The sequence below is a fragment of the Artemia franciscana genome, chromosome 5 (genome assembly GCF_032884065.1).
Source record: "Artemia franciscana chromosome 5, ASM3288406v1, whole genome shotgun sequence".
In the NCBI taxonomy this organism is placed as follows: domain Eukaryota; kingdom Metazoa; phylum Arthropoda; class Branchiopoda; order Anostraca; family Artemiidae; genus Artemia; species Artemia franciscana.
The window spans coordinates 33,972,652-34,099,061 of record NC_088867.1 but is presented as its reverse complement, the minus strand read 5'-3'; the positions used below and the strand labels follow the sequence as shown (position 1 = coordinate 34,099,061).

At 35.8% G+C, this 126,410-nt stretch overlaps 2 protein-coding genes across 7 annotated transcripts; both read left to right on the top strand.

The window, feature by feature from the left end:
* The first annotated feature begins 6,517 nt into the window (after positions 1 to 6,517).
* Positions 6,518 to 53,196, top strand: LOC136027309 (rRNA N6-adenosine-methyltransferase ZCCHC4-like). Of its 3 annotated transcripts, XM_065704426.1 has the most exons (9): positions 6,518 to 6,620; positions 12,829 to 12,988; positions 16,280 to 16,439; positions 22,903 to 23,100; positions 26,940 to 27,183; positions 30,622 to 30,732; positions 36,764 to 36,930; positions 48,811 to 48,990; positions 53,045 to 53,196. In XM_065704426.1, exons 1-9 carry the CDS (start codon positions 6,551 to 6,553, stop codon positions 53,180 to 53,182), a joined length of 1,428 nt encoding a protein of 475 aa, XP_065560498.1. In that variant the 5' UTR covers positions 6,518 to 6,550; the 3' UTR covers positions 53,183 to 53,196. The 3 variants fall into 3 exon arrangements, with proteins under 3 accessions (XP_065560498.1, XP_065560499.1, XP_065560500.1); XM_065704427.1 differs by lacking the exon at positions 12,829 to 12,988 and having other exon boundaries at positions 6,523 to 6,620; XM_065704428.1 differs by lacking the exon at positions 6,518 to 6,620 and having other exon boundaries at positions 12,829 to 12,984.
* Positions 53,197 to 60,981: 7,785 nt separating this feature from the next.
* LOC136027308 (uncharacterized) lies at positions 60,982 to 125,565 on the top strand. 4 transcript variants are annotated; one of them, XM_065704421.1, is made up of 7 exons: positions 60,982 to 61,155; positions 74,931 to 75,460; positions 76,810 to 77,041; positions 97,322 to 97,913; positions 99,792 to 100,257; positions 109,176 to 109,366; positions 125,405 to 125,565. In XM_065704421.1, exons 1-6 carry the CDS (start codon positions 61,026 to 61,028, stop codon positions 109,353 to 109,355), a joined length of 2,130 nt encoding a protein of 709 aa, XP_065560493.1. In that variant the 5' UTR covers positions 60,982 to 61,025; the 3' UTR covers positions 109,356 to 109,366; positions 125,405 to 125,565. The 4 variants fall into 4 exon arrangements, with proteins under 4 accessions (XP_065560493.1, XP_065560495.1, XP_065560494.1 ...); XM_065704423.1 differs by lacking the exon at positions 125,405 to 125,565 and adding an exon at positions 117,686 to 117,819; XM_065704422.1 differs by lacking the exon at positions 125,405 to 125,565 and adding an exon at positions 113,214 to 113,323.
* The last annotated feature ends 845 nt before the right edge of the window (positions 125,566 to 126,410 follow it).

Here is a 126,410-nt window from a genome sequence, read left to right as displayed (position 1 = left end):
AAAAATGAATTGTCACATCAAGCATAAAGTGATACTGGTATGGATGAATAGATACATTCTAAAGCGAACAGTAACTACTTAAATAAGAGTAGGGCTAACCCTGCCTGAATCATCTAAAAGGCCAGAATATCATTTAAACTGTACTGAAAACGATTTTGTATTTTAAGTAACGTGTTTTTTTTTATTTTCTTAACATCATCGGGTTTTATAATTGATTTTCATTTGGGATTAACTGACATTTAGATCAATGTGATTTCATCTGTCAAAACCTTAACAACGAAAAAGAAGATCATGGTCGTAATCATGGTTAGAGGAAGAAAAAAATGTTTCTGAGAAAAGTTGCATTTGTGACTTTCAGTTGAATTTTACGACAATTTTTAATTGTACTATTCCTTTTTATTTCATTGAAATATTTAGAAAACCGATGTCTGAAAAGAGATTTTAAAATAAACACCAGTAATGTTTTGAGCAATCTATTTAGTTTGGAGAAACAATATTTTGAATCGATGGACCAATAAATAGCAACTGATTTCTATACATTGTAAAGGACTGCGTTGAAAAGAAAGAAAGCTTGGATAAAAACTTACTGCATATTTTTCTAATGAAACTAGACTGATTGTCTCAAAATATCATCAGATAATATCCTTGAATTTCCCGCGGTTTTCTATTTTTAAACGTTATAATGATATGAGACGGCTTGAAATAGGAAGGACTTTAGCCATTGGAATTAGTGCTTCAAAACTGAATTTTGACTAAAGTAATTTTGGCAGTAGAGGGAGAAACTCCTTAAATTAAAAATTTAACTTACCTGACAAAAAACTGCCGGAGATACTGTTTCCCAGGGACCCCTCTTCACCTACTGGAAATTTGGTATTTAAAGACCCTTCCTACTCCTTTGAACACGACTTGGTATAAAAGCACTTAGGTTTACATAAAAACATCAACAAATTGGGCTTTTATAATTTTGAATTTTCAGTTCAACTAGAGTTGAATTTAAATTACTGAGGATATAAAAAAATGCGCATATATGTATGCATTTTTGCGCTGGACAGCCAAAATTCGTTTCAATTTTTTGTTTTAGAAATAGTACATTTTTTCTTTAAGTACAACTCTGCTCCGAGCACTTGTTCTTTTCGATTGTTTTCCTTTTTTTAGCATTTAAGAATTAAGATTTAGAATCAGGAATTGGTTCTTTCTTGCAATGTTAGTAAATTAAGATTGTAGTAGCTTGAAGCTGTGCTATTTTTGCACTGATTTGGAGTAGCTTTTATTGAAGTCGCATAAACCAGTCACTTCATATACTATGTCAGATGATTGACTATAAGAAAACACAAACAAGTATTGTACGTAGTTGCAGATGTCACAAGTCGATGCAATCTAATATTCTTTGAAAATAAAAATTCTACGTTAAGATACTCGTGGCCTTGCCACCATATAATGTTGTAGCCGATCAGGAAACACCTATATGCTATTTTCGGCTAGTGGAGTTTAAAGAAGAATATTTTGGGTTGAATTGGTGCTAACATTTTCCTTTTTTTTAATGTGATTAAATTGCCCCAGGGACTCACGTCCCCAAGTTTCGAATTTATCAGTGTAAACAAGTTTTCGGTCATTTTCCAGGACATTTAACACCCTTGCCCCTCCCTCAAAATAACTTTGTGGCTCCCTTAGCCTAATAATGGCCCTTGAAATTGCCAACAGATCCAAAAAATGCTTGCATTTTTCGGGACCATGTTTGGTTTGGTAGCTGTGACTCCGGAATCCAATGTTTCTTTTTCATTCCGGGTCTGCTTGGACCAAGGATTATATTTTTTCATTATGTTCAGAAACAGTTTGTTGGTTCCGTTTTCGGGCAAACCAAAAGTTCTGCTAATTTTTTTTTAATGAATTGAAGTTCGTTGGCCTATGGACTTCGAAATTTAAGTCTTGAGTTGATGCCATTTTTTTACTTTACTCTTTTCGGGCGCCAGTATGAGAGGGCCATGCCCCGAGAATTTTTTTTATTAGGTTACTCTTTCGCCTGAGGACTACACTTCGGAATAGGGGCTAATGACCCTATCACCAGAGGACAAGTTGGCCATTAAAAATCAGAAAATGTGTTGGGTTTGTAATGGTAAATTTGTTGAGGGTAGTGGGGGTGGGGTGTCAGTTCACGATCATAATCATTTAAGCAATCCAATTTTATCGAGGGATAATAACTTTCGCGGACTGGCTCATAAATCGTGTAATTTAAACATTAGACAACAGTACTTTCTAACTGTTTATATAAACAATTCCAATTATGATTTGAAGTTAGTTCTACCAGCGTTGGCACGTTTACAAAAGGGTGAATTTAAAGATGGCGCATGGATAGATGGTCCTTTTTCTTATAACATCATACACAAATCATCTAAGAAGCTACTAGTCTTAGATCTCCTATGAAAATTCATAGATAATGGTAGTACGTTCTTGAATCAAAAGGTTTTTTAGATTCCGATAGTTTTTTCCCCAAATCCCTGGGTCAATTGATTCAAATACAGAAAAGCAACGATTTGAATAGCTTCCCTCTATTTGAAGAGTGCTACCCAGATGATGAAATGTATGATTTATTAACGTTTAAGGGCATATAACCGCATGAATACTATAAATCCACCTCGAGGCTACATGAGAAGAAATTACCGTCTATCGAATCGTTTTATGATTCACTTCACGATCATCAATATACCACTGCTGACTATGAGCTTACTAAAAAAGTTTAGGCAAATGGATTGGAGATGCAAAATGGGGGGATTATTGCAAAATTTACCTGACAAGTAATGTATTGACGTTGTTGGGTATTGTGAGTAAGAACACGGATAAAATCTATCAGGAATTTGGGTTGTTATTTTTTAACTTCTCATCTGGTGATGGATTTAACTTTAAAAATCAGTAAAGAAGAAATAGGTCTGATCACCGACGTGGATTAGCAACTATTTGTAGAGAGATCAATGAGGGGAGGGTATGTTTTCCACGGGGATCGTATCTTGGAAACTGACCCGACTGGACTACGAATCGGAGAGAACCTCCGGTGAAGTTTTTATGGATATGAATTCCCTTTATCTGTTGGCAATGTCTCACTACTCTTTGCCTGTATGGTAATTGACAATCCTTGTGCTTCAGATTTCCCCGACACTGCCACCGTTGAGGAAAATGGACCGCAAAGCTGTGTTTTTGAAATTGATGGGGACATACCTTCGGAACTTCAAGACTAAAGGTAAAGGATTTTGCTCGCAAATGGAGGAGGAGCCAGTATAGCTGTGTTGGCCTCAAGCGGCTTAGTGCTGCTTTGAGTTATTGGCAGTAGTAGTAGTAAATGGCAAGTTTGGCCCTCTTTGGTGGAACATCACAATCTGATTCCTAACTATGGCAGAAAAGGCCACTTTCACATTGCAAAATCTTTTTTAATCACTGAAAAAGGGAACTAAAAAAAATAATCTATCTATCGTTTAAATGAGCTCTCTCCTGATTTCAAGGACCACTAGTCTGATTTAATTGTTTCAAGGGAAACAAAAGAAAAAGACAAACAAATAAACGTGCATCAACGATTTTCTTTTGAGGAAAAAATCCATAATTTTCATTTTCGTAAAGAGAAGCTTGAAGCTTTTAATGCAGGGCTCTCTGATATGCTGGATCTGATTGTGTGATTTTTCTGAAGATTGTTTGATTCTATATGGATATTTCCTCCCTTTGAATAATCAGTCAAATTTTCTTCAGCATCTAGCTTTTTGATAAGCTTCTTTAGACTTAATAAATTCTATATATCTTCAGTCAGCGTCAAATTCTAATTCTTTTGATGGATCGATTTTTTTTAAATTACATTTTTGGAGTTCCCTACTTACAGGTTTTTACTAAGAATTTGTATGCATAATAATTCTTGTAGAGCCTTACCTAGAATTTTTATGATAGCCAAAACTATCAACAAGTCCAAGAGTAAAATGGATACTGAACCATCTTACTTTTGGAATATTTCCTGTCAATAATTGTCGTCACTGGATTTTATCCATCGGGTTTTGGAATTTGTCAAACTTGTTCATTATTCCAACAAACCGAAATCCGTTCCAAAATTGTCTAGAATAACAAGCAATCTTTTGGTCCAAATGTAATTTGTAATTCGATAGCAGGATGGTATTTGACGCTGCTTGCCAAAATATTTTGCATTTCAAATACAAAAAAAAAGTAGTTAGACAAGTAGTTCAAATACTCCACCAGAAAATGTATTTAAATATATATTTGAAATTCATTGGAATTATTTAAATACATATTTCATATACATATATGTAAATACTATTGCCTCACTGACATTAAATATGTGATTCTGTTAAAAAGGGTGCAGTAGAATTAACTTTTAGCCCCTGTTGTATTTTGATACTCCGATCACGAAAGTAAAAGTGTTTAAATTGTTCCAGTTCCAACAATTAGCCATATATTTATCGTTTTCATATCATCCTAGCCGGTCATTAGCCTAGACTTAAATCGCTTTTGTTGTTAGTCAGGAAAAATTGTGTTTACTGCTTGATTCACCTCCAGGAAATTCCGCATAAACATCCCTGCCTATCTAGCATTTAAGATAGTTCACGATTGACTCTGGCTTCCCACATATACAAATTTCTTATCTCGAAATTTTGCATTTGAAAATCGGAGATGAGATTCACATGTTACCACGACTAAGGGGTCACACTAGATAATTTATTTGCCTCCGGATTAAAAAAAACAGCGAAATTTCTTAGGTTAAAATTAAATAAAAAAACAAGTTTTTTTTAACTGAAAGTAAGGAGCGACATTAAAACTTAAAACGACCAGAAATTACTTCGTATATGAAAGAGGCTGCTTCCTCATCAACGCCCCGCTCTTTACGCTAAAGTTTGACTCTTTCTCTCAATTCTTCTTTTTAAAACAGTAAAAAACTTTAGCGTAAAGAGCGGGGCGTTGATGAGGAAGCAGCCTCTTTCATATACGAAGTAATTTCTGGTCGTTTTAAGTTTTAATGTCGCTCCTTACTTTCAGTTAAAAAAAACTTGTTTTTTTTATTTAATTTCTGGACGTTTTTGAATCAATGCATGTTTTGATTTTGGCTCTCCGCAGAGGAATAAGTAAAACAAAATTTGCATTTTTTTTTTTTTTTTTGGCTAAATGGCTTTCTCATAATTTTGATCGAATGATTTTGAGAAAAAAAGAGCGGGGGAGGAAGCCTAGTTACCCTCCGGGTTTTTGGTTAATTAAAAAGGCAACTAGAATTTTTGATTTTTTACGAATATTTTTATTAGTAAAAGATTTACGTAACTTATAAATTAGCTTAAGTAAAGAACTTTTGTATTCTCATATTTTTATTACATATATAAGGGGGTTCCCCCCTTGTCAGATCCTCGCTCTTTACATTAAAGCTTAAATTTTGTCCCAATTCATTAAGAATGACCCCAGAATCACAAAAGCTGTAGAATAAATAGTAGAAATTACTAAAAATACTTTAGCGTAAAGAGCGAGGTATTAGGAGGAGGTGAGCCCCTCAAATGGGTAATAATTTCTGTTTGTTTTAAGTTTTAATGCTGCTCCTTACTTCCAGCTGAAAGAACTTTTTTATATTTATTTTTTCATTTTTTTTTTAATAATGCTAGTAAATCCTGCGCTCCCTTCATGGAGATTTTCTTCCGCCATGACAAACTATCGATGGAAAGTTCCCCCAGCATATCCCCCTCTTCTCAACCCCTCCCCCAACCAGAAAAATCCTCCTGAAAACGCCTGTACACTTCCCAATAACCATTACTATATGTAAGCACTGGTCAAAGTTTGTAACTTGTTGCCCCTCCCACGGGGACTGTGGGGGAGTAAGTCGTCCCCAAAGACATAGTTATAAGGTTTTTCGACTACGCTGAATAAAATGGCTATCTCAGAATTTTGATTTGTTGACTTTGGTAAAATAATTAGCTTGGGAGGGGGCCTAGGTGCCCTCCAATTTTTTTGGTCACTTAAAAAGGGCACTAGAACTTTTCATTTCCGTTAAAATGAGCCCTCTTGCAACATTCTAGGACAACTGGGTCGATACGATCACCCCTGGGAAAAAGAAAAAAAAAACAAACAAAAAAACAAAAAACAAACAAACAAATAAACACGCATCCGTGATCTGCCTTCTGGTAAAGAATACAAAATTCCACATTTTTGTAGATAGGAGCTTGAAACTTCTACAGTAGGGTTCTCTGATACGGTGAATCTGATGGTGTGATTTTCGTAAAGATTCTATGACTTCTAGGGGGCGTTTCCCCCTATTTTCTAAAATAACGCAAATTTTCTCAGGCTCGTAACTTTTGATGGGTAAGACTAAACTTGATGAAACTTATATATTTAAAATCAGCATTAAAATGCGATTCTTTTGATGTATGTATTGGTATAAAAATTCTATTTTTTAGAGTTTTGGTTACTATTGAGCCGGGTCGCTCCTTACTACAGTTCGTTACCACGAACTGTTTGATCGGCACTTCTTCTTAGATTAGGCGTACATGTTTTTCTCTTTAAAAACCGACCACGTGATCATACTGTAATGTTCACTACAGTAGATCTAAGATCGTTAAATTACGCTACTTCAAGGGATTATCCCAGCTGTTCGCATGGTAAGCTATGAGATAATTTGTATGAGAATATATAAGCAGGCTGTATATTAGAATTACCCATTCAATCAATGCCAATTGAAGAAGGTAAATTTTTGGATGTCTATATTAATTCATTTGGCTAGCCTAGCTGATACATGATATACCATGTGATAAGTCTTCTAGTTCTAATTTCAAATATACTAGGTCTAATTTTTATCCTTGCAAATTTAATATTGAGCTTTTATAGGGACTTCAAATATGTAACCTTGTTCCTTTTTTTTGCCAGGCTAATAGAACTAAGGCTATTATTTGGCACACAACCTAATGGAAAGAGTAGAAAATTAATAGTCAGGTATTAGTTACTTAGGCTACCATTAGATGCCATTTTTTGCTATTTTTAAATATTATGGTCACTTCTCTTACCATGCACCACACCTACTTAATGGTCCCAGGTCTGAAACTAATAACTTATCCATCCATTGTTTGAATCTTATGATATGTTAAAGCCTTGGAAAGATTTTTGTTCAAATGGGTTTGTTTGATTGATTGCAAAAGGCTATTAGATTAAAATTATATTAGCCTCTTTGAAATGATTTTAAAAGTAGACAACATTGGCAGGAAATGTGATCATATAATTAATCAAAACATAGTGAACTTTATAAAGTAATAGCCTAGCCTTATTTCATTGTTTTAATGTTTCATTTGAAACTAGCTTTTTATAGGCCTATATTCTTTGGGGTATATCAAGGGCTGTTTGGTAGTAGGTATATGTAATAAATTGTCAGAAAAGTGAACATGATACTTAGAAATAGCATAGCCTTAAGCAACAAACCTAGAGCTACTAGGCTACTTTATTAGCTTAGTATGTATCCTTCAGAAATGGCAAACTACCAAACATTTGCTGTAGAAAGTTCTAGTAAACTGCACATGCTTGGTGGTTCCTGGTCTAACACGAATAATTTGTTTCTTCATTAATTGAATCTTATGATATGTTCTAGCCTTGGCTAAATTCTTTGTTAAAATGGGTTTGTGTGATTGATTACAGTTTTAGATCAACATTATAATATTTAAAATGATTTTAAAAAGTAGACAACAGTGGAAAGACTATGACTATCTAATTAATCAAAACATTATGCATATTATAAAGTAAGAATTTTATTGTTTTAGTGTTGTATTTGAAGTCTTTTAGGCATTCTTAGGAGTATAGCAAGGGCCATCTAGAAGTGATTAGGTGATATGCATTTTCAGAAAAGTGAACATGATGCTTAGAAATAGCACAAAATTAGAAATCTAGAGCTACTAAGCTACTTTTAATAGCTTTGAATGTTTCCTTCTGAAGTGGCTAATCACTAAATTTTCACTAGATTCCATATTTTATGCTCTCTCCAAATACAATGATCCTTTTTGTGTCAATGCATTCCACTCCCTGGTGGTCCTAGTTCCAGCTCAATTAATGTGTTTCTCTATTAAATGCATCTTGTAGGGCATTATTGGTTCTTTGTTGAAATTGGTTTTTGCAATCTAAACTTGAAGAAAGTTGTTTTTCATGTAATCAATTATAATAACAATTAAAAATATATTATTTGAAATAATTTTAAAAGCTAATTGGAATGGAAAGAAACATGGTAATCCAACTAATAATATATTTCCATGAAAAATGGACTTACTATTTAATTCAAACCTCCAAAAGTTGTACAAAAAAACATATTTTAAAAGAGTGTTTTGTGGTAACTGTTGTGGACTAATTTCTTGCCATCCCAATAAAGCATATACAGTCCAAGTACAAAAAAAAAATTCTTTATTCTTGTACTAATTAATCACAACTAGGAAAAATGAATCAAACAAAAGTTCCTTACAGTTTGAATTCAACCATCTCAGCACTCACTAATGCAATCACACACAGCCAAAGACTTCACATAAAAAAGGATTTAGCTACAAATATAATTTACATAGTCAATCCATGATACCCCTCCCTTCCACAAGAGGGTGGCAGAGGGATTCTTAAACAAAGTTAATTTTTCCCTATACTAACCACATAACCAGAGAAAGCTTCTCTTTCACAATAAGAACAATTGTCCATGAATCACCTGATACAAGAACATATGTCAGGCCAGTAAAGATTTGTCATCAGTATCTGCAAGGTTGAAGGACAGCCTCTGTGTTTTGATTCTTCTTCACTATTGGCAAGCAAATGAGCATTCTGCATTATTCATTCATGGAAGCTTTCAGGCACCAGCAACAAGCAACAGAAGGACTCATCTCAATGAATGGCTTTACTGTATAACAAACTGCTTTAGAACTTATATTTATTCCCACTTGCTTCCAGGTTTAAGAAACAGAACAGCTCAGCATCATTTTGTAGTTTTTTTTTGCATCCAAAGGGGGGGGGGCTGAATTTTAAGGTTATTCCTCAATGAGACTGGCAACTTATTTATACTCATCTGTAAAGAAAGAATATATATATATTATTTCAAACTACAGCCACCACAACATTACCTAGAATAGCCTAGATAGTTCATTCACATTTGCATTCATGGATCCTGGTTGGCAATTAATGGTCAAATGAAATTCATGAAGAGACAATGACCAGCATGTCAAACAAGGGTTGCAAATTCATGCAACATTAAGCCACCTAAGAGGGTTGTGGTCAGTTTCCACAAATAAAGGATGTCCCTTTGGTAGTACCTGAAGCTTTCAATTCCCCATTTGAGAGCAATAGCTTCTTTTTCCATGGTATGTTTCATCTGGGATGAGCTTCCTTCTACAGAATGTAACTGAATGCTATTCACCATTCCTTTGGGTGAGGACTGCTCCCACACCTATGCCAGAGATATCTGTCTATGACACAACAACCTTATTGAAATCTGGTTTCACCAAACAGGAGTTTTGACGAGTGCTTGTTTTAGGTTTTTTTAATGCACAAACCCGTACCTTGTTCAGCTCCAAATTGTTTGGAGAACCTTTCTTCAGAAGAAAAGTGAGCAGCTCAGCAATTTCAGTATAATTCTTGGTAAAGTGTTTGAAATATGCTGCCATCCCTATAAAAGAACAAATTTCCTTCTTAGACACAAGTAGGGGGGGATGTTGAATGACCCAGACCTTGCTCTCCAATGTGGCAATTACCCCACTTTCAGTTTGGTGACCCAGGTAACAAACCTTGTTCTGAGCCATTTTAATCTTTCTTGGGTGGATCATCAACCCTGCTTCTTGTAAGCACTCTATCATTTTTTTACATGTACTTGGTGCTCCTCCCAGGAGCCACTAAAGATGACAATATCATCCCAATAGGCCATAGCAAATGCCTTGTAGGGGCTCTAAAACCTTATCCATAAGATGCTGGAAAGTTGCTGGAGCACCATGCAAGCCAAATGGCATGACCCTCTAACCAAGTCTGGGACACTAAATATTTTCTTGCTGCTCATCTTGCTGTCTCCAAGAGCTCATCAATACAAGGTAAAGGATATGCATCAAAACAAGATAATTTGTTAAGCCCACGAAAATCAAGACAGAAGCATAGCAATCTGTCCAATTTTTTTACCATGATGACTGGAGAGCACCATGGAATAGAAGATGGTTCAATGATGCTCAAGTTGAGCATGTAGTTGACTTCCTTCTCAATGGTGATCTGTCAGCTTTGTGGGATGTGATAGAGCCTCTGCCTCAGAGGTCATGACTCAATGGTATTAATCTGATGTTTCTTGATCCTAGTTCTTCCTGGCGTACTTAAGAAAGTTTATCAGAGATCCTCAAGCAGACCTCCTTACTGTTCTTACTTTCTCTTTTTACTCAGGTGAGTTACTGATTCACACAGACCAGAACAAACTTTGCTGTCACCCCCAGATAAGTATATATACTGGTTGCTGTCATAAAAATTTCTGACAGTCTCCTCTTGAATCTCTGGAGAAGATTGATTTGAATTACTTTGTATTTCTTCATTGCTTCCGGTATCTCAATTTTTTAGTTGACCTGGCCAATTTTCCACAAGATTTTGAAGGGGCCTTGCTGTCGTATTTCCAGCTTGTGGTCACCTGCTGGCAGAAGCACTAGGACTTCATCTTCCAACTGAAGTTCACAAGGCTTTGTCTGATGGTTGTATAGATTTTTTGTTGGCTTGCTGCTTTGTCAAATTTTTTGAGGTTCCTTCATCAGTTTTGCAATGCAAGAGTATATTTGCAGCCATTCAGCAGTTGGCTGATTTTGTGTTAGAGCTGTTGTTGCTGCCCCCTGCTGCTCTTTTAGGATATCCAGTGGTCTTCTTTGGGTCAGACAATTGTCTTGTGCTGTAAAATGGCAGGAAAGAGAATAAAAGGTACTGCAAAGTGGTGCACAACTGAAACACTCACTGCCCTGCATGAGAAGAAAAATGCATCAAACTAGGCAGTATTCACCGAGCTCTGTTAGAAAGCTCATAAGCTGGCAAGGAGAGATGAAAATGCATACTGGTTGAAGCTGGCCAGAGACCTAAAAGAGGCTGCTGCTAGAAATGAGACCTGTGAACAATATAGGATCCTTGGAGAGCTGAACTTGAAAAAGAAAAGTTATACCACCACAGAAAATATGAAAAGATCAGATGTGCCTATCATCACAGGGTGACTAGAAAAGAAGAACCAATGGAAAGAACATTTCAAGGATCTGTTAAATAGGAGAGGCCAGGCTACTCCATCCAAAAAATACAAAATCAGCAGCTCCTTCAGTTGTGTATCAGTATTCTTGCAATGTATCTCCACCTTCAACAGAGGAAGTCAGAAATGCTGTGAAGTCTTTAAAAAAATATAAAGCCCTTGGCGAGGACCAGCAGAAATATACAAAGCAAGTTTTGTGCTTGTTGAAGCCCTAACAAGCCTACTTGGCAAAGTCTGGGATGCTGAATATGTTCCCCAGGACTGACTAAATCCAACAGTGATCCCTATATTCAGAAAGAAGACTGTAAAAATACCCAGGGAGTCTCACTAATAGACATAGCTGGGAATATTTTTACAATATTTTTAGTTAATTGCTTTAGAAAAGAGTGAGAGCAATGGACAAGGACGATCTGGGCAAGTTTCCACCCTGAATGGGATGTGTAGACCATATCCATACCCTGCAGCTTCTTCTTCACCAACATTTTATTCATAGATTGGATACCTTTGCAGTCTTTCTGGACTTCATTGCTGCATTTGACTTGATATTATGAGCCTTGTCATGCCAAATAATGCTCAAAGACAGTGTTCCTACAAAAATAGTTGACCTGCTAAGAGCATACGATGAGAATATCCTGAGTAACTTATGAATATATGGTGAGCTAATGGAATTATTTGAAATAGCACATGGTGTCCATCAAGGATGTCTGGCATTGCCATTTTTTTTCAACTATGTTATAGATTAGATTATGAAAGACGCATTGAAAGAACATGATGGTGTTGCCTTTTCAGCACAAGAAAAAAATACTGACATCAAATATGCAGACTTTACTAGACAGTGATTGACACAGAGTGGGATGTCATATAAAAAATAAAGAATTTGACAATGGAAACATAAAAATAAAAAGAATAATTCAAACCTTAGCATGGAGGGGGGATTTTTTTTGGGGGGGGGGTGTGTTCCCCATGTATAGGAAAGTTTCTGTTTGTTTTAATTTTGAATTTGACCTTATTATCATTTGGGAGATGCAAATGTAAATATTCCAATGCGTTTCTGTAGAAGAAAGAAGAGTAACAAGAAGTGAAAAGAAAAATGAATGTTTAGGAAAAGAAGAGGTGTAACAAGCACTAGCAATAGTAGAAGCAAGGGAATCCTTTAGTAAAGAGCTAAAGAGGAAACAATACACACACTGCTAAGTCACAGCTTGTCAAGGAAGAATTTACTAGATTGAAAAAAAAGCAATACAAAAAGTGGATCTAATATGAGCAAAGGTGCTTCAGCTCGTTATTTGAGCTAGAATGAACATCAGTCACTGAAAAGAAACATGCAAAGCAAAGTATGATTGGTACACATCAGAGTCAATGGTCTAGTACTGACTTATTAAAGAGGAAAGTGTCTCTCATGTATTCTAACTATTTTTTTACAAAAAAGGAAGGGAAACATAATGTAGTTTAAAAGCTGTGAAAATTTTTAGAGCAAAATAATGTTATCTTTCCCCAAGACCATGTTTAGAGGGTAAGTTGTCAAGGAAAATTATTTGAATCATAGCTCACTGCTGACTCATGTCTTTTTTTTATGTCAAAATAATTGTTCTGTTTCAATTTTTAAGGCCCTTGTATATTGTTTGAAAGATGTGAGTTGTCTGGGAGTAGAACCCGCTACTATGCATGTTCGGTTTGCAGAAATAGGAAGGAATGCCCTGTATTTATTTTGGAGTCAGAACATAAACTAGGCAAAAAGTCAAAATTCAATCGTTTGGAACATAGTAAGTAAGTTAGGCTCTATTTGGAGAATTAATTATTCTTTTTATTTTTATGTTTCCATTGTCAAATTCTTTATTTTTTATATGACATCCCACTCTGTGTCAATCCCTGTCTAGTAAAGCTACCGCTTTGTTAAATAATATGAAACTTTGGAATTCATTTTGTTTTGGAAATTTCGCCCATAACAATACCATGTTTCAAGAGCAATGCTGCTTCAAGAGATGTAACTAGTGGGTTTATCTATTACAAATGCGAGATTAAATCCAGCTCAATAGATTGTTATAGATCATTTTTTATTTTTTTTTGTGTCCTTTTTCTCTTTATTAAAACCTCGTATTACCATTTTCTGACACTCAGTTTAACTTTTGCCCGTGTATAAATTCTGAATTAACGAATTCTGCCATATCTTCTGATCAATCGTAGTTTCAGCCACCCACTATGGCATTTATTTGTTAATGTTTGTATCACCTCGTTTGCCATTATTCTATCTTTTAAAGTTTCTCCTTTGGACGAATTCTTAGCTCTAAAATCTAAAACTGCTGTTAAATTCAAAACCCCAAAACGAACTTTAGAATTTAACTTAGCAGCAAACATAGATGAAATTCAGAACAGCTAATGTTGGTCACAAAAGTTCAGCTAGAGTATGAAGGACACCGAAAAAAGCCCCTCCCCTTGGTTGATTTGTACCTGAAAACCAAGATTTATATTATTTCTCTTTTCATTTCAAAATTATGAAGTTTTTATGCCAGTATTGTATGTTGTCAGTGTTGCCATGTTGCCATGAAAAAAAAATCAATTTGTTAAATTTTACAACGTTTTTCCTCCATACAAATCTAGACATTTACAACACGTTGATTCCCAAATACAGCTACAGCTTCAAAAAATGCTGGTTCTTCTTAAGCCGTTTGGTGCCATTTGTTCTTAGCTTATATTTTGTTGGTTTTCCATCGTTTTTTTTTTCTTTTTTTTTAGTGCCCCTGCTTGAAACCTTTGCAGATTATTGTATAACTATAGCATTTTCTTATCCAAGCATATTGCGTCACTGTATAATTACAAACTGGGTTTCATCCAGTTGGAGTTGGAGATCTCCAACTCTACATGAGATATGTAGATGATTGCTTAATAATTTGGAATGGGGTACAAGACAAATTAAGATCCTTTCTCAATATTTTTAACCAGCAGGACCCAGATATTAAGTTCACCATTGAACTTGAAAATAACCGCAATTTACCCTTTCTTAGATGTACAGACAAGAAAGACAGAAAGACAGATCAGACAGACAGAAAGATCAGACAGACAGAAAGATCAGACAGACAGACATACGGACCAGACATACAAACCAGACAGACAGAAAGACAGACACACCAGACATACAAACCAGACAGACAGATTGACAGATCTCATTGCAAAATGAGAAACTAGGTTGGACTTGAGCGTGTATAGAAAGCCAACTCATAGTGATAGATATCTCAGATATGACTCCTATAACCACCATATAGTCGAAAATTCTGTAATCTTTTTATTGGTTGGTAGAGCATTTTTGGTTTGCTCCTCTGATTTTGAGCTGAAGGCTGAACTTGATTATATAAGAGATGCTCTGATAGGTAATGGATACCCCCAAAAAGTCATTGACAAGGTTATTTCCAGGAGAAAGATGAGTGGAATTACCTAGAGTTCTGCTCCTAAGATTGAAGATGATAAACCCTTTTTGTCATTACCTTATATTAAGGGCATTTCTGACACTTTAAGCTCCAAACTCACTAAGCTTGGCTTTAAGGTGTTTTTTCCCTCTGGAAGGACTATCTCCTCTTTCTTGAACAAAGGCAAGGATAAGATTATTTCAGATCTACCAGGGGTATATGGGATTCCTTGCAGCTGTGGTGATACCTATATAGGTCGTACCATGAGACCTCTACATCATCGATTAAAAGAACATGCTGATTCCATGGATGCCTGCCTTAAAAAGACAAAGCTAAAAGACGAAGATAATTTTTCTGCATTGGCCCATCATATCTTTGAAAAACTTTCTCACTCCATTAAGTTTGACCAGACCCAACTTATTGCTATTGTCCAACAACTCTTAAAGCAGAGAATCAGAGAAGCTTTGGAAATTGCTAAAAATAAACCAGCCATCAATAAAGACAATGGTGAGTTTCATAATAGCGAAATTTGGGAACCCATCACCCATAAATTGAAAACTCACAAAAAACTCCACCCCTTTCCTACAGGCCCAACCTCTTTAAGATCTACTTGGACAGCAGCCATCAATGCCTCTACCAAAATTCAGACCATGGCACAACAATAATTGCAGGTTCGGCTCATTAATAGTGTTGTTCAGTGTTTTTAGTTTTATTTATGTAGTGATTTTACTTTCTGGCAAGAAATTTGAATTTAACTTGATGATGACAGCCACAGGTCCTGTCGAAATTATCGTTAGAAAAATCAATCACCTGACTTCTATAGCTTAGGTAAGCTTATTACCATCTATCATTATTATGTATAGATTACAGTCACATGATGAAACTACTTATGCAATTTTGAAATAAACTTTTTGGTTTATTCGTTGTGGAAAAGAAAGTAGTAGAAAATCACAATACCTTGTAGAGGGAATAGCGGGATAGCTCATGATTTGGGAGAAAAAACCTCACATTTTGAATCAACAGTTGAATTGCAGTGCCTAATTAAAACTTGGCCTACTGCTAAAACCGCTTCAATAAACCATCTATTTTGGGGTTAATAGATAAATACTGAAAGAGAGAAACATCTTAATAGTCATTCGATTACACAAACTTTAAAAAACAGAAATTACAAAATAGGTAAAAGGGTGGTTGCCACCCCCCTCAAAGCCCTGTTAGGCTAGGATGCCATTTGTGCTTCGCTGGTGGCGATTTTACTTTTTATATTTTTTTTTATCATAACCTTTGGGAAAATCAAATTGCTGTTCAAAATTTGTGGAAAGAAATGCTCATGAAACAAATATATTTGTGGCAATTGATTTTTTACTATTTTAAAGCACACACATACAACATGGAATCCTTAGGACCATGTTCTTCACTCCCGTCCCTAAATTAGCAAATACACAAATATTATACCCTTTGCTAAGTTAATGCCATTGGTTGTCTATACTGCCGCTACTGTCTACTTATCCTTGCAACAAGTCACCTGAGACCAACATAGCTGATCCTTCAAAACAGTCTGTTCCATGCCAATAGTAGAAAGATTTGTGTTAATTTAGTCCTGAAAGAAAAACTTTTTTTAAAACGTATTTTCACTATTTAAATAATCTTTGCATTTTAGGCCGAAGATGGAATTAAATATCTCTCAAGTCAGACAACTAAGCCAAGAACAAAGAATATACTGCTTTGACTGCCAAAGCTTCGTGAAGGATAAGATGATGCATTCAAACCACAAACATTTAAGTCCTGTCAGCGATGAATTCCTTAATTATCCGACTCGGGTAAGTGACGATTCTAGGAATGGCTGTCCTTAGCCCAATTTTCAGTTTTGTGGATCAGCCATTTTTCCAGTGAAGCTCATAATATTGCAATTACAGATTGGATGAATCCAGTTCGTAATTATACAGTGACATAATATGCTTGGATATGAAAATTATATAATTATACAATAATCTGCAAGTGTTTCAATATTGTCAATCCTGTGAACAAAGATAAATAAGAACTACTCATAACAACATGCGTTGCAATGGGCAACAGAAAAGGACATAAATCTCGAGTGTTTGACAAATTTTTGCAAAGTATAAATATTTTGAAATTGACTTCTTGAGTTGATATTTGACAGAAATTGCCACCCATTTGAGAAAATGTACAAAAATGAACGATGCACAATTGCTTCGGAAATATCCTATGGCTAGAACTTGGATTAGTTTGAACCTTTGCTAAATTGTCCTGTTTTGTACCTTGTAAAGACATTTTTCAGAAATACCACTTTAGCCTTTCTTAGTAGTTGAACCAATTCAATTAGTTGAATTCGTCATAAAGAAATAAGCAAATGACCAAAATTACTTGAGAGAGTATTATTAAAAAATAAGAAAAAATGGCGACTTGAGGCACGACAACTTCTCCTTATTTCGTTTTTCTGGTTTTCGTGGCTATCTTAGACCAAAGTCCGAAATAAAATAAGATGCATTTGAAATTTAAGTGCAAAACACTAAATGAGTGGGACTTAGATCTCTGAATTAAGGCATGAGCGACAAGTCTTTTTGTATTTGGTAAATTACGTGGGTACAACTCAAGATGTCATGAACTTGCATAATGATATCCTTTAAAAGGTTTACCCTTAAAAATTATAACCGCTGACATCTGTACAGAACATGAGGGTGATCATCATTAATATTGACTCACATAGGACAAGTATCTGTATTATAGGCTTACTCTTTATCATAATATTTTTTATCTTTATCTTTAATCATTTTTTCTAATTAGGTAAGCAGTTTGCTGGGAGATCTATTCAAAATATAATCACACCCACAGGTTAAAAGAGGTGTTGCGACTTCTCTCTTGGATTGTGTACTAAATGTTTGCCTGTGATCTTACATCACAGAACAATTAAATTTTATCAGAGATATACTTTTTTGAAAGTGTTATCCCATCCTGTTAATTAATAATACAAGTAGCCGTTGGCTAAAAAGACATTTATCTTAAAATCAAAGACCTCTAATCATATGAAGCTTCTAATAAACTTCAGATGTAATCTGCCTTCCTTATATACCAAAAATTACGGTGAAATTAAGAAAAGTTTGCACACAAAATAAAATAGACTGTGTGTAGTTTTTACAAGTAATTTAAAAATCACGTGTTACGTAAATCTGGTAAATATAGATAGATAGATAGATGGATGGATTTGTTCACACATAAGCCCTATTGGGCCATGGTGACATACAAAAAACAAGTGAAAAAAAATACAACAACAGAACGTAAACTGAAAAACAGTGAAGTTGATTATTTAAGAAAACCATCACGATGCCTCATACCTGCCCGGACGAACTTTTTAATATTGTTTATATCTAAGTAACACCTACTTTTCGAAATTTCCAAAATCCGATCTCTCCCCCTACCTCCCTACCAAATATTTCTAGGCATACTTCCCTCAATTCCTTACATTTTCTTAAAAAAAGATGCAAGCACTCATTCATCTCTCCATACATAGGGCAACTGTAAAGACCATCCCTCAATCTAGCCCTCCCTAAATATTTTCTTCGTTCTCCAAGAGGCATAAAATCGCCCCTTCCACACAATATCCATTTCAAATCTCCCGGGCTTAATCCCATTTGTAGATAAATTTCTTCGCCCCAGATCTCCTTGATCTCTGCATATAGCCATAGGGACGACGAGGCGGCCTTTTCAGCTTGCCAAACCGGAACTTCCTGAGACAGTAACCTAGTAGCAACTAACCTAGATACATTCCCTACCATCTCTCCTATTTCCTTTCCCTCATTCCAACAGTTACCTAGTCTTGCGCGGTCTAATATATTCTTCACTTGATTTGACCATGAATCCTTCCTCATATCCTGAAGTATCATTAAAAATGCTTGTTTAACTAGGCTATTATCCTCTATCGATGACACCCTTTCCCAATATTTAACCGTTTTAATTAGCCTACTTTGTCTCAAACACTTTATTCCTATATCCTCTCTCAATACTAACCCATTAAACTTATTACCAAGGCCTAATATACGCTTGAAAAACATCAACTGGATTCTTGAAATTATACATCCCTGGTTAACACAAAGTCTATCCTATGACATAATATCTTAGCGGAAAGCTTACTAAGTACATTATCTAAGCTTATGCCTCTGTAATTTCTATGGTCTAATCTGTATAAGTTTAAATAACGGTACTAGAATAGACGTAGCTCAAGACAAGGGCCACTCTTCACTGTCCAATATACCAGAGAATGTCTCTGCTATAACAGGCAGTTACTTGTCTAAGGGGCCGGCAATTATTATGCTGGTAAAGTCCCCAAAATTTGGAAAACCCAGCAAAAACATAAGGATAATATTACAAAGGCTTTTAAATCTAATAGTGTTTCCAGTTCTTTTGATTTGGCTCTAAGTACCCATATTTGCGAAAAAGCTTGCCATGCAACACTTTTTGAAAACACCACCCTCATTAGTAAGGATTAGGGTAATAAACAAATTGTTTGAGAGGTAATAGAAATCCAACTTCAGATAAGTAATAATACTTCTTTAAATATTGGCTTGGAAGAATATTCACTTGACGTGTTATTCACAAATTTAAATAAAAATGGTTTAACATATTGCATTGCCAAACCAATAGTTAATACCAATGAATTTTTTGCTTAGCTGTCAAAAAAGGAAGAATTGTATTAAAAACATACTCTTGATTTCTTTTTTTATCTAAATGTATTGTCTTGTTTCGTGTTTGATTTTCAGTCCTGGTTGAACTTCCTTTAAGTGATGATGCTGGGACTGTTTTATTATTTATTTATTTTTGAATTTTTTAGTTTTAATGATCACATATTTTTTTGTACGTCTTATTTTATGTTTATCTGTGTTTTGCTAATGGCGGCTCTTAGATATAGAGCCAAAATATTCATTTAGAACAGTGGTTCCCAACCTTTTTCGGTCCGCGTACACCTAGTCAAGGCCCAAAAAGTTTGCGTACCCCTTTCTTGAGAATCGTTGTTTTACTTTTTTCTTAACTAAAATCAGATTTTCAAAAACACGAGATTTATTGTCCAATATGACGGTGCTTAAATGTACGTACAAAATCAATGAGAAACTTGAGGCTGCTTTTTTGCTAAAATATTATCAAATCTTGGCTCGATGTCACTAACGGCAATTATAAGGTCATTTTGTACACTCAGTCTGTTTCTGTGTTTGGTTTTGATCAATGACATTGCCGAAAATGACACTTCACAAAGGTAAGTGGATCTGAATGGTAACAAAGCAGACATGGCGATTTCACTTAGTTCCTTGTATTCTCCTTTCACCTCCAGCCAAAACTGGGAAACAGTTACATTTTGGAATTTCAGTTCTAAGGCGCGATCACTGGCAAGTTCGATCAGATTCTCTGTAAGCTTGTCACTAAGACCGGAGCTTGAGGTCACGTCTTCAACAAATGGATTTTGGATCCAATCCTGCGTTCTATCTTGGTTCATAATCGATGGGAAATATGACACAAGTTCATCTCGCAACTTTGTCAGATGCTCCCGAATACAATCACAGATTGTGTTGAGGTTATCAATTTCACTATCGTCCGCAAACTTGTCAAGGGTCGGGAAGACACTAACGCTGTTTCTTTGAACCTTTTTAAGCCAGAACTCCAATTTCTTGATGAAAGCACACATCTTCGAATTCAGGGAGAGTTCGTCCGTCCGGAAACCTTGCATTGACAGATTCAAGATTCAAAATATCCGCAAGATAGGCCAGCCTGCAGACCCAGTCCTGGTTTTAAAAAAGTGAACTGAATGCAGATTTTTGCTCCAGAAGAAACATATGAACTTCTTGTCGAAGCTCGAAAAGTCTGTTTAAAATCTTCCCACGAGACAACCAGCGAACTTCTGTGTGCAGAAGTAAATGTTGATGTTCTGAACCCATCTCTTGGCACAGCAACTTGAACATTCTTGAGTTCAGTGGTCGGGCTTTGATGAAGTTGATCACTTTTACAGCCTCGTTGAGGGTCTCGTGCAGATGTGCGTTCATCCTTTTCGATGCAAGAGCTTGCCTGTGAATGATGCAGTGCAACCACTTCACCTTTGGATTTTTCTTCCTTATCCAGGCCATGAGCCCATTATTCTTCCCTGTTAGGGCGGCAGCTCCATCACTGCAAACTGATAGAGACCAGTCCCACAAGATGCCCCCTTCTGTGAAGAATTTGTCAATCACCTTGAATAGTTCTTCTCCTGTTGTTCTTGACTGTAGGTTTTGACAAAACAGAATATTTTCTCTTATGTCAGAACAGTCTTGATATCGAACAAAGACGATCACCTGGGCTTCACCTGACACATCCGTGCTTTCGTCAAGCTGTAACGCAAACATCTTCGTCAACTTTATTTGCTCAATAACCTGCATGACAATATCGCTTGCAATGTCTTCTATCCTTCTTGAAATGGTATTGTTCGACACAGGTATAGACTGAAGGGCAGTAGCAGTTTTCGTGTCAAACATTATTTCACTGACTTTCACTAGTGCTGGTAATATCAGACATTCGGCGATGGTGTGCGGTTTTTTCTGTTTCGCAACTAAATATGAAACAGCATACGAAGCCCGGAGAGCCTTTGAAGAAACTGATGCCACTTTTGCAATTTCCAAACAGTTACTAGCGAATGCTTCTTGTTTACGCTTGAAAAACTCTATGGGCTTACCGACATGAGAAGGGTGCACAGTACTGAGATGCCGGTTCATATGCGCAGGTTTCATGGAACTGTTGGCCAAGACTTGACCACAAAGAACGCACTGTGCATTCACTGGATCAGACTTTGTCGCACTAAATCCGAGCCCTAGGTATTCTGACAAATATCGACGCACTTTGACCGATGATTCGTCATATTTCTTCTTCTTAGGTGCAGGTTCAGAGTTTTGGGTACCATCATTCGGCTTCTTGTTATTCCTGATCAGGAATCTATCCATCTTTGTTTGCAACCACAATTCACGAACTTCGTGTTTCAACAGATGACAAGATACTGAACCCGCTGAGTTTAAATCGAGACCTTACGGCTATGGAGAAAAATTAGCGGGTTACTGAAAGCGAAAGTTTTGAAAATGAGTCTGAAATTACGTACAATGGGTTATGTTATCTGATTTTGAGGGAAATGTTGGAACTGAGTCAGAAACAAGTTTTAAAGATGTAGACTAAATTAATTTTGGGACCTTTGCGTACCCCCTGCGAGGGTTTCGCGTACCCCCTGGGGTACGCGTACCACCGGTTGGGAACCACTGATTTAGAAGACAATTTTCATTGTCTTAGAATAACTCCTCGTTGTTTTACCTTTTGATATTTGTACTATGCAGTTCAAGTAGGACGATTAATTGGAACTGGAAAGATTAGAGATCCTAATGGCTGACTTGATTTTGTCCAAATGAGTCTCAATCCCCTTAATTGTCATTCTTCTAATTGTACCTTGTCCCCATCAACCCTATAGTTTATATCTCAATAATTCCTTATCATCTTATGTGTAAATCTTGGACTGGACAGAAACTTCTATAGAATTTGTCTAAATCCACTAATACGAACTTCAATTCTAGGAAAAAGAATGGCATTGTATTTTTAAGCTCGTTTTTTTTTTCACCCGTAAAAACGACAAAAAAAATATGTTGCCCTAGTTGCACCAAAGATCTTAGCTAATCAATCAGGGGAAAAAAGAAAGTCAAATGCATAAATAAAAAATTAATCAAATGCATTTAGGGAAGGTTAATTCACAGACTCACTTATACTTGTTTTTACCCATTTGTTCTTGATATTTTTTTTATATTTTTCGGTGTGCCCAAAACTAAAAGCAGAGTCTTTTTTTTATTGATAAAGTGAAAAAATTTCATCAAGGCAATCTTCATCCATTGTCCCTATGGAGATACATGCTTCATTGGAGGGCTAGAGACCAGCCAGGACTAGGCAAAACATGTCTCGTTACATCTACTTCGGTGACTTATAACTATCATTCCAAAAAGGAAAGCCAGAGTATAATACATAAATTTAAATCATTGATTAGAAAGAAGGAGAGCTTAAAATATTTTTCCAACTTTCCTGTAAAATTATGAAAATATTAGATACTCGGGTGGTTTTTGGTGTGCTAACGATTTGTTTTGTTTCTGATTTTTGATAATAAATTATTATTATTACTACTATTACTACTACTAGAGCTAGGTTTGACCTGTCTTGGAGTCGGAAATCCAACAGAAAGTAAATTCAGTACGTGTCTTGTCAACTCTTTCTTTTTTCTAGCTTCTAAGTCCTCTAGAAGAGTCAAAAAAGGAGGCCCAATATTTTTTTACGCAAGAGTCAGTAACCACAATTGTTAATATGATCGAAAAAGCTGATGTAAAGAAACTGCTTTGTATTGGAGCCCCAAGGATTCATGAAAAAGTAGTAAATTGTAAATCAAATATCCAAAGTGTTCTTTTGGACATCGACGAAAGATATGTAAGTAATTTAAACCTGACAATTCTCTTTTTTCTTGCCTCAAAGTATAGTTCCAGATTAGCAGAAACTGGTTTTAGGATGTTTGAGTTGGTATTTATTTCAGCTTTCTTATTTAATTCCACAATTTTTAATATTATTTGGTCCTAGAGTGTAATTCTTTAAAGGAATGTGTTCTTGTATATTTATTACCAATTAAACTAATTTGACTTTGAAATGAGAGTGAAAAGTGTGAGAGTGAGAGTGAAAAGCGAGAGAGCTCGTATGGCACTTGTGACGAGGCAAGAAGAGCTAAGAGCCAAGAGCTCATATGGTATGAGCTCTAACAAAGTTCTAAGAATCAACAAATTGATTTAAAAGGAAAATCAGAGGCTTAATGCCGGTCAGGATTTAAAATAAAAGCTTTAAGTCACGATGTCCTTCTAAATATTAAAGTTCATTAAGATCCGATCACCCACTCGTAAGTTATAAATACCTTATTTTTTCTAATTTTTCCTCTCCCTTTAGCCCCCTAGATGGTTGAATCTGGGAAAACGACTTTATCAAGTCAATTTGTGCAGCTCCCTGACACGCCTACCAATTTTCATTGTCCTAGCACGTCCAGAAGCATCAAACTCGCCAAATCACTGAACCCGTCCCCCCCCAACTTCCCCAAAGAGAGCGAATCCACTACGGTTACGTCAATCACGTATCAAGGACATTTGCTTATTCTATCCACCAAGCTTCATCCCGATTCCTCCACTCCAAGCGTTTTCCAAGATTTCCCCCTCCAACTCCCCCCAATGTCAACAGATCTGGTCGGGATTTGAAATAAGAGCTCTGAGACATGAATTCCTTTTAAATAAAAAATTTCATTAAGATCCGGTCACCCGTTCTTAAGTTAAAAATACCTCAATTTTTCTAATTTTTCCAAATTAACACCCCCAGCTCCTCCAAAGAGAACGGATCCGTTCCAATTATCTCAATCACGTATCTAGAACTTGTGCTTATTTTTCCATTCAAGTTTCATCCCGATCTCTCCACTCTAAGTGTTTTCCAAGATTTTTGTTTCCCTCCTCCAACCCCCTATGTCCCCTGATCCAATTCGAGTCGAAAATGGAGCATCTGAGACATACGATCCTTTTATATATATATATATATATATATATATATATATATATATATATATATATATATATATATATATATATATATATATGTGTGTGTGTGTGTGTGTGTATATCAAGTTTCATTAAGATCCAATCACCTATTCATAAGATAAAAATACCCAATTTTCACGTTTTCTAAGAATTCCAGTTTCCCCCTCCAACTCCCCCCCCCATATCACAGGATCTGGTTGGAATTTAAAATTAGAGCTTTAAAGCACAAGATCCTTCTAAATTTCATTAAGATCTGGTCACCCGTTTGTAAGTTGTAAATGCCTCATTTTTCCGAATTACCCCCCCCCCCCCCCCAAACTCAACCAAAGAAAGCAGATCCGGTCCGGTTATGTCAGTCACGTATCTTAGACAGGTTTATATTCTTCCCATCCAGTTTCATCCTGATCTCTTCGCAATAAGTGTTTTCTAAGATTTCTGGTCCCCCCAACTGCCCCCCCCCCCCCAATGACGCTGGATCCGGTTTAGATTTAAAATAAGAGATCTGAGTTACGAGGTCCTTCTAAATATGAAGTTTCATGAAGATCTGATCACTCCTTCGTAAGCTAAAAATACGTCATTTTTTTCTATTTTTTCAGAATTAACCCTCCTCCCCCCCAATAGAGCGGATCCGTTCCAATTATGTGAATCACGTATCTAAGACATCTGCTTATTTTACCCACCAAGTTGTATCCCGATCTCTCCAATCTAAGCGTTTTCCATGATTTTAGGTTCCCCCCAAACTCCCCCCAATGTCACCAGATCCGGTTGGGATTTAAAATAAGAGCTTTGAGACACGATATCCTTCTAATTATCAAATTTCATTGAGATCCGATCACCCGTTCGTAAGTTAAAAATACCTCATTTTTCTAATTTTTCAGAATTAACCACCCTCCCCCAACTACCCCAAAGAGAGCGGATCCGTCCCCGTTACGTCAATCATGTATCTAGGACTTGTGCTTATTTTTCCCACCAAGTTTCATCCCGATCCCTCCACTCTAAGTGTTTTCCAAGATTTTAGATTTCCCCCTCCCAACTCACCCCCAATGTCACCAGATCCGGTCGGGATTTAAAGTAACAGCTCTGAGACACGATATCCTTCTAAACATCAAATTTCATTAAGATCTGATCAACCGTTCGTAAGTTAAAAATACTTCTTTTTTCTATTTTTTCCGAATCAACAGGCCCCCCACTCACCTCCCCAGATGGTCAAATCGGGAAAATGACTATTTCTAATTTAATCTGGTCCGGTCTCTGATACGCCTGCCAAATTTCATCGTCCTAGCTTTCCTGGAAGTGCCTGAAGTAGCAAAACTGGGACCAACAGAATTTGTGATTGCTATATGTCACTTGGTTAATACCAAGTGCCATAATCATCCTAGCTGCTAGCATAATTGTTTTAGCATATTAGCATAATTGTTAAGGCTGAAAAAGTGTTGGTATAAATAAGACGTACCGACGTATATTATTTACCTGTCCATTACATGTACTACATGATCCCAAGACGAAATCATACTTTTCCCGAAAAATATTTTTTTTGTTAACATGATTTTATGGATTTGCAATTGCTAATATTAAAAAAAAACATATTAATCCTAAAACATCGTGTAGAAATAATTATGTATAAGATAGCAAATCTCTACCCCAAGTTCGCATTCATGCATCAGGGCTTTAGTTTATACGTTAGTTATGTGTGTCGGAAATCTCAATATCCAATGCCGTGTATATTAGATGATTTATTTGCTACAAAAGCTTACAACATCACTGAAAAATTGAAATATCAGACTGAATAGTAAGCTGAAGCGGTCAGGGTTGCATCTTAGTATATTATAATCATTTACAAAGGGTTAGTAGTATTTGTCGCTCAGTCAATTTCATTTTCTTTTCCTTTTTTTTGCTCGCTTGTCTTGTTCTTTTCTTTGTCTTTTTCTTTTCTTTTTATTGTCTTTTCCTTTTCTTTCTTTGGCTGAATGTTTCTGTGCAGGGAAATTTAATATTCCGTGCAAAAACATGTATTTTTTGTTTTATCACACAATCAGCCTGTTGTTAGCAAATCGAACTGCACTTACCACATTTATTTGATAATAGTTACTCTAGAAATATTTATAGAAGCTAAACTAAGAAGTGGCGTTGAACAGAATGACGCTTTGTTTTGTGCTTTCACTGGCTCTCACTTCAATGCCGAACAAAAGAAACGTTCTTATATAATTCGGTCTATAATTCTTATTTTTTCCAAAAATGCTAATTTTTTAAGAGTTCGTTTTGTCAGTTGATAGATAAATACTTTATTTGTGAGTGAACCAGAAACCTGCTATTTCATATATACGCTAAGTGAAAACTGGCTCAATAAGAATAGGAAAATAAACACAGCAAAATACAAAAAAGAAACACTACAGATCAGTCAAAATAAACACAGAAACAGATTGCGCAGTAAATAGTAAGCGTGTTACTTTAGAAATTAACTGTATTCGTTGATTGAATCGGTTTTTTTTTCAATGACGAATGGCAGCAATGGTCAGTTGTAGTAAACAGTTTAAAATTTGTATATAGAAGAAGTCCATATTTTTGAAAGAAATAGACTCGAACCCAATTGATTTTATGTTTCTATTTATTCTTTGCTATGTAGAATTTTTTTGCATAGGATGGAAAAGATAATTATTGAGTAATTTGATGTTAATGTTGAGTAATTTAAACTCTTGTTTTCAGAGAAGTTTCTACGAACCGCCAACATATCTGCCTTTTAACATGTTTAATCATCATTTATTTGATGGAAAAGAAGCGGTCTCAGTGCTGAGAAAGTTCTTAGAATGTCAAGAAAACGAAGTAGTTGGTATAGTAACAGATCCCCCATTCGGTGGTCGTGTCGAATTAATTTCCAATACTCTTACCTGGATCAGTCACCAATGGATGGACGTGAATGGGACTCAACTTGATTCTCATTGTTTACCATGCAAGTTTTCTTTCCTTTATTTTTAAGTATGCTTAAGAAGTTCATAAGGGTAGCTTCCTATTTAGAGTAGTGTTGCCTTCCGATAAGGTAAATATTAGCTCCCAAATTTTATCGAATTTGTTTTTCGGAAAAAAGCTCGGAAAGGTTTGGAAAAAGAAAGTGTGTAGGACTTGTGCTTTTAACCTTCGCTTTCCCAATAACGAAACCCACATTTCTTAATTTGAAAAGTACAATAAGTATGTAGTTTCTATGCCTGTTTTTTCATGGACAGTATAAACAGTTAAAGAGCTGTGAGTGTATCAAATGACATGTCTATAATTTAAACAAATGATTTCTGTCGGAGGTATCTGAAGAGTGATACGTTCCCATATCTTAAAGTATCGATTGACAAAGATAAAGTACCTCCCATCTTACAATATGAAAAAATCTTAATTGAATTCGAACCAATTTTCCTATGGAAATGATTATTTTAAACATATTTTTTTGTCCTCTTAGCATTACCAGATTAAAATCATCCTTGGATATCTATTTGTGAGATAACTCTTTCAACAGTGCATTAAACATAGTAAGAAATAAGACCAGTCCTAATAAACCTCCCTGGGGAATACCACAATAAACATGAAGTAAAGATTTTCATAAGCTAAGTCAAAGATTTTTAGGGCTCAGCAAAGACTAGGTTTAGCTCAACATTTGACCTCTGGAGGCTACTTATGTTTTTTTTTTATCAAATTTGTGTTAAGTATTAACCACATGCAAAAGATAGTGCATAGTAGAAGTGTGAACAGGCTACTAAAGTGTCTCGTCTTAATACTTTTTATTATTTTAGACAATCACACATAGAGCTTACGAAAAGCTTAGAAAAAACTGTTAGATGGTATTTTTGGAAAATTGAATGGTTAAATTTTTGGTAATGTAAGGGTAATAAAACATTGTTTACCAGTCCAGCTGAGGAATTTAATGAGCCTTACAAGTTTGGTTTTGAATATTTGCTGTCTGTCGATTTTAGCTGAAAAGAATTTTGTTAAATCTGTTTTAATATCCAAAAGGTAGGTGCTTGATTTTATGAAAATGTGAATTTGTTTGTCACATTGGAAGCAGAAATCGAGGAAAGAAGGCATTCAGGAGGATTACTGGTATAGGCTCTGCGAAGGAAGGGTCGCTGGAAACTGTTTAAGTAAGAAATCTGTTGAAATCGTTAGTGGTCCTAGATGGATGGAGTTGATTACAGATGTTTAGTTAAGCATCTGGTTTGAATTTAATTTATGTAATGAAAGAGACGCGGGTTTTCTATTTCTACCTCAGGATACTTTCGTAGACTATTAACCTCAGCAATATGACGTTGCTTGAAAACAATTATTATCTGTTTTGGTCGCTTTTTATTAACTCGGTTTTTATAAGGTTTAACACTAGGCTAGAATACCCTTAGATTTTGTTTTTCTTTCCTCTGAAATGCTGCACTGGTCATAATTGCTCTTTAATAAATTTCGGTAAATTTAAGCGCGGTCACAAAATTTCCCTGTGCTATCAAATAGTAGGTCAATTTTCACTGGGTATGCAAGGGCCAAAAGTCTTGGGTGTTTAAGTATGTAGTTTCAGTTGTTGTAACACTGGGCTTAACATGGTTGGCTAGATATTACAATAGGGTAAAGCCATTCTTTGTAAGGAAACTTTCAAATCTGTTTGTGTATAAGATGTTTATATAATCCCGTTTTGATATCATATAGTACTTCATGTTAGGTAAAATATAAGATTTATGGTGTGCAATTCTTAAAATTTAGAATGTTTTGTAGAGATTTATCGTTTTAGACGTACATATTGTAATTTTACAAGTGTGTCTACACACATTTTTCGATTTTCTCATACATATTTGTTCCAAGAATCAGATCGATCCCAAAAAAGTCGTTATTTTGCCCTTGCATCTATGTTTTGTTGGAACACTTGGACCCATTCTAGATTTAAAAGTAAATGTGTTTCTTTGACTTTTGTGACACGGGTTTGTTTTTGCTGTGTATATTATTTTAAGAAGAGTCGTATATACAGCATTAAAAGAAAAATTTATTAATTGTTTCAAGGATTGTATGGACCAATAATGATACAATTTGGTTGATATTCTGGATAATGCTTCAAAGAGTATTTCCTAATTACTAAACTTCCTACTTTAATGAAGCTTTACGGATGAAAAATACCGATGTTATTTGTCTGCAGAATCCCCTTTCATTTACTGAATTAGTATTCTGAGAAAATGGGCATTTTCTCTTGGAACTTATAGTGTTTAAATTAAACAAGAGGAAAAAATCGTAAAGTAGAGAGAAACGAGGATAATAATATATAACTGATGATAATGGTCGGTCGAGGATAATAACAATGGTAGACCCAGATGTCTCATTTTCAATGAAACACCTAGCTCCATCTGCATGGAATGAGCTACTATTGAGTATTAGAGCAGTGGAAAGCGTACCTCTGTTTAAAAAAAGAATTTGAAAAAAATGAAGAGGATTATGCAAATATTTCGGTTAAGACCTGTGCTTGACCGTCTTCAGTGCAAGTAATAAAAAGATACCGATAAAAATCCAAAAATACATTAAAATACAAACTTAGCAGTGAAACTAAAATAGTAAAAGACCCTTTCAAAGCGACGGTGAAAGGGTAACCTTTCAAAGCAAAGCTTCCCTTGCTCAATTACCCTTTCACCGTTGCTTTGAAAGAGTCTTTTCCTATTTATTGTTTACGATTCTTTCGTCTTGTCATGATTAGCGACTGTGGTTTCCGAAATTATTTACGTTTAAGTTAAATTGTTTTATCTACTGCCCCACTCACATCATAATCTTACGTCTTTATGAAAACGCCATGACTCGTTAATGATAAGTGTTTTTGCTTTGTTTTATTGCCATATTTGTGCTATAGAAGGTAAAAATTGAAATGGCAAACAAATCAGTTTGAAAATACTAGTTAACACTGTTTTGTTCCAAGTACTGTCTTCTAATTTTATTTTCTCTGTATCTTTTGTCGGATTCATCATACAAATAGAAAACTTACTGCTCAAGCTTCTATATTCTCTAATTTAAAATAATTATGCCTTAAATCTTCACAATGTTTTATCAATCATAAACTTTACCCTTCAAACTTAAACATTGTCCCGCTTCAGGGTTATAAACGGTTACATTATTGGTGCTGATGTCTTGCATAGTTTGATTTCATTCACTTGGTTGAAGTTATTGTGGCTTGGGTATTAGTTTTTCTTGAGCCACCCCGATTTTAGCACTTATTTACCTTGATTATCTGCATAGTTAATTAAAAGCGAGAATCGGGTGTCTATCTTCGTACTTAGAAATAAAAAAAATGGTTCTACGGAGGCTTTTATCTCCAAACCTGTCTAAAAGGTGGCCTTTAACGAACTCTTTTCTAAACTTGTATTTTTAACAGCGTTCTTTTTTTTAGTTTTCTGGATCTTCCCTTATTTTATGGAACAACACATCAGTTCGTCCTTGCCATCCACACACATGCTCGACTATAAAATCAATTATGCTAATCATGACTCTTTTTCACAAGGTAACTAAATTCTATTTTCAAATTTTCGTTGAAATGAAAATTATTCTCTTTTCATCTCCAGTCTAGAATAAAATTAAGATTCCATGTGTACTAAAAAATAAAAAAACTGTTAATATAAACATTGTATATAAACAAAATTGCATTTTGCAAAGTACTGCATAAAGGGCTCTCTTATAAAATGCTTTCGAATAAGTTTTTGTGGTTTCGATGGTATTAACTGTACTGTACTCCGTGTTTAAAATTTCAAATGGTGACGCCTGTGCAAGGAAGTACTGAATGCCTCTTTTAAGTTCAATGTATGTTTGTTTACTATAGTTAAAAAGAATTTAAATTTTTTTTTGTCACATCGAAGAATTTTGAATATTAAGGATCGGATGAATTTTCTAATTGAACCCCATGTTGCTCTAATAATAGACTGACTAATTTTAATGTAATAGAACGTGGAAAATCCTACATGTAGACTTGTCAACAATTTCTAAACATTTGAAAATGCTGGAAATGATCCAAAAGCAAGAATATTGGGTAGTTCGGTTAATTTGTCTTTTTTCGTAAAAAAAGCAAAACAAACAAAGTAAAGTGAGGACTTATTCAAGGTCTTTATAGTTGTACATTTATTTTTAAGAACTTGTCGAGTCTGGGTACTGTCCATATTTTCTTGCTTGTGCTATACTTATGAAGACATCCGAGCTTAATAATTGAATTTCGGTCTTAAGAATTAATTATGGTCGCAACATGAATGTACTGTATCTAATTATACTATGCTAAGAATATAGTTCAGAAATGAAGTTAATATTTCACCAGGATCGGTACCAAAAAGGGATGTCTAGCCACACTAATTGTCTGCCAATCATAGCGTGATTTCTCTTTTACAAGCAGCCCTTATTTGTCCGCAGTGATGATAACTAGAATTGATGTCTGGCTAAGCCACCTGTATACGCCGCTTAAAAGTTTCTGAGCTTTTGAATTGTAGATCTGGAGCTATTATTCCAATAATATAAAGTCCTAGATCAATACACATTAAGTACATATTTCACGAATAATGTTTGACTGTCTCCAAAGTTGGTATTTGGGGACTCTAAATCTGAGCTTGGCATTACAACAAGAAAATCCGATATCAGGACAAGTGTTGAAAACTTTCAAAAATGATGGACATGTCATAACTGTTTGAAAATAATAGTTATGCAAGTTACACTTATTTAAATACACTTCATTTACACTTCATTTAAATAGACATGTTTAAATTTGTTCGATTCATTATCGTTAAGGGATTATTTAGACACTGGTCCTAAATGATCAAATGCTAGGCATTAAAAACCATTAAGAGTGTTGTGTGACTGTGCTAAATCGAAGCACACTAAGCCCATATTTCACAAACAGTTTTTGAATTCTCGAATAGTTTTTATTTAAAGGTTTTCTCAGCCTATTGGTTACAAAGATGAAGTGAATAATACCACTTGGAAGTCTCAAATTGAAAAAAAAAAAAATTAAACAAACAATTTGCGATAGTGTTTGATTCTGACCTATCTTGGTATTAAAGGATTTGTGATATTGTTAAACTTGAAAGGAGTGCTGATATTTCAGCATAGAAGTACAACATCAAAGGACATTAGCCAGGTTTCCATTATTATCTATCAACTGCTATTATTAGTTAAACTTATTAGCCAGCAAAAAAGCCGATATTGTAAAAGAAACATGATTTTTTTTTTTTTTGCAAAATTAGATATTTTTAATTTTCTTCATGTATTCTACTGAAACGACTGCAAAATTTCCAGGATCCTCACCATGAGTTCGTACTCTCATCTGCGTACCCTCGTATTACGCTTTTAAAAGTTATACTAACTGCACGAGCATTCCAGTTTCTTCTAGCATACGCCTAATTCTTAAGACCGAGTTTCCTTTTTGCCCGGATCGAAGACTGCTATGGAATGTATGAAAATAAAAATCAGCTGCAGATCCTATCTGTGGCACTGCTGAAGCTTTAGCATAAATAGACAAATTTGCTCAGGCATTCAACACCTGGCTCGACAACCAGCTTGTTCCTTCTTCATTCTCTCTTCTCGAACCTCTTTGGATCTGTTCAGTAAAAGAATGACAAACAACTTTGCCCTGGTGTCAGCGAGAGCGATTCCACTTTAGTTATTTCTTCATCCCTTTTGAAGATAGAAAGAGGGACATAAACTTTTCAATCCATCTGGAATGTCTATTTGGTTCACATTTGGTCGATTGTGGTTTGATTCTAACTGCCACAATCTCACTAGCAACTTCTCAGACTGCCTGCCTCTCATCGGAGGTAGGATGTCTGAACCAGGAAACTTATGATTTTTCAGCGACCAAATGTCGCTCTTTATTTCATCGATGTCGGGGGGTTCAATATAAGCTTCAGGAGGTGATCGTCGGACAACCGAAGAAAACTTTGGTGTATGTAAGGACCTTACCTTAGACCTTAGGTCATCCAGGGCCAGGTATGGCACATAGGGCATCAAAAAACCCTTGCCAGACGTCTCGGAGCGGAGCAGTAGCCGTGATGTCCTCCCGCTGTGGTTGTAACGACAGTTCAGCACTCCATAGGTCTCTGTTGCACTGTCGTCGGAGGGTGTGTTTAGGTCGCCCTCTTTTTCACCCACCCTCGGGATGCTACTCGTAGACAGCATTTGGGAGACGGTCTCCTTGCATTCAAAGGATATGACCAAGACTGGTCCGTATTCTATGCTTCAGGAGATCATTGAATAGCGGTTGACATGTTCGACTACGAACCACTACGTTCGTGGCCCTGTCCTGCCACGAAATGTTAAGATTTCTTCTGAGGAAGACATTTTCAAATTCTAGGATACTTTTTTCCAGCTTGACATTCAGCTTCCAGTATTTACTTGCATAAAGGAGAATGGACATGACGTTGCTATTCAACAGACGAAGTTTTAGACGCAAGAGTATGTTTTTGCTTCGCCATACTGGTTTCGATTTGTTGAATGCCGATGTTGCTTGTTCAATTCTCCTTTTTATTTCGTTGAATATTCCGCCATCATATTCGATCCAACTTCCAAGATATTTGAACTCATGAACTTGTTCGATTGTCTTTCCGTTGCATTTAAGGATCAAAGGTGAGTTGGATGTGGCCATGCTCTTTGACTCACCAACGGTTATTATTTAGTCCCACTTTCTCAGCCTTGTCCACTATGGTGTCAAGTAGTAGCTGCAAACGTTGCTTCGCCTCTTCTAGAAATACTACGTCGTCTGTAAGGTCTGAATATGTGAGCTGCTGGTCACTGATTTTTACACCAAAGCCTGATGCTTGCCCTAGGACCCAACCCATTACTAGGACGAATTGAAACGGGGATAGCACACATCCTTGTTTCACTCCAGTGAGAATATTGAAGAATCGTGTCTCCCATTTACTGTTCAGACACAACATTCGTTCTCTTTGTAGAGGGCCATTATTGTTCGGACTAGTTTGTTAGGTACTCCTTAAAATTTAAAAATCTTCCACAAGACATCGCGATCGATGGAGTCGAATGCTTTTTCAAAATCAATGAAGAGTAGATTTTTTCCCCATTCCATTCTTTTTGATCCATTCTTTTGACTCTTCCACCATATGACTAAGGATGAAAATGAGGTCAGAACAGGATCTACCAGGTTGGAACCCATGTTGCTCTTCCCTTAGATGTGAGTCAAGAGCTGCTCTCAAACGCTACGATATAATCGTGGCCAAGATTTTACTTGGCACTGAAGTCAGGTTGATCCCCCTTCAGTTGTCACAATTAAGAGGATTTCCCTTGTTAAACAGTTTGACTAGAATACCTCTAGTCAAATCACGTGGGACCTTTTCCATGCTCCAAATTGCTACAAGGAAAGCAGTCCATACATTTACGCAGGTTGGAAAGGATGTCTTAAGAATTTCTGCCGTTATCCAATCGACTCTCGATGCACGGCCATTTAAGTTTTTTGAAACTTGCTTCTACCTCTACAGTGCTGGGAGGATCAGCACTTACGTCAATTTATAAAAACGGGGTATTAGATACAGTTTCTCGGTGATGAGATGGGAGACGATTAAATATATTTTCAAAATGGGATGCCCATCTTTCATCTACTTTCTTGGGATCTGAAATTATGTTCCCGTTTTCATCTTTAACAAATTAAAAGTGGTTTACTTTTGTTCCAACTATCTCATTGGTTAGTCAGTAAACCATTTTGAAGTCTCCATTCTTCACAGCCTCTTTGGCAAGTCCTACTTTTGTCTTCTATCTGGTTTCGCTTATCTCTTCTTACACTTTTTTTTGACAGCTTTATCCTCTTTTTTATACTGAAGCTACTGACGGTCTTTTATTTTCAACCGTTGGTGCATTCAGGCCTGAATGCGTCAAGGTTGCATTCATCATGTGTAAGTACGATGGGACAAATTAAGTAGTCCTTGGAAATTTCATTTTCATCTGGATACTCTTGCAGACAGTTTCATTATGATCTATCTGTTAAAATTAATTCCTATCAAATGCATAGAAATCAGTGTATTAAATTGAATGCTTGGTTAATGGTGTTTAGTTTTTTCAAGCGAAGTGCAAATGACAGGATAACGCTTTGGAGGGGGGAGGGCTGAGGGCTAGTATATTCGTGGCAATATTTCTTGACATAAATACTTATGACTATTCACTTAGCATTATTTTATCAAAATAATGCTGCACTGTCACTCTTTTCTTCCTTCTAGATCAGATCCTTTGAGGAAAATAAAAAAGACGGGACAAACATTTCAAAAACGTTTATTTATATTATAGTGGAGTGAAAATGACAGTTAAGCCTTTTGGCGGGTTTGGGGTCTGTAGTACCACCCTTATTTGTGTTAAGTCATGCTTGTTTTAATTTTTTCCTTGTGATTTCTTATTGTGATGTATATTTGTTTTAGCCTTCATCTCTTTGTTCATAGCAATTTCTACTTGTTCTAGGCTTGACACCTTATTTGAGGTAATTTCTATTGTTTAAGTGTTAAATTAACTGTAGTTAAGTTAAGTGTTATAAATTGTTTAAATTTTAAGATTATTTTTTATTTCTGGCATCTTTCATGGAGTCAAGCTCCCAAACTTATTGTCTGATATGCCACTGGTAAACGTTTCACCTAGTTTTTTTTCCCTTTTCTCTGTTGACTTTTCTTTTATAGGAGTCACTAGATGGGTTTCCAGGGATAATCTCCTTTAGGTAACTATTCCAAGTGGAGGTGCAGCATACGAAGCTGTTCTTCAAGTACTGATTACAGGGCATCTCATGCTGTGGGTAATCTTACCGCAACATGTTTCAGGATGTTTGCCATATGGTCTTGGCAAGCAGTAGTATTAGTTGAGGTATATTGTTGGAGGACGGGTGGTGATATACTAGTAGAAAACACTCATTGACTCTGTGTCAAATCTCTCACTTGAAGGTTATATTGCTTCTCGATTGGTCCTACTGCTAATCCTTAAGGCTCTATTTTGGATCCTTTGGAATGGTGCCAGTAGGGTTCTAGGAACTTCTGCCAAAAATGTGCATACATATTTGGCAATAAGCCTGATGCAAGACTTCTATACATGGTTGATCGAACAGGCTCTTATAACGAAAAATTACCTAGGAGGGTTTCTCGCACAGGAGGATCGGGTCCAATTGACATGTTGTCCCAAGAGAAAAGAAATATATTTTTCCAAAAGACAAAGTCTGTCAACTCTCTTGATAGCTTCGCCCGTCAAGATAAATTGAGGATTTTGACTTTTGACTGGTTGATTAGTAGCTTCTTCGTATTGGATGTGTCGAAGTTAACCATCCAGGTATCGGACCGCTTTCCATTCTCCAGAATTTCCGATTGTACGGGCAAGAAAGCTTTTATGGGGTCTTTGTTTTTGTGAGCAGTAGTATGAACAGGGTCCTGGGATGCTACCTTGAGAACCTCAGGCTTTACTAGATGTTCACTGACAAACCCATTCAAAACTACCCGGAGATTAAGATTGCTTAGATTAATTTATGTTAATATTACATATCAATATAAGGATTTTTACCTTTTTTCTTTCAAATTTTCTAGGAAAGAAAGGAAGAAAGCATGGATCTCCTGTCAGAATTTTTACAAATGTTAGTCCAAGTTTGATACCTTTACCAGCTGAAGAAGGTTATCGATTCTGCTCATTGTGTCGACGTTGGGTTAGTCAAGAAAATAAACATTGTTCTCTGTGCAACAGCTGCACATCTAAGGTAAGTTTGGATCGACTCTTCTTTGTCCTGTCACTCTTAATGTACTACCACTAAGAACCACTTTATACGACTTAGTGTACAGTTAGCTATTCATTATCTCTCCCTCTCTCATAAATAACTTATTGGTTATAGCAAAAAAAAAAAGAATAAAAGTATAACATCAAGATGCCTGATTTTTGGACAGTCAGCTCTTAATGAAGCCCTCTACTATACCAAGTTTTTTTTTTACTTTGAAACGTTTTTAAATAACTTATGATTCTTTTTCCCAACGGTATCAGATCATCTGCCTTCCAAAGTCTTAATGGTGTATTTCAAGAAATTACAATTTTTGATAATAATCAAACAGTTCGTGGTAACGAACTGTAGTAAGGAGCGACCCGGCTCAATAGTAACCAAAACTCTAAAAATGGAATTATGATACCAATAGCTACATCAAAAGAATCGCATTTTAATGCTGATTTTAAATATATAAGATTCATCAAGTTCAATCTTACCTATCAAAAGTTACGAGCCTGAGAAAAGGTGCCTTATTTTAGAAAATAGGGGAAAACAACCCCTAAAAGTCATAGAATTTTAACTAAAATCACACCATTAGATTCAGCGTATCAGAGAACCCCATTGTAGAAGTTTTTAGCTCCTATCTACAAAAATGTGGAATTTTGTATTCATTACCAGAAGGCAGATCACGGATGCGTGTTTATTTGTTTGTTTTTTTTTTTCTTTTTTTCAGGGGTGATTGTACCGACCCAGTGGTCCTAGAATCTTGCGAGAGGGCTCATTCTAACGGATGTGAGAAGTTCTAGTACTCTTTTTAAGAGACCAAAAAAATTGGAGGGCACCTAGGCCCCCTCCCACGCTAATTAATTTCCCAAAGTCACCGGATCAAAATTCAGAGATAGCCATTTTATTCAGCGTAGTCAAAAAACCTTATAAATATGTCTTTGGGGCGTTTTTTGGACAGTCAGCTCTTAATAAAGCCCTCTGCTATACCAAGTTATGTTTTTTTTTTTTTTTTTTTTTTTTTTTTTTTTTTACTTTGAAACATTTTTAAATAACTTATTATTCTTTTTCCTAACGGTATCAGATCGTCTGCCTTCCAAAGTCTAAATGGTGTATGTCAAGAAATTGAAATTTTTGATAATAATCATTTCAATGAATCCATTTCTCCTGTGTAATTAAGACACGTAAAAAAAAATAAAATTGAAACAAGTCTTTTACGCTAAGAGTGGTAGAATGCCGAGTAAATAAAATTCCAATTTCGCAAGAATGCCTGGAGCATGAATCCTTTTTTATTTTACAATATCACTTTTTCACGAGTGCCATTCAATAAGTAATAAGACAAATCACTCTAGTTCCGACACGATTTGTTTAACCAATGTACAATGTTTGGGAAACATTATTATCGCCCCCTTACTTTTCTATCTATTCAGAATTTGCTTTTCACATATTAATTAGATATTTGTTTAATTGCCTCACTGTCTGCTACCGTCTTTTTGGTCTAAAGGGTCGCAGTTTGGGTAATTTTTCAGTCCTTAGTTTCTATTTCATATCTGGGACGTCATTTCATGAAAATATGGGAGGAAATTTTTCATTTTTTAAAATGAAAATACAAAAAAATGACATTTTTAAAATGTACTGTGTAGTGATAATTTTATTTATTTCTTTTTTTTTCATATAATAATGCCAAAAATGTGTTTTTCATAATATAGTCGAGGCATTAAAATTGAAGAGGGAGGCAAATGTGCGAAATCCCACACTGCCCAATTGGCCTCCTTCTTTCATATAGGGTAAGTTGGCAAAATTTAAATAGACCTTACACATACATTTTTTGCGACTTATCCATTGAATTACGCATTAAAGGAATATGACTGCTATTATTACGTGACAAAACTTCCACGAAGTTCATCAAAGAACCTCCTCCTCAGTCAGGATTTGCTGTATCTTTGGGAAAAGCGACACTTTTTTGGGTAAAACAGACTATCATACTTAAAAGAAAGAAATATACCGTTATGATCCAATGGAATGTCTCCTGTGCATAAAAACATCACCTACCCCCTTCCCTTGTAGTATTGCTCTGATTTTTTGTTTGTTTGTTTGTTTAACTGCATTTTCTGCCATTTTTTGGTTCAGGATAGCTTTCCTGTTATTTAATTTAATCGTTTGTATTTTAGGCCGTGAATGTCGTCTGATCGATACTGATCCTGCTCTTAACCACTCTTCTGATTTGATCAACTCAATTCTTTTTGATTTAAGCTACCTGTATGAATGTGTGATGGAGTAAAACAACTGCTATAGGTTATATATATTTGTATATCTATATATATAAAAATAAGTTGTCTGTCTGTGTGTCTGTCTGTCTGTCAGGTGACGTCATGTTTCTGTGTTGACTGACGTAATCAAGTTAGTTGTCGTCATTTTTGCTACGACGGTGACGTCATTCAAGATATTTAAGACATATGTTCACGTAGAAATCTATTAATGTTTAAGTTTAAAATGACTGATGAACTTACAATGGCAAAAGCCGATGAAGATGCTCAAAGAGTCTATGCCAAAAAACTTGCTGCTGATAGAGAAAGTCAGAAAAGAAAGCGTGCCGAGGAATCAAAAGAACAGCAAGGAAACAGGCTTGAGGCTGATAGAGAAAGAAAGAACAGAAAGCGTGCCGAGGAATCAAAAGAACAGCAAGGAAACAGGCTTGAGGCTGATAGAGAAAGAAAGAACAGAAAGCGTGCCGAGGAACTACCAGAGCAACGCGGAAGCAGACTTGCTGCTAAAAGAGAAAGTGAAAAAAGGAGGCGTGCCGAGGAATTACAAGAACAACAAGAAATCAGGCTTGCTGCTGATAGAGAAGGTAAGAAAAGAAAGCGTGCCGAGGAATCACAAGAACAGCAAGAAATCAGGCTTGCTGCTGATAGAGAAAGTAAGAAAAGAAAGCGTGCCGAGGAATCAGAGCAACCTGAAAGTTATCGCCTGGCATTCAGGTACAACCCAGTCGATGATTATAGCTTGAGTAGATGTGTTCAAATCGGGACAATGTCTAAAATTTGTCCCTATTGCAAGGCCTTGAAATTCAATGGTGAAACAATGGGAATGTGTTGCGCCTCAGGAAAAGTTAAACTTCCTCTATTGGCTGCACCACCAGAGCCATTGAAGACTTTCCTTACTGGAACTACGTCAGAATCTAAGCGTTTTTTGTCACAAATCAGAAAATACAACTCATGTTTCCAAATGACGTCGTTTGGAGCCCAAATCGAAAATCCAGATCAATATATGTCTACTTTCAAAGTAAAAGGGCAAATTTATCATAGAGCAGGGTCCCTTCTACCATTCTCAGGCGAGAATCATAAATTTTTACAATTGTACTTCATCAGTGATAGAAATTCTGAATTGAATGCACGTTGCGAAATTTCTCCCAACGTTGAAAGGACAATCGTTTCCCAATTGCAACATCTTTTCGACGAAAATAATAATTTAGTGCGTCTGTTCAAAACAGCCATCGATTTGATGCCTACTGATACGCATAAAATTGTTATTTCCGCTGACAAAACGCCTCCTGGCCAACATGTGCGTAGATACAATGCTCCAACTATCGACGAAGTGGCAATCGTTATGGTCGGTGATCAGTTTTTACCTCGAGATATTATTCTTCATAAGCGAAACGCTCAGTTGTTAAGAATTGCTGAAATTCATCGATGCTACGATGCCCTACAATATCCTATCATTTTTTGGGATGGAGCCGACGGCTATCACTTTAATATTAAACTGATGAATCCAGCCACTAACAAAGAAATGAATAAGAAATGCAGTGCAATGCATTATTATTCCTATAGACTAATGATTCGGCAGGATGAAGAAAATTATATTTTAAAATGCCGTGAATTGTTTCACCAATTTGTCGTTGATATGTATGCTAAAATTGAATCAGAACGTTTGCTATATATCCGCCTGAATCAGACCAAGCTCCGCTCTGAACAATACATTCATTTGCGAGATGCAGTTATAAATGACGGTAATACCACAAACGTTGGAAGATTTACAATTTTACCTTCGTCATATGCTGGCAGTCCCCGTCATATGCATGAATATGCTCAAGATGCTATTGCGTATGTTCGTCTCTAAGGTCGTCCAGATTTATTTATTACATTTACATGTAATCAATCTTGGGACGAGATACTGCAGCTTTTACTTCAAGGACAATCGGCGGTTCATAGGCATGACATTACGGCCCGTGTCTTCCGGCAAAAGTTGAAATCACTGATAAACTACATAGTAAAACTTGAAATGTTTGGGTCAGTGCGATGCTGGATGTACTCAGTGGAATGGCAAAAACGAGGTTTGCCACACGCACATATACTAATCTGGCTACATAAAAAAATTACTTCGAACGAAATTGATGATGTGATTTCCGCTGAAATACCTGATAAAAATGTCGATAAGGGGTTACATGATATTATTGTAAAAAATATGATACATGGACCTTGCGGTGCACTGAACGAAAATTCACCATGCATGGCCAAAGGAAGGTGCACAAAGCAATATCCTCGACTTTTAGTATCAAACACAATTACTGGCAATGATGGTTACCCACAATGTAGAAGAAGATCTACTGAAGATGGCGGTAAAACAGCAATAATAAAGAAGCGTAACGGTACCACCATCGAAGTAGATAACCAGTGGGTTGTTCCATATTCCCCATTATTATCAAAAACATTTAATGCACACATAAACGTTGAATACTGTAACTCCGTAAAGGCAATCAAATACATATGTAAATACGTCAACAAAGGCAGTGACATGGCAGTTTTTGGCTTGCAGCCCGAAATCAAAGATTTCGACGAAATCGTACAATATCAGGCTGGAAGATACATAAGCAGTAATGAAGCTGTTTGGCGAATTCTTTCATTTCCGATACATGAACGTAGTCCAGCTGTTGTTCACTTAGCGGTACATTTACAGAATGGTCAACGTGTTTATTTCACGGAAACCAACGTGCAACTAAGAGTCCTGAATCCACCGGATACAACATTAACAGCTTTTTTTTCGCTTTGCAAAAATGATTCTTTTGCAAAAAAAACTGCTGTATACTTAAGTGCCTTCGTATTACACGTGGAATACTAAAAATAAAGTATTAGAACGTCGAAAACAGGGTAAGTCAGTCGACGGCCAACCTACCATCTTCAAAGATACCACGATAGGAAGACTCTACACCGTTCACCCCAATCAACATGAATGCTTCTTTCTACGCCTGCTTTTGGTGAATGTACCCGGTCCGACATCCTTTGAGTATTTGAGAACTGTAAACGGTACTATACATGACACTTACCGTAGTGCATGCCAAGCTCTGAATTTATTGGAGAATGACCAACACTGGGATAACTGCATCAATGACGCGTGCGAAACGTCAACCCCAAGTCAAATTCGTGCATTGTTTGGCATCATTTTAACAACTTGCTCTCCATCAGCTCCTACAGAGTTATGGGAAAAATATAAGTCAAAAATGTCCGTAGATATACTCCATCGAAAACAGTTAGGGACGTCAGATATGACTTTTGATTTTACATCAGAAATTTATAACTACACTTTAGTTATTATAGAAGATTTGTGCGTACGTATGGCAAACAAACCTCTTCAGGATTTGGGAATGCCTTCACCTAACCGTATCGCTGCTGTTTCGACATGTGTAGAATTGGATCGTGAACAAAGTTACAATACGAGTGATCTATTGTCGTATGTACAAAATAACATTTCCAAGTTAACGTCGGAACAAAAAGACATTTATGATACGATAATGCATTGTGTCGATAACAACGTTGGAGAAATTTTCTTTTTGGATGCGCCAGGAGGTACTGGTAAAACATTTGTGATAAAACTGATTCTGGCATCAATTCGATCAAAAAATGATATAGCGTTGGCAATTGCGTCGTCCGGAATAGCCGCAACATTGCTGCCTGGTGGAAGAACTGCTCATTCCGCTTTGAAATTGCCTCTGAATTTGCATTCTACAGAAACTCCCACGTGCAATATTTCCAAATCATCTGGGATGGGTAAAGTATTGCAGCAATGCAAACTTATTATTTGGGATGAGTGCACAATGGCACACAAAAAATCGCTCGAGGCTCTGGATCAATGCTTGAAAGATTTGAGAGGGAAGTCGAAACCCTTTGGCAGCACATTAATATTGCTTGCGGGAGATTTCAGGAAAACATTACCTATAATGCCTAGATCAACTCCTGCAGACGAAATGAATGCTTGCCTGAAAAATTCTAATTTATGGGCACACGTAAAAATATTAAAATTAACTACAAATATGCGTGTCCGATTGCAAAACGATGACTCTGGTCAAACATTTTCAGATCAATTGCTGGCAATTGGAAACGGAAAGCTCCCAGTAGACTCAATTTCAGGACGTATACAACTACCTGCTGATTTCTGTAATTTAGTGACGTCCAAAAATGAATTGATTGAAAAAGTATTTCCGAATATTCTAAAAAATTATAAAAATAATAAATGGCTAAGTGAAAGAGCGATTCTCGCACCCAAAAATATAGACGTCCACGAAATCAACAATATTGTTTTGACCAAGATTTGAGACCAGGCAGTCCTTTACAAGTCAGTCGACACAGTTTTGGAACCAAACGAAGCGGTTAATTATCCATCTGAATTTTTAAATTCCATAGATCTTTCAGGGTTTCCACCACACGTGCTACATCTAAAAATAGGCGTACCAATAATACTTTTAAGAAATATAAACCCACCAAAGCTTTGCAATGGCACTCGACTTGCCGTAAAAAAAAAACAATGGAAAACCTAATAGAGGCCACAATCTTGACAGGGCCTTTTGAGGGTGAGGCTGTTCTTATTCCTCGCATTCCCATGATTCCAACGGATCTGCCTTTTCAATTTAAAAGATTGCAATTCCCAATTCGATTAGCATTTGCAATCACCATTAACAAAGCTCAAGGTCAATCATTAGAAAAATGTGGTATAGATCTTAATACTGATTGTTTTTCCCATGGACAATTGTACGTTGCATGTTCGAGGGTCGGTAAACCTGACAATCTATTTATATGCAGCGACAATTGGACAGCGAAGAATGTTGTATATTCGCAAGTTTTACGCAGTTAATTTGTATTGCATCTATCTATCTATCTATCTATATAAAAACGAGTTGTGTGTATGCATGTTTGTTTGTTTGTAAAAAGAGCGTTTGCATATGACGTCATTATTAGTACATACGGCTTTGTATATGCACAGACAATGGGAAAGCCAAGAATGTTGTATATTCGCAATTTTTACGTAGTTTGAAACACATATATAAATCTATCTATATTCACAGGTGGGACACAGGGACACAACTACAATGGCGTGTAACTAATATGGCGCGTAACGACTTACGCGCGCGGGGGGGCTTGGGGGGCGCGAAGCGCCCCACCAACTAGGTGTTGGGGTGGCGCGAAGCGCCACCCCAACAGCTAATATGTATATATATATATATATATATATATATATATATATATATATATATATATATATATATATATATATATATATATATATATATATATATAACAAAAACTCAAACTGCCATAGCTCGAAAAGAAAACCTCTTGGGCATCAGGTAACAGGATTGAATGGAGCTTAAAAATATTTGTTTAAGAACCAAAGGTCAAAATCCCTTGTCTTTTATATTTTCTGGTACAATTCTAAACAAGTTGATTCCTTTATTCAATTTCCGACCAGTTCGATTTTTTTGAGTTTTCTGGAATTGTATATGAATCTAGAGCCTTATGCCAAAACCATGCCGAAATCGGACTGAACAACTGCGATCTAACCCATATATGGAGGAAGGGAGGATAACTTTTTAGAATCTTGTCATCAGCTCATGTACCACAAGGTTAGATCGCAAAGAGAATTATTGAAAATAATAAGTGGTGGTCCAGTTATGTGTTGAGTGCCTAAACACAATCCAAAATCTTTGCGTTCTAAATTATTGTCATCATGATATCTATTTCTGCTCATTTCATTTTGGATTTATAAGACTTTATTTCTGTTTGTTCCTGGACTAAATCTTCATCTTTTTTTGAGGAGCTTAATCTGTGTTTTTTTTTGGGGGGGGGGGGGGTAGTGGGAATTTCTTTTAGATTAATTTTTGTTTGTGTTTTAGTTGACGTTGTTTATTACGGAGCTATTGCAGGCAAAACATTGGCAACAAATAATCAGTTCAATTAACAAAACCGGGAGGAATGACACTAATAAGGGAACTGAATCACCGAGCTTGAGTAACAATAATGATGTCAGGGATCTTATTAGACCTTCTGGTGATTTAACTATTGCTCTCACACGATGACAAACGTAATAGGAACTTGACAAACTTGTAAAAAGAAGAACTTGATCTCCGTCTCTCCGTACTTGTAAAAGTTCGCAAGACCAAAAAGTATTTAGTTGTGAGGTGTTCACATATTTTATATTTACAAGTATGTAGCTATACGAAGTGATGATAATCAAGGTAGAATGGCAAAGGCGCTGGGTTCTTTTTCATAGTTGAAAAAGCTTGTAAGAATAGAAGCATAAGTCTTCGAACTAAGATTAGGATACTGGAAACCAGGGCAATGAAAGTGGCCAAGTATGACTCTCAAACTTAAGTGCCTCGAAAGGTATGGGAGAATATGCTAGATTGTTTCCTGAGGATTTGTCTAAGGATAGTTTTAGGTACTCCTCTGACTGACTGTATATCAAATAACAAGCTCTACGAAAAAATTATTTCGATCCCACTTCTTAGGGCTATGATGAACGAAAAGTTAAAATGGCTAGACCATGTTCTGCGAGTTGATGATGGTAGACTGTCAATAATCGTGTTTTTAGCCACCTATTTAGGGGCAAATAAAAAGCAAAATGTCTTTAAAAGGGGTGGGAAAAGGTCATAAAAAAGATTTAAAGGAAACCGATGCTTCATGGGAGGAAATAAGGGGGCGATCCTTGAACTGGTAGAGGAACGGTATGAGAAGGAGGAAGAAGCACATCTGCCGGCTTCAGGTAGATTGGTGCTGCTGTTAGTAGTAGCTGTAATTGTAGCACGTGGCCATAAAAGATTGAACTGTGTTTTTCAAAATGAGCAATAAATAGTCAGTGTGCATTAATAATGAATGAGTGAATCATTCCATTAACCATCATCACTCAAAGTAAAAACGATGGAGTAAAGAGAGAGAGAAAAGCAGGATAAGAAGTTATTGTTCACAAAAATGCATAACATCGTCATAAAAACAATTCAAAAAAGAATATCCATCAAGGGGTGGTCCGTCTTTTTACTACACAGGCTAGAGGCCAGGCTATCAGCACTAAGATTAGGGTCGGCAATCAAATATTTTTTTCATGAGGAAACTATTTTGGGATGGATTGGGGAGCTGAAGAAGGAACTTGACAAATTTGGAAAACGGTTTTCTAATCTCTTTCTTATGTGGCTGTCAGAAAACAGCCACCGAGCTTTGACCGAAGTGCAAGTCTCGTTTGAGCATCAGCGTAAAGGATTGCCTTATTCAGCTGAAGGTCTTCAGAACCATGCCAAGGCTGACTTAGCCTAAAAATTTCAATAGCAATGCAAACTGAAGAAATATCGATGCTGTACAAAACACATATGGGTAGGACTTTTGACAGTGGTATAACTATGCTGTTATTGAACCTGGCTGTTGAGGTTTTAGCAGCTTATCAGGCCCTTTTTAACAGGGAGCGTAAGGTTGCCTTCCTTTAGATGTTTTGACTGCACCATCGATTGACTTATTTTGATAATTAGCGGGCTGGAAGTCAAATTTCAGCTTCTAAGTTTATATATATATCGTACAGTAACGCAAGTACACTAGGGTTTTGTAAACCACCCTTGAAGGTCCATACCAAGCATAATATTATTCTTAAAAGGAGTTTTGATCAGTCATCTTAAAAATGAATCTCTGTATAAAAAAATCCTCTTATATCCCCTTTGCCCGGGAAGATGCCGAGTAATTTTCAGTCAGATTAGCAAAAAAATGGTTTCGATTAGCTTCCTCAGAAATGGGAAGTCTATGAAAATAATTTTTGGTCAAACTCAAAGCAGAATTAAGTCCTTTAGTAACGTAAACACGGATAATTCAACAAACTGTCTTTGCAGAAATAATTGGGAAAAACACAGGTTCAGCCAGATAGGAGGCCCAGGAAATGGTGAAGCCTAGAGCCGCTTGGCAGCCTAGGGTGGGATCCATGCAAACTTTTTGTAGTCCCTTTCCAACTTCGAAGCCATGTTACTAAGAAATCAGAAGAGCGTGTGCTTTCAAGTTTCCACTAATGTCATTTCCATTTCGATTTTTATTGAATAGTACCTTACGTCATTGTAATCTGAAGGTTATAATCAGCTTTGGGAAAGAGAGTAAAGCAAGGGACCTTAGTTATGGAAACTCAGGCTTTATGATATGGTTTTCAAGTAAAAGGTTATAGGAGAAATGTGCCACGTCATCGACAGGCTTGTTAAGTTTGAAAACGTGTACAAACCAGGTAGATGAAAACAAACCTAGATTAAAATTTGCTTATAAAATAATCACTTGATATTTTTACTCTAATTTGTCTGTCTTAATTTAATATAGTAGAAATTCCACAAGATCCAATTTTAGCTGAGTGGCGCTGTAAGTTTGCTGGGGCAGGATCTGTTGTGAGAGGTTTGCAAGGCAGAGGTGATTTTTTTCAACCTATGGACCACAGGGTCCCGTATCTCTCGTATCTTGACTTCATTGTGATCGCTACTAAAACCATGACATTTTTCGGCCATATCTGTAATTGTCGGTCCACTTGATTAGTATGTTGGGAAAAACCAACAGGGAGTTGGTTTAAAAAGATGACGTATGAAGGATGGTCAAAGATGTGCTGGACATGGCCAAAAAGTTGTCAAGAGCATAAAGTTTGCTTTTTCTTCGAGTGGGTTCCAATTGACATATCAAGCTTATTTCATGCAACCTATCATTTAGGAGTTTCATGACATGGCCCATGTAAAAACCCTCCACAACTGCATGGATTTTTATATCGTGTACCTGGATGTTGACTTTTGATTGGATTTTTACAATCATTGTAGAAAAAGGGGATAGTAGTGCCTGAAGAAAGTAAACTTTGAGACCAGACATTAAGAGTTTTCGTTTAAGTAGATCTGCAATGCCCTTAATATGTAGTGAATCAAGGCATATTTTATGCTCTTCACTAGATACCTTGTTGCATTTTTGCTTATATTATTAATCTTTTTTAACATTGCCCTTTTGATCAAAAGAAGAGGGTAACCATTTCCAAGCAAAGGATTATTGGAGAGAGTTAGTTCAGGCCTCAGTTCCAGTTCTGAAGAGCGCGCTACTGTAGCTCTGTCGGCTATAGAGGTTATCACCAAGCTCCTAATAGTAGCGGGGGTGTATTGAATTGAATCTAAGATACCTGTTACTATGGTTGGGTTTTCTACAAATACTCAGGTCAAATTTATTCCCTCTTCTAGAGCTGAGGACCTTAAGAAAGGGAAGATTGGCCGGGTTCTCATCTGCTCTGAGGTCCTATTGGCCCAGGGTGCATACCTAGTATTCTGTAAGTCGGTCGGACAAAACTAATTTTGTGCGCTTACCCTTTTGTGCGAAATTTGCTCTGTATGTTGAAGAACTTCAGGGATGAAGATGATAAGTACACTTTCGTATTTTTGAAACAAAGTACATTTCACTGCATTTTGAAAGCAGTTCTTCCTGAAAATGCAAATTGTTCTCCAGAATGGGTGCTGGATTAAGAGATTAGCTGATAAACTGTCGATTGATTACTTGAGTCTTGAACAGTTGTTTTCGGAGCGTTTGTTTGGATAACTAAATTTTAATTTCCATATTTATTTTCAATTAGGATGGGAGAACTTACGTTCATTGTAATACATGCAACCGGTGTGTTAAGCCTTCTTGGAAGCACTGTGATAAGTGTCAAAGATGTTGCCTAACAGATCACCCCTGTGGTTTGATTGGACCACCCTTATGCAAAAGTTGTAAGCAAGAAGGACATAAGTGGAGGGACTGTCACTTGAGAGAAGTAAGTCTTATCTTTGGGCATGTTTCAGTACATGTTGAAGTTTGTTGAAAGATAATGTGAACTTGGCTAAAAGTATTATTCTCACCTGTAAGTCAGGACTAGTCACGCAGTTGCTCTTGGACAGCATTTGTATGTGTGACTCGTTTATCTAACTGTAAAATTCTACAAATAATGTCTCACGCAATTGTTCCAGGGGAAGTGCCTATTAAGACTTGAATTTCAGACTTTTTATAACATCACTATTATCGAACCAACAATTTGACAGATAACTAAAAATGTTCTTTTAGTTGTGGTCATCAAAATAACTTAACCATTAAACAGGGATAAGCTATTTAAGGGATGTAGCGTGCAGAAGGCTGTAGGATTCTGCATCCTCCCTCCAAGACATGAGACGGTATGTCTGTATATCCCAGATGCTGGATGTAAGTACGTTTTATCTCTTTTAATTTTACGTAAATATGTGTGTCGGTAGTGGGAAGGTAGCACCCATAGACGCCTGGTAGTTTATGCCTGGTATATCTTCTGAAGCTTTAGCCTCAAACCCCGAAATGCGAAGAGATTTCTAATTTGAAAATAGTTGTAAAATAAAATTTAAAGTTTATTTAAAGCTGAAACGGGAAACGTGTTAGCAAAACAACAGAGCTGGGTAGGTATTTGCCCTCGAGATTTTTACCCCCCCCCCCCCCAGGATTCTGAAAATAACCGTTTTTGTTATTGCCATTTAGATATACTATCTTTTATATTTCCGTTGAAAAAATAGAAAAAAAACATATTTCCCCTTCACCTACATTTTAAAAAACACAACCACCCACCCCCAAAAAAAATTAATTTAAATTAGGGCCACGTGTACATTTCTAAATTGGGATATAAAATGTTGCCTTAAATCAAGAATAATAAGAAATAAAAAGATAGGATCAACATCATGGCCTCCCTTAAGAAACAATTTACGAATTCAACCCTCAGATGATAATTTGTTGCAACTTGTGATCGCACTGGTTAAGAATGCTGCTGATCGCATTGGTCGCCTCTGTTTTATTACTTACTCCCAGTTTCGTTAAAACGTCGAACGTCTAGACGTGACAAAGCGCCGTGTTTGTCTTAAAAAAAAGAATGAAGCTTTTGAGGCGTAGAAGAGGGGACAAGATCTAAAAACTCTGTCTCATGGTAATAAGTTGGAAGGAAGTATAACAGAGATGTTTTTGTAATTCAGCAAGTGTTTAAATTAGGAGGGGTTAAGTCCGAAAAATAACGAAATATCTTTTTTTTAATGATAATAATTTCCTTTTGAAGGGTTTCCTGGTTTAAGATATCGGAAAAGGGAAAGAATGACCCTGGAATCTTCAGTAAATCGATTCCTATGTTTCGGCTTCTTGCGACTTCTACACTCAAAAATCATTTTTTGCCATCTTACATCCGTCACAAGTTTATTATATCTGTAACGTGGACAGATACTCCTTATTTATTTTTTTTTTATTCGTGTTTGAATTCTCCCCTTTCCAATCACAATTCAACTTGATAAAATCTTAAATTAATTTCGAAAATTTAGCAATCTAGTAAACTACAACCCTGTACATCCCCGTTCTTTTCTTATGACATATTAGTATATCTATTATCTCTAGTGGTACTTTCTGGGTGGTTTTGTTTCTTAGGTCGAAGTATCAAAGGTTCTAAAGTATTATTTAGTCCATTCCTTTTTTCGACTCTTTCGCTTATGATCAATTTCAAATATGTGAATTTTTGCACCCTATTATGTCCTGCCCTGTTTGAACTGGTTTGGATTTCTTCCGACCCTTTCCTATTTTTTTATTTTTTATTCGCAGATTTAGTGGGCTGTTTATTACATACTCTGTTTTGCCCTGCATGCTTCTCAGTATACCTGGCTCATCCACCGAACTTGACAAACCTTATGTACTGTCTTTCCTGGTTTGATTTTGTGAGGGGCCAGAATGATTATACTAATGATGTTTAGTTGTGATAACTAAGATATAAGAAAACTGTATAGTGTTTGACACCCTAGAAAAGTCTCCCTCTAACGTTTGAGGCGTCGAACACCTGATTTATTGTTTGTGCTTGAATATTACTGTGGTTGAAAAGCATGATCCGATTCTGCTTCGGTAAGAAAGTTCCTTCTTTTGGTATGCTACTTATCCCATTCCAAACCTGTTTGGCTCTACGTTGCAGATCCCCAACGCGTAGACTCTGGTCTTTGTCTAATCTACTCTGCCGGTGTCCTTAAAGTTGACTATTCTACTAATTGTCCCTGTTGTTCCAAGGTGACGACCCTTCATTCCTTGATTAAATGCATTATTTCTACTCGTGTGATTTAACGGAACTTCCAGCTATGCAACATTTCTGTTTTGCTTTTGTAGCATAATACTTCTGGGTGCTTAAAATTACCTCAAATAGAAACATGTGGTCTTTCAAAAACGCTGTGAAATAAGTTGTTTCTCTTATTAATTCACGAAATTTCGTATTCATTACAAATTTAATAAAGGGCAATTGCATATCCTAGTCTGACACACTCCAATTCATGAACATGCTTAAAACGTTAGGGATGTCCTTGTTTTGTTTAACTGTAGCGCCCTTAAGCATAGGGTGAAAACTGGTCGTTTTAAGTGTGATATTTTGAGCAAGTCTAGTATTTCCGTGAAGATGGAAACTAAAAATTCCACCCTGTGGTCACTTACGATTTTTTTTACGTACGCGATACATCAAAACAAGTGTCTATACAAGCTCTTACCACAAATGTGACAAATTATTCAGAAAATGCTTTCAATTCTATATGTATTGTAATATATCTGTTGTTGCTAATAACGAATTGGAAATATTTATCTGTTATTGCCAGAAAGTATTTATTTGCATTTCTATACGCAAGGTCATTGTTAAGGTCCCTTGTTAAGCTTTGTTAAAAGTCTTGATAGATCGATTGTTGAAAATTTTCTACTTGGGCTCTTAGCGGGCTCTACACCGGTGAAAATCTCCCGGAGTAAAACTTTTGTAATACTAACAAATCCACAATCAATTCAAACCGGTCCAATTGAAATTTTAAATGTTACTTGAACTGCTTAAACAATTTTGTTGTAACTAAAATTGGCATATGAAATGTGATAATATATTTTCATGGGATATTTGTCATATCTTCTTTAGCCACACCTCTATAAATGATGTTGCATATTTGTGTATATCATTTGGTGTTTACAATTGGGGGGGGGGTTAATAGTCCCAGTATTCTGAATATCGTCACGTTTTCTCTGTCAACTATCTTTTAAGTAAACGTTTTAAATATACAAGCTAGAGCTTATCAATTTTCTCATTGCTTGAGTGAACAATCTTAACTTATATCAGCCAAATTTACATCATAAAACCAATAGTGACCAAAAAACCAATGGTGACCAAAAACTAGGTTTACTATTTTGAGAAGATGCATAATGTAGAACAATAGAAGAAATAGGGGAGTTCAGAATCTAACCAATTTCTAAGTTTCCCTCTTAGTTTTGTAAGACGTGCATGTAGTTCTGTTACAGAACTACATACACAAACTACAAAACTAAGAGAGAAACTGGTTCTGTAATCCAAGTCAGCTGAACCGTGATAATTGTCTGTTGCCTGTAATTTATTTATTAGTACCAAACACAGTAAGCTTTCAAGCTTTTCGCACTAAACATAATAAAAAGAAGTTATGACAATGCTGACAACATAATACACTCAGACGAATCTATGAAAAATAACAACTACAACAAACACTGACAAATAATACTATAAATGATTTAAATATGAATTACTGTGAAAATGTGTTTCTGCTAGTTTTGTTTTGAGTGTGTTTATATTATATGTTAGAAATGTTGCAGGTGGGAGGTCATTCCATGGCTTCCACACCCTGCTGTTAGATGAATGTTGGCGTATTTTCCTTTTTGAAAGCGAAGGGTACAATTTATGTGGGTGATAACGGGTCCTGTTATTGTCATTAAATGTGAAGAACTGTGATGTACTTATATTATCAATGCCTTTGATTATACGAAATTTGTTTGTAATCAAAACTAACTCTTCTTTTCAGGGAAAGCAAATATCAAAAAGAAAGCCATTAGATGATTTGATTGGAAGTAGTAAAAAAGAATGCACAAGTGCGAAAAAAAAGCGCAAGCTTTCCATAACTCATTGTGGCTCTGAGTGGTATGTTTCAGAAATAAAATGATTTTTTCTCCTCCATTTTACGCCTAATTTTTGAGGGCTACATCCATGTAGGGGCTATACTCATGATGAAGATTCGCGTTCTCAGAGACAATAACTATGCCTGTGTGGGAGGGGGGTATTTGTTGGTATTCATATGAATTCTAAAGGCACAATGCCAATCCTGAATTTAAAATTGTTGAAGCTATTGGAAACTTTTGTTTTAAGAGTTTAAGGCCAAGAAATAAAGGGAATACAATATTTATTTAAATACTAACACCAAGAGTAGAGAAAGCTGTAAGTGTGTTGTTTTTTTTTTTTACAAAAAATAAAGAGACAGATAATACTAAAACACTGTTTAGACACGGAGAAATTGCTACTTTAATAAAACTGTACATTTTCGTAAAATTCAGTTTGGCCTAACTTAGCTTCAAAAATACACAGACATGGCAGAGTTGATATTTTCTAATTAATTATTACACTTTCTCAGAATCAAATATAAATTATTAAAAGTATTTCAGCTAAAAAAAAAAGTCACATAGTCTAGATTTAAATTTTACAAAATTACTAAGAAATAAGAAGTGTGCTCGTTAATTTATATGAAAGGACTGAAGGTTGATTTGTTGATATTATTTGCAGTCGAGCAGACTGCTGACATTTTTAGAATCAAGATAGTCATGTCCGGAATTTCAAGTCAGGTTCATGGTCTTGTAAAACTGCTCGGTCCTCCTTTTCTGTATCAATAGATGTTTACTATTTACAGGAAACCAACACAAAACAATAGATATTTGCATTTCAAATCAAACCATGGCCCACAAAATAAAACAGCTGTCGTAATCCCTCTCGTCGATTGTGCCCTAAACATTTGTTCTGATTCCCACATCACAGCAGAACTAAACTTTATCAGGGACATACTTTTTGGAAATGGGTATTCTATTTCATTTATCAATAATACAATTCATCGTAGACTGGAAAGACACTCCCTTAAAATCAATGGTAGTTTACCATGTGAGAATCCTGATAAGCCCTCAAATATAGTTAACCTCCCATGCATCCCAAAAATTACTAAGAATCTTAAAAAAGTTTTGCACAAAAAATAGTCTGTATGTAGTATTTACCAATAATTTAAAAATCGTAAATCTCCTAAATTCTGGTAAAGATAAAATCCCAGTTACTTGCCAAAGAGGGGTCTATCAAATACCATGCGACTGCGGCAAATACTATGTAGGTAAAACTCAGCAGAATATAGAGAAACGCCTACAAAAACATAAAGATTATATCACCAAAGTTCTAAATTCTAATATTGCTTTTCTTTTGATTCTGCTTTAAGGAGCCATGTATTTGAAAGTCCTAGCCACAAAATACTTTTTGAGGAATCTGCCCTTATTAGCGATGACCTAGGCATAGAGAAAGTAGTTTGAGAAGCAATTGAAATCAGACTTAAGATTAATAATAATATTTCCTGAAATAGGGACTTGAAGGAATATTCACTTAATACTCTTTAAACAAATTTAATTAAAAATGATCTTACAAAACATTAAAAAACCAGTAGACATTAACACAGAACCAGTTACAAAAAGACCGTTGAGGTTAGCTGCCAAAAAGACAAGATTAGCGATGAAAACGTGTTTTAATAGTTCTTCTTTCATTTCAATGAATTTCCTTGTTTCACCTCACTTCATTTATCAGTCCTGGTTGAACTTCGCTGACCTAAGAATACTGGGACTATTCTAAAATTTTTAGTTTTAATGGTCGTTGTTGTTGTAAGTCTCTCTTCTTTTATGTATTTATGTTTTGCTGAGGACGGCCCTTAGACATAGGACCGAAATATTCATTCAAATTAGAATTCCACTGTCTTGCGAAAAGAATTCCTTATGGTTCTTCTTGTTTTGATCTTTGTGACAGCTCTTAATTACGGAACATGGACAGAATTCTGGATACAACTGTAGTTTGACTTCCATTCCTTGGAAGGGTGCATGAAGAATCTTTTATCTTATCTCACCTCCGAGATCGGCGCACCCCTTTCGAAGAGAAACCTAAGCTACTGAACTTGGTCTGGCCAATGCTTATGCAACAGAACTTGTTGCTATATTACTGTAGTAAATATAGTCGTAGTCAATCACAGTTTGTAGTCAGAGTTCAACCTGTCAACATTTCTCTAACATCAAAGCAACTGTACCAGAGACATTCCGTGATTGTTTACCAAATTCTCTAACCTCAAAGCAACTGTACCAGAGACATTCCGTGATTGCATGACCAAATGGGCAAACAAAATAATATTGTCCCGAGTGCAGACTGCGAGTTACATCTAACTCAATTAAATGTGTGAATTGTGACTTTTGGTTCCACGCAGGGGCCGAAAAGTGTGCCAGGGTAGATATTACCAATTGGAGTAACTCCTGGATGTGCCTTGATTGCTACTCTGAATCTATGGTAAACATTACTTCTTCTCGGGGTTTTTCAGCACCCCGTTCTGGCTTCCCTCGAACACCTAATACCCCTGATGAAAGAAAAATAATTTTTAGCATCATAAGTGACCTAAGCAGTCCTACTCCTTTTCCCGACCCTCCAAACAGCCAACTTTCTTTTTTAACAGAAAAACCAAACGTGCCTCACGAGGCTGCGCTTAGATCAGTCGTTCCTACAATTTCCCTTGCCCTATCCTAGCGCCCAGATCTGGAAGTTCTTCCCGAAGGCTCAACGCACGTATCGTGCTAAGCCACTGAATGCAGCATGAATAGATCTGTTCAAACAGACAGTGTCACGGCAACCCCCTCCTTACAACCAGATTCCGCAAAAACATTGACTTTGAAAGAAAAGTTAACGGATGCGTTCATGCTTATTACATTTTTTTTTTTTATCAATTTACAAAAGTGATTCAAGAAGTCAACCTACAAATAACTCCATCCCAAACTAGGTAAATAACACTTTAGTCTCTCATCATCAAAAAAGTGCATTGTCCTTAAGGTCAATCAATATTAATGAAAGAAGCAGAGGATTAATTTCGTCAACTTCAGCCTCTACAAGTTACATAAATCTAATTTCAGAAATTGTACCTGACCTCAATCCTCTATTCAACCTAATCATAATCGTGACCTTGATAACTCAATCAAAGATGCTCGAATTTGTTTTTACAGTACGGAACTATCTGCCTAATAATAATGACCTCGCTTTTAATCTACGCAAATGTGCTAATATAATTTTTACAGGTTTTTGCAAATCAGCAGATAAATGTGATTTTGGACATGGTCGTGCTCCAAGCAAGCTGCAGGAAAAAAGTATTTCAGATAATAGTTTTTTGAAAAATTGCAAGTCTTTAAAGCAATGAAATTGAAAATTAGGTCCAAAGTGCCCTTATAATCATGGATCTATTACCCGTAACCTCAAAAAACGAAATGAAGCTAGTACAAGAGTTTCTTCGTGTTTTTTATATAACAAATACGACCAAAAGAAGTGGTCGTACTTGTAATCTGAACGAGGTAAATCTGACCTCTCTCCTCCCAGAAAGCTCCCACCCCACTTCTTTATCCCTGCACCTTCTCGCCCTCCCATCCCCCCCTCTTTCCTCTTTGTCTGAGATAGAAAGAAGAATTAAAAACTAAAAAAATGAGTGTTTGTCCTTTGTGTATCCCGTTTCCTCTTATTAATATCTTCAGTGACTTCCTTTCTAAGCCCTTTTCTCTTCTGTCTAACGAGATTACTGAGTCTAGGTGAATTCCAACAATTTGGTGATACGGTTTCATAACCCCTTACAAAAACCGAAAGCCTGGTTTTGAAGGCGTTCGTCGAATTACTCTTACTCCCATTTTCTCGAAACTTGATGAAGGATTCCATGCAGATGGGCTAAAGGAAAAAATACTATCTCTTACTGACCTGAGGCAATTTGGCAACCTAAAATCCACTTCTACTTCCCACTACTTTGTTTCTCTTATTGACCACATCGGGAAAATCATCGAAAAGCATAATTTCTGGCTAAATTTAATTTCCATTGACCTTCAGAAGGCATTTGACCTTGTAAACCATAATATTTTAATTGAGAAACTTGTCAGCAAGATCAGTATTGATCCCTTACCGGTGAAAGTGGTTGCCTCCTTCTTAACAAATAGATCGAAGGCTGTCAAATACCAGAATCATTATTCAAATCCTCTCCTTGTACACGATGGTATACGCCAAGGTACTTTCCTTGGTCCCCTCCTTTTTTCAGTTATGATTAACAGCCTCGCGAAGGAATTTCCCGACCGATGAAAATGTGTTGATGACCTAACGGTTGTTGAAACTTGCTTCAGAAATTTAATAAATGACCCTATGAATATCCTCATTGAACTTGGAGATGAGGGCTTGGACTTAGACATGACAGTAAACCCCTCCAAGTCCATGATAATGTCGATTTGTTTCCTCAAGTCCTCGCCCTGTTTTCTTAATCCTATCCTTCATGAAATTTCTGTCGTTGAACTAATGGGCGTCAAAATTTCTTCAAATTTAAAGTAGTATATCCTTGTCGAAGACATCATCCATAGAGCTAATGTGTCTATCTCCCTCCTTAAGCTCCTAAATAAACTTAGCGTCTTCCCTCCCACTCCTTAAGGATTTACACGTCTTTTGTCCGCCCGCATCCCGAATATGCTTGTCGAGTTTGGCACCCTGGTATTTCTCGCGAACAATCGGAAAATATAAAATCAATCCAAAAAAAGCCTTGCAAATAATTTTTGAAGAAGGCAAGGTAACATACTCCCTGCTCCTAAGAAAAGCTAGTTTGAGAACCATTGACCGAAGGGGGATATTGTTGTGCCTCTGTTTTGCAAAAAATGCAATAACAAACCCTCGGACAGCAATTATTTTCCCCAAACGTCACCCAGATTACGTTCGCCTCGTGCTGTTTCTGAGCCCACCCCTGTTTTGTCCCCCATTTTCTGCGTTACTTCCAGATATGGAAAATTATAAATTATCCTACTTGTTTCTCCCATTTTTCTCTTTTTTTATTGGCTGATAGTACTGCCCAGGCTCTTTCACTTATTTGCTTCTCCCTCCCCCCCCTACTTTTTTTAGTTTCCCTTTTAATCTTTATATTTTTTTTTATATTTCGTACTCTTTTTTGTGCTTATTCACTTATTTTTATCGCCTCCACTTTTTTGACTAGTTTTTATCTTCTTAACTCTTTTATTGACTTTATGCGGTTAAATTATTGACACTTTTTAGCGTCTCTTCGAATTTTGTATAAATTTATTTCTCTTTCTTTTTTTTGTATTTATTGGCTTATTTTACCCTCTCCCCATTTTTAATGTCCCTTTTAATTCTTTTTCTGACTTGTGTTTGTTTAAGTTTAGTTTGACCAGTTTTTATCTTTTTATGTATTTAATTGACTTTTTACAGTTAAATTATTGACTCATAAATGATTATTCATTATGATTTTTCCTTTTCGTTGTTGTTTCTATGAGTTTTTGATAGTTTTAGTGCTACCATATTATTTGTCGACTCCAAAGTCTGGATTCGGTCCTTCATGAGCTTGTAATAGAGATTAAAAAAAAAAAAAATATCGTATTTATTTATACGATATCTGTCTTCTAAAATAACTTCTGTCCAGAGTTAAGTGCCTGGTGTTGGTCTTGACAATATTTGAAACTTTATTGGTTGCATAATCTTTTCATCTGAATGAATGTTTTTACTTGACTCATCTCAATATTCATTAGGTGGTGCAAGTAATTATTAGATATTTAGGTTTTCTCGATTACCTTACATTGTCATCAAAGAAAGGCAACGCCACCAAAGCTTCTCTGAGGTATAACACCAAATAAAAGTGTTCAATGCTACATCAGTGACTTCTTCATTTATACCTTTTTACTCAAGAAATTAAATTAACAATTCAGAATCCTAACGGGCGGGAGGAACTGATTCAGGGCAGTTCTCAGACATTGTGAACTTCTTCCCTGGAAGCCCTTTCAAAAATTGCTGGATGGCCTGGAAACTCTTTGTGTAAGAAGGAGAAAGTAATATTATATTTTAAAAGTTGATGATGCCAATCAATTTGTACAAGAGTGTTATAAATCAACGGTACGACAGTTGTATATTGCACTATATATGTATGTACATATAGAATATATTTTGTAGAATGTGTATATGTATGTGTATTTTTAGAAATAAATTTTTGTGTGTATATTTATTTATACATATATTTTTCTAGATGTATAAATATTTTTAGAAAGCAATTATTTATACAGGGTACACCGATATGTTGTTTAGCTGTAACTTTTGCCAGTGAACACTCTCGTCATTGTGTTTGACATTTTATCTCAGGAGTAAGTTGTTTGATAGTCATCTCACATTCATAGATAGTTATGAATGGAATCTGCACGCTTTGAGCCCTTTTTGGAATATTAGGAAGGACCACAGTTCTGTAATCTAAAGATTTCAGCAAAACTATCTACAGAATTAAGTTCTGTTCCATTGTTTTTTATTAAATCAGTAAAATATTTCTGAATTAAATTCTCAGAAGATTCGTGAATTAAATTCACGAATGGAGAATAAATAAGGTTTGTTGATAAATCGATGGTGCTTTTCATATTTGCTTCGATTAGAACAATAATAAAAAGTTTCCTTGTTAAAAACTGATGCATAATATTTCATTATCTATGGGTATTGTCACCAGCGTTCGGTTGATTATCACCAATATGTGTGTGCTGTAAATATGTGCGAAGATAAAAAATAAACAACACACTTGTTAGCATATATCGGTAAAGTGCCACAAAAATATTGCTTGTCAAATCCATATAAACATTCTGGTGTTTTTTTTTTCTGTCTCGAGCTCCAGTAGTATCTTTTAGGCAATCTCATGGGAGGACTTATTTGACAGTCTTTGTAGCTGTGGAAAAATCGTATACTTTATGCTTTTTGGTTCGCAAAACTGGCCAGAATTTGGTTATAATATCTTTTGAGTGGATTATAGAGTTAAGAATATCTTGAGAAAGAAAAAGAATACGTGTGTTCTGATTGCACCAATCGGCTGGGCGTTCCTGATTTTAGAAGAGTCGATATATAGCTCATTTTGACTGATTGGTCTCATAACGTGTTTCATATTTCCACGAACAATTAGTGATCAAAATACTTTGGGCTCATTTAACTTTTGACCTTCAAAGAGAAAACAAGAAAATACTATGTTCAGGCGAGGAGCTTTAGGATATTAGTCATTGGAAATTCTTACAAGATCTGTGGTGTCTTTCCCATAGTCCTTCCATGTGTACGAAAATTTTATTCCTCCTTCCTAAGAGTATTGATACATGATATGGTCCTTCGATCTGATATCCTGTGAGTATGACTTAGTAGTAAGGACTTATATTAGAGCCTTAGTAATTGCATTGAAGGAGACTAATGCTCCTTATCTGCAGCTGCTTGGGCACTGAAAGTTTTAAACTTTTTATGACTACCTTCAAAATCTCTAAAAAATTTTAATAATCTCATCTGAACCATCATATTCACTAAAGTGACCTTCATTTCTCTATTATTACCTCGGTAATAAACGTCCTAGTACAGCGTCAGCACCTGTTTTGAAACTACAGCCAGTCGTCCCATGACAAGTGAGACATGAATTTTCTTAGCGCTTTTGTAAAATATTGTAATTCTGAACTAAGTGCGTAATTTTGGCAATAGTTCTGAACTTTTCTAAGTTAGATTACAATGATTTTACTTTGTTTGTTTTTCTCGTCTTGCGCTTTCTGCAAAAAACAATTGTGATAATTCATAATCTTTTCATTTGGCTTATTGGGGAAGCGGTATCTGTGTTGAATAGTAACTATTATTTTTTTTTCGCCATATAGCTGGCGAAAAAGATTCACGTTTTCTACTCTTGTTTGGCATAATTTACAAACATCTAAAATATGGACAGAGCCGTAGATAACCGAATTCCTATTAGAGTCCCTGTTTATGTGAAGAATGGAGTTCCTAGACCTATATCAGTTTTAACTGACCAAGAAGGAAAGTATTTGACTCATGGTGGATTTCTCGAAAGTAAGTGAGGTTTATAGCCTAGTTAAAGCATAGGCCTTGGCTGTGACCCAGATTATCTTAAATAGCTGAGGCTAGTGTATTCAATTTGGTTAGAAAAAAGGGTTTCTACATTGAATAAGAAATAAATAAGTTGTGGTTATAAATTAGAGGTCTATTGTTGCCAGTATTCCACAATTAGCAAATGTATTTCTTTAAAGCCTATGATTTGGTTATGTCTTGTCAAACCATTTTTTGTGTATTTTTTTGTGGAGATAGTCTGTGCAGAAGAGAGCAGTAGCAAACATTCAAGAAAGCATATTGGTACTAGTGGAATTTAATCCTAAAACTGCTGAGGATAGGTGATTTGAGCACTACACTTTCTGCAGGTTCTGTCTAACCCAAGAATTGATCCAACACCCACTAAACACTGTCACTAAAAAGGCAACAGCAAACTTAGGAAAAATTCTCATTGAATGACTTTGCTATCTCAGAAAGGGGTTAGGTTAGAAAAATGAAACATTCAGGGATAGGTCTACAGGCTAAAGTATATCCCAGGAAGGTTCCACAATTAGAGGGGGATAGTCAATAACTATATCCCCTCCTCCCTCCTCGATATAATGCAGCTTTTGTGCGTTACAGGTTACATTTTGGTCAAATTTGTTCCTATAGCCTATTACTATTAAAAGTGCAAATCCTTGCTTACCTCAGAAAAAATTAACTTTTCACTATTTTTTAAGCTACTATACTCCATAATTATAACACCAATATTGACCAACAATTATTATATTTTATGGTATAGTTCAGAATGGAAAGTAGGCATTTAAAAGAACCCCATGTTTTGAAATGTCTTATCTTTAAAGGGCTTTAAACAGGGGTACTAGAGATGAGACCATTGAACTTAAGGGGTTTCTCACTCAAAATCATGGTTAGGTGCTACAATAGGGTGTGGCTTTGGTAGTTTCTATGTTATATGTGTGTCAATAAGATCTATTTTTTAAATCATAACAGCATAGAGAAAGTCCATTTCTTCAAGAAGGCTCAATAATGATTCTTAGAAACCTGAAGAGAGGCAAAACAGAAATCTGAGACCAGTGGTGTCAATTACAGGAGGGACCCTACCTACCTATACTCCCCTATAACCACCTACCTATAACCACCCTATACTCCCCCTCTATTTTTTTTATATATTTTCTTTGAAACTGCCTTTATTTGTGTATTCTTTGAAAAAGAACAACAAATTTCCATCATTAAATTTTCCATCATTGATATTTCCGTCATTAAATTTTTTACAAATATATTAAAAATAAGAATGCTAAAATTTGCTTTACAAATAGGATAATTCTTGTTCATTTTAAGTTTAATGTTATTTCTTTGTTTTCACTTGAATAATTTGTGTTTTATGGCACTTGGTATTAACCAAGTAACATATAGCAATCACAAATTCTGTTGTTCTGTCTGTCAGTTGGTCTGTCTGTCCTAGTTTTACTAGTTTAGGCACTTCCAGATAAGCTGGGATGGTGAAATTTGGCAGGTGTATCAGGGACTAGGCAATATTAAATTAGAAATAGTTGTTCCCTGATTGGCTATCTGGGGGGGGGGGGCAGTTAATTTGGAAAATTTAGAAAAAAATGAGGTATTTTTAACTTATGAATGGATGATTGGATCTTAGTGAAATTTGATATTTAGAAGGATATTGTGTCTCAGAGCTATTTTAAATCCTGACCAGATCTGGTGACATTAAGGGGAGTTGGAGGGGGAAACCTAAAATCTTGGAAAATGCTTAAAGTAGAGGGATCAGGATGAAACTTGGTGGGAAAATAAGCACAAGTCCTAAATACATGATTGACATAACCTTAATGGATACACTCTTTTTTTTGGGGGGTGGGGAGGGTTAATTCTGAAAATTAGAAAAAATGAGGTATTTTTAACTTATGAAGGAGTGATCTGATCTTAATGAAATTTCATATTTAGAAGGACCTTGTAACTCAGATCCCTTAGTTTAAATTCAGATCAGATCCAGTGTCATTTGGGAGAGTTGGGAGGGGACCAGAAATCTTGGAAAATGCTTAGAGTGGGGAGATCAGGATGAAACTTGGTGGGAAGAATAAGCACAAGTTCAAGATACATTACTGACATAGCTGGACTGGATCCACTCTCTTTGGGGGGGGGGGGGTAATTTGGAAAAATTAGAAAAAAGAGGTATTTGTAACTTACAAATGGGTGATTAGATCTTAATTAAATTTGATATTTAGAAGGATCTTGTGCTTCAGAGCTCTTATTTTAAATCCCAACCAGATCCAGTGACATTGATGGGAATTGGAGGGGGAAACTGGAAATCTTGGAAGATGTGAAAATTGAGATATCTTTAACTTGCAAATAGGTGGTCAGATCTGAATGAAACTTGATATATAAAAAGATCTTATGTCTCAGATGCCTCGTTTTCAATTTTAATCAGATCCGGGGAAATAGGGGTTTGGAGGGGGAATCAGAAGTTTTGGAAACCAGAAATCTTGGTAAAACACTTAGAGTGAAGAGATTGGGATGAAACTTGATGGGAAGAATAAGCACAAGTTCTAGATACATGATTGACATAATTGGAATGGATCTGCTCTCTTTGGGGGAGTTGGTGGTATTTCCCATGCTTTGGCAAGTTTGGTGCTTCTGGACATGCTGGGACAATGGAAATTGGTAGGCATGTCAAGAACCTGCACAAATTGACTTGATAACAGTCGTTCCCCTTATTCGACCATCTGGGGGGCTGGAGGGAGAGGGAAAATTGAAAAAATGAGATATTTTTAACTTACAAATGGGTGATTGGATTGTAATGTAATTTGATATTTAGAACAACCTTGTGTCTCAGAGCTCCTATTTGAAATCCCAACCAGTATTGAGCCTCTGATTTTCCTTTTAAATCAATCTATTGACTCTTTGAATTTTGCTAGAGCTCATGCTGCATGAACTCTTAGCTCTTCTGTCCTTGTCACAAGTGCTATATGAGCTCTTATCTCTTGTTTTTTTTTTTTATTTCTGCTCATTTTTAAAATCATGCAGAGAATCATCCCACTCATGAGGAGATTACTGAGCCATCGACCACAGCCCAAAGAGGAGCAGCTTTTAAATATGCACTTTACTTAGTGATATATACATTAAGAAAAAGAGAGACACCATTCACTATCAAGTCAATACTATTTCTTGATTCTTTTTTTGGAGGCTTTAAATGATAACAAAAGTTTATTGTTAACCTCCAGAGGTACCATTTGGGCCAAATCTTGGGGTGGGCATGAACTCCATCTACCCCCCCCCCCCCCAATTCACTTTGTGTTGCATAAGAAAAATCCAGGTTTTGGCAGCACATTGATTGAATATTCCAAGTAAAAATGCATTTTCAGCACCAGTGTGTTGCTTGAAAATGTACTGTAAAAAAATGGGGAACTCAGCCACACTGACCTCTAAGATTAATTATAAAAACGAAGAATACAATCAACAAGGTTAAGTGATTAAACTGAAAGTGGAAAATTTGACCAGACTACAGGCTGGCATTCCTCAGTGAGAAACTTTCTTATTTAAGTAAACAATACGTTGGTGAAAGTAACCTTCATTGTTATGCTGAGGTTGTAACCAAAATCTCAGTTTTCCTTCAACAGAAATCTTCCAGGTCAAATATATTTACAAAAGGAAAAACATAACAAGATAAAAAAAATATAACAACATTCAAGGTAACAAGGGGAACCGCCGAGCTTTCATCTTTGCAAAATCGTCAACAAGCTGGTTGTAGTCCAAATTTTTTACTAAATCCTTCTCTGCAAATATCAAAAGGAGGTGACTGAGACGATCATCTCCTGTTATAGACTGCAGGTAGTTTTTCACTATTTCTAGGCTAGAAAACAAACGCTCATTGTTTGCTGTAGTCTCAGGAAGAGTGGCAGCAATACGAAGTACTTTAATTACTTCTGAGTAAGCCACTGGTAATGCCTGGATCCAAGGCTTCGAGCGTACTCAGCACTGGCAAGTTATCTGTGAACCTTCTGTCAAATTCGGCTAGTAGATGGTCAAAAGTTTTGAAGTATTCTTGCTTCATTTCATCCGCCAAAGTAGTAGTCCAATTTCCAGATTGATGAAATTCTTTCCTAGCGTCAAAGTTGTCACAAATTGTTTCTGATGCTTGGTGATCTTTTGAGTTCTTCTTTTCTCAGGCTTTTAATTTTTGATGGGTACAATTAAGCTTGATGAAACTTATAAACTTGAAATCAACATTAAAGTCCGATTATTTTGATGCATCTATTGGTATCAAAATTCCGTTTTTTACAGTTTCTGTTACTATTGAGCTGGGTCACTCCTTACTTACAGTTCGCTATCACGAGCTGTTTGAAAAAGACAAAAACATTCAGTTCCATGTCTACTAGTCTAACTTGGGAATAGAAGCAAATTTACACTCTTATTTCCCCACTTGTTTATTATTAAATATATTTTCCAGGTGTGTTTTTGGCATGGACTGCGCAACGGGAAGGGGACTTCAATCCTGCCCCCTATAAATCTTAGACTTCCTTGATCACTGTCCCCTTCTTATTCGATTTAACAAACGTTTTTTTTTGGCCTCCCAAAGATTATTGCAGGGCTGTATATAGGATTTTCTTGGGGAGGAATACAAAAGAATTTATTTTGGAAGGGGGCTGGAAATTGATTTTTTGGGGGGTTACAAAAAGACTTTTTCAAGGGGGATTACAAAAATATTCTTTGGGAGGGGGTTACAAAAAACTTCTTAGCTAAATTTAACAGGTTCGACATCTTTATACATGTCACCAAAGTGGCTGCAAAATATTATTTTATGAGAACTGCATACTTCTGGGATCACCGCCGCTATTTAGATGTCCATTTTCAAACCGCCCATTCCTTAAATTTAAGAAATAAAAATGATATGCATCCTGACCAACCCTCTTGATAAAAACATATGTTGTTGACGTATCTGACGGCTCTCTGGGGAATTGTTATGTCACTTGTACCTTTCCATGTTTCTTCCGGTATTCAAAAGAGTGATTAATGTGGAGTTCATATATTGAGGAGACCGTTTATTTTAATGACAATGTAAGTATGTGGGATGTTGTGAGGAAATTAATACGATCTTTTCCCTTTAAATTCAAATAGGTTAGGAAAAAACAAGGCTGTATCCAGGGGGGCAAGAGGGTATGAACCCCCTGTCTGAAACCTTTCTCCGACTTGTAAAAACGTAACAAAATGAATATAAACAAGTCTTTCGTGTGTTTCATAAAGTTTTTTTATAAGCCTTCCTCAAAAAAACCTTTAATACCCCTTCCCCCCTGAAAATTTCCTGGATACCATTCTATGAAAGAGATTTAGAAATTTGAAAAATACTAGTTTTCAAATTTTAAGGGGTGTGTAACATTTCTAAATCTTCTATATTGGTAAAACCCCAATAATTGGGAGAAGGGGTTGTTGGAACACAAATATTCAATCGACAAAGTCATAGTTTGCACCAAAGGCCCGATAATTTTGATTCTGCCTTGGCCCAACACGTGCACGATAACCCACACCACTTCGTTTTGTTTGAAAACACTTCCATTATTGCCTCTGTTAAAGGTCTCTTGCAAGTTTTCAGAGAGGAAATCAAAATCAGCGAAATTGATGTTATAAGAAACATATAGTTATATGTTTTTATATATAATACTATACCATATATATCTATATAAGGTTTTTGTGGAAGGAATGATCAAATAACTTCGCCAGGGTCTCATTTTATTGGAAATTGAAAACTTAACATAGCTGACCTCTGGCCATCTTTGCATGGCCAGATCCCCCCCTGAAAAAATGTTAATGGTATTTTATTCCAAAAACTTTGGCAACTCATCACTTTCCCTCTATGGTCTGACCCTCCCCCGCAAAAAAACAACAAAAAAAATTACAAAACTTATGGAAGCTGACCCTTTGTCCTCCACGGCTGAATATCCCTCCCTCCCCACAAAAATTTTCAATAATAAATCATGGGAAGTGACCCCTGCCCTCCCTACATTGGCAAATCCTCACCCCCCAAAAAACAACAAACAACAACTTATTCAAGACATTATATTCCAGAATTTAATATAGCTGAGCCCTGGCCTTCTCTGCATGGCCAGACCACCTCTCCTCCCCCCCCAAAAAAAAATGTTAACAATATTTTATTCCAAAATTAGGGCAACTCATCCCTTTCCCTCCATGGTCTTTTGCAAAAACAGAGCAGCAAAAACGCTTTGGCCTAGAAGCCTCAAAGCTTTAAATCGGGCCCTGGGTGAAACAAATCTTGATGAACTTTCAGCATTTGATGTTATTATTTACCAAATATTCAGTTTAATTTTATTAGTTCTTGGTAAGACTGCTAATTTATTTGGGAATAACAAATTATTTGGAAATAAGGAATTTTGGAAAAAAACTAGACTTTGTCAATCAGAAACGAACAAGAGTTTATTAAAAAAAAAACTTTCCGAAAACGAAGTTTTCTAAAGAAAAGTAAAGGCCGTATTAAACTTAAGATCAGAAGAAATAGAAACCTACAATAACTCAAACTCAAAACGACCAGAAATTACTATTAAAGAATAAATGAAACCCAAAACGAACAAAAACTATATAATCAGTCACAGCAAAAAACATACAATAGGTACTAATATAAATGAATAAATAAATCTTAAAGCGAATAAAGCTTAAGTTGAATATGCAAATCAAACTTAAAACGAACAAAAATTACCATTTAAGTATAAATGAAACCCGATATGAACAGAAATTAAATAACCATCATAGTAAACAAACATACAATAGGTACTAATATAAATGAGTAAATAAATCATAAAACGAGTGAAACTTATTGAAAGGAAAAAAGAATCTCCAAACAAGAGTTTGGGTTTTCCCTCCTTCTCTCACTGTAAAAGTCTAAAACCTACTGCGTCATTGGTGCTTTACTGAAAACTATATGTGTATTGAATAGTTTTGGAAAGTACAAATAAAATCAAACTGAATGTTTTAGTACCTATTGTATCTTCGTTTGCTATGATTATTTATTTAATTTCTGTTCGTTTTAGGTTTCATTTATGCTTCTATAGTAAAATATTTTTGTTCGTGGTAAGCTTGATTTGCATATTCAACTTAAGCTTTATTTGTTTTAAGATTCATTTATATTAGTACTTGTATATTTTTTGCTATGATTGATTATTTTATTTCTGTTCGTTTTGGGTTTCATTTATTCGTTAATAGTAATTCCTGGTCGTTTTGAGTTTGAGTTATTGTAGGTTTCTGTTTTCTTCTGATCTGAAGTTTGATATGGTCTTTCCTTTTCTTTAGAAAATTTCTTTTTTGGAAAGTTCTTTTAAATTAATTTTATGATGCATGGACTATTTTGAACAAAATATCTAGCTCAAAATTTCGATTGAATCAATTTAAGGGAAAAGGGCGTGAGCAGGGGGGGGATAATTCCCCTCTGATTACTTTTAACTCTTAAAATGAAACTAGACCTTTCAGTTTCTAATCAAATAAACCCCCTTCAAAGTTTATACAACCACCCCTTCTATATGAAGTGCCTCTGCAAAAAAAAATAATAATAAACATTTAAACCGCATCGCCTTTAGTATAGACAATGCTATAGCGTTACCTCTGATGTTCAGAGGGAAAAAATGAGTTATCATTTTTATTATCATTATTATAATTCAGGTAAACTCTAATTTGGAAAATAGTTTTTTTAAAGCTAGTTATAAGACAGAAACCAGACGAAAAAGAAAATATGCCACTAGATTTTCCATTCGATTGTCTTCCTGAATATAATACTCGCTGGAGTCATAATCAAAATCCCACCCCCTTCCCCCAAATAAGGTCAGATATAGCTTTAGTCTTTATATAAAAGTTTGCTGACTTTGAAGGGGTAAAAGGTAAAGTTTATGTCATTTTCTCAGGTATTTAGAACAAGGTTCAGGAATGTAGTATTCTAATGCATACTATTGCTTGTTCCTTCAAGTATTGAAAGTCTGATCTGCTTAATCTTTAAATACTTTATGATGAAGAAACAATTCAAAGCCAGAAAATTGATTGTAAAAATCTTGGAAAATATTAAAAGAAGACATTTTTATCAAATGTTTCTTGATCTGGCATTAAGAGGGTGACTGAATGTTTTCAAAATTGTTTTCAGTTTGATCGCATGACAGACCTGTCTCTCTAATGCCTAGTCATAGTCTGGCACTAGGCTATATACAGAAGTTTGATGATTTCAGTTGTTTTTTCTTCAGATTAGAATTGTTAAGTATTATAAACCAACTCTTGAAAAGAAATAAAGACAAAAAAATGTGAATAATCAAAATCAAAAGATTTTATGCGTAGAAAAGGGCTACATCCAGACATTAGGGGATTGGATGTAGTTAAACTAAAGCAACTGAAAATTAAGTAAAAATAAATTTACTGAATATTACAAAGTAGAAATTGTTGTTGATTTGTTCTGTTTTAAACTTAGATAATAATTTAAGTAGCTTTTCATACAATGAACTAATACAAATATGCTCAAAATTCTATGTCATTTAGAACTAGTCAAAGCTGTAGCTAGTTTTGACTAGTTACACTAGTTTGACATAGCTTTTCAGGCAAAACGAGCTTGAAATCTTACAAACTCTGTCTGGGTTTGAGTGCAGCTAACTGGATAACTACGCGATAATATTTCGAGGGCTTATATCTCAGTGAAGTTGGCTGTGTGCAAGTTTTATAATGAGCCTATACGTTTATCTCTATTGCACACGCAAAGTTAGGGCATCAGCAGCAAATTAATTTTTTCTGTAAAATATTACAAAAAGTAAAATTTTGTGTGTTCAGACATTAAATTTGTTTTTTAATATTCTGCACACTTCAGTAGTACTTTTATATGGGTATGTGGGAGAATTCCCCCCACCTCCCCCTAAAAAAGAACTGTATCTGGAATTATCCTGTAGACCCCAATCCTATTTACAGCTACTAGACCCTCTTTTGGTCTTTTTGGGGTCAAAATATTATTTCTTTGTTGTTTAATTTTCTTTACTGTAATACAATTCTTATCTTTCTTGATGATCTTTCTTGCTTGCTTTATCTTTAATGCTGCTCCTTACTTCCAGTTGAAAAAACTTTTCATATTTATTTTTTCGTTGTTTTTTTTTAAATAATGCTAGAAAATCCTGCGCTCCCTTCATGGAAATTTTCTTCCCTCATGACAAATTCCTCGATGGAAAACTCCCCCAGTATATCCCCCTCTTCTCAACCCCTCCCCCCAACCAAAAAATCCCCCTGAAAACGTCTGTACATTCCCAATAACCATTGCTATATGTAAGCACTGGTCAAAGTTTGTAACTTGTAGCCCCTCCCACGGGGACTGTTGGGGAGTAAGTCGTCCCCAAAGACATAGTTATAAGGTTTTTCGACTACGCTGAATAAAATGGCTATCTCAGAATTTTGATCCGTTGACTTTGGGAAAATCATTAAAGTGGGAGGGGGCCTAGGTGCCCTCCAATTTTTTGGTCACTTAAAAAGGGCACTAGAACTTTTCATTTCCGTTAGAATGAGCCCTCTCGCAAGATTCTAGGACCACTGGGTCCTATACCCCTGGGAAATCACTGGGAAATACGATCAACCCTGGAAAAAAAACAACAAATAAACACGCATCCGTGATCTGCCTTCTGGCAAATACACGTCCCATGAGTTACAAAACTTCTCCCAGTAATGGGTTAAATTATCCTGTAGACCCCCATCCTATTTGTTTTTGCCAATTACAGCTACTAGACCCTCTTTTGGTCTTTTTGGGGCCAAAATATTATTTCTTTGTTGTTTAATTTTCTTTACTGTAATACAATTCTTATCTTTCTTGATGATCTTTCTTGCTTGCTTTATCTTTAATGCTGCTCCTTACTTCCAGTTGAAAAAACTTTTCATATTTATTTTTTCATTGTTTTTTTTTTAAATAATGCTAGAAAATCCTGCGCTCCCTTCATGGAAATTTTCTTCCCCCATGACAAATTCCTCGATGGAAAACTCCCCCAGTATATCCCCGTGATCTAAATTGCATGGTGATGCAGAACGCCATCGTGGGAGGATCCTCTATAGGAGAGCAACTGCGGCAGGGCGTAAGATCCAGATCTATGGACTAAAGGGCTGCCTCGACCCTTTCGGTGTACTTGCAAGACTGGGAAACATGCGGTCAACTTTTCCCACTTGAGGAGTAGCACCCCTTGAGGAAATTATAGCCTGGTAAACAACACAGCACTCGCACGGGATTCTGATGGTTGGATATTTTTCTGGGCTGTTTGTTTTGATGGGCGTTTTCGGGCTGAAAAACTTCATCCTAGCTAATTTATCTACTGTGGTTGCCTCCCCGTAGTAGCATAATTTTTGTAGGCATGAATATTTAATGAGTCGGAGGTAATAGGCTTGGGATTGTCTGTGCAGGATTTCAACTCTTGTTGATAGAAGAGCATCGCCAAGTGCTGAAAACCATGTTATGACCAAGATGGGCCCAGGATTGCACAAAGCCTCCAACTTACTGGAGGTCCCAGGGACTTCTTGCTGTCCGGTTCTAAGCCGGCTTAAACGCTTTAGTGTAGACTTGAGAAGATTTGTTGGTTCCCGTCCTGCACTGGTATTCCGGGATCGTTGCTTTTCCTGAGGTCAAAATAATTTCAAAGATTTGAAGAACATAAAAATTGGAACTTGGAATGTTACGACGTTAAAAAATGACTATCGTATTGACATTTTGACTGACAAATTCAGACGGTTTGAACTGGATTTATTAGGAGTTTCAAAAACTCATATCCCAGGCGTAGGAAGCATGAAATTAGGTGACATAGAATTTGTTCACTCAGGCAGGAAAGATGGGGTACATAGACAGGGAGTAGGACTCATGATGAATAAGGAAGCTGCTAAGTCTTGTTTAGGCTGGGAAGGTATTAATAATAGAATACTAATTGCTCATTTTATGAATAAAAAGTTCAGGGTATCGGTTATAGCAGTATATGCCCCTGTTGAACCAACTGACGGAGATACTAGTGACTCAGATGAATTTTATTTACAGTTACAGGAGCAAATAGACAGGGTACCAGGTAGAAATATGGTGTTTTTGCTAAGAGATTTTAACGCCCAGGCTGGTAGAAATAGGGATAGATGGTATCCTAGCCTAGGTAAATTTGTTATAGGAAAAGAAAACAGTAATGGCTATAGACTTTTGCAATTTTGTAGGTATAACAACCTAGTTGTAACCAATACACTGTTTGGTCACAAAATGGCCCATAAGTTGACATGGTGTTCACGTTATGGTAAGACAGCAAACCTTATTGACTATGTTATTGTAAACCGAAGACTAGCAGAATTAATACAAGATACTAGGCTGTATATGAGTGCTGTTATTGATGTTAAAAGTAAAGATCACCATCTAGTAGTGTCTAAGGTTAATTAAAGCTGAAATTTTGGAAGGGTAACTACCTCCCAGAAAGTAATGATGTTGGTAGACTCCAGGATAAAAGTTTGAGAAAAACTTTCCAGGAACAGTTGAATACTAAACTTGAGAGTTTAAAATTTGACAATGTGGAAGATGGATGGAATAATTTTAGAAAAACAATTTGTGAAGTTCCTGATGATGTCTTGGGGAAGCGTGCTAAGACTGCAACTAGGAATATTAGTGAAAAAGCTTTATGTTTAATAGAGAGTAGAAGGGGTTTGCACTAGAATTATGAGAGTGATAGGTCGTATGAAAACTAAAAGGAATGTAAAGAAAGTGGAGAAAGCATTAAAATATGAACTAAGGAGATGTGAAGTGGAGGCCATGGATAAAATTGCTGAGGATCTGGAAGATGCAGCTGGACGGTATAATAGTAAAATATTATACTGGCATGTTAATAAATTGAAAGGGAATAGTCAATCCAGACTAGTCCCAGTTAAAGATAGGAATGGGGCCACAATTAGTGATAAGGAAAAAGCTAAAGAAAGATGGGCAGAACATTTTGAGAATATGCTAAACCGAGATACACTTGCAGGAAAAGATATTGATGAAAATGAAAAAGTTTGTGAGACCTTGGATGTGAAGGAAGATTTGTTTTTTGAGGAAGAATTAGCGACGGTACTAAAAGCATTAAAAAATAATAAGACTCCAGGTACTGATAGTGTGATAAATGAGTTTCTTAAATGTGGTAGCTCTGAGATGATTTTTGAAAAAGGAGAAGTACCTAATGATTTTAGGAAAACCTTAATTAAACCACTGTATAAGAATGGTGGCAAGAGTAAGTATCGTAATTATCGAGGCATTAGTCTGGTCTCTGTAGGTAGCAAATTACTTAGTAATATGATACTTTTTACACTGAGAGATGCTGCAGACGAAATTTTAAGGGAAGAACAGTGCGGTTGTAGAAAAGGCAGAGGATGTATCTACCAAGTTTTCACTCTTAGGTTAATAATTGAGAAGTCTCTTCGTTGTCAAACACCTTAGGTCCTCAGTTTTATCGATTGTGAGCAAGCTTTCGATTCTGTTGATAGGAGAGTGTTAGCAAAGGTCTTATCCTCATATGGTATACCAGAAAAATACATAAAGTGATTTGTGCTATCTACGAAAATAATAATGCTGCGGTTAAGGTAGGAAATGAGGTTAGCAACTGGTTTTGTATTAAATCAAGAGTTAAGTAGGGTTGTGTTCTATGCCCCTTTGTATGGATCATTTTGATGAACCTCGTCTTAGAGAGCACAGGAAAGGCAATTGGAGACCACGGAATCAAATGGGGAGGAAAAACGCTCCTGGACTTAGATTATGCTGATGATTTAAGCATATTAGGTGAAAGTGTGAGCAAAATGAATGCATTTTTAGAGGTTTTGCGAGTTTAGGGTGCTAGAATAGGCTTGAAAGTTAATTTTAAGAAGACTAAGTCACTAAGACTAGTAATAAGTGAAGATGAAAAGGTGACGTTGGGTAACGAAAAGATTGATCAGGTTGGGAGTTTCACTTACCTTGGTAGTATTATTAGTAAAGACGGTGGGAGCAGTGAAGATGTTAAAAGTAGAATAGCTAGGGCTCAGGGTGTTTTTCACAGATAAAAAAAGTTTGGAAGAATAGAAAGATAAGTCTGCAAACCAAAATTAGAATATTGGAAGCTACAGCTATGACAATGATCAAACATTGCTCTAAAGCATGGGCGCTCCAAAAAGCAGATGAAAATTTTGCAAGCTCTGGAAAATTTTCCAGAGAAATTGCCTACGGATTGTTCTGGGTACCTGGCTGACTGACCGTATTTCGAACAGTATGTTGTACGAAGAATGTGGTTCAATGCCGCTTTCTAGGGCTATAATGAAAGAAAGGTTGAAATGGCTAGGCCACGTTTTGCGGATGAAGGATGACAGATTGCCGAAGATTGTCCTTTTTTGGCCAACGTCCGGGGCTACACGGAAAGCAGGTCGTCCTCGTCTGGGTTGGAAGGATGTCATAAATAAAGATTTAAAAGAAATGGGAACTTCCTGGGAGGGTGTAAAGAGGGAGGCCTTGAATAGATTAGGTTGGAGGAGAAGCGTGCGTAGCTGTGTTCGCCTCAGGCGGCTTGGTGCTGCAGTGAGTTATTACTAGTAGTAGTAGTAGTAAGAGTGTAGTCCAAACTTCTTCTTAAATTACCTGATTTAGAGTATTCTTAGGAAATCAAGTGACATTATTGCAATTATCTTATTGTTGGTTTTGCATTTTTTTTATTCTTTCTATTATCATGCCCAGACAGAGAAATATCAATTAATATGAATCCTTTCTGTAATTTTCTTCCCTACAAAGACCTTTTTTCCCTTTTCAGCAGTCGTGGCAACAGATGACTTGGAAGTGAAATTCGAGGAAGTATCAGAAAATGAACCATCATTGATAAAAGTAAAATTGGAAGAAGAAACCATTGGTACCAGTGTAATTATTAAAACTGACGAAGACATATACATAGACCCACAAGAAGAATTGGTTGAAACATACTCTGTTACCGAGCAAGAATTTAGTGTTGGTGATAAATTTGATTCCTATGAAGCATTTTATGATCGTCTTCAAATATATAAGACTCAAAATAATGTTGAATTTGTGAAACGCGATGCTCGGACTATAGAATCAGCTATGAAAAGGATCACTTCGCGGACTTTTAGAAAAGAGCTTCAGTTCTATGAAGTTAATATGAGATGTGTCTATGGAGGTCGTGTAGTTTCGCGTGCTAAAACAAATAGACAGTCAAGAGATTCATTAAAAATGGGATGTCCAGCATTTATGTCCCTGAGAGCAACAAGTGACGGATGCTTTTTGGAAATTAGGTCTTTGAAGCTTGACCACAATCACCCTCTAGACCCGGTTAGTATTTCCTGTCTTGTTTATAATACCATACCAATTATTTTTTTAATTTTAAATAGTATCATATAATTAACGTATTAACTATCTAATGTTTAATGCAACATATTCTCATTTTTAGAATTATTTGAAATGGTTGAAAGTTGTGTTTTTGAAGCCAGTATTTTCTTAAACCTTGTTTCTTTGTTTGCCAAAGTTTTCTTAGTCTCTGTCTGTGTTTTCGAATTAATGTTTCTGTCTTTTTATTCTATTCCTCTTAAAAAGAGCGAAACTTCTTCTATCTTCTTCTAAATATTCCTCGTGTTCAAGTAGCCTGTTGACAATAATCACGATGGTCAGCATTTTTTGATTTACTGACATCATTGCATTTCATTTAGACATTCGACAGCTGTAGGCATAGTGAAGCAATGCCAGAAAAAATAGAAGTGACGTACATAGAGAGGTTGGGACCAAAGCTTTCCTTATTCACACTAGAAAACTCAGAATTTCTGATAAGATTTTTTTCCAACCTCTGATTGACCATAAAGAAAAGACAGCAATGATAAAAATGATTTGTTTTTTTTTAAATATAATATCTAATCTATTTAAGTCACCACAATCCCCTTGACGGTTGAGGTGTTTGTTATATCTATGACAAACCTTTTACATTATCTCAGTAAAATGTCCAGGCTAAATGAATTGAAGTGAGTTGTGATGTTCTCAAATGGTTGTAGCACCAAAAAAGTGTTTTGTATGTGGACTTTAGATAGCCAAAAACAACAATTACTGCAGATTTTTATTGTAAGACTTTGTAACGACTGAGAAGATTTACTCAAAGCAGATAGAGAGACAAACTGCTTCTAACGCTGTTTTCATCCATTACAATATTTGATTTAAAATGCCCAGGTAACTCAATGTCTCCTTAAATGTTCAAATAGAAAAAATTGCACGTCCTCTTTATGGTCCAACTTAGCGGTAACTGACTTCCAGTTTTGCTTGAATTGAAGGATTGGTTTCTGAGCCAGTACTTCTAAACCAGTGAGACGTGAAAATGAATTTTCACAATTCACGTCAATACATCAGTGGTAGCTTTTCACGACGATGATACTACACAGTTTTTTCACAGATATAACAAGTTCTTTAATCATTACCATGTATATTGAGAATTCATCTTGATTGTGCATTGCTTTGGTAATCAATGTCATTTTGAAATGAACCGATCGTTCGTTTATAGCTAATTTGTGACGAAAGAAAATGAATGCTAAAACAAAATTCTCTATTCGAAAATTTATGTGTTTCTCTTTTTAGTTTGTTCTTGTCTGCTGCTATCATTTCTTTACTCCACATATAAATATAGTACATTTTGTTTTCAGATACCAATAAAACAACATTTAACAACAAAACGAATGCCAAAGAAACTTAGGGAAAAGGCGCAACTAATGCTTGCAACAAACGTGGACAAGAATGCAATTGGAGAGATGATAGCTAAGGAGTTTGGTGAGGTTGATGCAAAACGTGTGGTCAATAATCTACAGGCGTTAATTTCCAAATCAGAAAAACAAACAGTTCTTAATCGTATCTTTCTCAGACTGCGAAAGCAGAATGGTAAGCCATGTTCCATAAGTATAGACAAATTCGAGGATAGAAAATAGAAAAATTTTGCCTAGGCTGTATGTGATTACTTTCAAAACTCTATTAGATGGTTTGAGAAAATGTTTATTCTCTGTGTTCGTTATGCTGATGATTTAGGTAACAATTAAGTTAAATTTATTTTCCAATAATATAGTCCATAAGTTAATCGAAGAAAAAGAAATAAATTTACAAACACAAAAAAAGTCTTTCAATGAGCAAAAGACGATATTTACTTAGTCATCGACTCTGAAACAAATAATTGAATCCCTAAAATCATTTGATATTTTTGGGCAATCTTAAGCTATTCAAATTCCAGCATCTTTTAGTCTTCACTCATATTTTGCTTAGAAACGTTCTTAGTACTCAATAAACGGATGAACCGTGATTATTTGGCTATCCGATTAAAGAACGAGTAGTAAAGCAGTGGTTCCTTAATAAGGAATATGTGAACCTAAAATACAGGAAATAAAAAGACATGCAGATGCATAAATTATGAAGAATAAACGCATAAAGTTGTGTTTTGTAAATGGATTTCTTTGGTGTGTTTTTACCCTCCCTAGGAAAAATCCCCACTTCCCTTATTGATTGGGCCTTTGCAACAATGGAACTTTGACTGCTGACTTGTAGTTTCTCAGTTATTTTCTGAGCTTTTCCAATAAAATCACATTTCTTGTAGCTCAATTAAGCTCAAATTCCTCACCCTTGATTCACAGAGAACAAAGTAGCTACGATTGACAATATTTGTTGAAAGAATGAGTGAATATTTTGTTTCCATTTTGTCTCAATAGTAATTAGTTGCGCTCAGTTCTTTCAGCCAAGACTAACCTTTCATTTAACTAATCAGCCTTATCGTCCATGAGTGTTGCTGTTTATCAATATGGATTAGTTCCCCTACAAAAGTTGAATTTGATCAACTGATTAATTGCTCTATAAAGCAACTAAAACTTCTACAAGTCAAAAGTTAAATTGACTTGAAATGCTAGTATTTTTTTTATGGACATAATTGAATTAAATTTTCTTTATCAGTGGAAAAAACGTGATATTAACAAACGTTTATTAGATTCAAATTTCCATGTTTTTGTGGGATACTACGGTTCAAATATGGCTGTTTAAGTAGACTGTGCGTTTAAGGAGTTGCAACCCTCGTGGTAAATATAACATTGCTGCATTGACCTCAGTTGGCTTTTTGCTGTAATGAGTTTTGAGAAAATAAATAGGAAATGATAATTAAATAGTTTGAGACGACCCAATAATGTATGGTATAGCATTAATTAGCAATAATGCTTATTAATGGTATAGTTATACATACACTCTTGGAGGAGCTAGGATGGATTGGTTGTACCATCAGCCTAAAGAGAGATTAAAAGATGGGTTAAAAGACATATTTTTTATTTATTTGACTTCTATCAAGGGATGGTCGAAAATTTGGCTCGAGCGTTGAAATTATTGTCCCATCTTCATAATTTTTGGCCTACTCGCGTTTGAGATTGATTACATTAGCAATATTTTTGTTAGATTTCCGTGCTCATTCTGTTGAACCCTGGCAAGGCTTTCTATTTCTAATGCTGTATGTTTATTACTTTGCCCCATGTCCATTGTCAGTAATGCCTTCTTATTTGTTGCGGAAAATTTGATTGCTCATTTTGTATTTTCGCTTTGTAGCCTCACATATTTCTAAGACTACACTACCTTTTCATAACGATTCATGATGATAAATAACAGTTCGAATTGGGGTAAATCCTTTTATTAGACACTGAAAAAAAAAAATCAAATTGCTTATGACGATCACTGTAAATGTGATCGGAATATCCAGTATATTTTTTTTCACTTTCTAATAAAAGTATTTATCCCTATTTGAACAGTCATTTATGTTCATATATATATATATATATATATATATATACACATATATGTCATGAAAAGAGAAATCACCAATGTAACAGCACAAACACATAAAAAAAAAAAAAAAAAAAAAAAAAAACACATGAAAGAGACAGAAGGAGAAAGGGAAAACTGTTTTCCTAAATTAGTGACTAATATAGAACAGCACTTGAATGAGGCCTTACCTACTCATCCATACAATCACATAGGTCAAACAGCATAGCCATACACAGTCAACCATAAAGAATAAACCATGGACAGGCAGTCATGTCGTCAGTAAGTATAAGTCGTCATTTACCAAACAATAGAAACAATAAAGACAAATAATTCAGAGGCAACAACCCAACACAAGGGCTCATCAGGAGAATACACTTGCCTATAGGGTTTCGCCACATTAAATTCTCTACCCAGCCAAGTGTTGTGGCTACCACAGAATATCCATGGCATCCCCGTGTCAGGTATCACCCCCAAAATACATGCTTATGAAAAAAAGGGAAATGTAAAACAACCAAGTAACACCAAAACAAGCTTATCCTGTTAATATATCCCTCTTTTTAGCAACAATAGGTAAACTAAATATGATAAATTTTACCAAATCACAAATATCAACACATTGCAAAAAACCTGAATGAACTAAACAATTATAGAATTCATCTTTACCATGTGGGTATTTTTAAAAAAAATCCACTCTATTAGAAACACAATTCAAAATAAATGGCGCTGCGTCATCATTTATCGAACCTCCGAAATTAGTTGAAAATTTCTTTAAGTATTTCCAGATAATTCTTTTGATATTTATTTAAAAGTTCGTTATAATGAAAACTAAATTTTTTAAATTGCCAAGTTAATTTATTTTCAGAAAAATCTCTTGATATCAATTTTTGGCTTAAGATTTTACATCTATTTTTAAAATCAATATAATTACTACAAATTCTTGCATAACGAAGTAACTGTGAGAAAAACGCCGAATATGTGATATTTGAGTGTATATTACTTTCAGGGAATGGGAAACTAATCATTTCAAAATCAAAATCATCCGTTTTATTATACATTTTAAAACTTAATTTATTATTATCCCAAATATTAATATTTAAATCTAAGAAACGATCTTCATGACCAGCGTCATGACTAGGTTCAAGAGTAAGCTCTGATGGATGTATATTTTTAGAAATATCAATGAAATCCTTACAATTTAAGACCAAAATATCATCTAAATATCTTTTATTATTTGACAAAACATGTTTTAAATTATTTGGATTATTCTTATCAATCATATATTTATATTCTAGTTGACTTAAAAACACGTCAGCTATAAATGGGCTGGCATTCCCCCCCCCATGGGAATTCCCAAGATTTGCTTGTACAAATCACCACCAAATCTTATATAAGTATTGTATAAAACAAATTCTAATAACTCAAAAATCATATCCAAGCTGTAACATCTCAAGTTAACTTAGATAACTTCGAAGACCACACTGCCTTTCCATGACGAAAGTAAAACAGTTCAAAATAGGGATTATACCTTTTTATTGACAGTGAAATATAAAATTATTTAACTGGATATTTCGAACACATATACAGTGTTCATCATCAGCAGTAAAAAACATGAACACTGTATATGTGTTCGAAATATCCAGTTAAATAATTTTATATTTCACTGTCAATAAAAAGGTATCATCCCTATTTTGAACTGTTTTACTTTCCTCAAGTTAACTGTAGTATTAAAGCAATTTGTCCATATAGCTTTTTTATTATAAGTGTCTATTTTTAAGAACCTTTTACTAGATAAGAGGAAAGATTTCTTGATAACAGTTGTTAAATTATCTAACACTACATTAAGTGATAAATTAGTATACATGGTCGCAAAATCGAAAGACTCAATTCTTTTAGCTGAAACCATTGTTAAAGAATCTATCACCTGCAGTGAATTATTAACACTCCAATATGGATTAAAATTCGAAAATTTTTTAATACCAGAACAATAGGTTTTAAGTTTATTTACAATTTCCTTTAAAATTAAAGAGAGGTCAGTAGCAGCAATGCGGGTTGGACATTTAGCTGCTCCAGCAATAAACCGTGGTTTAGGGGGATTCTTATGAAATTTTACAGTCCAATATAGGAATGGGAACTTTTTATCATTGTCATTTATTTTAATATTAAAATTTTTAAAAAGTATTTCTTCAGTCTTTTCAATTAAATTCTCATCCTCTAAATTTACCTTTTCGTAAACATTAGTTGTGCATAACTCCCTTTTTAAGATATCACAATACAGCTTCTGAAAATTATGGCAAAATTATTATTAGCTTTATCCACTGGCACAATTACAAAATCATTCTGTAGATTAGCTTGTTTAATCTTTGCATTATAAAATAATGATTTAGTGTTACTATTTTTTAAGTTAGAATATATTTTATTTCTTATTCTACTAATAATTAAATTCTTCCAACTTTGAAAACTCTCTTTATTTTTATTCTCTTTCTTACACCACTTATCAATAAATAAATCAAAATCATTTTCCAAGCCATCAAGAACACTCGATGGTTTCAGATGATGAGAAAGACGGAAATTAGCCCCTTTATTCATTATAATTTGAAGATCATCTTGCTTTATTATTGACAAGTCCCCTGTTATAAAATGTTTGTAAGTAGGATTTACAAATGGGCCAAGTTGCTTACAATTACAAACCGGTTTCCAATTTATATCACTATCTAATCTTTTAAGTATTAAATTATAATTAAAAATAATTTTCCCAATAGTTTTTGAAAATTTATAAGTTAAAACTGGACTATCATTATAATTCAAATTACTAGGAAGGGCCTGTTTCACATGCCGCTGATTTAAAATTTCTGGTAAATTAATATCTTCAATCTGCTTACAAGTAAAATTAAAAGGTAAATATAATTTGTTATCCTTATTACCAATCTTATCAAACTTTTTCTTTTTCGAAATAAATTTCGTTTTAGTTAGAATGCAAATTGTATCACATATTACTTTAAAATTATATTCAAGAGCTGTATTATTCTTAACAATCCAGAAAAGTTTGATTAAATTCCTCTTGGATAAATTATTTAGACATTTTATTACAGAAATCATACCCCTAGATTCAAGTAGCTGGCATAGATCTATGGAAAGCATATGTAAATATAATTCATTTTTTCTATTATTTTTCCTATGTCCTCTCGATCGTTTTTTACGTTTAGTAGGACAAGTAAAAGAAGGATGGTCCATAAAACCATCAATACATTTAACAACAACCTGAGACATGTCACCATATTTTGCTACACGATCATTTAGCCCAAAAGGATAAGCTGTACCAAGAGTATGGATCCAGAAATCCTCCTGTTTACGTAGTCTATTATTCTTCTCTTCTTTATTTAAATTTTCTAACTCTAAATTTTCTAAACTTGTGACAGTTATATCTGATATGGAACATTTACCATTATTACAATGTTGAACTAGATAGTTATTAGTTTTTTCATTATTAACTGTTGTCTTGTGTCCAGAAAATCTTTTATATATGTTATTAGTTGTTTCCCCCACATATTGTAGGCAGCATTTATTACATTCTAATAGGTAAATTACATTGGTTGTTCTACAATTAACATTACCACGTAACTTGCATGCAAAATTTTTATTATACAATGTACTCTTAACAGAAGTCCGTGGGATAAAATGATCTTGGCAAAGAAAACAACGACTCTTACACTTACTAACTTTCAAAAAATCGTTCCGTGTTCCGAGGCTAATATTTGTGTTTTGTTGCATTAAAAGTTATTGAAAATAAATCCAAAACAAACCAAAATCCAAATCCAAATCCAACAATCAAAGTCCAAAAAACATGCCAAGGTCAATAGGTCAATAAATACATAAACAAAAACATAAATACATAAACAATAAATACATAAACAAAAACAAATGCATATATATATATATATATATATATATATATATATATATATATATATATATATATATATAATATACTATTCATATATAATAACTATCTGGCTATCATGAACACTTCTTCTAATTTCTCTTTGTTAATGGTGCTCTGTTGAATAAAGCTCTCCTTTGGTTTTCGTCTGTTTGAAAAACAAGTTATCTTTTTTCTCTGGAAAGCAAAAAATATCAAGCTGACAAGCCTAATTTTTTGGACAGAACGGCCTTCCCCCTTTTTTTAGATAGTCATTCATTTTAGCAATCGTTAGTAAATATTGATTGAAACGAATTTTTTGAAATGTAAATGAAAATTTATAACAAACAACAAAATAAGCCAACCCTACGTTTCGTTTTCAGAACCGGCTTTTCGAATAATAAAATAAATTCCCTTGATCTAGAAATAGAATTAAAACTGTGGTATGAAATAAGAAAGCATTAGGATTTACACAAAGAACATAAATATTAGATCAGGTATTATTGTCACATAACTATAAAAATCTGTGATTACCAAAGCCCCATACGTTTTTCATACTTATTTTATTGCCTCTCTCAACCGAAAGAAATGATTGTTTACTTATTGTTCTAATGCATTTTATTTCTTGCTTTGATTTAGTACTAAATTCGTTTTTTCATCCTATTTAGTCAGGGACCCAGCCAATGAAATTCTAACACCACAGGCGTCAACGAACTAAAGAAGGTTTCTGGAATTTATCAGGGGCAGAATTGGTTGCTGAAAACGAATATAGGCGGGAGAAAATTTTGAATGCCAAAGGAGATATCACCTAATTTGCTTAATTGATGGCGTCGTCAGCTATATTTTCTGTTTTTTGACCTAGTTGAGAGGTTGTTGAACTTAGAATGTGAAACAGAATAAGGTAACGAGAGAGAAAAGAAAAAATGATGGGCACAATCAGTTCTAGCTTCCGAACTGCACATTGTTAAAACATACCTAAGTGGTGACACCAGAAACCGCCTTTCCTGTACTTGCATTAGAGCTATGTTCGAAGGGGGGGGGGGTGGATTGAGGCTGCACAGGAAAATGACAACACCTTTGCAACTCCATTCCGTTAGTGGCGCCAAAAAAAAGCCACTTGTAATAAATTAAAGGGCAAAGACATTAAATCGTAGCCTTGACAGATGTACGACAAAAATAAAAAATAAATAGCTGCAGAAATAGAGCTTTTGATTAAAAACAGAGAAAGAAAAGAGTCTGAAAGAAATGACCACGAATTACGCATATGTTATACTTCTTCGGATGGATTATCACACTTTCCAGCACAAGCACACGAAATATCACAAAATCTTGGAAGTAGTAGTAGTAGTAGTAGACAGGTTTAATAGCAAAAACTTGACAGCTGTCGCTGATTTGTGTTTCCTTACAACATATACAAAATCAAGCTAGACTTGTAAATATAAATAAAACTATAAATATTAACTCTTATTATACATTTTAACGAAAACCGGGACGAAAGAATTACCATATCGGTTTGTTCTTGCTTTAACGGGAACTAACTTATCTTGCTTTCTCATTTTTGATGGTAGAGGTTAATCAGGTAGAATGTCACAGTGCTGAGATTTAGAAAGCAAGTACTTTCCGAAACTCATTATCAGAGTTTCGTACCGGTTTTGGAGTGACGGCAGTCCTAGCACTTCCAGAGCCTTTTCGTAGGGGATGTCACGGCGGCCCAAGATGATCGATACCGCTCGCTTCTGAACCGATTCAAGCTCCTGACAAAGAAGGCATTTGCAGTTCTTTGTGTACTTTTTACTACACTCACAAAAGAGTTGTGAATTTTCTGTCGGAAGCGAGGAAGCGCTCGAATCAACGGGAACAACATCTTGCCCAGAAAATTGCGGTCCATAACCGAAAAGGCTTGACAAACATGGACTTGCATGTATTAATGATGTATTCGAGATAGCAAGCTGATAGTAAGAACGCTTACAATATTCCACAAACGCTCCCTCTGTAAGAGGCAACACTTTCAGCCCCTTCTTACGAGGGTACAAATGTACTCGGAAATCACTGAGGGAAGTCTGACTAGGATCCCTTAAATAAGCGCTGATAATAAGCTTTCTTACAACATCTTGGAAGGAGAACATACTGGCTTCCGTGAAGGTTTAATCTCTCAACTTCTGTATTACATACTGAATTTCCATGTACAGACTTCTCTTCTTGGTGGACACTAAGAATGTTCGTTTTCCTTTGGAAAAAGGTAACTCGTTTTGTCATACCCCGAAATGCAATGAATAAGCGCCATGGAGTTTAACATTTGCTTTTCTGTTCTCTGGAACAAAAGATCGATGAAGACATAATAATTTGGAAACTTCACGAGGAGTTGTGGCACAACATTTTGCCTTAGGAAAAATATTAAGGAGACGATGGAATTGGTCCACTAGGACCACAACTATATCAGTATCATTAGCACAAGCATTCCCCCTTTTAAAGCCGTTATGTAAGCAAAAGGCAACGTGCACAGCCACTTTGGTGTCCGCTTCCTCATGTGTGCTACACAGAAATTCCTTGAAACTGAGCGAATCAACATCATGATTTAAACATACAGCTCTCATCCTGTCTCCAATGCCTCCACATAGCCATACATGCAAGGTGTTGGGAGTACTTCAGTTGCTTATATAGTCAAATCCCTTTGCTTCCCATGTTCCATAAATTGCTTCCATCAAATTTGCTTTGCTCTTTGTATTTGCAACAATCATTGTCTATGTTCCAATTTTTGAGCTCGTCGAGAAGGAGAAGGCTGTCGAGCAGTGGCCCCGTAACTAGTGACAACTACTGCAGTCCTTCAGAGATATTCTGCCACCATTTGGATCAGCGTGACCAAACAGTCCGTCATACCTGTCACCCACGATATGAAATTCACTTGCTGTTTCAGGTATCCCTTTCAACACGGCTTTAAGCATCCGCATGGCATAGATTTCGACGGTTTCATGTTCAGCTGGTGGCTTTTGGTGAACCAGTGGCATAAGTCGATAACTAAGGCTTTACACCTATACAAGCAATGTTCCTTTTAGAAGTTTGGGGTTTCAGGCCATTCACGCAAGCCATTGGCCTCTCTCAGAAAACCTAGTGCGATAGACTTGACACCACTTCGAAGCGCCGACGTAAAATCCCTGAGCTCAAAAATTGAAGGAGCGTATGAAACCAGTTCAAAACTGAATATTTTTAAGCTGTTTCAGTCCACTGTTAGTGCTGGAATCTAACCCAACAGTATTCTCTTCACTGTCATAAGCTCTGGAAAAACTGTCTTTTGTAAACGGCGTTCGTTTTTATCCCGATTTCCTCGAGGCAACATCCGTTGGGGCTACTTTAACTTTTGGAAACGCTTTCTAGTCCCCTTTGACATACTTGGCTACAGCTTCAAGTTCTCGTTCCTCAGCTACAAGTAAGGAGCTCACAACCGTTGGACTGGCCTGCTCATTGGTTATCACATTCATAAGGATTTCTGCAATTTTAGGAGAGGAGTCTGTGTGACAGTGCAATACAGGCATGACCGTTTTTACAAGCATCATCTGCTTTGCGATAAATTTCGAGCTATCTTCGTGATGCGGAGAATCAAACTCTGAAGTTTCATTGATATTAATGAGGTCATACAAAGCAGACGAAACTGAGGCGACGATGGGGAGGGTATTAATCCACTTTGCGACTGCAAGTTGGCTTGTTGTAACACCAATCAGATCAAATTTCATTTCAAATGAAGATTTATGGTGGATTCAACAGTTTAATCCGGCGGTGCAAGGTTATACGAGCCTGGTCGCATTTTCACATTGAATAGGCCTCTTTCAAATAAGTCATGCGCTTCATCTGGCAGGTTCCTCATCTCCAAGATGTACTCAGACTCTTAGCTTATAGTATTTATTTAATAATAGGCCATACACAAGCTTTACAAAAACACAAGACCACGTATGACTGCTATTTATTGTCCTAGGCTGTCTCAGATGTCCAAAGTATGTCCTTGCTATCCTTAGACCAATGCTGTAGAAGTCTAACAGTTAGTGAAAAAATCAGAACCATGCCTTTGGCCTAAAAAAAGCTAGCTAGCTTTGATGCACTTACCAGGAAAATTTTCAATATATATATTCAAATGATTTAGGTACCATTAAAATTAATTCTTCTAACTTCTTCAGTAATAACAAATATTTGAATAACTTTTATTTAACTAGGGAACCTTTATTAAAACATTTTTTAGAAAGAAATAGAGGACTGACAAGCAAGCAAAAAATTTTTGGCATCACAAGATTGTTTCAGTCGTGATAAAATATAATAATAAAGACATTTTATTTTCAAACGCCTTAGACAGTCATGCCGATCAGCGGCAGTTATTGCCATAATTAGGCACTAAATGTATAAAATATATGAAAACTAGCTGTAGGTGTGGCGCTTCGCGCCACACCAACACCTAGTTGGTGGGGGTTCTTCACGCCCCCCAAGCCCCCCCCGCGTGTATGTCGTTACGCACCATATTAGTTACGCGCCATTGTAGTTGTGTTCCTGTGTCACACCTGTGATATATATATATATATATATATATATATATATATATATATATATATATATATATATATATATATATATATATATATATATAAATATATATATATGTTTTTAACTACGTAAAACTTGCGAATATACAATATTCTTCACTGTCCCATTGTCTGTGCATATAAATAGATTGTCAGGTTTACCGACTCTTTAACATGCAACATATAATTGTCCATGCGAAAACAATCCGTATTCAAAGTAAAACAGTTCAAAATAGGGATGAAACTCTAATTGACAGTGAATAGATATAAAATTATTTTACTGGATATTTCGAACACATATACAGTATTCATCATCATAAGGTTTTTGCTAAGATATTATGTTGTAGGATAGATAGTTGGATAGACCAAAATAGAATTTTATCATATTCACAGGCAGGGTTCAGAAAAGGCTATACTCCTATAGATCAGATTTTTATGGCACTTGGTATTAACCAAGTGACATATAGCAATCGCCAATTCTGTCGGTCCCGGTTTTGCTACTTTAGGCACTTCCAGGTAAGCTAGGACGATGAAATTTGGCAAGCGTATCAGGGACCGGACCAGATTAAATTAGAAATAGTCTTTTTCCCGATTTGACCATCGGAGGGGGGAGTGGGGGCCGGTTAATTCGGAAAAAATAGAAAAAATGAAGTATTTTTAACTTATGAGCGGTTGATTGGATCTTAATGATTTGATGTTTGGAATGATATTGTGTCACAGAGCTCTTATTTTAAATCCCGACCGGATCTGATGACATTGGGGGGAGTTGGAGGGTGGGGGAGGAAACCTAAAAACTTGGAAAACACTTAGAGTGGAGGGATCGGGATGAAACTTAATGGGAAAAATAAGCGCAAGTCCCAGATACATGATTGACATAATCGGAACTGATTCGCTCTCTTTGGGGTAGTTGGGGGGGGGGGGAGTAATTCTTAAAAATTAGAAAAAATGAGGTATTTTCAACTTACGAACGGGTGATCGGATCTCAATGAAATTTGATGTTTAGAAGGATATCGTGTCTTAGAGCTCTTATTTTAAATCCCGACCGGATCTGGTGACGGGGGGGGAGTTGGGAGGGGGAAACCTAAAACTTGGAAAACACTTAGAGTGGAGGGATCGGGATGAAACTTAGTGGGAAAAACAAGCACAAGTCCTAGATACATAATTGACATAACTGGAACGGATCTTCTCTGTTTTGGGGAGTTGGGGGGGGGGGGGGCTAGGGTTAATTCTGAAAAAACAGAAAAAATGAGGTATTTGTAACTTACGAAGGAGTGATCGGATCTCAATGAAATTTGGAAGGGATATCGTGTCTCAGAGCTCTTATTTTTAAATCCCGACTGGATCTGGTGACATTGGGGGGAATTGAGGGGGGGCCTAAAATCTTGGAAAACGCTTAGAGTGGAGGGATCGGGATGAAACTTGGTGGGAAAAATAAGCACAAGTTCTAGATACGTGATTGACATAACCGCAACGGATCCGTTCTCTTTGGGGTAGTTGGGGAGGGTTAATTCTGCACAAATTAGAAAAATGAGGTATTTTTAACTTACAAAGGAGTGATCGGATCTTCATGAAATTTGAAGTTTGGAAGTATATCTTGTCTCAGAGCTCTTATTTTTAATCCTAAATGGATCCGGTGACATTGGGGGGAACTGAGGGGGGGGGGGGCTAAAATTTTGAAAACGCTTAGAGTGGAGGGATCGGGATGAAACTTGGTGGGAAAATAAGCACAAGTCCTACATACGTGATTGACATAACCGGGACGGATCCGCTCTATTTGGGGGAGTGGGGGCGAGGGTTAATTCTGAGAGATTAGAAAAATGAGGTATTTTTAACTTACTAGTTAAGAAGGAAACATGTTTGAGAAGGAAGCATGATAAGAATACAATATGTATAACAATTGTAGCAAACAGATTTTGCATGGAACTCCCTATATTTTACCCCCCCCCTTAATGTGGAAATATGCAGTCGAAATTATATATTTCCCCTCTATTCTCCCAATGCGTCTCTCTTGTTTCATACCTTGTACTTATTAATTGAATTAACTGTTTAAAAGAAGAACCGGAAAACAAGTGATGGGTGACAGAATGCATTGGTTTTATATAATTTGGACTATATATTTGCTTTTTATGGGAAGGTGGGTTGGCGGTAAAGTATAGGGGGGATCCATGCAAATGGTGTTAGCTACAGCTATTGTGCGTATTATGAAATGTTTTCTTAACATGTTTCCTTCTCTAGGCTTATACCCCTAAGCTGTAACTATTGCTGACGAAATTGGAATTCCCTAAGAAGCAAAGTCCTGCGGACGTAACTGTTCCAGTCATCTATGCAGTCAGCACAGTAAAGGGAAAATATTTTTACACTGTGACAGTCATCAATGATGATTTTACATTCATGAGCTTAGCTATTGACTTTTAATTAGTTCCCATGTCCTTTGGGAACAGACAACGCGGACCCCAGTTATTGCTCACCTGTTTCAAAGGCCGCCTTTTCAAATGCGCAATTTAAATACGTATTTAAAACGTTTGCCATGAATTTGATGAGCAGGTCATTCAAAGAATCTATGTCAAAAGATAAGGATAAAATTGTAACTGAAATATATGAAAAAATTCCTACCTGTAAAGAACGGTATCGATAATTCAAAAGGGCAAGGTAATCATTTTTGATATTATTCTAAAGTCGGGTGTTGAATATTTCGATAGTCTTGCAGACTCAAAGGACTGCAGGTACATACACAGGCTCTTAGTTTGTTTTTTATGGGGGGGGGGTGATTAACTTAAAAAACAACGAAAATTGGTTCTATTACTCTGTGACCTTTTGAAAGAAAATTACTGGTACTTATGTATTATACCTAACACACTCAAGAAGTGTAATTACGTTTTAGTTAAATGTCTAAGATACGTGACTGACATAACCGGACCGGATCTGCTCTCTTTGGTGAAGTTGGGGGGGGGGGGTAATTTTGAAAATTGAGGTATTTGTAACTTACGAAAGGGTGACCAGATCTTAATGAAATTTGATATTTAGAAGGATCTTGTCCTTTAAAGCTGTAATTTTAAATTCCGACCAGATCCTGTGACATTGGGGGGAGTTGGTGGAGGAAACCGGAATTCTTGGAAAACGTGAAAATTTGGGGATATTTATCTTACGAATAGGTGATCGGATCTTAATGAAATTTGATATTTAGAAGGAATTCATGTCTCAGAGCTCTTATTTCAAATCCCGACCAGATCTTTTGACATTGTTGGGAGTTGGAGGGGGAAATCTCGGAAAACACTTGGAGTGGAGGAATCGGGATGAAGCTTGGTGGATAGAATAGGGAAATATCCTTGATACGTGATTGACGGAACCGTACTGGATTTGCTTTCTTTGAGGAACTTGGAGGGAGAGATTCAGTGATTTGGCTAGTTTGGTGCTTCTGGACGTGCTAGGACGATGAAAATTGGTAGGCGTGTCAGGGAGCTCACATATTGACTTGATAAAGTCGTTTTCCCAGATTTGACCATCTGGTGGGCTAAAGGGAGAGGAAAAATTAGAAAAAATTAGGTATTTATAACTTACGAGTGGGTGATCGGATCTTAATGAATTTTGATATTTAGAAGAACCTCGTGACTCAGAGCTCTTATTTTAAATCCCGACTGGTATTAAGCGTCTTATTTTCCTTTTAAATCAATCTATTGATTCGTAGAATTTTGTTAGAGCTCATACCATAAGATCTCTTGGCTCTTAGCTCTTCTTGCCTCGTCACAAGTGCCATATGAGCTCTAAGCTCTTGTTATTTTATTGGGGATGATTAGGAAACAGGTTAGGATAAAAGAGGGCAGGCTATTTGTCGCATTTTTGGATTTAAAAGGGGAGTTTGATGGAGTGAATAGAAGTTTAATGATATAGTCGTTGTTAGCACTAGAGCTACCAAGCGCATTTGTTAAGATTATAGCATCTATGTATAATATAGTTAAGATTGTAGTACGAGTAGGCAAGGATTTCTCTAGGGTTATTAGGAGTAGACTTGGTGTTAAGCAGGGATGTACAATTTCCCCAAGGCTATTTTCATTGTATATTAATGATTTTGAAGAATATTTGATAGGCAGAGGCGCCCCAAAAATTAAGCTTTCAAGTGCAAGCGTTATGGCATTACTTTTTGCGGATGACATAGCATTAGTAGCGGAAAGTAAAGAACATTTACAACAACTACTTTATCTAGCATCTTCTTATTTTAGGAATAAGAAACTAGTGTTAAACATAAAGAAGTGGGTGGTAATGGTTTTTAGGAAAAGTGGAGAACAGATAGATTCGCAGTGTCAGTTTACGTAAGAAGGTAGGACACTAGACTACGTAGATGAATTTCAGTACTTAGATTGTAGGCTTTCGTCAGATGGAAAATGGAAGAAACATCTCAAGATAGTAGAAAGTAAGGGAAATAGACTACTAGGATTGTTAAGTTATAGTAGTATCAAGGAAATTAGGGATGTAGGACTGCTAAAGTATGTTTTTAATGCTAGGGTTAGATCGGCTTTGCATTACGGGGCGGAGCTTTGGGGGTTTAATAAGGGGTTGAATTTAGAGAGAATGCAGTTGAGGTTTTTTAAGCGTATGTTAGGTCTTGATAATAAGTTTAATGGGTTAGTACTAAGAGGGGATATAGGAATAAAGTGTAAGAGACAGAGTAGGTTAATTAGTTTGGTTAAATATTGGGAAAGGGTATCATCGATAGAAGATAATAGGTTAGTTAAACAAGCATTTTTAATGATGCTTCAAGATAGGAGGAAGGATTCGTGGCCAAATCAGGTGAAGAATATATTAGACCGTGTAGGGCTAGGTAATTGCTGGAATGAGGGAAAGGGGATAGGAGAGATAGTAGGGACTGTATCTAGGTTAGTTGCTAGTAGGCTAGAATCTCAGGAAGTTCAGGTTTGGCAAGCTGAGAAGGCCACCTCGCCGTCCCTTGGGATATATGCGGAGGTCAAAAAGAACTGGGGCGAAGAAATTTATCTAAAAATTGGATTGGCTCCGGATAATTTGAAATGGATAATGTGTGTAAGGGGAAATTTTATGGCTCTTGGAGAACGTAGAAAATATTTAGGGAGAAATAGATTGAGGGATGGTCCTTACAGTTGCCCTATGTGTGGAGAGATGGATGAGTCTTTGCAACATTTTTTTGGGGAGTTGAGGGTTTTGCGCTTGGAAATATTTGGTAAGGAGGTTGGGGGGAGAGATTGGATTTAGGAAATTTTGAGAAGTAGGTGTTACTTAACTATAAACAATATTGGAAAGTTCGTCCGGGTAGGTATGAGGTATTGTGATGTTTTCTTAAATAATTAGTTTAATGTCTTTTCAGTCTATGTTTGTTGCTGTATATTTTTTTTCACTTATTTTGTGTATGTCATTTCAAACAAACATTTTCAAACAAAATAAAATGATTTGGATAATTGTAGATATGTTCCGAGAGGGCCGACGTGAAATCTTCAGGTTTGGTATTTTGCTTTAAAGACGATGAAATAGAATTATGATGTTGTAGCAATCTCATTTTTAAATTCAGGTTAGAACTTGCAAAATACTTGGCATTGCAGAGAGCATAGCTTTTTCACGCCAATGTCGATTAGTTGAAGAACTGTGAATTCTTAATGCTTGCTAGTGCACATTAAGGCAATGTAAATGTGAAAAGTAGAGTGGAGAGATAATAGTCCGCCTCTACACTTGAAATCCGTCATTAGTGGAATTGGGTATGAAATTACAATTATGGAGAACTATTCTACCAGACAACATAATCAAAAAAGCTCCCCAGAATAAAAATATACCGTATCTTTTTTTTTCCTATTTATGCAGATACGCCCATTTGCCATTGGCGCAAGAAATTTTGAATGCACCACCAGTTGTTTGTTTCCAGCGCTTGTTTCTGCCCCAGATTCCATATTCAAACCTTCTTTAGCTCATCGAAGCCTGGTAACTATTTTCTAGCGATCTTTCTTTATTGTGGGTCCTTGACTAAGTGGTATCTTTCGAGTTAATATTAGTCCAGATTATCGCAATAACCAAAATACAAAATAATGTGATGAGACCGATAAAAATTTCGCCATTACAAACCTGTTGGTGTTTTTATCATTAGTTATTGAAAAAATTATTGGGAGTTTCTTTGTTTTCTTCCTTGGTGACTTAATGAAAATAACTACTTTAGGGCAACTAAGAATAAGATGCCAAAATTGTTTATTTACAAAATTTGAAAATTTTCAGTGCGTGCACTAAGTAATGGTATATCTTTCTTGAATTTTGATATATCTTTCTTGAATTTTGGTACATTGAGAATCAAACATTCTTCATTTAAATTCGGAACTGTGTTTCTAGGTGCTAATAATTGGTACATTATATTATAATCGTCACGTCTTTTTCACTTTATTCTTATTTTTCTTTTTAATGATAGCTCTTGGTACCGATTGCAGTTTATGGAAAATTGGTGGCAATATTTTCTCATACTCTCAGGCTCTACTCTCAGGTGTCGACTCTCAGGATGGGTATCTGAGTGTTTTTTTTTCTTGGAGCTTGAGGGGGGGGGGGTAATAAACAAAGCAAGAGCTAAGAGCTCATATGACACTTGTGACGGGGTCGGAAGGGTCAAGAGCTCATATGGCATGAGCTCTAGAAAAATTCTAAGAATCAATAGATTGATTTAAAAGGAAAATCAGAGGCTTAATGTCGGTCAGGATTTAAGATAAGAGCTATGAGACACGAGGTCCTTCTAAAAATCAAATTTCATTAAGATCCAATCACCCACTCGTAAGTTAAAAATACCTCATTTTTTCGAATTTTCTTCTCCCTTCAGTCCCCCCCCCAGATGGTCAAATCGGGGAAAGCGCCTTTATCAAGTCAATTTGTGCAGGTTCCTGACACGCCTACCAATTTTCATCGTCCTAGCCCGTCCAGAAGCACCGAACTCGCCAAAGCACTAGACACCCTAACTCCCCCCCCCCGAGAGTGGATTTAGTCCGGTTATGTCAATCACGTATCTAGGACTTGTGATTATTCTTTCCACCAAATTTTATCCCGACCTCTCCACTCTAAGCGTTTTCCAAGATTCCCCGTTCCCCCTCTGACTCCCCCAATATCACCGGATCCGGTCGGGATTTAAAATAGGAGCTTTGAGACACGAGGTCTTTCTAGATTTCAAATTTAATTAAGATCCGATCACCCATTCGTAAGTTAAAAATTCCTCATTTTTTTATTTTTCCTCTCCCTCCAGCCCCCCCAGATGTTCGAATCGGGGAAACGACTGTTTTCAAGTCAATTTGTGCAGGTCCCTGACACACCTACAATTTTTCATCGTCCTAGAACGTCCAGAAGCAATGAACTTGCCAAAGCACTGGAAATTCTCCCCATTTCCCCCAAAGAGAGCTGACCCGTTCGAATTATGTCAATCACCTAGAGCTTGTGCTAATTTTTCCCATCAAGTTTCGTTCCGATCTCTCCACTCTAAGCGTTTTCCAAGATTTCCGGTTTTCAAGATTTCTGTTTCCCCGTCCTACCTTCTGTGTCCCAGAACCCGATTTGAATTGAAAATGGAGCATCTGAAACATAAGATCTTTCGATATATCAAGTTTCATTAAGATCCGATCACCCATTTGTAAGATAAAGATACCTCAATTTTCACGTTTTCTAAGATTTCCGGTTTTCCCCTTCAACTCCCCCCAATGTCACTGGATCTGGTTGGGATTTAAAATAAGAGCTCTGAAGCACAAGATCCTTCTAATTAGCAAATTTCATTATGATCTGATCACCTGTTCTTAAGTTACAAACAGGAACGTACACAGGGATTTTTTTCGGGGGGGGGGGCAAAACCTTCGAAACAGCAGATATAAAGTAGCATTTTTTTATTTAGTAACTAACTAAATGCAAAAAGCACGTATATTGGAAAATACAGATTAATTTTAATCTGTAGTATTGTGGCAGATTGGGGGAAGGAGACTGAGGCCTCAAAAGTACGTTTTAGGCTCAGGTTATGTTAATAGCGATTTAGAAACAGTGATTAATCTGTTATATCCCACTGAAAGGGAAATTTTAGGGTTAATAGTGCAATATGGGTGCTGTGGGGGGGGGGGGTAGTTCTTCTAATGCAAAAACGTCAATTTTAATGAAAAACGATAGTATCCAAAATTAATTCATTAAAAGCTGTACTTTATCCTGAAAAGGGGGGATAAACGCCATAATATGAAGGATAATTCTACTTTGCTGTGGAAAGCAAACTCTTTACAAAAAAATAGCAATACAATCACTAATTACTTCAAAGAGGGTAAAAAGTTAGACAGAAAATGGGTTAATAATGGGGCAGTGACTTGACCAGATAATTGCATGCTGTAAAATCCCAAAAAAGACTTCACACATGTATCTAGATTCTTAATAAATATCCTACTTTTGCCAGAAATCCCAAGAAATCATGGGGAAATTAAACATTTCACAAAATTTCGGGGGGCGGGGGGCGGGCCCGAAGACCCCCCCCCCCTGCGTACGTGCCAGGTTACAAATACCTCAATTTTTCTGATTTTTCCGAATTACCCCTCCCCCCAACTCCCCCAAAGAGAGCCAATCGGGCCTGGTTATGTCAATCATGTATATATAAATTGTGCTTCGTTTTTTCTATTTTTTCCAAAATTACCAAATTAGGTCCCCCCCAACTCCCCCAAAGAGAGTGAATCTGGCCTGGTTATGTCAATCACGCATCTAGGACTTGTGCTTATTCTTTCCACCAAGTTTCATCGTGACCTCTCCACTCTAAGCGTTTTCCAAGATTCCGCCCCCCCCCCTACTCCTCCTGATGACACTGAATCTGGTCGGGATTTAAAATCCGAGGTCTGAGTTACGTGGTCCTTCTAAATATCAAATTTAATTGAGATCAGATCACCCGTTCGTAAGTTAAAAATACCTCATTTTTCTAATTTTTCCGAATTGAATGTCCCCCCACTTCCGCCAGATGATCAAATCGGGAAAATGACTATTTCTAATTTAATCTGGTCTGGTCCCTGATACGCCTGCCAAATTTTATCGTCCTGGCTTATCTGAAAGTGCCCAAAGTAGCAAATCCAGGACAAACCGACAGACCGACAGAATTTGATATTGCTGTATGTCACTTGGTAAATACCAAGTGCCATAAAAAGTGCATCTAAAAGACACGGTGTTCAGTTTTCATTGAAATCGAAGGAGATCCTTCGAAGTATGCAGGCATGAGATAATATGTATAGTATATCCGTTACTGGAATATATTACATGTACTTAGGTGTGGCGAGGGGGGGGATTCATCGTATACAGGGTTTACGACATAAAGTATTGCACCTCAATTTCTAGGAAACCAAACATTAGGCAGAAAAAAACTTCCATTTTTTCATATGAATGGAGAAAATAACATGTTTTCCGAAAAGCCGATCCCTCTCATGAGGACTTGGGTGATGTCTGCAGAATTTTAATTTGTAATCATTAAAAAATGGTTAGATATTTATAATTCAAGGAGAAAAGGAAGTTATTTCTATATGTTTTTTTCTCAAAAATCTCTCTTCGAAAGCCACGAGTATTAAACTTTTAAAGTAAAAATGTATTGAATTCAATTAAAAGTACTTTTGATGAGGTTTTATGTTGTTAATGTTCTACATAATTCTTTGGCTGATAAGGCATGTGTATCTCTCCTGGACGGAAATATTTTTTCTATTATCACTTCCTGTGAAATTGTTACATGATAGAATTGAACAAGGAAAGACAGGTTTTGTGTAAAAATTCTTTTCTCTCCATATCTTGTGGATAAGTTTGAATTATTTCTGTACAAAAGGGTAAAACCCAACCGGTTCCCAAAATCCTTTATTTCACAGAACATCTTGTTTTCATTTTTCTACAAACATAAGAATAACTGACCCTTTTTTCTAGATGGTGTGATAGATTACTTTCCGGAGAAATACGAACTTAAAGGGATTCTGTTCCAGGATCAAGAAATGCGGAACTTTTTATATTCTTTTCCAGAAATAGTAACCGTAGTAGAAGTGGGCCGCACAAAAGAACGAGCCTCTTGTTACATTTTTATAGCTGAAGATAGTAACGGACTTTGTGAAATGGTGGCCTTTGGTGTCTTAGTGTCTGACAAGGACCCGAATTTTTCCAATCTCTTAGAATTATTCCGCGTTCGAAACGCTGATCTAGCTGACAGAATGAAGATTATTGTCTGTGATAAGGATGAAAATGTAGTTGACCAAGTAAAACCGCTATTTCCTCATGCAATATGCTTTTTAACAAAACAGTGTGTTAGTAAAAATTTGAGAAAGTATTCAACCACTGCTAGACTCACTGAGCAACAAACTCAAGCAGTGATGTCATGGGTTGACAGTGTTTTCAGTGTCACTGAAGATGCCGAATATTCAAGTTTGTATAGTAAACTAAGCGATATGTCACCTAGATTCCTTGACCTTTACAATGGAAAATGGCACAGTATTATACCAAATTGGGCTCTTGGACTCTCTTTCAGGTAACACAATGAATTTTTTCTAACTATAGACCGATAAGCTTACTCTTTAGTGCTTAGTAGTTACTCTTTCTAAGTCATCACCAATACATAAGTAAACAAGGCCAAACGTGAAGCGGGGATTTTCATCTGCCATAAAAGGCTTCATTCTTCTTATGCCAAAATTTCATCGTCCTAGCTTATCTGGAAGTACCCAAACTAGCAAAACCGGAATGGGGACGTAACCTCCTTGTTCGAATCCCACATCCTCTACTATAAGTGAGGATACATCTTTAAGTTCCATAACTAATAAATATATTTATGTAAAACATGCAATTAAAACGAAGAAATTCAGTATATTCACTTTATCAATAAGTATTAGAGTTTAAGCAGTTAAAACCAAGCAGATTCAATTTTTGGGGTATTCTATAACCAATTACCATTATCAAAAGTCTCACTATAAACAGTTACATAGCTATCAAGAATGAAATTTTAGACCATACGTGGCTGAACACAGAGCGTGACTAGTAATTATGCACATTTCTGCTTCTAACATTAAGTTGAAGATGAGCCTGGAGACGCTTGTTTAGAGTTTTGTGCTAGGCAAAAAATGAAAACTGGCATATTCGATTCCAAAATAGGTTTAGATCTTCATGATGATTGCTAATTTTTTTTACTTTTATTTCATTACTTTAATTTTTTAGGTTTTTCTTTTCTTTGTTCTCATTGTTGTTTTTTCTTGTATTTTCTATTCTTTCTAATTCTTATGAAGTATTTTTGACTTGAGGCAAAAATCTTCCATTAATCTCCATCGTTAAAGCCCGATAACCAAGTAACAATCCCAGAAACATATTTCTTCAATTGACAAAATCTTCATATTGTCTATATTTTAGTTTTACTTAAATTTTAAAACAAAGTTATTCTGTGAAAAGTAAAGAGTGATAAGGGATAAACTTTGTGGAAGAAAAATAGCGACAAAACAAGGTCATCTTAAAACAGTAAAACTGAATCAATTGTCAAACATGTTTTGTGGCTAGATTACATAAGGACAAAACAAGCCTAGTGTTACCACATGCCCTTCCCCCACGACTAGAGTGCAATTTGCCCTTTCACTGGTAACGAAATCAAGGGGTTAAATTTAAAGTTTTGTATAGTCCATTGGTTTTGTATAGATTTGGAAGAAAGAAACTTCTGATGAAAATATATTGTGATCAATAAAGCCAACTAGATTGCGACAAACTCCCTGCTAACAAGAAAAAGAATGCCTGGAACTTTTGGTGTTGTTAAATTTTTAGTTCATTCCTAAAAAAACTAAACACTAATTTTTTTTTTTTTTTTTTAGCGCAAATAAAATCATTCCCGTTAAATTTCTTGTTAACAGACCTAAGAATTGCTAGAGATTCGTTCGTTTCACCTTTTTTCTATTTATTTTTTTAATTTTACAGTAATTCCAACTAGTTGCAAAAGTTAATTTGAATGTGTTTGACTATTTTTTATTATTTCAATTTTATTTTCTATTATGCATATATTGGCTTCTGCTATTGTAAAAATCATATATTAGTTTCTTCTCCTTTTTATAAACTAGGCAGATTCTTATGTCCTTTTCTTGGACGTCAGATTTTCCTAAGGGGGAAATTTCTTTCTCTTTGTGCCTACTTGCAAAAAGGAGATAGTGAAGAAACACAATGAGGTTTAGGCGAGAACCCTGCCACAAAAACGCTTTATGAAAAACAATTTGAAATATAAAACTTAGCTATATCTGTCTCAAGACTTTTTGAACAAAATTTCTGTTGAATCTCTTCCATAAGGGTAAATAAATCATTACCCTTCCAACATTTTTATCTGATGAGGAATGCGTTTTATTTTGTTTTCTCCCTTGCTAATTCATGTTACTGTTTGTAGGTCTGCCAAATTTATGCCACTAACATTTGTTGCAGTTGAAGATATTGTTAATCAGCTTAACTCTGTTAAAAGCTGCCCTCCAGAAGCAATGATTGACCAGATCTTCAGATGTTCCAATGAATTACGGAAGACGAGACAAGTTAAAGCAGCTTCAATTGCCCTATCATCAACCATAGAGAAAGCCTGGGGATCTTTTGAAGACGTCTTAACGCCCTATGCTTGTACTTATATTGAGGCCCAAATGAAAATACCGGAAATAGAACTTTTAGAAACAAACAGCTCAGAAACATTTCAAGCCGATACTTGGGAAGGTTTAGTGACTGTAACTGCGATATCTTGTACCTGTAATTTTCATAGGCATATGAGCCTTCCCTGTTGTCATATACTGGCATGTAGACATTATTTGAATTTAGACTTCTTTGATGAAACCCTCTATGATAAAAGATGGACACTTGAATACTATAAGGTAATTCTTGATTGAATGACATATAATAATTAAAGCGTAATAGATGATCAATCCACAAAACTTTGCTCCATAGGAGAGATGATGAGAGGAGAATTATTGTGTATATAAAAAAAACTGACACTTAAAAATGTCTGAAAAAATCTGCTATGAATACTGGCTGACCTTTGAAAATATGCATTCTTTTTTCGCTAAAAGACTGCTATGGACTCTTCTTAGTGTAGCTATACCTATCCAGAACTTTATAGAGCGCTGTTTCTTTTGCATTAACAAAAGAAAAAACTTTTCGAAAAAGAAGTTTTCTAAAGAAAAGTATTGGCCGTGCTAAACTTAAGACTAGAAGAAATAGAAACCTACAATAACCCAAACTCAAAACGACCAGAAATTACTACTAAACAATAAATGAAAACCAAAAGTAAATTAATCTTAAAACCAGTTGAACTTAAATTGAATATGCAAATCAAGCTTACACAAATCTCTACAAACAAGAGCTTCGGTTCTACCTCCTTCTTTCACTGTAAAAGTCTGCGTCATTGGTGCTTTACTGAAAACTAAATGTGTCTTGATCAGTCTTGGAAAATACAAGTAAAATCAAACTGAATGTTTGATATATCGTCACATATCAAACATTCAGTGTAATATATGTTAATATATATGTAATTCTTTGTTGAAACATCATTAGTTTAAGATTTTATTTCACTGTAATTTTTATTTTCATTTTCAATGCTGCAATAACTGGAAAAGGAAACATTTGATGTATAATTCGTCTTCAGTGAAGTGCCAATGACATAGTAGACTGTAGACTTTTACAGTTTGGGAAGGGGACAGTATCAAAACTATTGTTGGCAGTGAAGCTATATTTGTCTTGAACAGTCTTGGAAAGTACTAATAAAATTAAACTGAATATTTGATGTATATGGTATTTTCAAAATTTATTTTTGCTGTAATTTTTATGTTTATTTTCAGTGTTATAATGAGTAAAAGAAAATATTTGTATAGGGTGACCCAAAAAGATTCGTAACCATGAAAATTTCAATTATGGTTTTGATTAAAAAGCTATTTATTTCAAATTACGACCGCACATTATTCAGTTTATGGAAGACCATTCACCAGAGTTTCGGCTATTTCTATCAACTTTTAGTCAATTTATGGCTTTCCCAAGATGTGTTTCAAATGTCCACCATTTCGTTGCAAGCAAACCTGTACTCGTCTGGCAAAGTTTTGACGGAATGAAGCGGCCTCTGAAGCACTTCTTCTGGAACCTTAGAACCCCAAAAAATATTGTTTTTGCTATTGACGTGCCCGGAAAGCAAAAAATGGGCTTCATCCGAGAACCAAACGTTCTCAAGAAAGTTTTCATCATTTTCAAGGACATTATAGAACAATTCACACATTGTTACTCGCTTTTTCTTGTCAGTATCAGTTAATTTTTTGCTTTATTTGAATCTTGTATGGGTATAGGTGCAGATCAGACGTAAGAACACGCCATAGTGACTCCCTTGTCATTCCCAGTTCTTGGCTGCGTCTACGCACTGATTTCCTAGGGCTGCGTGCTACTGAGTCCCTCACTGCAGCAATGTTTTCTTCTGTCCTTGCACTCTTCTTCCTGCCTGAATAAGTTCCCCCTGTGGCTTCAGAGCATAGGTCCACCGCTGTCCCATGCTCTCTAAACTTCTTAATCCAACTAACAATCGTTGTTTTTGATGGAAAGTTGTGACAATGGAAACGCTTTCGAAACTGAATCTGAACACTTTGGTATGATTTTGTCGCAAAATAGGTCTCCAGCGAGAATATCTTTTGCTGATTTGTCCAAGACATTTCCAGGGCAACTATAGCTGCAAATGATCATCCATAGGTTCACCGTTCACGTTCTGCAACAGAAAAGACATTCATTAAAAATGGATTTCTTATCGAATAAAATATGGGTACGCATCTTTTTGGGTCACCCTACTGACTCTTCTGTCAGTAAAAATCACTTTAATTTTAAAGTTTCCCTGCCATTAACACATTGTCAGATGAACTTCATAATTGTAGTTTGGCTTTTTTTTTTTTTTTTTTTTTTTTATTTCCTTGATCTTTGATATAAAAAACTACAGAAAGACAAAGTTGTGTGAAAATTAATTGATCGTGGAGATCTATCTTGGAAGCTTCGTTTTGTGAAATTTTATGTCAAGATAATTGATTGTAAGAACATAGTTTCTACGCCATGTGTGTGGAGTCTGGCATTGAAGCTCCTCAAATTTAATTGGGATTACTAATTATTCAGAATTACGATATAACATGCTAACCCATGAAAAAAAGAAGGGCAGCATAGTAGACATGCTACTTGACAGTTTTCGTGGCGTAATGATTTTTGTCAGCAGATTTTGTCAGAAAATGCCACTATTTCCACTGTCCCTGAAACTGTTGGCAGCTTTTGCAATTTTGTCGAGTTCTGCTCCTGGCCACTTTCGAACTTTTTGCTTACCTGATGCTAACTATCATCTTGGGAAAGAAAATTCTAGTGAGATCACTCTATTGAGAGAATATGTTGAGCTCATTTCTCAAAAATGGGTAGAAAACTGTGACAAACCCTGATTCTGGTTATCTTTCATAAATAAAAGAAACAGCTTCATCCCCCATGGTTCGATATTTTGAATTTTGTAAAAAATCCATAATATATAATACATTAAACTTTTCAAAAAACATAGTACCGAAAGCTAATGGAAAATTTGAATTTATACCGTTTATCGTGTTTATCGTAATGGTTATGGTGGTTAACATTTGAGTTATAATAATATTATATTGATAATCGTCTAAGTAACAAGTAGAAGTGAAGCAATGCAGAATAAAAACAGAACCTGAGAAAATTAACACGTATTAAAAGTTATCTCTAGAAACTATTACTCAAAAGGAGATATGTCAGAACAATTAAATAAAAGGTAAAAAGGTAAAGGATACGGCATTAGACTTTACAGTCCGTACCGGCGGTGCTGATCTCCGTTTCTTGGCCCTTCAGCCAGGAAGTGCAATGGGGGGTTGGGGCCCAGCCATCCTGTGCTTTCGCACACCCTTCCTGTTTACTTTCCCCAGATTTCTCCAGGTACCCATTTAGACCCAATCTATCCGTAAGCAAGACTCTTCTTGTAACTTCTATTCCAGCTACTTCTATCAAATCTACATTTCAGCTGTCGAAAATTTATTAATAATCATTTGTGTCCCATACCATCTGTATTTTTAAGCATTGCTTATGATTTTTATGGTGTTGCTCTAGATTTTTACATATTGACCTCTTGATCTTTACTGATTGATCCTGATTTTTAGATGTTGGCCTTTTGATCTCTTGATTTCTTTGGATTGGCCTTGATTTTTAGGGACTAACCTTGATTTCTTCAGTTTAGTCTTTATTTTTACGAATTCGTTAGGATTTCCAGGGTCTGGTCAGGACCTGCACGTATTGGTATTAATTTTGGTGTTGCTCTTGATTTCTTTGGATTAGTCTTGATTTTTAGTGGCTTACAATGATTTCTAGAGTTTGGTCTTGGATTTTATGGCACTTGGTATCTACCAAGTGACATATAGCGATCGCAAGTTCTGTCGGTCTGTCTGTCCTGGTTTTGCTACTTTAGACACTTCCAGGTAATCTAGGACGATGAAATTTGGCAGGCATATCAGGAACAAGACCAGATTAAATTAGAAATTGTTGACCACCTTGGGGGGGGGAGTGGGGTACAGTTAAATTGGAAAAATTAGAAAAAATGAGGCATTTCTGACTTACGAACCGGTGATCGGATCTTAATGAAATTTGATGCTTGGGATTCGGCCCTCGTGTCTTTATATCAACCTGCATGATCATACCTATCCACCATATATATTAAAACTTAACTTTTGTCACCATTAGATAATTCTTTCGGTATTTACTTAAAAGTTCTTTATAATAAAAACAATTTTTTTTAAACTGCCAAGTTAATTTATTTGTAGAAAAAACTCTTAAAATCAATTTTTGGCTTAAGATTTTACGTTTATTTTTAAAATCAATATAACTAATACAATTCCTTGCATATCTAAGTAATTGTGAGTAAAATGCTGAATATGTGATAATTGAGTATATATTACTTTTAGGGAAAGGGAAATTAATCACTTCAAAATCAAATCATTCATCTGCTTTATTATACATTTTAAAACCTAACTTATTATTATCAGAAATATTAATATTCAAATCTAAGGAATGATCTTTTAGACCTGTGTCATGACTAGGTTTATTAGTCAGCTGTGATGGATAATATTTTTAGAAATATCAATAAATTCCTTACAATTTAAAACCGAAATATCATCTAAATATCTTTTATTATTTGACAAAGTATGTTTTAAGTTATTTGGATTATTCTTATCCATCATGTATTTATATTCTAGTTGACTTAAAAATAAGTCAGCTGTAAATGGGCTGGCATCCCCCCCCCATGGAAATTCCCACAATTTGATATTACAAATTACCATTGAACCTTATATAAGTATTATATAAAACACATTCTAATAAGTCAAAAATCATATATAGGCTGTAACATCTCGAATTAAGTGTAGTGTTAAAGCAGTTTATCCATCTGGCTTTTTTTATTTTAAGTGTCTATTTTCAGGAACCTCTTACTAGATAAGATGAACGATTTCTTAATAACCTTTTTATAGCACTTGGTATTAACCGAGTGACATATAGCGATCGCAAATTCTGTCGGTCGGTCTGTCTGTCCCGGTTTTGCTAGTTTAGGCACTTCCAGATAAGTTAGGACGATGATATTTTGCAGGAGTATCAGGGGCGGGGTCAGATTAAATTAGAAATAGTCGTTCCCCGATTCAACCATCTGGGGGAGGAGTGGGGAACAGTTAATTTGAAAAAATGAGGTATTTTTAACTTTCGAATGGGTGATCAGATTTTAATAAAATTTAACATTTAGATTGATATTGTGTCTCTGAGCTCTTATTTTAAATCTCGATCGGATCAGGTGACATTGGGGGAGTTGGGGGAGGGGAACCTAAAATCTTGGAAAACGCTTAGACTGGAGGGATCATGATGAAAACTGGTGAGAAAAATAAACACAAGTCCTAGATACGTGATTGACATAACCGGAAAGGATCCGCTCTCTTTTGGGGAGTTGGGGGAGGGTTGATTCTGAAAAATTAGAAAAATGAGGTATTTTCAACTTACGAAGGAGTGATCGGATCTTAATGAAATTTCATATTTAGAAGGACCTCGTAACTCAGATCTCTTATTTTAAATCCCGACTGGATATAGTGTCATTGGGGGGAGTTGGGGTGGTGGTGGAAATCTTGGAAAACGCTGAATGATCAGGATGAAACTTGTTGGCAACAATAAGTCCAAGATACGTGACTGACATAACCAGACCGGATTCACTCTCTTTGGGGGAGTTGGGGAGGGGAGGAGTAATTTGGAAAAATAGAAAAAACGAAGTATTTTCAATTTACGAACGGTGATCAGATCTAAATGAAATTTGATATTTAGAAGGATCTTGTGCTTTTGAGCTTTCATTTTAAATCCCAACCAGATCCAGTGACATTGGGGGAGTTGAAGGGGGAAACTGGAAATCTTGGAAAACGTGAAAATTGAGGTATCTTTATCTTACGAATGGGTGATCGGATCTTCTGAAACCTGATATATAAAAAGAACTAGTGTCTCGGATGCTCCATTTTCTACTTGAATCTGATCTGGGTACATAGGGGGCTAGAGGAGGGAAACATAAATCTTGGAAACTGGAAATCCTGGAAAATGCTTAGAGTGGAGAGATCAGGATGAAACTAGATGGAAAGAATAAGCACAAGCTCTGGACACATGATTGACACAATTGGAACAAATCTACTCTCTTTGGGGGAGATGGGGGATTTCCAGTTCTTTGGTGAGTTCGGTTCTTCTGGACGTCCTAGGACGATGATGTATTTTTAACTTACGAATGGGTGATCTTAATGAAATTTGATATTTAGAAGGACCTGGTGTCTCAGAGCTCTTATTTTGAATCCCGACCGTATCTAGTGATATTAAGGGAGTTGAAGGAGGAAACGGGAAATCTTGGAAAACGCTTAGAGTGGAGAGGTCGGGATGAAACTTGGTGGGAAGAATAAGCACAAGTCCTAGATACGTTATTGACATAATTGAACTGAATCCGCTCTCTTTGGGGGAGTTGGGGGGGGGGGTATTAATTCGGAAAAATTAGAATAATTGAGGTATTTTTATCTTAAGAACGGGTGACCGGATCTTAATGAAATTTGATATTAGAAGGTACTCATGTCTCAGAGGTCTTATTATAAATCCCAACTAGATCTGGTGACATTGGGGGGACTCGAAGGGGGAAACCGGAAATCTTGGAAAACGCTTAGAGTGGAGAGATCGGGATGAAACTTGGTGGGTAGAATAAGCAAAAATTGTCTTCCCCGATTCGACCATCTGGGGGGCTGAAGGGAGAGGAAAAACTAGAAAAAATGTGGTATTTTTAACTTATGAGCGGGTGATTGGATCTTGATGAATTTTTATATTTAGAAGGACCTCGTGTCTTAGAGCTCTTATTTTAAATCCCGACTGGCATTAAGCCTCTGACTTTCCTTTTTAATCAATCTGTTGATTTTTATAATTTTGCTAGAGCTCATGCCTTGTGAGCTTTTGGTTCTTGGCTCTTCCGACCTCATCAGAAGTGCCATATGAGCTCTTAGCTCTTATTAAATTTTCTGACACTACATTAAGTGGTAGATTAGTATACTTTGTCGCAAAATCAAAAGGCTCGATTCTTTTAGCAGAAACTATTGCTAAAGAGTCTATCCCCTGCCGTGAATTATTAACACTCCAGTATGGATTAAAGTTTGAAATTTTTTTAATACCAGAACAATAGGTTTTAAATTTACTTATAATTTCTCTTAAAATTAAAGATAGGTCAGTAGGAGTCATTCAAATTGGACATCCAGCTGTTCCAGCAATAAGCCGTGGTTTAGAGAGATTTTTATGAAATTTTACAATCCAATATAGGAAATGGAACTTTTTTCATTATAATTAATTCCAATATCAAACTTTTTAAACAATCTTTTTTCTCTTTTTTCAATTAAATTTTCACCCTGTAACTTCACCTTTTCATAGACATTGGTCGTACATAACTCCCTTGTTAAGACATCACAATACAACTTCTGACAGATATTGCAAAATTGTTATTAGCTTTATCAACCGGTAAAATTACAAATTAGATTAGCAATTGCTTGTTTTATCCCAGGATTATAAAATAACGATTTAAGGCTACTGTTAAATAAGTTAGCATATATTTTATTTCGTATTCTACTAATAATTAAATTCTTCCTACTTTGAAAACACGTTTTATTTTTATTCTCTCTTGCACCACTTATCAATAAATAAATCAAAATCACTCCATGCTATCAAGAATACTTGATGGTTTTAGATGATGGGAAAGACGGAATTTAGCCCCTTTATTCATTATATTTTGAAGATCTTCATGTTTTATTATTGATAAGTCCCCTGTTATAACATGTTGGTAAGTGGGATTTACAAATGTACCTAGTTGCTTGCAATTACAAACAGGTTTCCAATTTATATCACTGTCCAATCTTTTAAGTATTAAATTATAATTAAAAATCATTTGCCCAATAGTTTTTGAAAATTTATAAGTTAAAACTGGACTCTCATTATGATTGAAATTTCTAGGAAGGGCCAGTTTCCCCTCCCGCTGATTTAAAATTTCTCGTAAATTAATACCTTCAATCTGCTTACAAGTAAAATTAATAGGTAAATATAATCTGTTTTCCTTATTACAAGTCTTATAAGACTTCATTTTTGAAATAAATTTCATTTTAGTTAGAATGCAAATTGTATCGCATATTACTTTAAATTTATATTCAAGAGCTGTATTATTTTTAACAGTCCAGAATAGTTTGATTCAATTCCTCCTGAATAACTTATTTAGACATTGTATTACAGAAGTCATACCCTTAGATTCAAGTAGCTGGCATAAATCCGTAAAAACTTATGTAAATCCATTTCATTTTTTCTATCCTCTCGATCGTTTTTTACGTTTAGCAGGACAAGTAAAAGAAGGATAATCCATAAAACCATCAATACATTTAACAACAACATGAGACATGTCTCCATATTTTGCTATACGATCATTTAGCCCAAAAGGATAAGCTGTATCAAGAATATGGATCCAGAAATCCTCTTGTTTGCGCAGTCTATCTAACTCCTAATTTTCTTAAATTTTAATAGTTATATCTGATATGGAACACATACTATTATTACAACGTTGAACTAGATAGTTATTGGTTTTTTCTTCATTAACTTGTTTTATATCCAGAAAAGCTCTATATATATATATATATATATATATATATATTATTAGTTCTTTCCCCCATATATTGTAAGCAGCATTTATTACATTATAATAGGTAAATTACATCAGTTGTTTTACAATTAACATTACCACGTAACTTGCATGCAAAATTTTTAGTATGCAAAGTACTCTTAATAGAAGTTCGTGAGATGAAAGAATCTTGGCAAAGAAAACAACGACTCTTACATTTACTTCCTTTCGAAAATTCGTTCCGAGTTCCGGGGCAAATATTCATATTTTGTTGCATTGAAATTTAAAAATCGAGACAACATCCAAAACAAAGTCCAGAAATCATGCCAAGGTCAACAAATATATAAATACGAAAAGAAAAAATAACTGCGTAAGTGCCATCTCATCAATATTTAACAATATCAGGTTAAAAACCTGAACCAGGGTCTCTGCGTAATGAAAATATGTGCAATATATATATATATATATATATATATATATATATATATATATATATATATATATATATATATATATATATATATATATATATATATATATATAATTATTTATATTTTATTTAACTTATTTATTTAATTGTAGTCGACATTTAAGCATTTTGAAGAAGTAAATGACACATTTAATTTCGTTAACGGAGAATGGGTATGTAGAGAAGGTACTTCAAAAGATGAAATGGTGGAAATCAACGCTGAAGAAGAGGACAATATATTCATGGACGATGTCACGGTTGTAGACCTGGGAGACGTTGAAACGTCTGCTTAGGTAGCCTTAACGTAAGTGTAGTAATATTGTTCAACCTTGTTAATTGTAATTTTCTCAGACGCTTGGTAGTCATGCCTGAAAAGAGAGGAGAAAGCACCAGAGAATTTTTTGAAAAAAAAACTCGTCAGCCAAAACTTTTATAAGGGTCATCTAATAATGGGCCTTTTGTGTTGTTGATCCCCCCTCCTATACCCACCAAAATTATTTTGCTTCTCCTCCAAAACTGAAATTTGTGTACATTTATGTTGTAATTAATACAATGGATTTAACTTTTTTTTCTTAAAGTGAAATGCTGGTTCAATTTGCGAATTTTTGTTTGTACTTTTTGTTATGCATAAGAAACGGTTATCAGCCCACTTGGACGTTTCATATCCTCGTGGCGCTTATAATAGATGTTCAAGAAAGCTCCTGTAACTAACGTTGCTGTTCGTTGCTTTGTATTACCTTGGTTATTTTGTTACACAAACGTTGCTATTTTTTTTAATAGATGTTTATTTTGCTGTTAAAAATGAGTTTATTTTTTCGCCACTCTGTAATCTGATAATAACATTTAATCTTGCGATTTTAGATCTTTGAATGACTTTTAACATTGGTTGAATAACCACATTAAACCTGTACTTCATTCACGCTCGTTGCTCATTTCTAATTTAAGTTTCGGGGACTTACGCTCTTGTGGTTTGTTTTATGAGTTGTTCCTTTCGAACTTTCTGATTTCTCACTTTTGTCAGGTGTTTTTGCCTTGTGGTAAATTGTCTGTTTGAATCCTGTGAGTGTATATCATACCTACCTTAAGCAAGTGTAAGATCGTCTTGTAGATAAAAATCAAGATGGAGGGCACTAAGCTTTCAAGTACGTATTTACGAAAGGGATTTATCAAGAGGAAGTGAAATTATAAAATTCAAAGTTGCGGAATTCAAAGGAATCATTTGCGTCATAGTTCTGTTTTGCCACAAGCTGCGGGTTTTGCCATAGGTTTTGTGTTCAAAACCGAACTTGTATTTATAGTAAAACAAGATTGGTGTAATTCTGAAAAGGGACCAGAAAAAACTTTTAACATTGAATTAATCATATTTGAAAACATTGATTTTCACGTTTTTGCATTCCAAAAGCCAAAAACTTCTGAGGACAGTATTATCAATGGCAGAAGTTGAATGTCCTTGTATTTTCCGCAAGAAACTGTGTTGGACGGGTGTCAATTTGAAGTTTAGTAAAGGAAATCTCAATCCAGGGTAAAGTTCAAGTTCAAAATTTAAATTTTGTGACAAGAAAATTAATTAGGGCAAGTTATGGCGTCACTTTGGCCTAAACTAATTATTGTAGAACTAGATTGAGTGAAGCAATCAAATTTTATATTTTGAGATTTTCCATGTTTAAGGACGCCTATATGCTTATTTTCAGCTCCTAGGCCCCTTGACCCAGGGAGTTGGAGTCTCTACTGCTTTTGATTCTGGGTGTATAATTGTGCGCTTTTCCTTAAACACTGCTGAACCAATTGACAAACTTTATCAATTGTTCATTTAGTAGAAAATGACGATTTCTTTGATACAAGATCGAAAGGAAGACTAATACAATATACCGGGGTATATGAGAGTGCTGTTATTAACGTTAAAAGTAAATATTACTATTTGGTGGTAAAGTATGGGATAGAGTGATACTGAAGCCTAAACTCTAATCAACAGGTAAAACAACCTATTCAAATCATGACTTGCATGGTTATATCTTTGTAACCTGCAGAAAACTGTCCTGGATGGGAAGAAAACCTTTCGTTTCAAAATTTTCTTTTGAAGTCTCTATTCAATCGTCACTTCAGGCGGCAGCACTCAGTGCCAGGTGGGGGAAATCCCTCAAATATAACTGAAATGGTTTATTGTACGGGTTTATTGTACGCCATAACATAATTTTATCCAAATAAGAGACGAATTCTCCTAAAGCAAAAGATAGCATCTACACTTTCCAAAACCTGAAAACTGTGTTAGAAATCAAATGTACACAGGAAACAATTAGAAACTTGCTATTTTTCTTCTGGTGAATATTGAAATGAACTAACTATAAAACAGAAAAGAAAAAAGCCCTACCTCTTTAGGGCGGAACCTTTTTGACATTCTAACCAATTATGGCAATTCAGACCAAGGTCTTGGTTACATATTTTTGAAAATAATGTGAAACGTCGGTTGAAGCTGAAAGACATCTACTACTTTGCAACCGTCTGGGTTTATAGATGGGTCTTTGTCTGGCTGAAACTAATATTAATTAATGGCTTTTTCTTTCGAAGCGTAAAAGATTATCACGAAAAAAAAGGAAAAGAAGAAACAAGCTTCTAGGAACTTAATAAGGAGCAAAAAGAACATTTGACTCATAATCTGTACCATGGATACAACGATGAGTTTAGAGAGGAAATAGCAAGTTACGAAAAGGACAGTTATCTGATAGTTAGGGCCAATGGTCCAAAATTCATCATGTAGTAGTGTAGGGTTAATCCAAAGCTGACATTTATTAAGGGTGGCCACCTTCTTAGAAGTTATAATAATAATAATTTATTTTTGACCCGCTACAAAAAATCAAAGCGGAGTATCAATAAAAGAAACAAAACAAACACTACACAAAACAGAAAAATCAAGAAACTAAAGCAAACGAGTAAGGCCTCTGTGGGCGGGCAGATATTTATAAGTAGACTGGGGTATTTTGCCAGCAAGCTCCGTGAGCTTCTAACCAATATCCGGGAAACTATAAATAGATATGAGGCTCCTATTCCTATACCATGGAGGCAGATACAATAGAAAACGGGAAAACCGGAAATAATAAGAAAGAATTGAACTGATATCTTTTTTATGAAAAATAGTCGCTGGAAAAGAAACTTTCCAGGAGCAGCTGCGTCTGAAACTGAAGAGTCTAAAATTTTGCATTGTAGAAAATGGATGGAACAATTAAGGAGTAGTATGTGAAGTAGTATATATGAAGAGGAAAGCTAAAAATGCAACTAGGAATATTAGTGAAAACGCTCTAAGCTTGGTAGAAAAGAGGAGGGGTTTGTACGAGAAGGGTTTGAGTCATATATCATATTATAATTAAGAGGAAATGGAGGTTATGGATAAAGCTGTCAAAGATCTGGAAGATGGAGCCAGACGATGTAATAGTAAGGTATTGAATTGGCATGTTAAAAACTGAGATGAAGTAGTCAATCTCGACTTGTCCCATTTAAAAATAGTAACGGGCTTCGATTCGTGATAATGAGAGATGGGATGAAAATTTTGATAATGTGTTAAACCGTGACAAGTTACAGGAGATGGTATAGACAAGAATGAAAAGGTTTGTGACAGTTGGGAAGTGGATTTATTTTGCAAGGAAGAGTTAGAGACATTACTAAAACAATTAAAAAATATCAAGGCCTCAGGTTCCGATAGCTTGGTAAATGAGGTTTTGAAATATGGTGGTTGTGAAGTTAGAGATAAGTTACTAGTATTATGAATGGTATTTGTTGAAAAAGGAGAAGTACCTAGGGATTTTAGGAAAATTTTAATTAAACTCCTTTATAAGAAAGGTGATAAGAACGAGTTTGGCAATTACAGAGGCATTAGTCCGGTTTCTGTCGGAAGCCAATTAATTTGTATGATGGTGCTTGTTAGACCTAGAAAAGTTGTAGATAATAGTCAGAGCGCCAGATTCTGTATCTCGCTTATTTCGATTAGTACCCATGCCGGAAGGTACAAAAATGTTAAGGGTGGATCCCATGGTAGTCGACCATGCTGAAAACGAATATCGTAGGGCGCATGTTCGCCGTTGGGGCGTTTCTGAGATATAGGCCAAAAACACCAAATTTGGCCTATAATGGGGTTCAATGATTCTAATTTTTTTTTACAGATAAGATTGGTCAAATCCAGCGTACACTTACATCAATAGAAAGAAGAGACTTGGGGCTACACGAATATGATTTTTGTTTGTAAAAAAAAAATAAAAATAGTACACGTTTTACTGAAGTTTTAAAAAAAAGTCAGATTTTTGTCAACAAATTTCTAACAGAAAAGCTAAAAACTCGAAATTTTTTCAAGATAAAGTATTTTTTTATATTAAAAAAGAAAGCCCGTTTAATTCCGAACACATTGAGCTAAGAAAAAAAGTTTAAATTATTATATCTGGGGGGTCTGCAACTTTTTTAGCGAGTGTACCCGATAATATGAATTTTGTTTAGTAACCTGCTACCTAGCGGGAAGTTGATTGATAAGCTAAGCAGAAGAAATTGATAAGCAGAAGATCAAAAAGAAAAGTGAGTCAGGTACGCCAAGATAAAAAAAACAGTTACTTCAGGTTGATTCAACATTGATTCTGAGGCAAATACTGATTTGCTGATGGATGATAATGAAGAATATGACACAAATTTGGAAGATCAAAAAACAATTTTTAAAGAAATAGAGTTTTTAAAAGCACTTTTTGTGTTGTAAAGTTGGCTGGAAAAATGAGTGTAAATTTTTTTTTGCAGAAGTAAGAGACTTAATGAAAGTAATTTACAAAATTAAATATCACAAGAAACTAGGTGATACTGACTAATTTAGATTTGTAAGGACTGATAAAAAGGCATGTTACATTGATCAATCAGATTTAGTATTGGAACTTCCAGTTCTAGTGAAAATGCTTGTCAAATGGAACATCTTTGATTTGAAATTGATTTGTCAATATTTAATCTAACATCTTGCTTTTCCTTCATGAAGCACCAAACAACCATGCAACAGTCGAAAAATCTCTGCGAACGTTCACGGCGATAAGTAAAGTTGTCGGATGTGACGATACGGTGGTCACGCAAGATCTCTTCATTTATCAGCTAGAACAGGGAGTGAAAAGTAAATACCCGGATTACTTCAAAAACGTAATCCTACGGATGGGAGGCTTCCACCTCCTGCTCAACTAACTCAAGGCAGTTGGTAAGATAATGGACAGCTCCGGACTCAAAGAGATTATAGCGCAGGCAAAGCTGCTGCTACCTGGTACATGCGAAAAGGTATTTCAAGGGAAAGACTACTACCAAGATATCAATGCCTACTGCATACTGTACGAGGTCTTGCTAGCCCTCTACTGGGAGTCCTTGGAAGCGCATTACTCCGAAGCACAAGAAGACTTATCCCGTCTGGACCAGCTGGGTAGTGCCATTGAGTTGTTCAGGACTTCATTGGCAAACGGTGCTAACACGCAAATTGCACTTCAGGAGGCAAATGATGCCTTAATCACTTTGGTTCCCATAATGAATGTCTTTGAAACCCTTCGAAATGCGTCACCCACGTTTGCTTTCTGGCAGTAGTTCTTGGAAATACTTGAAATAGCGATGCAATTCAATCATGCTGAACGTGACTGTGACTGGGAGTCTCATTTGACAGCAACTTCTCGGATGTTGCCATACTTGGTGGTGGATGACCATCCTCAGTATACAAGATGTCTCATACAGTACCTATATGACATGCGAAGTTTACCACAAACCTTTCCTGATGTACACAGAAGGCTCATGAAAGGATACTTCGCAGTGAAGAGAACGCACACCAGGTTTACGACCACCTGTTCCGATCAGATTCTGGAATGTACAGTGAACAAGGATGCAAAGACGACGGCCGGAATAATAGGAGAACAAATGGATGAGAGACAGACTAAAGCTTGGATTCTTACCTTACTGATTTCCGCTGCCATCAGCAATGGTTTCCTGCAAGTAGTCAACGAGACACTGAAATATCACGAAGACAATCAGTCGACGACGACGCGATTACAACTTTCACGAGATAGAGTTCGAGACATTTTCACTACATGTGGCAATCCGTTCAGCAGAGTGGACTTCGACCTAGTGGATATTGTGACGTCAGAAGTTATGGACGATGAGAAGATTGTTTCTGATATTACTTGCGTAGCCACAAAAGGAAAAGAGGTGGTTGAGGACTTTCTGTGCAGCAGGAAAGAAGATGTGAAAAAGGTTGTACTCCGAACTTTCCCTTCAGAGAGAACTCAGAAAGTGAATGGTGTCCCTAAAACCGATCTCCTGAGCTCTGAGGTAACAGCCTTGAAGAGAATCATTACTGCTCAGTTGAGCTACGGCGAAGAAAAGGAGAAAGCCGTTGCAAAAATCCACACAAAAGAGATTCTTCCTTTCCCTCCATCCATTTTTGAACATCTTCCGCAACAAACAACCAAGACATACTCTGGCTGAAAAATGAGGGTGGGGAACAAAGCTGTGCTGCTGAACTGGCTAAGAAAAAAAGGAGGACTTCCAGCTTGGCCGGCCACTTTGAAATCCAATGAAACAACATCAGCTACAGTACACATCATTGACCTAATGTCCAAGATAAGGTCATATCGGCCTGCGAGGTTTGAAACAGTCAAATCCTTCGTGGAAAGATTGCTTCTATTTATTTATTTATTTATTAATACCAAATACGGTAAGCTTTCAAGCTAGTCGCAAAGCAAGCTTGCCGCATAATTCAGCAATGTCTATCATTGCAGAATTATCTTCCAGTGGGTATTTCTGAAGTCCACATTGTTGCACATCGGTACAACGGGCTGTTTGGGAAGCTCACGGACACCGGAGAGTTGATCTCCTTGAAATCAGCATGCAGACTCCAACGAGGGAAAGAGAAAAATCCCCAGATTTCCGCTGTTAGCACAATTGAAGAATGGGATGCCGTACTTGCGAGCTCAGCGTCTAAAAGCCGGTTCCTCGAAATTTTGTATGAAACCTGGGAGCAAATGAGTGATCAGCTTCCGAACGCACTCAACCTTTTTCTCTCAGGTGGGTTCTAGGAGAGATTCAAAGTGTCTCTGGTCAAGCGTGGCTGCTGTCTAACTTTACCAGACCGCGTGTCCCCAACTTTTGCCTCAAAATGGTGTCTGTGACGGAGCAGATCAAAGATGCAGAAGGGAAGCTTTCAGTCGACGCGTTTAGAGAATTTTACGACTTCCACCTTCTGACGACACCTTCGAGCCATGCATACGAAGAGCCATTTTCGCTACATGGATAATCTTGTCGTCAGTACAGGCTCGGCTGAGCATTCCAAATCCACTTCTCCTTGGATGGAAGATGGCTGAAGGGGGAGTAGATGCGGTCGTCTCAAACTGTAAAGAAGCATCAAGCCTGGAATCTTACTGCAGATGCAAAAGTGGAAGATGCAGGAAAGACTGTCGCTGCTCAAAAATGAAAGGATGCTGCAGCTTATGCTCCTGCAGCAGAACGAGGAGGGCATGAAGGGAGTCTGACCTTGCCCCATCTGAATTCTCGGAAGAAGAAAATGAGGAATATTTGTGAAAATTTTATTTGATAACTTTTACTTTTAATTACAACAGGTCCCTAATCAGTTACTGTTACGCAATTTTACGGGCAGGCCGAGTAAGACAACTCCAATGCGCTGACTGAATCCATCTGTGAAGTAGAAAATTCTTTTATGTAGTAAATAGCTCAGTCGTATTACTGGCAAATCAGGTCCCAAAAAGGTAATTGCAGACGCCTTAGTACACCAGAAAACATATTCGTCCATTCTATAAAAAAAAAAAAAAAAAAAACTTTTTTTAGTCAACATTTTTTTAAACCTATTTTTATTTTTAAGTACAAGTTAAACATTTTAAACAGTTAGCAAGTTTGAAGTATTCCTATCCTTTGAAGAAAAAAAAATATGTCCCTTTTATGTCCTTATCTCACGATACGGCTAGTGATCATTTCAGTGACACTACAAAAAAAATCGCAGAACTTTTAAAAATAAAAATAGTTTATATGTTTTTATCTCAAATTGTACGGAATTGAATGCGCTTTTTTTTTCGAATATGAAAAAAAAATTGTTATCTTGAAGAAATTTCGAGTTTTTAGCCTTTCTTTGAGACATTTGTTGAATTTTACAGCACTTATTTTGAAACTGCAGTAAATAGAGAAAAAAAATAGTGTTTTTTTTTATTTAAAAATCATATTCTTGTAGATCTAGATCTCTTCTTTCGATTGATATAAGATTACGCCAGATTCCTCAACCCAATAAGTCGCAAAAAAATCCTGAATCGTCACACTTAGTTATAGGCTAAATTTGGCGTTTTTGGCCTATATCTCAGAAACGCCCCAACGGCGAACATGCGCCCTACGATATTCGTTTTCAGCATGGTCGACTACCCTAGGATCCGTCCTCAGCATTTTTGTACCTTCCGGCATGGGTGAGTGCACGATACAGAATCTGGCGCTCTGACTATAAAGTTATGAGAGAGGAACAATGTCTTAGGAAGGGGAGAGGATTCTTCGACCAAATTTTTATTCTTAGATTAATAATTGAAAAATGCCTTAGTCACCGGACCTCTTTTATAGATTTTTTAAGTCCTCAGTTTTATAGATTATGAACAAGCGTTTGATTCAGCTGACAGAAAAGCTTTAATGAAGGTTCTGTCTTCGTATGGTATACCAGATAATTATATCAAAGGAAGTAGTGCTACGGACAAGAACAACAGATAAGGAATGAGGTTAGTAGCTGGTTTTGTATTGATTCAGGAGTTAAAGAGGGTTGGGTTGTATCCCCACCTATGTGGATCATTTTGATGGACTTGATCCTAAGGAATACAGCAAGGGTAATAGGAAAGCATGGAATCAAATTTAAGGTAGAACTCGCTGAGACTTAGATTATTCTGACGATTTGAGCATCCTAGCTGAAAATGTTAGCAAAATGAATGACTTATTGGAGGTTTTGAGAGTTCATTAGTGCAAGAATAGCTTTGAAAATGTATGTTAAGAAGACTAAATCTTTTGCTATTCCTTTTGCAATTACAAAAGCATCACGAGACCGTGCAAACAATGAAATTGTGATCGACAAGTTTGAAAGCCACGCGGGAATATACAATCTTCTTTTCTCTTGTTACAAAATTCTCAGTAAGATGGATAGTATTGCAATATTGCTGCTAGCGATTTTGGCAATTTAGCTGGATATGTTCCTGATGGATCTGATATAAGGGTCTTTCGGTAGTCCTCTGGTTTTTTAGGTAGTCCTTATTTTTTTTTATATATTGAAAATTAAGGTTTGCTCTGAGGAGGTTGGTTCTTTTCTCATTAGAAATTTCCAACGCTTAAATTTATTTTTAAATCAATTAAAAAAAAACATTTTCCACAAAACCAGTTTTCAAAGAAAAGTAAAGAACTCCACTAAGCCAAGAATGAGCAGAAATAAAGTCAAATAATCTTCCAAGCGTAAAACTAACACAAATCACTATCAATAAATAAATGAAACTCAAAACGAACGTAAATTACAACAAATAGCCGAGTCAAACTAAAAACGAGCAAAAATTAGCATGAGCAGGGCTAATAACCCCCATGCCTTCTCAAGAGCAGAACATAATTTGCGCTTTACTGAAAAAAAATAATAATGACCGTGGATTGTCAGTTTAATTAACATATACAGATATTTATTCCTTAAAGTTTGGATTATGTCTTTGAGAATGAAAACCCTCCTACATCACTCAGGGCAAGGGTTGTAAGTTATATACCGGGTGCATTCAAAGTTTTTATAAGAAGTGTGTTCGAATAAACTTCGGAGGGGGTTTGTTGGATTAGTAATCACAAGTTCTAGCACCCTTTTAAGATTCAAAGTGATCGGAGGGTGGATACCCCTCGCCACACCTTGTATATTCCTGAAATACATCTGGTAGAAATTTTGAGATGGTCATTGTCGTAGAAACTTAAAAAAAAAGGTTCATTTGATTGGAAATTGAAAGGGCCTGTTTCAATAGTCAAAACTGATTGGAGTGCAATAAGCCCCCTCCCACCAGGCCCATCAATTCCCGAAACACATCTAATAAAAATATTTGAGATAGCCATTTTGTTAAGCGTAGTAAAAAGGTCTGGAAATTATGTCTTTGAGGATGACAACCCCCCACAGCCCTCAGCGCAAGGGTTATAAGTTATGCCCCAAGGGCATATAAGGTTGTTACGGAAAGGGTAGTCGTATAAAATCTGGAGGGGGCTCATTGCATTGGAAATTAGATGTTCTAGCTCCCTTTTTAAGAGACAAAGCACCCACTTCCCTCTTACATTGTATTTTCCACAAATGCATCCGATAAAAACTTTCAGATAGGCATTTGTTCAAAAATAGTCCAAAGATCATATTATAAGGCATTTGAGGTGGACAGAATCCCCAAGAGTTTGGGGCTAAGGGTTGTAAGTTGTGTCTTAGGGGCGTAGAAAGTTTTTATGGAAGGAATGGTCGTGTAAACTATAGAAGAGGCTCATTTGATTTGAAATGTGTTGTTCTAGTTCCTTTTTAAGAGTCAAACAAGATAAAAAGTAACTTGCCCCCCTCCCTGACATCCTCTTTTCTCAAAACGTATTTAATTGAAATTGTGAGATAGTCGTTTTGTTACCGATAGTCCAAAATCATATAACTGCGTCTTTAGGGCGGAGGACACCATCCCCAAGAGCTCATTGGCAAGGATTGTAAGTTATGCCCGGGGCATACAGGGGTTTTATAGAAAGTGTAGTCGTTTAAAATTTGGATCGGATGGAGCTCATTTGATTGGAAGTTGGAAGTTTTCTGAAAGATCCAGTAATCATGTCTTTGGGGATGTCAACATCCCTGCAGGCTTCAGGATAAAAGCTGTAAGTTCGTCAATTCGTTCATTGTTTACGCCTAGTATATGTTGTAGAGAAAGGTATTCATGTTTGGACTTTAATTTCCAAAAAGACGAAGGGTATTCAGGTGACACTTTCAAAAAATGCTAAGGGGATTATTGAACTAAATCAAAACACGTTATATGAATACGGATTGTCAAAAGTGTGCAACACAAAAATAAGTGAGTGTATTAATTTGGGAAATTCAAGAAATAATAATGACGGTGAACAAAAAGGCAATACTTGCATGCTTCCAATACTACTACAACTACCACCATTACTTCTACCACACTACTCCATTTACAGTATTAAAGGGAAATTTCAACTAAATCAAAAGACGCTATGTGCATGCACATTGTCAAAATAGCGTATCTCAAGAATTGATTTGGGTATTAAGTTGGATCTTTCAGAGGATACTTAAAGGGGAAGATCATTTCACCAAAACGCAATAGGTGCGTACTACTGCTAATACTGCTACCTGAAAAAATGTTCCAAATGAGTGGCGTAATTGCGTCAAAATTCTGGGCGGGGGGGGGGGGGGTAAAGCCGGAGCCAATTTTCTCAAATCAAATGAATATGACAGCGAAACCTGAAAAACGAGTGATATAGAAAGACAAAGATATACGGTAGTAAAGAAAACTGACCCATTTCTGTTGATTTTTTAATTATGCAATCTTATCTTAGTTTTGACAAGATTTTTTAATAAACTAAATTTTAGTTGGGGGAGGCAAACTGGGCTTTAGGGGGGCAGTTGCCCCTACCCCATACGCCCCTGTTCCTAATGTTTTCTTTATGTCAAATATCACCCACTGCTAGTTTTACAGGACCCCTAAACCTCTATTTTGAATTTACTGGGTTTGCTTGAAACTAAACATCCCTAGTCCCTCTTCCGGAAAATATATATTGTGCGCCCATCTTGGCTACAATTATGTCATCCGGTCCGGCACCAACTCTAGCTACACCGCTTCAAATGCAATGCAACCGTAAAGCTTTTGCAAGATGTTCATTTTTAGTTTTTATAATCATTCTCTTAATCAATTTGATAAAACAATTGTCACTGAAAAACAAAAGCCCTAGAGGCTATCGTTACAATCTACCATTGATGGTCATCCACGTCATTCATCTGAGCCAGGCTTCAAGTAACGGGCTAGTCATTCAGGTAAAAAGTTCCGTTTTGTGCAGGTGATCAATTTAGTTGAAGCTTGGATATTTGCTCTTGGTATGTAATATTTTTAGGATCGTTTGTAAATTTCTTGGTTAGTAGCTTTTTGCTGGATCAGATATTTAATAATCCTCATAAGACCCCAGCGCAATAATTTGTTGTTTTTTGGGTAAGGTTGCGGTTAAGCAGAAATTAGATAAAAAAAAAAAAACCTTTCGATTCTCGTGTGAATGCCCTCTCCAAATATAATTATTACTGCCTTTGCAATTGCTTTCCAACCGCTCTCTTAATGGGGTCAGGTGTAGCTCAAGGAAACTATAAATAAATTTGCGTTTTTTTTTTTAAATTGGCTTTATTTGGCATTATGAATCATCCATCAAGGGTAAATTCTTCTTTTCTCGATTAATTGCTAGCTAAGGATGAAAAATTCACTTGGTGTGCTTTTTAACGATCTTTCTTTTTGAACATGCTAATCGCAACCCACGCAAATTCGTCTCGTCCCATAATGGGACTGGATGCACACTTAGGCTATACAAAAATGTTCAATGATTTTGCGGGTATGTATTATTTTTGTGCTTATTTCTCATCTGCAGTTGGGTCAGAGGCTAAAACCAATTTATAAAAACAACAAAAACGAAAAATCACCGAGCTGTTGTATGGCCCCATTTGAAGAGATGGGGTCTTAGACGCAATTCTCGTGGGAGTGACCAATATTTTTGAAAATAGTGTAGAATGGGGTAATCGGCGATTTTTTTTTTTTGCCTACTATCTGGTTTCTCTTTTCAACAGAATATAACCGGTTCCCGTTTTTTTCTGTCTGCTCAATAGCCCAGTCTTCACCCCTCTCCTACTTGTAAGACTTTACAGAGATGCTAAGACACAAAATCTGCATACATGAATTAAATTTGGAACTTGTCTAGGCTAGGTTTTTGAATACCAGGTATACCCGAATCAGAAAGTTTGTCCTGATCGAGCTAGAATGAGACCTATTTTTCTGAAATCTTTTAAAGGTTGCAAGTAGGGTACGAGTGGGGCTATGAGACTGAAAGTACCTTCCTTTACCCTTGTTTGAGCTGTATATTCATTCTTGAAAGTTTTATCCACACAAACGTTTCCGCTAAGGGGAGGTGGCGTCAGTTGAAAGAAACTTAGGGGGGGGGAGCTTAATTTTTAATTTTTTTTTCAAAGTTTAAAAGGGTAATTTTGTTGTTTTTATATATTATTTTTGAATAAAAAAATTCGATGAGAATACCTCTAAAAAGGTATTTTTCAAAATCTAGGGGGGGGGGTGAACAGCCCCTCCTCTGTTTTTTCCGATACGATTTTAACTTGATTCAATAGTTTTTTAACTGAAAGTAAGGAGCAACATTACAACTTACATCAAACAGAGATTATTGCATATAAGAGGGGGTTATCCAGTGTTGGGTCAAGTACTCCAAAAAATTATTGAAGTATAAGTAGCAAGTACTCAGCCAAAATTGCAATTAAGTATTAGTACTAAGCACTCGAAATAAACTGTACTTAAGTACATAAGTACGTAAGTACATGGCTTGAAGGCGTTTTTTGCATGGTAAAAAAAATATGGTTAGGTCGTCAGAACAGAATCTGACATTAGTAGCTCCATTACATCCAGTGGAGAAGTGAAAAGGAGCTCAATTCTAGTACCACCAGGGTCATATTCAGGGGGGGGGGATACCGGTCCCCCCGAAATGCTTCCTCGACTTACAAATTCGTCTAAAAAATGCCCTAATCGTACTCGAGGCTGTTGAGAAAAAGTTCCTGGGAGGGTTTTTCGGTAACCCCAATATTTTTGGCAAATTTTTTTCTGTAAAACCCCCTCCCGGGTGAGAATTCTGGATACGATTCTGAGTGCGGACCCCCACAACAACTCAGCCTCAGCCATATTAGAACTTTTATTGCAAACAATAACACAAAAAATCGGCTTCTCATTCATTATAACAATATAAACTGTCTAAAAACTATACCACTATGGACGTTCATAACGACTTCATTGGGTGATTAAATAAAAAAAACAATACAAGTTTTTTCAACTGAAAGTAAGGAGCGACATTAAAACTTAAAACGAACAGAAATTATTCCGTATATGAAAGGGGTTGTCCCCTGCTCGACGCCTCGCTCTTTACGCTGAAGTTTGACTCTTTTTCACAACTCTACCTTTTAAAACAGTAAAAGACAGCGTATCCGCTGTCTTACCCCATAATTTGTTGGAATAAAGATATGAGAAAAGTAGCCATGAAACTTGTTACTAGCGTTTTGTTTTAGTGCCAGTCCATCGAATTTTAACTAATTCCAGTGCCGTAAGGTTTGAGACCTGTTTTTCAAGAATGAATTTATGTCAAAGCGAAAAATTTTTTGTGGATACGAAGAAACTACGGGTGACCCACTCTTTCAAAGACAATTGGCTCCTAAAACGTATTTTCAACTATAGAAACATTTGGAAGTACTGAATAGTGATAGCAGCCGAGTGCGCGGGAATTCTTTCGAGATCCAATGATAAAAAACCAAATTTTTGAGGGCTTAAAAAAATGCCAAGGAATTCCTGAAAAAACAAAAACCAACCTGAAGAAAGCATAAAAAAACACAACAAACATTGTATAAAAAGAAAAAAGAAAGGATAATCCAAATCCCCTGCCAATATCCCTAAGTGGAAGCATATGTATCAAAAACTAATTTTAATTCTTGGGAATCTTCTATTCATACATTAGAAAGGAATGGACTTGAAAGAATATTTGTTGGATTATGAAACTGAATTCATTTTCCCAAATTTTCCGATATATCAAACAAAAGGAATTCCTGGAAGTTTAAGCACTATTTAGTTTTTAACAATAGGAAAAGAAAGTCTTCAAAATGTGCTGTGTTTTCAGCAAAATGACGTGAGTAAAGTAATTTAGCGTTTTTTTTTTGCCCGCATCAGTAGGTCGCTCGAACTTAGCTTGTTTTTCACAACTCGTTTTCGCAACACACCAGTGAAATTCCATAGCTTGTACTTTCTTCGTTTTGAAAGTTCTTGGAGGGTCCCAAAATGATCTACGTTCAAACAATGTGTAACGCGTCTACCTTTCTGGTAAAATGTTGGCAGTGGAGGGTGGGGAAGGCTGTTAGAGGGCATAGAGATCTAACTCTAATCATATGAATCCAGATTCTTTAGATTATACTGATTTTAGCAAGGTACGATTTGCCCAGCATTTCTTCTAAAATGTGTTGGTAGAGAAAAAACCAATTGTGTTATTAAGTACCCTTACCCTTTGGGCTATGTGAATCTTACCCCCCCCCCCACCCCGCTGAAAGTATGTATTTGTGACTTTGATCATACTGAGTGAAATAGATATTTCAAAGTTTTGATCCGATGCCGTGTGGCATCGGTAAAATGGATTTTTTTTATTGAATGGCGTATAGTTTATTCTTTCAGTCGGTCCCCACAGATTACCCCCTTTCATTACCAACGTTCCTCATTTACACGTGTACGATACTGTTTTCTTGAGTTATTTGGTTATATTAAATGTTAACAATTAAAATTATTAATGTCTTTGGGTGAGCGTCCTAAACCTAAACGCGCTAACTACGTATTTGAGTGCCACGAAAGCTGGTATGTAAAGATTTGTGGTGTTTCTTATTACAAACCTCATGCCAATATTGTAGCATAAAATTTAATATTCTTTAATTTTCACCGTAGTTGACAACTAAGTATTTCTGAAATCGTTGGCTACAAATTTGAAGGTAGTCTTACAGTTCTTAAGTCCAAAATCTCTATGCGGGTATCCCAACCACGACTACCCCCGCCCAGAAGCCTTCTACCAGGTTCTTTCAATTAGTAATTTTTTAATAAAATATAATGCTGAATATTACATTAGGCCTATTAATAAATCGAAAATTATTTCAAACAGGAGTAAGTTGGGGAGCCCTCGGCAAAAATGAAGGGTTGAAGGCTTGAGATGTTTACCGAAGTTACCAGAGAGAAGTAAGAAAAACCGTCAAATTGGGCTTTTTCCTTTAAAAAGAGCTGGTGAACATATACATATATATTTTACCTATGTTATTTTATTAAACCATTTATTTTATCTATAAATAGAAAAAGACTATGGTCTAAGAAGTTATTCGTTAATATATATCTATACTTAAGCATTTTTGTGGGGGGCTCAGCAGCCCACTGGTTAAACTGGTGGATTTCCTCTTCTTTAAGTTTGAGTTATTTCTGTCGTGATACTTGTTTTTATCTATTTTGGCTGAATGTTTTATTATTTTCTAATTTTTTTCTTAATTGTGTTCTTTTTCTAGTTACGCCTGTCGTGATGGCCAGTGGAATGAGAGGTCCATTATCTCATCTTGGTATCCTAGTGCTATCTGTCATAATTTTACTTTTTGCTGCCACCTTTTTTGTAAAAGAGACTGAATGTAGTAGTATTTACAAAGATAAAGAAAACAAGATTGTAACCGATGGTGAAGCTAAAGTTGAAAAATCTCCTGAAGAAATAGCGAAAGAATCTGAAAGAATACTTGAGATGTTGAAAAAAACTAACCCTGAAGATCTTGATAGAATATTGAAAGTTGCAGAAGGCTTATTGGAGGACAAACCTAAAAAGAAGAAAAAGAAGAAAATGAAAGATAGTGATTATACCGAGATCCTTGGTCATTTATTGCCCCTAGCTGTAAACGCTCTCGGAAACGAGGACATTCTAAAAACTGCTGCAAATTTTTTAGGTCACTCTACTGATAAAGACATGAACCCGCTTAACTCTGTTTTGGAGTTAGCTGCGCAATTTGTTCCTAATAATGAAGGTTTTAATTTGTCAAATATGATGGAATTAGCATCAAATTTTATCAGTGATACAGGAGTGATTTCCAGTCCGAAAAATGGCGAAAGTGAAAGCACTTACTCACTGTTTGTTCATTTAATTGCACATTACCTCGGTTTCGATCCTAAGGTAGCTTTAGGTGTTCAAGACGTGATGTTAGAACTTGTGAAAGCTAAAGATTGGAGAGATTTTAACTACATATTGAAAGTGAATATCGGCCTTAGTTTAGAAGAGGCTTTTAGTCTTTTGGAAAATGAGGAAATTAAACATCGGATTATGGAAACATATACACCTATTATTGTTGACTATTTATATGAGTTCTTTCACCCGACAAATTTGGAGTCCAATTTAAAGTATATAAACTCCTTTACAACTTCTAAAGGCTACGGAGCTATCGACCCAAGTGATTTTAAGAAAACCCTTTCAAAAGTGGTTGACACAATAATGAAAGAGCATCTTAAAATTGACATGAATTCCTTGTTTTATTT

Coding starts and splice junctions, on each gene's coding strand:
- LOC136027309 (XM_065704426.1), top strand. CDS start 6,551: ATGTTCACTACAGTAGATCTAAGATCGTTAAATTACGCTACTTCAAGG. Junction 6,621..12,828: donor TTATCCCAGCTGTTCGCATG/GTAAGCTATGAG, acceptor TCAATTTTTAAG/GCCCTTGTATATTGTTTGAA. Junction 48,991..53,044: donor GGGACTGTCACTTGAGAGAA/GTAAGTCTTATC, acceptor TCTTCTTTTCAG/GGAAAGCAAATATCAAAAAG.
- LOC136027308 (XM_065704421.1), top strand. CDS start 61,026: ATGGACAGAGCCGTAGATAACCGAATTCCTATTAGAGTCCCTGTTTAT. Junction 61,156..74,930: donor TCATGGTGGATTTCTCGAAA/GTAAGTGAGGTT, acceptor TTCCCTTTTCAG/CAGTCGTGGCAACAGATGAC. Junction 77,042..97,321: donor CAGACTGCGAAAGCAGAATG/GTAAGCCATGTT, acceptor CCTTTTTTCTAG/ATGGTGTGATAGATTACTTT.